At 39.8% G+C, this 144179-nt stretch overlaps 5 protein-coding genes and 1 pseudogene across 19 annotated transcripts; 2 read left to right on the top strand and 4 right to left on the bottom strand.

Annotated features, from left to right (window-relative positions):
• Positions 1 to 10858: 10858 nt before the first annotated feature.
• LOC130134864 (uncharacterized) lies at positions 10859 to 13215 on the top strand. 3 transcript variants are annotated; one of them, XR_008814379.1, is made up of 3 exons: positions 10859 to 11343; positions 11437 to 11511; positions 12783 to 13215. XR_008814379.1 is itself a non-coding variant. In XM_056302629.1 (2 exons), exons 1-2 carry the CDS (start codon positions 11209 to 11211, stop codon positions 12981 to 12983), a joined length of 336 nt encoding a protein of 111 aa, XP_056158604.1. In that variant the 5' UTR covers positions 11077 to 11208; the 3' UTR covers positions 12984 to 13215. The 3 variants fall into 3 exon arrangements, 1 of the variants encoding a protein (XP_056158604.1); XR_008814378.1 differs by having other exon boundaries at positions 12759 to 13215; XM_056302629.1 differs by lacking the exon at positions 11437 to 11511 and having other exon boundaries at positions 11077 to 11343.
• A 4143-nt stretch (positions 13216 to 17358) lies between these two features.
• On the bottom strand, positions 17359 to 19218 carry LOC115684164 (tyrosine decarboxylase-like). The gene has a single exon (XM_030608864.2). The coding sequence runs from the start codon at positions 19115 to 19117 to the stop codon at positions 17531 to 17533; it is 1587 nt and encodes a 528-aa protein (XP_030464724.2). The 5' UTR covers positions 19118 to 19218; the 3' UTR covers positions 17359 to 17530.
• A 10588-nt stretch (positions 19219 to 29806) lies between these two features.
• LOC130134855 (hydroxyproline O-galactosyltransferase GALT2-like) lies at positions 29807 to 37735 on the bottom strand. The gene is made up of 7 exons (XM_056302597.1): positions 36601 to 37735; positions 33499 to 33731; positions 32896 to 33186; positions 31395 to 31523; positions 31123 to 31296; positions 30593 to 30700; positions 29807 to 30493 (listed from the first exon to the last, which is right to left on the bottom strand). Exons 1-7 carry the CDS (start codon positions 37496 to 37498, stop codon positions 30287 to 30289), a joined length of 2040 nt encoding a protein of 679 aa, XP_056158572.1. The 5' UTR covers positions 37499 to 37735; the 3' UTR covers positions 29807 to 30286.
• Positions 37736 to 43079: 5344 nt separating this feature from the next.
• LOC130134861 (pentatricopeptide repeat-containing protein At5g16640, mitochondrial-like) lies at positions 43080 to 48571 on the top strand. Of its 13 annotated transcripts, none has more exons than XM_056302619.1 (4): positions 43080 to 45828; positions 46647 to 46750; positions 47377 to 47437; positions 47949 to 48571. In XM_056302619.1, exon 1 carries the CDS (start codon positions 43301 to 43303, stop codon positions 45734 to 45736), a length of 2436 nt encoding a protein of 811 aa, XP_056158594.1. In that variant the 5' UTR covers positions 43080 to 43300; the 3' UTR covers positions 45737 to 45828; positions 46647 to 46750; positions 47377 to 47437; positions 47949 to 48571. The 13 variants fall into 13 exon arrangements, with proteins under 13 accessions (XP_056158594.1, XP_056158595.1, XP_056158593.1 ...); XM_056302620.1 differs by having other exon boundaries at positions 47937 to 48571; XM_056302618.1 differs by having other exon boundaries at positions 46647 to 46798.
• A 2010-nt stretch (positions 48572 to 50581) lies between these two features.
• Positions 50582 to 66505, bottom strand: LOC115684139 (solanesyl diphosphate synthase 3, chloroplastic/mitochondrial). The gene is made up of 12 exons (XM_030608835.2): positions 66256 to 66505; positions 65470 to 65556; positions 63605 to 63685; positions 63430 to 63501; positions 61480 to 61611; positions 60662 to 60748; positions 60222 to 60293; positions 59314 to 59399; positions 53504 to 53636; positions 52773 to 52862; positions 51891 to 51989; positions 50582 to 51124 (listed from the first exon to the last, which is right to left on the bottom strand). The coding sequence occupies exons 1-12, from the start codon at positions 66391 to 66393 to the stop codon at positions 50945 to 50947; spliced, it is 1257 nt and encodes a 418-aa protein (XP_030464695.1). The 5' UTR covers positions 66394 to 66505; the 3' UTR covers positions 50582 to 50944.
• Positions 66506 to 73275: 6770 nt separating this feature from the next.
• LOC115693360 (cysteine-rich receptor-like protein kinase 10) lies at positions 73276 to 91352 on the bottom strand (annotated as a pseudogene).
• Between the last annotated feature and the right edge of the window lie 52827 nt (positions 91353 to 144179).

The following is a 144179-nucleotide window of genomic DNA, read 5'->3' as shown; positions in this document are numbered from 1 at the left end:
CCCATCGGCCGTAAATGGGTATATAAGATCAAGTACAAAGAAGATGGATCCATTGAACATTATAAAGCCAGGCTAGTTGCAAAGGGATTCACACAACTAGAAGGATTTGATTATACAAAAACTTTCTCACAAGTAGCAAAAGAAGTCACTGTTCGATCCTTTCTATATGTTGCTACTTTCCGTGATTGGCCTCTGCATCAAATGGATGTACATAATGCATTCCTCCATGGAGATCTTGAAGAAGAAATTTACATAGACCTTCCATCGGGATTACGCAGACAGGGGCGAATCATGTATGTTGTCTTTGTAAATCTCTATATGGGCTCAAACAGGCTTCTCATCAACGGTATGCCAAATTTACTACTACACTTACAGCTGCAAAGTTCCAGCAATCTAGACACGACTATGCCTTGTTCACATGGAGAAAAGGTACATCATCAATCTACTTGCTTATATATGCTGATGATATACTCATTATGGGGAATGATGCATTTGCTATTGAGAGATTTAAGAAATACCTGCATTCTACCTTTCACATTATGGATTTGGGATCCCCCAAATATTTTCTCAGGATAGAAATTGTGTGATCAGATAAGGGAATTTGTCTTAGCCAACGCAAATTTGTCCTAGAGATCATATCAAAAGCAGGATTATCGGGATCTAAGCCAGTTGTTATTCCAATAGAACAGAATGTCAGATTAACGACATTGAGTATGACAGAGAATTGTCATCCATGAATGAGACCCTTTGCTTAAAGACCCATCTACTTATCAAAGACTTGTTGGGAAACTTATTTATCTAACTATGACTAGACCCAATATATGCTATGCCATACAAATTCTCAGCCAGTTCATGCATGCCCCAAAACAGTCTCACATGAATGCAGCATTATAAGTTATAAAATACTTGAAGGGATGTCTGGGATTGGGAATATTATTGTCTCGGGATAACAACATGGAGATGACAACATACTATGACATGGACTATGCTACTTGCCCTATGAGTAGAAAATCTGTTACTTGGTTCTGTGTAAAATTGGGAGATTCATTACTTTCATGGAAGACAAAGAAACAATCAATTGTTTCTTTATCATCCACCGAAGCTGAATATCGGGCAATGGCAAAAACTAGTTGCAAAATAATCTGGATAAGAGGCCTACTCCAAGACCTTGGTGTATGGGTAAGAGAACCAACCATCTTATTTTGCGACAATGATGCTGCACTCAAACTTGTGATAAATCCAGTTTTTCATGAGAAGACAAAGCACATAGAAGTTGATTGTCCCTTCATCAGAGATAAGATTCAGAATGGGGTGATCAAAACAAAAGGAATAAAGACAACATAGCAGCCCGCAGACATTTTTACCAAGGCTTTATGTCAGAGGCAACATACGTATCTATTAAGCAAGCTAGGCGTACTTGATGTGTATAGACCGCCAAGCTTAAGGGGGAGTATTGAAGATACTGTTGCCGCTAATCGATGTTAATTGATGTTAATTGATCTTGATAGTCACATATTAGAATATTGTATATGAGGGAATCTTTTTTTCCTTTATTCTTTATATTTCTTTCGCTCATCATCTAGACGTTATGTATTATAAATAGGCCTGTAATTACACATTGTTTGATATGAGAAAGCAATACAATTCTTCATTTCTATTCCCCTTTTTTTATCAAGCTTTCCATCAGTTCATTTTGTGACAACTGAGGCTCCGAGGTTAGTTTTACATTCAAACAGTCATAATTTACATTGATTAGATAGAACTCTTCATTGCTTGCATACGTGTATCTTGTTCCTTATGAACTATTAGGGAGTAGAACTCTTTCATTGTTTGCAGGATTAGAACTCTTCATTGTTTACATTGATTAGAAACTCTTCCTTGTTTGCATATGTGTGTATATCTTGTTCCTTACGAGCCGGATCATGTGTTTAGTGCATCATGATGCGGGCGCATGATGTCCATGGATCGTGTGCCTAGTGCCGTGTGCATTGTGTCCATGGACCGTGTGTGTGCCCAGTGCCGTTGGATCGTGTCCATGGATCGTGTGTCCAGTGTCGTGCACAGTGTGTCCATGGCCCGTGTGCCCGGTGCCCTGTGCCATCTGTTGGAGTTGGCGAATACTTCGAGGACCCTTATTTCTTATACCGGGCACGCCCACATGAGCTTAGGGAAATCGAAGTATGATCCGACGACATGTGACCCCTGCGCACGGAATGCGAGGGTTCGGGGGCAGCGCCCTTGACACAGGGGTCCCGCTGACCGGACAGCGGGCAGGGGTTCCGCTCCCCGGTGAGCGGACGGTGACCCAGCTCGCCGGTGAGATTCGCTCGCCGGTGAGCGGGCGAGGGCTCGAGGGCAGCGTCTCCGAAACAACATCGGGTTTGCTGGCCCGTTTGTTATGGGATTAAAGGGATTCAGATAGGCTTTGGCTTTGGGCCCATTTTAAGTCTTATATATATTGTACTCGTATGAGAGATTATTGTAACGAGTGGCTATGGTTGTAAACCTAAATTATAGTGGAATCCCTTTGCAGGACGTAGCCCTATTCGGGGGTTAACCTGGGTAAACTCGTGCATCATTCAATTTTCTTCTATTCTCTGCGTGATCGTTCTGATTTGGTTTGCGATACACCCCTTTCAATTGGTATCGGAGCTAAGGTCGAGGAATTAGGGTTTATCTGAGATGTCAGGAGGGTCACGGATTGAGATAGAAAAATTCAATGGGACGCGGTTCGACCTGTGGAAGATGAAGATGGAGGACCTACTTTGTGATCGAGATCTCTGGTCAGCAATCGTGAGGGAAAGGCCGATTGTTGCGACGGCTAGTGTCGTGATTGGTAAGGAAGCGGATGCAACTTCCAAATAGCCAGATCCAAAGGAGATTGAGGACTGGGATCGGATTAATCGGATAGCAAAGGGTTTGATCCAGCTTTGTCTTGAAGATTCCATTCTGACGAACGTGATGAACGAACCTACAGGCAGGGATTTATGGCAGAAACTGGAGTCACTGTATCAAAGTAAGTCGCTGGTAAATAAGTTGTTCTTAAGGAAGAAACTATATAATCTTCGGATGCACGAGGGCGATTCGTTTTCTACACATCTGTATAACTTTAACACATTGATAGGTCAACTCGTATCAATCGGTGTTAAGTTCCAGGATGATGATAAGGCGATAACACTACTCTGTTCACTGCCGGATTCATGGGATAACCTAATTGTGGTAATCGGTGGTGGGGACAAGGAATTGTCGTATGATAATGTGTGTTCGGCCTTGTTATCAGAGGAGACACGAAGAAAAGGGTTAGGGAATTCTAGTAAAGAGGCGCTGGCTGCTAGGGGTAGGCCAGCAGAGAAGGGTCTAAATCGGAGAGGGTCCAGATCCAAATCTCATGGACGATCGAAGAGTAGGGAGATGAGGGTACAGTGCTGGAGATGTCAAGAGTGGGGCCATGTGAAACGAGATTGTAAAAACAAGCTCGTTTCTAAGAAAGAAGCCGAATCATCCTCGGGAAAGAAGGAGGACGAGACAGGAGATATGTATGTGGTTGCCGCATGTATAAACCAATAAAAATTATTGTTGTTTAAATGTTTATAGTTAGAGAATATTCAATAAAAATTTCACAACACAAGCTATTCTTCAAATTGCATCAATATTATTTTAAATTGTGTATTTATCACATGTTAAATATGTTATACTTCGAAATATGCATCTTATTTATCCAACAAGATATACTTCTCCTTCTAACTAAATCTATAATTACTAAAATAAATTATGTATGAGAATATACTTATATACCATATTGTCAAATTTAAAATTAATTAGAGATAAAAATCAAAAAAGATAAACCTCTCGAAAGGATAATGATAGTAGTAATTTTCAAAACATCTCGTCTCTTTTTAAATTTTTTTCCAAGTTTAAAAACAATGACAGAAAAAAGTTGAAAGAGATAAATATAGGATAATATATTTGAGATGCTTACTTTTTAACAATTTTGTTTTTTGAAATTCAAACTCAATCAAAGAAAAAAGTCCGGAGAAAGCAAATGAATAAACCAAAGTGTATTGGTCGAACATGAGACGCATGGCAAAACTATGCCCTATGCTCTTGCCATGTGACAATCATAGAAGTAAAGTGAAGTGTCAATAAACTATTTTATTGAAAGAGATAGATATTGGAGAATACATTTGAGATACTTTCTCTTCATTCGTTTTATCCTTTGAAATTCAACTCAATAAGAAGATAAAAACATGGAGATAATAATCAATAAACCAATGTTTATAGGATGGCAAGGCACAGAGACAAAGTGAATTGCCGCATGGCAATCATAGGAGCAAATACTTTCCCAGCTTTAACCTAATGTTTATTAGAGACCTTATGGAAGGATGAAAATATGAGAAGATGAGCGAACTCATGAACTTTTCCTCCTATTGTGCCTTCATGCAACTGGATGACTTCCGCACACAAATTGCTGGTCAGGGCTCTTACTACTCATTTTTATAAATGTTACGAAATTCATAGTTTGGTTTTTTATTTAATATGAAACACTTGGCACGTTTCAAAATAGAAAAATATTGACACTTGAAATTTGTATATGATTTTTTTACACATAAAATAATTGTGCTTATTTTCAAAATTTGAAGAATAATTCGTAATAAAAATAATAAGTAACTTTTTTTACATTCTTTGTGTTGCGAGTCAACTAAAAAAATCATTTTTGAGTTTAATTGTCAATATATAAATATCATTTCAATTTAAAAGCCTATTAAAATTTGAGATAAATTCCCATGTTACAAAAGAGTTTAATCGTCAAAATAAACAAGTGCCCCTTCAGACTCATCAACAAATTTCAAATAGAAATCAATAATTCAAATAGAAATAAATGATGAGTAAACAATACTTCAAAATTCTATTTGTATCCCATTAATAGAATGCTATTGCATATTCTTCATACTCGCTCTGATAAAAACAGGTTCATGTCGCATAGCTCGACTAATATCAAATCCATTACATAAATAAAGGATGAAAACAAAAAGGAAACTGTGCAACCACGAGCTCTTCAACAGAATGAGGCCATAACACACCATAGAAAATCCAGAAATTGGTCATCTTCATGTGTGGAAATCAGCTAGTAAGAAGAAACAGAGACATGGACTTCATTAGAGCTTATGAAATTTTGTCAAACATCATTTAATGTTAAATAATGCCAATGAAAAAAGTTACATATCTCGCTTGAAAGTTTTAAACTGAAAGTTTTGCTATATAGATGTATCGGGAAAAAATAAAAATAAAAAAGGAGATTTTGAATTTTATTAGCTTCTTCACAAATTTAATTTTGTTTTATTTTAGAGTATGTGGGATTTTCCGCATTTTGGTGTCATATTCTTCAAATGTCACTTTTGTTCAATCTTTGAGTGGCTAAGGCTGCACATGGCAACCATTCTGTGCCCGGAAACAGATTCTGGTCAGAAATGATTCTTTTTTATTCTGTGCCCCGGAACTGATTCTGAGTATTTGAAGGCGTTTGGTAACGGTCCAAAATTTCTATTCCTGAAATAGTAAAAGAACATAAATGCGTTTGGTAACGGCATAAAATTTCTTTTTATTAATAATATTTTAATAACATTTTAAATATTTTAATATTTCTTTCTTTTCTTTTTTTCTTCTCCTCCTTCTTGGCCATGGCCGGTAAAATATTTTTTAATTAATAATACTTTTATTAAAAATAAATTTTTTTATTTTTTTGGCCATGGCCGGTAAAAAATTTTCTTATAAATAATTTTTTAAAAACATATTTTACTAAAAAATATTTTTATTGAAAATATTTTTTACTTTTTTTTTCGCCATGGCCGGTAAAATATTTTTTTATAAATATTTTTTTATTAATAATATTTTAATAAAAAATATTTTTATTGAAAATATTTTTTTTATTTTTTTTTGCCGTGGCCTGGTCGCTGGCCATGGCCAATAAAATATTTTTTTATTAAAATATTTTAATAAAAAATATTTTTATTGAAAATATTTTTTTTTATTTTTTTCGCCATGGCCGGTAAAATTTTTTTTATTAATAATATTTTTTTTATTTTTTTCGCCATGGCCGGTAAAAAAAAAATTATTAATAATATTTTTTTTATTTTTTTCGCCATGACCTGGTCGCTGGCCATGGCCGGTAAAATTTTTTTATTCATAATATTTTTTATTAAAATATTTTAATCTCGCTTAGATACTGCGAGGTGGCTCTCATACGGACATTAGAAATTTATATTAAAAACCAAGAAAAGAAGAAGAAAAAATTGATTCTCATTTTTGTTCCCAGAATCAAGAAGCTACTTTTTTTTTATTCTTGATTCTGCTCCAAAACTGATTCTGGGCACAAATTTGTGCCCATAATCAAAAAATTAAACAAACGGATTTCTATTCCCAAACTGATTCTGGGAACAAAAGAACATAATCAAATACTATTTGGTAAGTTGCCATGCGTAGCCTAAGTTAAGCTAGAGATTATCTCTTTTTTATTGATTAAATCTTTGAACAGTTGATGCCATCTCCGATCATCATGAGATCTTGTTCTCAACAATTAACACATACTCTTAAACACCGGTAGTGACGTACATCCGGAAGTTTTGATCCAAAAAAAACCTGTATCATGAAGTACTCCTTTGTGCTGTTGGTATCGTTTGGAGCCTTCACCACCACGTAGTTAATGCTTAATGGTTGCGGAGTTCCGGTCCTAGGATTCTAATTTAACAGGTTCTTCCGAATTGTTGAGAAAATTCGGATGAAGAAATTTTAACCCATCTGTTCTAATGCCCACTACACACTTATGTTTGGCAATATTGTGTCCATGAAACCACTGACGATAGAGCTCAATTGTTTTTCAATGATAATGATATTTACAGGAACATTTAACACACCCAAAACTTGACCTACACAAATGCTTGCAGGTTGTACGGTCCAAATCGAGTTGGCACAGAAGGCAAAAGGAGCTGAGCGGAACTACAGCAATGAGAAAATGGTGGTTCGGCAGGGGAGTACGAAAATACTTTCCTGAATCCGGATTCACCTGGACCGATGTCGGCTATCATTATGTGAAGTCCTCGTGATTGATGCCCACAATGTATATGGGTTATGGACTAGGATCCATGTAAGACTTAACCAGATCATGGAACTTGATAAGATGCCCGGTTTGTAAAAGCGCACATTTCATCAATCAAACTTGCAGGATTTTTTAATCGGAATAACAATTTGGTCATCAAAATTGAGAACGTAGAGACAACATTATTGGGTCCAGTTCAGGCAAATTCAGCCTACAGACCATGATGTCAAACAGAACCGAGATCGAAAAATTAGGCATCGACCTGAACCCCATCTTTTCCGTCGGTTTCATCCTATTGTTTCATGCTTCGCTCAATAGCCTACTCCATTCTCAATGAAGAGATTTGCCTGGTAGTGCAAACGGATTCCGTCTCCTTCGAGAACCCCTGCCTCCGCAATGCCTACGTCGCCCTCCAAGCCTTGAAGCAGGCCATCATCTCCAACCCCAACAACTTTCCACCAACTGGGTCGGCCCCTCCTCGGCATCTTCTGCTGCTCCTCCGTCGCTGGCATCAACCTCAACCATGGTGACATTTCCGTGTGCAAATCTCGAAATCGCTTTAGTGCCAAAATTTTTCTTCATGATGACCAAAAAAAGTGATTCTAAGATTTCACATTAACACCCACCATTGCTTGCTTTCCGTCACCGGTCACCGGAGACACAAGATTCACGACCGAGAGAACCACAATAGAGAGCCCCAAAACATGCACCACTAACCTCACGAAAAAAAAAAAAAAACCCTCTCTCGAAGAGTTCGAGAAGTTTCATCATCGGCAATCCATCTCCATCACTTTCTGAACGTCGTAGTCGTCGATGATCGAGCTGTTCACTGCCTCCGCGTCTCGCTGACCGCACCTCTGTTCTGCCCTATTTTTCTAATCAGAGAGACCGAGGTGCTTTGCGTTTGCTCGATCCTTCTTTGCCGACGCCTCCAGGACATCAGCTCTTTGATCGCCGTTTGTGACCAACAATCGCACCTTCGAGGCCATCTCCACCACCACACGCGAGTCTTCTGTTCTGCCCTGCTTCTCGGTCAAGGATTATGAAGTGCCTCGAGCTCGTTCATTACTCCCTCGCTAGCTTTGATCTCTGTCGTCCACACTTCCAGGAGCTTCTTTTTCCAACTACATTACCAACCGTGACTAGGATTTGCTTGCCCTCAGTTCTGATAAGGAAGACACCCGGATGTCATCTTCTCCGCTAAGACCAAGCGCTCATGTTCGAATCTGTTTTATTGAGTAGTCCATCGAGTTGGAAATCTGCATTGGTTCATCAAGTTGTCCATCTGCATTGGGGGCAAATCGAAAAGGTTTCGATTTGGGGTTGTGGTCGATTTAGGGTTTTCAATTTGGGAATTTCCTTGTGAGTTACACTTTAGGGTTTATATTTTGGGGCAAAACACGTAGACGACGTCGTTTTGGTCTATATATGGGCACGCCAACAAGCCACGTCAAACGAAGATATCAATAAAAAAAAAGGCCACATTTGATTTTTTAGCAACTCAAATTGGAGTTGATATTTAAGTGATCGTTTTTTTTAAATGGCACTTAAGTGATCCAAAAAAAAATTTTAGCACTAAAGTGAACGCCATACAAAATTTTTGCCACTTCTAGTGTCCTTATCATCCCTATATATGACATATGCGTGTTATTTTTATGATTTTCTTAAAAGAGGAAACTAACTAAAATATGAGATTACCTAATTTAAATTAAGAAATAATTTAGATTAAATCCTACTCTAAATTAACAAATTTCCTAAATTACTACATGGCTCCGAGATATGCAATTCTAAACTAGGAAACTAATACATCTTAACATGTAATGCAAATTTCTTTTTTGTATTTTTCATAATATGAGCATTTACTAAATTAATAACATGCAATATAACAAACACATATAATTGCTCACCTCAACCCAAAATAGGAAACGAACGTAATCGATAACCTGATCTTAATTCTTAAAAGATCAAATTCTCTATTATATGCAGAACTCAAAACGGGAAATTTACTCATTTGGATATGCCTAAAAATCTCAAACAAAACACTTTAGAACAAAATTAACTCAAATTAGGCAATTCTCACAAAAAAAAAGAATTAGGCAATTTGAATATATTAATTGAATATGGTTTTGGCAATTACCTAGATAAGAACTTTGAATCAAAAAAGGGACCAGCGGTGATGGGCGGCAACGCAAAGAGGATCGATGGCGTAGGACTTGCAGTGATGAAGCACGGCGGCATTGAGGTTTGTCGCGTGAAGATTGGTGACGGCAAGGGGCTGCCACAGCTTCTGACGGTGCGGCAAGGCAATGCTGCTCGAGTTGAGGCTCGTGGGACCGACGTTAAGGCTCGCAGTGGGGCCGAACGGAGGCGCAGCTGGACTCCACCATTGCTGCTCGTGGCTGGAGGAGACCGCAGCCGTTGGTGTCGCGACAAGGTGGAGGTCGCGGGGGCTGAAGGTTTATGGCAGCAATGAAGATGGCGTTGGAACCTTGCTATATCGTTGCAGAGTCCGCCGAGAAACCTGGCAAAACGCCAGAAGTTGACTGGCAGCGAGGTTGCATGGCTGCAGTTAAGCTTGGAAATGTTTCGTTGATGTTCGAGCTGCGATGGTCCCAATGTCGCTGAAGCTGTGAACGTCGATGACAGGAGTCATAAGGCGCTGGGCGTGAGCTTATGAAAGTTGTGCTTGCCGGACACACGCGACGAGGACAGGAACCTAGGCGTGATGACAGTGGGAAGCTCGTTGGAGGCTGGGCTAAATTCACTGACGCTCAGAGAAGAGGTGGCGTGCTGGAGGTGACGATGGCCGCAGGAGCTTGTTTTATATTTTCTCTAGATCCTTCTTTTTCGGTTAATACCGTGAAAAATCTCAAATTTGGTCCATTGACGAATTTCTCTCGAACTAATTTTTTGATTATCAAAAAGGCCAAACTGGTACACTTGTGACAAATTACCCTAAACTAATTTTTTGATCATCAAAAACCCTAAACCGGCACATTTGTGATAAATTTACACTCCGTTAAATTGGATTAATACCACGAAAAATCACAAACTTGTACATCTATGACAAACTGAGGGTTAAACCCCAAACTGGTACGCCCATCAATTGTTACGTGTCATCCAACGCAAAAATTTGACAGTAAAATTTAACGGAAACTAACGGAGGGTAAAATTATCACAAGTGTATCAGTTTGAGATTTTAATGATCAAAAAATTAGTTTATGGTAAATTTATCACAAATGTACCGGTTTTGAGTTTTTCGTGGTATCAACCCTTCTTCTTTTGTTTCTTTGCCATAAATTATCTTTTGCCCCTTCTTCAATTCTTGCTCTCCCACTACAAAAAAATATGGATTTTGCCACGGAAATTTGCGACGGAGAATTTTTCGTCGCTAATTTGAGACGAAATTTGCTACGGATTTTTTTTTCCGTCGCAAATTTACGCAAAAAAAAAATACGGAAAAAAAATCCGTTGCAAATTTGCGACGGAAAAAAAATCCGTCGCAAATTTGCGACGGAAAAGAAAATCCGTCCCAATTTGCTACGGATAAAAAAAATCAGTCGCAAGCTCCCCGCCAATCTCTCAAATCTGCCCGCCCTCACTGCAGTTTTTCTCTCTCTCTCTCTGCTATTCCTCAGAAACCCCCCCCGCTTCGCCAAACACCTCTCCGTCGCTCCCTCCTCCCCTCCGCCAGCCATGATGGCCACCCTCACCGCCGCCGCCATTACCTCCTCCTCCGTCGCCATACGCCCGTTCTGCGCCCACCAGCCCTCCCTAGCCTCGCCCTAGATCTGGGCGAGGTCGAGCGGCCTCGCCCATGGCCGCCGCTCGACCTCGCCCATGGCTGCTCGACCTCGCCGTCGCCCAGATCTGGGCGACGGCGAGCGGTGGCCATGGGCGAGGCCGGGATTCGGTGCTTCGTTGCCGAGGGCCGCCAGCGGGGGACTGGTTGATTGCGTGGTGGTCGGGGGCAGGATCGGCGGGCTCTGCATCGCCGCGCGGAGCCCATTCTTCGGGACCGCGTTCGCGGAGAGCGAGAGCGGGGCGAGGCTCGAATCGGCGTGAGTTCTTTCTTGGGTGTTCTTCCTTTTTTTTTTCTGGGGAAAAGGAAGAAAATGGAGAGGAGCACGCCAGTGAGGAAGCCTCACACTTCGACTTCAGATCTGCTCACGTGGTCGGAGACTCCGCCTCCCCACGATTCGGTCGCACCCGGTTCGGCTTCCTCTCGCTCCAATGCTCGCTCTCACCAGGTGCGGCGTTCGCTATCACCTTCTGCCTTTTTTTTTTTGATCTTCTTGGGCTTTCCTTTTTTAACGGGTTGTTCTGGGGGATGATGCTGTTAGCCTTCGGATGGGATCAGCAAGGTGGTGTTTGGAGGTCCAAGTGACTGCAGAGAAATCTGAGAATTTGAACAAATGGTTAGATCTGCTCTTCTTGGTTTTTTTCCCCTCTCCCTATTTGTTGATGACGTTTTGTGTTTTTTCCCCTTAAATGCAATGTTTCATTTGGCGGAATGGGTCGCCACCGTTTTACCTATTTGTCCGCATTCTCTCCATGTTCTCCAATGCTTTGGATTTTCTTTCTTTAGAAATTATGGTTGGATTGTGTAATATAGGTTCAATGTGGATGTGTAGTGATCGATCTGCGGGGAATGAGGGCAGAAACTTTGAATCCAACATGATAATCTTTACCACCTTCATTTAAATTACAAAAGAAGGGAAATCTTTTTGGGGGTGGCTGTTGATGGAGTAATCTTGGTCAATTGGGTGGATCTTAGAACTTCAGATGCCTTGGTAGGTCGAGCTTGCTCATCTTCCTTGGCCTTAGAAGTCTGGTTGGCCTCTTGAGCTTGATTCTATTGCAAGCCCTCATGTCTAATTGAGATAGTCCAGTCATTCCCCTTCCATTCGATGGCTCTTCAATTAATAGTAATTAGATGGACAGCGTAAGTTCCTTAGATGTCCAGGTTCGAGAAGTAAACATTTCTTTGGCCACTATCATATGGGGCTCCTTCAATGTCTGCTGAACTTCTGCGGTCATGAAAATGCCGATTTGATCATCCCATTGACAATCTACCGAACTCTGATGTAGATACAATTGTAATAGGTGCTTAGCTGATGTGAACTTATTTTTGATGTCTTTTCAATTTGCGTATGTGAAATATGTTATTGACATGTGAAAGCTCTAGTCCATGTAAGAGTAGGTTGTTCTTAGTCCATTCATGGAAAGGAGATGGCATTTTGCTGAGGATTGATAAGTCACAAATAGTGCATCATCAACATCCTTCTAAAAAGTGCTGCAATAGAAACAATTGTTTGTTGCTAGATTAGGAAAAGGTTCAATCCATGGATAACATGTACATACAGAAAAGTCATTACATATACAATTACAAATACATGCACTCACAAACATGTCCATCTAAAAGGGCAGTTACTTGGCTATCTATCTTTTTTTGTACACATATAGAATGGGGATGAATATTTGGCAGAAATGCACATGCACCCACACAAAGGCGCACAAGCATGCATGTTTGGTTGTGGGCACGCTCTCATACACATGTGACCTTTTTATATCCTCCTTGTCAAGAGAGTTACATAAGCTTTCATAATGCCTTTGCACTTGGACTCCGCTTATTGTGGCTTTTTCCTTGTCTTCTTCTTCATAGAATAGTGCTTTTGTAATCTTCTAGGAAGTCTTGTTCTGCCTACAAGTTGAAAGAAATCACCGGAAGCACCACGACAGGGCCCCCGACGTGGTCGTCACCGAGGCCAGGGACCGCGTCAAAGAGTTTTATATGTTTGAGATTATTGGTATAGACGGAGGAGCATCAAAGAGTTGCAGAAGATGCTTCACAGATGCAACGAGCAGCTCCGACAGTTTAGTCATGTAAACAAGAAAGCACTTGATTAGTACGTGAACTTCACAGAGCAAAGGAAGTGAGCTTCTCACATGGACCGTGTCTTTAGTTTTGTTCGGTATTTATATGATGGAGATTGTCGCTAAAAGCCGGATATTCTTTTTTGATTCATTTCTGTCGTCATTGTTTATTGTGCAAGATTAGTTATTATGCAAGATTATTTATTCTCTCATTATGTGTACTATAAAGAAAAATATTTATGTCATTCTTGTGGAAAATGTAGATAAATGTATTTCATTTTCATATTATTATAATATTTTGATGTTATTAAGTGCTTAATCAATGTTAAATATAAATTTCAGAAATTAATTTTGCTTTTAATTAAGTTTAAAATCGAAAAATAAAATAAATGATTTTATCGTACGATCACAAATTATAAAAGTTCGTTACAAAAATAAAATTTCGTTGCTAATTTCGTCCTTAAACGATATTCGTCGCAGAGTTTGTCGCTAAAGAATTAATAAAAAATCATTGCTAAATTTGTTCATGAATAATGTTCATGGCAAAAATCAAAATTTTTCGTGACAAATTTGCGACGAATTTTGCCACGAGTAAGTTTGTCGCAAATTACAAAAAAAAAAATTCGCGCCAAATTAGCGACAAATTTTGCGACGGAAAAATAAATCCGTCGCAATTTTTGTGACGAAAAATTTTTGCGACGAAATTTGCGACGAATTATTTGCGACGAACTTTGCAACGAATTATTTGCGACGAATTTTTTTTCCGTCGCAAATTTGCGACGGAAATTGAAATTTTCCGTCGCAAAAATTTGTGACGACCTAGTAGCGACAGAATTTTTTCCGTCGCTAAATTCTGCGCAAAATCGATTTGCGACGGATTTTTGCAATTTTTTCGTCGCAAAAAGCATGTTTTTTTGTAGTGTCCAAAATAGCCAAGATTTTCCCCTCAAGAATTGGCAATAATAACACTCTACTTTCCTGTTGTTCTTTAACCGAGATTCCAACCCTTCATGCTGACAATTATATCCATCCCCATGTGTTAACCAAGTATAAGCACATTTAATCTTCGATTAAATTGAAATGGGCGTGGCCGAAATCATCAAGGGGACCAGGCTTGTGTGGGCTTGATGAGTTTAGGGCTTCCCTGCTTGAGTCCACTAATTTCAGTCCAATTTAAAACGCAACTCATGTGCACCTTCTTAAAATGCATATTAATTATATTCTCGTTTAGGGGTCCGGATCGACCCATTTCCTATGCAATGAATGACTAAACGAGTCGTCAAAATTTAGGTGTCAACACATAGTCTATAATAACCAACATAATTAATATTTGGGTTAATATCACAAAAAACTCCAAACTGGTAGATCCGTGACAATTTTACCCCAAATTAATTTTTTGATCACCAAAAACCCTAAACTGGTACACATGTGATAAGTTTACCCTCAGCTTGTTTCCATTAAATTTTACTGCTAAATTGCTTTGTTAAATGACATGCGGCAGTTAACTGATGTGCTAGTTTTATGTTTTATCCTCCATTTGTCATAAGTGGACCGGTTTGTGATTTTTTTGTGGTATTAATCCAATTTAACGAAAACTAACAGAGAGTAATTTTGTCACAAATGTACCAGTTTAGGGTTTTTAGTGGTAAAAAATTTAGTTTGGGGTAAAATTATCACAGGTGTACAAGTTTAGGGTTTTTCGTGATATTAACCCTTAATATTTCAAATGAATTTACTTATCGCGGTTTATCAACCATACTTTAACTTCTTGCAATAGCCTCCGGTGCATGCGAAAACACGACATAACAATGCTCAAATATATATTTTAATTAAATGTAAACAACTTAAATGGGTCTTAAATGGGTTAGTTATTTAATAAGTTTTAAGTTAGTAATAAATGGACAAGTCATTTTTTAATTATTTTAATTTTCTAATCTTTCATTTTTTTATATTTTTTTCTTTCTTTTCCTTTTTTTCTAGGAAATCCGGCAAAGGTCGCCTACTGGTCGTCAGTCAATGGCCCTCGCCGGCCGGTCGCCAATCACCGATCTCTGGCCGGTGCCGATCGTCACCGGTTGTCAATGGCCGACGGTCAGCGGTCGCCAGTCATCGTCGGTTGTCATCAGGCGCAGAAGAAAAAAGAAAAGAAAAGAATATAAAATATTAAAAAATCATAATTTTTATTTAAATTATAAAAATTATCCAGTGTTTTAGCAATATACATATTTTTTAAAAAATTATAAGATTTATTTTTTTCTAAATTGAATTTAATATTAAAGTCTTTAGCAAAACGGATCGGGTTGGGGTCAAGTCAGGTTGGTTTGGGTTGCTATATTTGCACTACATGAATATGAGTCAAAATGAGTTAAATAGGTCAATATAGGTTAATATGGGTCGGACCATTTTCGACCTAACCCACCCGTTGGACACGCCTACTTAAATGTTTGGCAACAATCGTCAAATTATTGTGTTGCATTGAAAAAGCGAAGGCAATTGAAGGTACTATACAAGTGTTGCTTATTAAATTTAGAAAAAAAAAAGTGTTGCTCATTAAAAGAAGAAGGGAAAATTCCAAAAAGAGACCCGAAGTGGAGTCATTTTCTCAAATAGGGGCCTGAAGTGGACTTTGTTTCAAATAAGGACCTAAAGGAGAGCCGGTCGCACTTCGGCGACCTCTTCGCCGGCAACTACTTGGACAGATCCGGCGATGAATCCGACGCCGGTCAAGAAGTGCTTGGAAAGACCCGGCAACGGTGGTGAACGAGGTCGTGCGTATGGTGGAGGAGGATTAGGGTTGTCTCCGAAGGTAACAAAGAAGACGGGAAGAACAGATTTTTTATTTTTAGGGACGATAACTTTAAATTATGATTTCTTTTTGGACAAAAGTGCCCTTGTTCCGTTCGCTGGAAAATTCACTTGCTCGCCGACCGGTGAACATTTGGCCAATCGGAGGGCTCAGGCCCTTATTTGAGACTCATCAGCCACTTTGGGCCCTTATTTGAGACTCATCAGCTATTTCAAGTCCTTATTTGAAACAAAGTTCACTTCATGCCCCTATTTGAGAAAATAACTCCACTTCGGGTCCCTTTTTGAAATTGTCCCAAAGGAGAATTGCCTAATGCCGAAATAGTGTTGCCCTATCTTTAGCCAATGACCTCATAATCAACCCCTTGAAAAATGTTGCCCGGAGCTTTTAAGCAACACTTCTAAGGCTGCGTTTGGTAACTGTGATAAAAGTCAGCATATGATAAAATTTATCTCATCTCGTATTTTGTTCCTGTTCAAGATAGGATAAAGTCATATACAAAGAGGATATAGCCCAAATAAAAATATCCCATAAGAGAGGAATGATAAAGGTAAATAGAATTTCTTATATATATGGCATCAAAGCTATTTTCTCGAATAACAAACTTCTTAAATTAAAAAATAAAATAATAATTACATATAAAATTATATTTGCATTCTAATATAAAAGAATTCAAAATAACAAAAAAGTAACATATAATTTTCTTTTTTTATTTATTCCTAATTTATTTATATATTTAAATTTCTATTATGTTATATATATATGTATATATATTAAGTATATTTATCACATATTTTAGCTATGTTAGTATAGTTTATTATTTAATTACATTTGATTAAGGAATGATGGAAAGGAATAAAAAATAAAAAATAAGAGAGGAAAATAATTAAAAAATAAGTAAATAAAAATGAAGTAGAAGGAATCCTTACCTTACCAAAAAAAAAAATGAAGTAGAAGAAGCCCAATTTTAAATGAACAAAAACTTGAAAGGAATATTTTGAACTCAGTATGTCTTCTTCTTCTCCATATCTCTAGTTCATGTTGAAGCTTTACGACCCTTATGCAGTTCTTTGTTCACATCGAAACTCTACGAAAACGATCAGAGAGTCAACGCTCCTTCTCCTTTGTAACTCTTTCGTTCATGTTAGAGGTCGACGAAAGCAGCAAAAGAGTCGAAACTCCTCTTTTCCGTGACTCTATGGTTCATATTAAAGTTTCGTGAACGTGGTGAGAGAGTCAAAACACTATACTTATCGGAATCGTGACATTGAATAATCGTGTTTTCTCTCTTTTACTAGATTTTGCGTTCTCTAATTGATATATTTCATTGATGTCGCTTAGCCCGTTTACATTTCTTGTCATTGTCGAACTTGGAGCTTTGGAATGCTACAATGAGCCCCTTTTTTTTCTGTTTTAGATGTAAATTGTATAATAATTATGAATTAATTGATGGATATTATTTCCGTTTGTGCTTTTGTGACTTCTTTAGAAGTGAATCATGAGAAATTCTTATCATCTTGTTTGTGCATTTTCAGGTTCGTTTACATTGACATGCCACATACCAAACAATAAATTTGATAGGATATAAAAATATCCGATTTTATTACTGCGATTCATCAAACAGTGGACAAAATATAGTAAAATCTCAGGATTTCATATCTTATCCTTTTCAGTCCTATCTTAGCTAAAAATTCATATGACCAAACACAACATAAAGGATTGTGCAACAAAATTTGGGCACTGCAGGAGGCCAGTTATGCGGAGTGTTGCTCACTCCCTGGCATGCATGATAGAGAATTTGCATGTTCTTGCACCACCTTCCAAGCCATGATCACGTGCCTCTCTCTCACCAAAGTCGCCCCGACGGCGAACCGTAACACATAAACTCCTCCAACTACCGTATGACTCATGAAGACCCGTCCCGAAGCATTAATAGCGTGAAGCAATTGCGCATTGAGTCTGTTCACCTCGTTTAATTTCCATGCTTCACCATGTCCGTTTTCGACCGCATGGCCATTGGACGTGCCAGAGACCACCGAAGGACGAATCCTGAAACAAACCAGCCCGAAATTTCTCGGGAAAACAACTTCGAATCGGCGATCTTCCTCCACAAGCTCTTCGAAGAGCTTCGCCAATCGGCAATGGTTCCTTATGTGGCTCCTCAGGTTCTGCACGCCATAGCTCCGGAGTACAAGCCACAGCTTCAATGACCTGAACCTCCTACTGAGAGAAAGTTGCCAATCTGCGTAGTCAATAACTCGTTTTGTCTCAGTTGCCTCATTCTTGAGGTACTCGGGGGCTGTCGACAAGGACTTCACGAGGGCATTTGGGTCTTTCACCCAGAGGCAGCAGCAATCGAGAGGGGTCAGAAGCCACTTGTGTGCATTGAAGCTGAATGAATCTGCAAACTCCACGCCATTGATGAATTTCCTGTACTCCGGGCATATACACGAGGCTCCCGCATATGCCGCATCGACGTGGACCCACATGCCGAACTCGCTCGCGACTTTGCATAGAGGTGCCAGCGGGTCGACCGCTGCGAATGAAGTTGTCCCGACCGTGGCGCATAAGTACAACGGAATTAACCCCGCATCGATGTCCGAACGGATTGCCTTCCCTAGCGAGTCCGGGGACAAGCCGAACAAGGTCGACCTTGTCGTCTTTAAGGCCCGGAAGTTCCGCGGGTCTATTCCCGCGACCCGGGCAGCTTTCTGGAATGAGCAATTCGTTTGGTCTGACCCGTAGACAACGAGCTTCACGATGGAATCATGTCCCAACCTCCTCAGGACCCTATCTCTCGCAGCAGTGACAGTGCAAATGATGGCTTCGGTGGTGTTCCCTTCAATGACTCCCCCGCCATTCCCCGAAAAGAGGAATGGCCTTGGCAAGTCCAGCATTTTCCCGAGCCAGTCCATGACTAGGCTCTCAAGCTCGGTCGCAGCGGGGGACGAGACCCAGTTAAATCCTGCCACGTTGAACCCTGCGCAAAGCATCTCGCCGAGGATCGCTGCAGTGCTAGTGTTGGTCTGGAAGTAGGCGAAGAAATTGGGGCTCTGCCAATGAGTCAAGCCCGGGACTATGTGCCGGTGCACATCGTCGAGTATGGCCTCCATGGGTTCTTCATCCTGCGGGGCGGAACTCGGGAGGCGTTCGGAAAGATACCCCGGCTCGACTCGGCTAAGAACTGGATTTTTTTCAATGTTCTCGTAGTACTTGGCTAGGAAATCAACGACCATGTGTCCTTGACGCCTGAACTCTCCAAGATCGAGAGGGTTCATCGCAATCTCATTGCCGACGACGTTTTCGAGCAGGTGCTCGCAATCGCATTGAAGGCTGTCCATAATGTAGTTGCAATTGTAGCTTGGAGATGGGAGCGAAATGAAGTGGGTTTGCTGCCAATGCTTTTGTTTAGCTGCGTTCGAGATGATCACTTTTCGTGCACGCGGCTTGATATATATAGACGGGTGATTTTTGTACATGGGTCAAGGGCTCTGCCCAAGAGTATAAGGATCCATTTGTTTCGCGAAAAATGAGTGATTTGGAAAAAAAATTCCAAAATATGATCGATTTAATCGCTTACAAAAATGAATGAACAGAAAAAAAAAAAAAATTCCAACCGTAGTGAGGCCTGCATAATTTAATGGCTCAGATTCATCGAGTTCATAAACTGGCGGGCTATTCAAGAATTTTTCGTGAGATTGAGATGGGAATAGCGCGCTCTTTTTTTTTTGTCCATCCTTTTTGGCTAAGCAAAATATAGCCTAATTGAATGGAAAATGACACAAATAATCCTTAAACTTTAGCCTAATATACAATGTTGTCCCTGAACTTTTAATTTGTTCTGTGTGGTCCCTGAACTTTAACTCAATGTGCAATGCAGTTCATGAACTTTTAATTTATTCAATGTCGTCAATTTAGTCCTTGAACTACATGAAAATGTTTAATATAGTTATTCCATTAATTTAAGTGCAAGGACTTTATTAAACATTTTCATATAAATTAATAGACTACATTAAACATGTACCAAAAGTTCAGGGACGATATTGAACAAATTAAAAGTTCAGGAATCATATCGAACATTAGGCTAAAATCCAGGGACCACATTGGCCAAATTAAAAGTTCAGGGCCCACATTATACGTTGAGGTAAAGTTTAGGGACTGTTTGCGTCATTATCCCTAATGAAATCAAGTCAACTTACAAAAAACTAACGTGTCAGGAAACCCCACCGACAGGAAAAGGGTAGGAACCGGCCAAAGAAAAGGGCAAAACAAAATAATGCAGATCAGAAGAGAGCAAGGACAGGTTGAAGAGAGCAATTTCACGTGAAAAGTATGCATTTGAAGAGATGCTCGTGCTACACTGAGAAAATAACTCTGTGAACGCAATGTTTATTTTCCCATAAAAGACAGGTGCGATCTACACCTCAACCGGGTAACCTGTTAACCCCGTTTCCGTGAAAATTGTTGTCCGGTACTCGACAGCTGGCAGAAGGAAAATCCCTCGAAATGGGAAAGGAACAATGGCACAAACAGCTTGAACTCTAGCCCAATATGCAATGTGATCCTTAAATTTTTAATTTGTCTAATGTAGTTTTTGAACTTTAGCCTGATGTTCAATGTGATTTATGGACTTTGTTCAATATAGTTCATGAACTATATGAAAATGTTCAATGTAGTCCTTCTATTAATTCAAGTTCGGGACTATATCAAACATTTTCATATAGTTCAGGAACTAAATTGAACAAGTACCGAAAGTTCATGGATAACATTGAACAAATTAAAATTTCAAAGATCACATAACACGTTGGATTAATGTTCAGGGACCACATTGAACAAATTAAAAGTTAAGGGACCGCATTGCATATTGGATCAAAATTCAGGGATTGTTTGTGTCATAATGGGAAAAGATGCTTTAGGACCTAATCAAATAGAAGAATTCAAAGAAAATTTGTGAATGAGCATATGCATATTAAGTCCATAATACCCGATCCTATTCCATTTCATATGATTAAGTAGTGAATGGATGATTAAGTATTTTTCGTGAAAATAAAATGATAATTAGTACTCGTTAAAGCTGAAAATAAAATAAAAGAAAGTATGTAGATGGATATAAGTTAATGAATTACATTCGGTATCTTTTTCCTTGTACTTTCAGGCTATGTCCACCGTTCTTCCGGTGGTCCATCTCTTACAATTGAAATATGTCGTTGAAACGGTACTGTTATAAGGGTTAATATCACGAAAAATTTTAAACTGGTACACCTATGACAAATTTACCCCAAACTAATTTTTTTACCACAAAAAACCCGAAACCGGTACACTTGTGACAAATTTACCATCTGTTAGTTTCCGTTAAATTGGATTAATACCTCAAAAAATCACAAACTGATACACCTGTGACAAACGGATAATAAAACTCAAAATCAATACATCCGTCAACTGCCGTGTGTCATATAACAAAGCAAGTTAATGGTAAAATTTGATGGAAACTAATGGAGAATAAATTTGTCATAGGTATACCAGTTTGAGGTTTTTCGTAATCAAAAAATTAGTTTTGGGTAAATCTATCACGGATTTACTAGTTTGGGGCCGTGGTATTAAACCTTGTTATAAAATTGAAACAACGATGTTGTTATGTCGGCGTGAGTTTTGCTATTCAATATTTCATTGCTTGCTCAAGAAACTAGAGCTGGCATGAAGCACCATTGTTTCAATTCCTAAAACTTGTCACGAAAGTGTAATTGAGTCCTAAGACTTTCAAAGAGTCCAATTAAGCCCTGAAACTTATCGCCGAAGTGCAATCGAGTCTTAAAACTTTTAAGAAGCTCGATCAAGTCCTAAAACTTGTCGCGAATGTACAATCGAGTCCCAATATTAAACATTGGCGGTGAACTTCGTTAATCTCGATATTTATCTTTGGTTGGTAGCGTGTCCTTTAGGCCTTGGTGGTGATCATAATCTATCGTTCATCTATGATACATCCTATCATTATCACTCAAAACACATTTGCCTACTCCGCGCCCGCATCAGTCGACAACACCACCACGACTACACAATATTGACTTCTTCTATACATGCATGATTGACATGTGAATAAAAAAAGAATGTGAATGGCACATGAGCAAGGATAAAGATAATCACGTGTAGCACATGAGTGAGATCTTGCACATATTGGTCTATTGAAGGGTACCGGAGCCAGCACGTGTTGATCGACAATAATGATCTTTAATGTCACATATCCAGTTGTCAAAGTATGATAACAGATGAGCCATAACCACCAATATTGGTGCTGGCGATGAGTTCTGATACCATTGAAAACTTGAAATCTATTGAAGCGACAAGCATCGGAGATATACGCCGTGGAGGGAACGGTTACCATTTAGAGACTCAGTTACGGGATAATCATCGATAACTAGGAAACTGTCTCCACACGAGAAGGTGGTTATTCAAAACGTGGACGAACAAGGTTTGCGGAAATAGAGGAGAACAAATGAGATCGATGGAAGTTACTTAAAGAAGCATAACTGCTGGATCTCGTCGAGATGATGGGGACAGGATGAAGTCGATGGAGGACGTAAAAAGTCATCATCAGTCGCATGCCCAATCAAAACTGGAATGAAGCATGTCTTTGCAACCTGTCGTGAGCCAAAGAAGAGGTTAACCATACCATATACCAACGAGACGATAGATTACATCAAAAACAATAATTTGTATGTCAGATTGAATTCAACCGACTCAGCTTCTTCAAACATTACATTTAGAAAGTGCCGATGGTCTCAAGAAACAGAGTACTTGAACAAAAGTGATATCATCAAGCATTTACGAGTCCCAACATTAGGACTTTACTGGGGGTATATAAGTTGGTCATTACCAAAAATTAAACATGACGAAACAGTCGCAACATGATATACAATGCAAGAGTACCTTGATAGCGTTTAGTTTCATAATATCAAATCTGTTCTCTTCAGGACTGCCCTCCGGATGCATTGGATCGCAAATAACCTAGCAAGCCACAAGGAAAGGAGAGGTTAAGGTATTAGGATTCCCATAGCCAGAGCGTCCCCCCAAGCTCGAGGCTTGCCGCCAAAGGCTGCGAGCTCGCCAGCCTTGTATGAACTAGAGGTACGCCACTAGAGGCTGCTGCGAGCTCACCGGCGTAGGGAGAGCTAGAGGATTGCCACCAGAGGCCGCGAGCTCACCGGCCTAGTGCAAGCTTGAGGCTCGCTGGCCATCGCCGTGGTTGGCAATCGGCCGTGGAAGAAGAAAAAGAAAAAGGAAGAAAAGAAAATAAAAAGAAACTAAAAAGAAAGAAAAAAGAAAATAAATGAATAAATAATTCAATTTTTTAAAAAATAATAAAAACTGATGTTTTAAAAAAATAAAAAAAATTAATTTTTTAAATAAATATTTTTATAAGAACAAATGTTTTATTAACTAAGGACCGGAGCCCGAGCGCTGAGGACTTGCGCATGGCCTTTGTGGACTCGATCTGGAGGGTCAAGACTAAAGCTCGAGCATTGGGGATTTGAGCATGGCCTTTATGGACCCTAGTTAGGTGCCGAAGCATCGCGTATGGGCACCAAGGGCCGGGGGAGCGAGCCCTGGACACCAAGGTCTCGAGCCCAGCCACCGAGACCTGGTCCTGAATGTCAGCACTCAGGAACCAACATTGGAGTTTTTGTGGCCAAGCGTAGAGTTTTGAGTTTTAGCGCTGATAACTAGTTATGCTTCAGAAAACGTTTTTCGGTACTTTCAAAGGGGAAATCATTTTCCTTAAATTTAAGTTTTGGTAAGGAAATATTTTCCGTTGACTTATTTTCCTTAGCAAACCAAACGCTAAAAAATGAGGAAAATGTTCTCTCATAAAATATTTTTCACGAAACAAACGGATCCTAAAAAACCTTTTACAACCATTATAGCCTATGAAATTCGAATATTTATATATCTCTCGTCCTACATCTTTAGTTCGAAAGATTAGTAAGTGAGCTACTCATAACAATAAGCTCAGTTCGGGCTCATTTGAGTAATTAAAGTTCCGATATTTGGGCCTAGACACCAATGTTCTTGCAAACGTGATTCATGTACAACTCAGCATTCCCTCCTGTGATTTTGAGCTTTTAAAGGGGCTTTTTCATGTTTTGATTATCTCATTTTGTTGCAACATTCTCAGAGGTGAACTACTAAGGGAAAGCTAATGGATTACTAAAGAAACATTTAGCATAGACTCTCCCAAGTTTATATCAATCGCAAATTTGGGGTTTTAATTCAATCAATTAAACATGCAAATCAATTCATTTTGGAGTTGCCATTAATCTATCATGGGTCAATTAGAAGCCCGAGGCACAATGTGAGAGAACATTTTACTTCTCCGAACTATAAATTTTATGGATACATGGATTTGGTTACGTTAGATAAATTTAACACCCTTTCGGTACATTTTCTTTGTATTTCAAAAATGCTTTGCAAGCAGTCTTGGCCAATTTTATTCTTACGCCACTAACATGCAATGGGTGATCATGTGGGTGCGCAAGCAAGTTTATTTAACACTCAATAAATCAAAGTAATAAACAAATTGCTAAGGAAAGGGTAAAGAACCTCGATGTGTTACGCAAAGCAAAAGCAGAGCTTTATTATTATCCAAAGCACCGAGTGTTCTGCAATATATTAACAAGAGACAAAAAAAAAATGCATTGATGCCCTAAACATGATTTCTAAATGCAATATCTATTAATTTTTTGGATTTTTTCTTTTTATGAAAAATAAAATATTTGCCATGCATGACATATAATTATTAATTAAATCTATTTACATGATGTGATTGCTATCAAGACACTAATAATAAGTCAAGTGAGTCACTAAATGACATGCAATATGTGACGTGCATGTTATAGAACTAACTAATTCTATGTGAGATACGTATGCAAAAAAATTTCAGATTTTCTCCGAGTTAAAATAGGAATCCGCCTAAACCTACATGATGACTTAAACCAATTAGAAAATAATATATATAATGCAGGTTGCTGATCTAATGACATATAAAATCTAACGCCTTACATGATTGATTATAATAGATATCATCACGTCGAAATAAGGAAACAAACTTAATTGATGGTCCAATCTTTACTCCCAAAGATCAAATTCCCAATTATTAAACATATTATGAAATGACTCAAATAAGAAAACTGCCTATTCGGTGACATCCAACATATCAAATCAAATCAAATCGAGTTAGGATCAAATAATCTCAATTTAGGCAGTTAAATATTTAATTAAGAACATAAATTGGGAAACTACCTTAATTTGGCTTTTGATATGAACGACGATTGACGGCAAGGAGGATCACGGCGACTAGCGAGGGGAAAGACAGTGGAGACTTGCCTGGTGCTTATGGGTTATGAGGATAACGTTGGAGTTGTTGAATGTGGGTTTATTTGATAAGTTTTAAGACTTGATTGCATTTTTTGAAAATTTAAAGATTCAATTGCATTTTTCGCAACAAGTTTTAAGATTTGATTGTACTTTTTGAAAGTTATAGGATTCAATTGTACTTTCGTGCCAAGTTTTAGGACTTCAAATACATTTATCCCTATTCTTTTTAAATTTCTGATTTTTTTTCCTTTTTTCTTTTTTCTTTCCTTTTTCTTCTTTCTCTTTTTCCTTTTTTCACTTATTCTTTATATTAGATTACCCTCATAAATGGTAATTTGTTGGCATATTGTCTTAAGGTGTCTAACTATGGTCATCCTAAATTCTTTGGTTTTTTAATAGGCGCGCGTTTGAGATTGAATGCAAGCCATTTCTGGGATTGGAAGCAGATTGGCCCGATGACACAAATTGAGAAACCCCATGCACAGCACGTGCAATCACTACTAAATCTTTATATATTTGGGATATATGCACTAGAAGTCCTAAAACTGGCCACAAAAGTATAATTGAATCCTAAAAATTGCAATATGTGCAATCAAGTCCTAAAACTTGTCAAATTGATTCAATCGAATCCTAAAGTTAACACCGTCTAATTTATTAACAGAAAATGCTGACGTAGCTCTAACATGTCTTATTTTATTAATTTTCTTGAGACATGTGGCAAGATATGGCGTCCAACAAGCACCACATTAGAAAAAGTTGAAAAAAATATAAATTAAATTAGAAAAAGCTATAAAAAAAGGAAAACATAAAGCCACAACTAAAGGCTGTGGCGGTGGCCAAGCCCTTACCGGTGGCCACCGCCATAGCCATCGGCAAGGGCCAGCGGAGGTCACCTAGGCCTTCCCGAAGCTCGGCGACCCTCGTTGGCCCCGGGCAAGACGCCGCCGGTTCCCAACGAGGGCCTGCAACCCCCGATTGGGGGAGGGCGCGATTCTCACCACAGATCTGAGCGAGGGTCACTGGCCCTCACCTGGGGTCGGTGAGGCCTCGCCTAGAGTCGCCCGACCCTAGCCTGGGCGAGGGTTGGCCTCGCTAGATTTGGCAAGGGGAGCCCTCGCTAGGGCTCACCCTCTCCTAGCCGGGGCTCACCTAGGCCACGCTAGGCCTCGCCTGGCCAATGGCCGGTGGACGGTTGTTGGCAAAGGAAGGAAGTAAGAAAAAAGAAAAGAAAGAAAAATAATTAAAAAATCTAAAATATTAAAATATTATTAAAAATTATTCACATCAAGGCCAGCGGTACCACGTAAGCTGACCGGCGACCACATCATCAATATCCGGCCAAAATTAGCCGGAAAGATTGAATTGGCACTATATCAAAAGGTTTATGATGAAATTAGCACCAAAAAAAGATTTAGGATTAAATTGGCACCAATGCAATAAGTCTAGGACTATTTAAACACTTTTCCCCAACTATGCCTATTGTTTCAACTTTGATTTTCGTCTTCAATTGAAAAGGCAAGCACACCATTATGGGATCCATAAGCAGTTTGAAACCCGAAATCGTGTAACTGGTGTAGTTTTGAGAGTCTAGTAGCCGCCGCCACAACATCATCAAACAAAGATAAAACGAGGTGAGTGACTCACTCAATGAATTGACGACACCCCTTAAGGGATGGGGGAATCCCTTCTAATATTAAGCCGAATTGAAGTCAGAATTCAAAGTTATGGCATATAATCCCCAAAGAGGGACTACCTTATGATGTTCGACCCTCTAATTCCTCCCATCGTTGTATTTGTGTCTCGTCGTCGTCAAATTCAGCTGGTTATGTGGGTAGAGTCAGCATGTATACATTGTGGTCGCGATACTCACTGAACTAGTCCCATACCAAGTGTAAGGTGAAATCGTAATTATGTTGGGATGATCAGACACAGTTGTTGTTGTTTTTGTTCTCCTTCTTCTCATCATTAATTTAGAACGCAATTAAATCTTTCTAAGAAGAAAGGAAAGAAATGAAGTTGAAAAACAGTCTTAAGAGAGCATGGCATTAGAAGTATAACTATATTAAATTCGTTAAATACGGGTTACCGCGAAGCATAACTATTATTTATACAATTTTTCAATCATGATAGTCACCATATTATAATGCATATAAAAAAATATTATGTTATGATAGATATTTCTACATTGTTCAACTCTTAGTGAGCATCTTTTTAGTACAGCTCTAATACATGTCTATATCAATATTTGTTAAATACGCACTGTGATGTTATATACTCTATTTATCGGTCTTTTATCTTCAAATATAGACTACCATATTATAATATATATATATATATATATATATATATATATATATATATATATTTCTACATTGTTCAAATCCCAGTGAGCAATTTATTTAGCACAGAATTACCACATAATTATGTCATTTATACGTTAAATATGGGCCATCATGTTTTCTTTATCAATTTATTAATATCATTTACTTAAGAAGTACGACAAAATATTTCGTTGTAAAGAGTATCCAAAATTTTACTTATGTTAATAGTGTTTATTGTTTATTCCGTTGTGCTTGTTGAAATATAAGCAGTTGTGTTATAGAACCCTTTATGGGTAAGTTTATTATACTTTTCTTTGTAATGAAAGTGTGTGTGTGTGTGTGTGTGTGTGTCTATCTATCTATATATATATTGTGATGAAGAATACTTTTTATTGATCTCTTAATTATATTTAATCGTCACATATGAAATAGGTAAACCAACATTGTTAATTCTTTCAAAACTCCATAATAAACAACTATATTTAATCATATAATATATAAGTATTTCAATATATATATGTACATATATGTGTTAAACACTTATTTTAATCACTCCTATATTAATTAGTGATTTATTTCCTATACATGCATAAGACTTAGAGAAGCAGAGTTAAAAATTTGCTAAAAAGAAATAATTGGGTGATAGTCATTAATCTACTGCGAGGATAACAGTCTGTTCTGGATCACAAAAAATAAATAATAAATAATTATAAATTGTTGCGGGATTTACTCCTTCAAGAATTTGTGACTCACAATAAGTTGTTATTTTCACAGTGGCCCAAAAACTTTATACTAGCAAAAGCCCTATAATAAAATGACCTTAAAAACTAAATTGCTAAATAAAATTCGTACATGAGCGAGCCACGTGGCCACATGGCGCTATGGTTGAAAGCCAAAACCATCACACAGCCACCACCAACGGCGCACGCTATCACCGCCATCTGCAGCACCACCACAACTACACCAACATCGACTCTTTTCTTTACACGAAATAAAACCACACGCAATGTAACGAATTCGATCAATTAGAAGTACACTAAATCGTTTAAAAATTTGAAGTTTTGATGATGAACTTCATATGCGCACTCTCATTTGGCACTTCAAAGTTTCTGACTAGGATTCTAATTTAGCAGGTTCTTCCTAATTGCTGAGAAAATTCGGATGGAGAAATTTTAACCCATCTGTGCTAATGCCCATTACACGCTTATGTTGGCATCATTGTGCCCTTGAGCCCACCACCTATAGAGCTCGACTGTTTTTCAATGATGATGATGTTAACAGGCACATTCAACACACCCAAAACGTAAAGAAAATATTCAATGATTTGCGAGCGTCACCTCGTTAACTAAAGTTGCAAGCATTTTTCTAAATAGATTCACTTATGATTTAACACGTGTCTCAAATAAAAAAAATGACAACCTTGTTTTTCTCTGTCTTCCTCCTCCATCCAACCACCATCTGCCGACCACTTTGAGAATTGACTCGGCCATTTCCACCATGCAAGCCACCATCTCAATCCTCGACACGCACCGCCCCACCATGGTTGTTGCGCCAAGAACGAGTTGCTTTATCCTAGACACCCACCCTACCCACCTCCCTCTTGACTCCACATTTAGCTTGGACAATCCCAGACGGAGACCGCAAGCTTGACAGGAAAATAGAGGGAATGGCTTGGCTTGACGGAGGCCGCCACAACGACCACGACCCTTGACGGAGCCAACCACAGAGACTGCCATACAAGATAGAGCCGAAAACTTCCAGATTTGGTGAAAACCCTTGACGAAGCTGACCACGAAATCTACGATGTAAGACCAAAAACAGAGCCGAACTTCCAGATCTGGCGACGGCGGCTCATCAATGGCCATGAGTCTTGACGACGAGGTCAAGATGCCAGGGACGAGCAGCCATGATGGGCAGCACTGCAAACTTAAAAGGCAAAAGATAAATCAACGGAAGAGAAATAATGCTCGAGAAGACAGAGCGGCCACGAAGACGATGGAGGCGGTGGTCGACCTGGATGTGGCGCCGGTGACTCTGCCGGTGGTGACGGTTAAGGGAAGCATGGAGCTTGGGCAAGGCGGTAGCTAGATGGAGGGAGAGAGAAAAAAGGACCACTGTTTCAATTTTTTTTATATTTGAGACAAGTACCAAATTGTGAGTGAATCTGTTCAACAAAAACACTCGCCACATGAGCTAGTAACGTGTCATTCACAAACCACTAAATAATTTCTCCAAAACATGATCAACGCCCACAATGTATATGGGTTATGGACTCGGATCTATGTAATACTTACCCAATTTGTGGAACTTGATAGAATGCCCGATTTGTGGAAGTGCAAATTTCATCAATCAAACTCGCGGGATTTTTGGATCGGAATAACAATTTGGTCATCAAAATTGAGAACATAGAAACTACAATATTGGGTCAGTTCCAGGCATATTCAGCCTGCAGACCATGGTGTCAAACAGAACTGAGATCGAAAAATAAGGCATCGACCTGAACCCATCTTTTCCATTTCATCCTATTGGTTCATGCTTCTCTCGGTAGCCTACTCAATTCTCAATTAAGACATTTGCCCGGTAGTGCAAAACAGATTCTGTTCAAGATGACCGAGCCAAAATTACTCCGCTCGATCAAACAGCCAGTGCAATGGTACAATATATCCCGGTCAAAATTTCCTTTACCACATTCTCAACCAGGATTGCCAGCCTGACCTTTTTCATGATATAGCGGAACTAACCAGCTGCGAGCTTAATTACAAGAAGCCGAAGAGGACTATATACGACTGAACCTTAAAGACGAGATTCGTCTGTTACTCGTCATCTAAAGTTGCAGCATTGGGCTTGACCCCTCGCCAATTTGTCCCACAAACAGATCATCTGCCTAGGAGACTGGTAATGTGCAGTGTAATAGTCTTCCATGCAACCGTATTGACAAAATTTCCAGCTGTGTGAGTACTGTACCGGCACAGAACTGTTGAATTGCTCCACCCATATCCCCATGCTCACATCCTCCATCTTGAAGAGCTACCCACAGGCAAAACATATAACAGTTCAGCCATTAATGAGACAAGCTTGGAGGATATATATTCTTACGAAAACCACACAGGAGTTGGATAAACTCACCCTAAGGCTTCGGTTTCTATGTTGAGAAACAATAAACTTAGCAATATCACTTGAAATGACATATCCAGGTCCGTTGGCATACGGAGGGTATATATCTCCTGACCATTCCTGTCGCGTTGGACAATAATAATCACTTTGAGAGAATTATCATGTCATGCAAAGAATGCAGACAATCTTACTATACATGCAATATACTCATCGAATTGTTCAGCAAGATGCATAGCAAAAGGTCCACTATAATGAAACTGAACTTAATCATCAACAGGGTATGCAGAAATTATATGTGCATGCATGTGTCCATGTGTCAAATGTCTTCTATTCCAGCTTCAAGGCGATAACATCTAGTGAACTTGGTTGGTTATCTCATCTGAGAACATGGAAGATCCGATGAGTGACTATCAAGCGGCCAAGTACCTTCGCTAACCGAAAATGTCTAGCAATCCAACAATAATCATCTAATTTCAAGTAGCAAACAAAACAACAAACTGGTATTGCATTTGATAATCAGCATAACCACAGAAGCGTCCTACCTCGTAAGTAACCGCCCACTTTCCGTTTCTAAGTGGACGATGCAAGAGATTGAGATTGCCCATATAAAGAGACTTTTTGGAAGAGATGCCGTCAATTTCATTTAAGACGGCATCCACCCTTACGAATGTATCATCATCACATTTCATTGTAAATGCAGCTGTCACATTCTGAATCTGCATTCAGGATGATGAGCTTGTTAAAAGTAGAGTCCTACTACACAATGTTCAAAGTGGGTAGACTATTTCATGTAGATTTTTAAACAAAATCTTACCCCAAACTCACATATCGCAATGGTTTTGAGGACCACGAGCTCATAGCGATCCATAAATGGTAAAATAACTATATCACCAAAGTAGGCAGCCTCCTTTTTCAGCATTGCATTCACCTCCTTCCTTGGATTCTAAAAACAGTATATAACAATCAGATTGCAAGTTGGCAATTGTGCGAAGATTCTTAAAATATGAGCAGAAAAGAGAATAATATACTTTACAAGTTTACATACGGACTGTATAGAACAGGAAAGCATAAATCTGTACTATTTTATGGATATAATTCGATGTAAAAATTATCTGCTCACGTACAAACATTTGATCATAGTACTTCACATTTAAAGGGCATTCGTTTAGAGATTAAAGAATTCGTGAACTTCAATTTTCCAATAGATCTGTTCAATTGTTAGTTGATGACTAACTGCTTACGACACATAACACAATCACACTCCAAGTCAACACTCCTACCCATATTAATCAGTGAATCTTTTAACGAAGGCCATCTGAATCCTTCCATCTCTTTTTTCTGGTGAATGATTCCATCCATCTCAAAAGTAACAATTGGCATTAGTTTCTCACGTCGAAAAGAAGTTTCACATAAGGGTTTCTACGGTGAACATTGTCAGCAACAGATTTCAACAAATGATGACATGATAACTACTTAAAAACATCATAAATGGCTATCTCAAAATGTAAATGATTCATTTACTTTTTTTCCAGTATTCTTTTAGTTACTGCTACTATTAAGTAAATTACTCCAATACACCCTCAATTTTAAATACATTTCAGTGCCAACCCATGCATTTGAAACTATGACAGAGACTGTGACGCCCCTTCAGCGCTTTATGAAATATTGACTTTGACTCCCTTAAATTATTGGACCAAAAGCATATAGAAGATGCCGAATTAACACCTAAACAGACAGAGATCAGTAATCCACTCTGTTGATGTAGTGGAAATACAAACATGTCATGTGGATTGCTGCTGATCCAAGCAACTTGGGCCATTCAGAATCTATATAGATTGCTTTCATGCCTGAAGGGTCATAAAACTGAACCACATCATCAAACTCAACTTATTTGAACATAAAGGCTTATTTAAGATTTTGTCAGTATACTCTACCCATTTTGTCCAAGACTTTCTTCCAAGAGGGTCTGAGTCACTACCAAGAGAAAAGACAGCACCGCAGGTGCCAAAGTCATTTTTCTAAGTTCCCATAGTGTTAGTGTTATATTCAATCCAGAAAGTCTCTGGCCATATTATTCCAACTTTATGAAGTATTCCCTGAATAACTCGTTCAGTAAAGCTTATAACTTTGATTACTAACAAACAATAACAACTACAAAAACTCCAATTAGCAAGAAACCACATGTCACACAAACACCCGCCCAATAGATTGTAAAATTCTGAGGGCGCATCTGATTCTCTCTAACTTAAACACACTCAATTTAAAATTTGACGCTTGACAAATAATAGTTATAGTCAGCATGCCAGCAACCTTACCAGTGCAACAAAAAAACGAGCTACTACATCTGAAGACTTTATCGCTGCTGATTGCATCCAGGTCTTTCTGATTGCCATGCGTTCTGCGAAGTGGTTGGTTGCAGAAAGAACTCCAACAAAAAGCCTAACTGGTCTTCTAGGCAGAGGACGAGCTTTCCATTTCTCAGACATTTCCAAAACTCTTTGAGGAGAAAAACTTGGATGGGAAGTAGGGAGAGAGGTAGCATAAACTTGATGAACAACAACATCTCCTTTTATTGCTAATCCAGTTGCATCTTCAAGTGTAAATCCCTACAGATACAAGGGAGAAAGAAAGGCTTTAGAAGATACCACGTGTGCAACTCAAGACAAATAATTGATCTAGCATCATATCACCCTAATAACTAGGAATCGTCAGAATCGAATAAGGATATCCCAGATGAAGAGAGATTCATTAGTTATAGCAAAAGCCACAGGAAGAATTACTATGGCATTAGATGTTAAAGCAAAAGCTGATGATCTCCATCTAAAGGAAAATATTCAGCATTCATTCAATGAAACTGGAAGAGTTGCCCCAAGAAGTAAAGCTCATGTGATCAGTCTCTCTCATGACAAACAACATACCGTCCGATAAGGAAATGAAGAAATATGCCGACCCCCAACATTAATATGGTAACCATCAACACCTGCACGAAGTGTGAGAATAAACAGCCCACCCTCCACAAAAGGGAAAGGCCATGTCACTTCCGGTTTCTGCTCACGTCCAATAAATCGATTAAACCATGATGTTGTCTTGGACTCTTTTGCATCAACATTATCATTCCGCATCCATTTTTCGCACCTCACATATCCATCAACTGCCAGTATTCACAAGAAAAATGTTATATGTACAATGTGATAACCATGTAGCTTCTATCAGTTCCAAACATCCACTATCATTACTCTTATAAACCATACCAATTAGATCAATATCCACACATTAATTAACACCACCATAGGAAGTAAGAAAGAGACCATGCAATAAATTCTACTTGGAATTACCAATAAAGGTCCAACTTGATTAATCTGAAGGAAAAATCACAAACAAACAGTGAGCAAACCAGCAAAGATGACCAATGAACTACTAGACAGAAAGTATGCTTATAATTCTATTTCTCTATCTTTACAATCATATATAAGTATTGCTTTTTGCCCCTCTTCAATGTTACACTTTCCACCCAAGGTTTAAATTGTCTCCCTCGGCCATTTCCATAGTAAAATTTCCCTTCCATCAATATTTAACCAATTCGAGCAACCAAGTGAGAAAATAATGGTTAATTAACAGAACATACAGCAATCAATGAACAATAGTTTACAAAATACTAAAAGGATAAAACACAATTCCAGCAGAAAAAAAAAATACCAATATGTATTGGCACATGACACAAAGTGCGACCAATGATACACACCTACAGTCAAACGGATCGAAAATGAACTGGAATCATCAGACAGGGCTATTATTTTGAAAGGCTTAATTGGTAAAATGACTCCTAACCTTCATCTAGGAAAACCCAAAACAAATAAAAAGAGGTTCTACAAGCTTTTCCAGATAAAATCAGTGCAGTGGTGATGCCACTTCACTCTCAAATCACCTTGATCTCAGTTTCTGCACCAAGTTCTTAAAGCCAAACAGAGCTTGGTGACTCCATATAGAACGCATCCAAGAAAGACAAACACCATCGCTTTCCTGGGCTAAAGAGTCAATGTACGAATGTACCAAGTGGAAACTAACCATTCTGAAAATCACTGACAACAGCAAAAATACGCAGCTACTCTTTCTGTAAAATGCCTACCCCACTATAAGCCATCTGTCTCTGCTCAAAAGTTTCTTATGTTTAGATTACAAGTACCAACTATTGTGTTTTTACAGCTCATACATAATAAAAGAATGGGGAGAAGTTCACGAGAGACCAAACTTTTACGGTTCAAATATAGATCTGGTCCCTCAACTGTTGCCATTTTCACATGTAGTCCACAAACCCTTTTGTTCACTAATGTACCATCCAAATTGTGCAAAGGGTTGATCCTGACCTCCTCCAACACATATTTCAAGCAACATCAACCAATTCATCAAAAATTATGTTACTACTTTTAAGGGCTTCGAGATCGTTTATACGACCTAACCAAAGTTTCCAGTTTATCCATGTTGCCGATCTCTAAAGAGAACTATGTCACAAGAAACAAAATCAACCCTTTTTTTTTTTAACAAATTGGAGGATAGCATTGTGAATAAGGATACTCAATAACCACACGATGAAAATAACACAAGTCAAGGGAACAAATCCAGATTTAAACCAATTTTTACTCTCATTGCCACTGAGTGAGCCTCTTCATGGAGAAAACCAGTAATTGCACAAAAATCAACAATGTGAATACAAAACTACCTTTCCTTACCAAAAAAAAAAAAAAAAAACTACCTTGTACAGGACCAAAAAGAAGGCAGTAAACATCCCACAAGTTCAGCAAAGTGTTGATCCTTGCATCCATTAACAAATATAACATAGCCTCTTTTTGAATGCTTCTTTTTGACTGCTTGTCATGAGTCAACATACCTACCCTTCATATAACTTCTTATTGGTAGAAGTCCTTTTTAGACTATTGAGTTAACAGGATTACAGATTATGCCGATGTTTGTATGCCTCAAAGCGGAAAATAGGATCTTATTTAGGTTCAATATGGATGCCTGATGGATCAGATCCAGAAATAGAAAGAATCCAGGACTTTAAGCACCCAGAAGAAGGGAAAAGAACGTAAAGCACATAAAAGAAAATACATGATATTCCTAGTAAAATCATTATTTAAGAATTATGATCATATATAAAACTAGAACATTAAATCAAGTTTAAAATCATATAACCCAAATTATACACGTCCATAGACTATATTGAGGTTATTGGATAGAATCTATAGAAAAGAGTCAATCATAAGATTTCATTAATTAAGATTAGAATTCTGTGAGAATTCTATTCAAACCTTTAGATAATCAATCATTCTAACATCTAGATCAAGACTTCAAAAGCAACTCTAGACCCACTTTGATGCCATTTAACCCCTTAACCTTAATAAAAGTAAAGGTAACCATTTAAGATAGAAGCAAGATTCTCAAATTAGATAACGACTCTTAATAGTCATAACTTTTCATATTTTCCTAAGCCTAATTCCCTAAAACACCCTCAACTTTGGGTGCAATCACAATCCTGCCCCGAACTGTTTTCTGTCTAAAAAAGAAATCCCCAACTTTCACTCTGGTCCCAAATATTCCCATGCGTTCAAAAATAACCATTAGTTTCTTTAAAATTATCAATGATTCAACATCAGGGCCAATTAGAGGTTCATAATCAAAAGTTGTGTTTTCATCAAGCCCCTCACCTTCGTATGGAACAAAAGAGTCTGCTAATATTGATAATCTTGAAGAAACTAGTAGCAATTTTTGGACATGTGGGCAGATTTGGGACTAGAGTGAGAGTTGGGGATTTTTTTCAAACAAAAAAAGTTCAGAACAGAATTGACATTGGACCTAAAGTTGAGGTTTTTTTAGAGAATTAGCCCTATTTTCCTGGAGTAAGACATGAAAATCAAACATACAATAACAGCAAGTATTCCCGAGAAATCAAAAGTCAATAGAAGATATAAACTCACCGATACTAAACAGACGAAGTCTGAAGACACTTTGAAGATAAATCTTACCTAGCATGTCTTCATCGTTCTTGGACGATAAACCATCGCACCTTTGAGCTGTTCCCCATTGCATTCTATAACAAGTGTTGTGCTCAATAACTGGCCTGTGGCTCCAATCCCCCTTTATTCTTGGGTTCAAATGCAAAATTTTGGGAGGCTCCTCCCCATCTACAGCCTTCAACCCCTGCAATTCAACCATAAACTGCGAGACCATAGCCACACCATCACCACGCCTTAACTTTGCAAGTTGTGGGACATACTCCTGATGGGCATGATGAGGAGTTCCAACCACGGTAATAGAAGATCCTGCACCAAGCCCACAAGGAAGAAACATGAGTTTATCTCCCCGCGCCAATTCTTCCCCACTCGTTGAAACCCACGAAGGACACGACTCTATTGGCCCCTCCAAGAGCGAAGTTTGCGCAGTCTCATTCAGATTAAACCTGCCCAATTCCTGCCATGCTTTTAGCCCCAAACTCCAAGCCTCATCTGCCATCCTCTCAAGCGCCGATAGTTCTCTCGTCCTATTCCTCCGCCTCATGATTTCTTCCATTATTCGACCATAGCGGGGTTGAGATATCTTAGTGGGCCTAGACCCAGTTATTTCCACTTCAGTGCGTTCCTTCCTAGGCATTTTTAAAACATTTTGGCTTTGAAAATCTTCCAAGCTCTGGTGAAATTTATCCTCGTGAACAGAAGTGATGAATGTTTTGCTTAGGGTCCTATCTTTAGAATCCTCTTTCACCGACCCAATGGGGCTATCATCTCCACTCATCGAGGTTGCCATCTCTAAGAACTTTGGGAACTTGAAGGTTATGAAAAGCAAGTATAATGCCCCTAGAACCAGTAATAAGTGCGAAAGCTTGGGCTTTCTGGCACCCATGGTTTCGAACTTCAGTCTCTTCATTTCTATCAGCACCTAACAAGAATTATGCCAAACAAAATCACCAACTGCCTCCCAGAATCATCTCGCAAACGGATCAAAAACCAAACCCAAGAGACCGTCTCCACAACATCTAAGCACCTCCTCAACACACGCGGCAAAAACCAAATCGACCCATCAATGCAGATCGACAAACCTAACCGCCCGATCGGCGGAATCGCCCCGCGGAAATTCACAGCTGGGCAACAATCGACATCGAAATCGAAAAAAATCAGCGAATGTCACGAATCAACACACCGCGTCGAAGCAAATATCATTCGAGGGTGAACCACGAACCTCAAAAAAAATCAGCCGCATTTCGCCGCTACCCAGTGGTTGGCCGAGGCGGAGCAGGAGACCCAGATACGTGTTCTCGATGGAGACGACAAACGTGCCTTGAAGATCCCCCTCAAAAACCCTGATGATCAGCCCAGAGAGAGAGAGAGACAGAGAGACAGAGAGAGAGAGAGAATGTGAAGCCTACTATAATAGAAAGGAACCCAAAATGCAGGAATGAAATTCGTGCGTGCGCCTGTGCATTTCACCTGGGGGAACGTAGGTGATGTTAAATGGTAGTTCCCTCTCTCGATCTTCCGCTTTTCGAGTTTCACATCGGATTCGGTGGGAAATCTGATTTTTCACACCCCCCCACTTTTCGTTTGCTTTTTACATTGGGAATTACATTTTGGGCCCATGTAAATATGGGGTTATCGATTGCAAGGTGAGTCAGATTCGCACTCTCGAGAATTAACTGAGCATATTTCTTTTTGTTGGTACACAAATTTCTTGTATTGGAATTTGATAATCTAAACTTATCTTTTTTGGTGTAAATGGATTTCTACTTATGTTGCGTTTGTTTGAGGAAAAGTGTTTTGCGAAAATCCGCTTTCCAGACTTTCTTCCGTTTGGTTTGCCGAAAATGGTAAATTAATTTAAAACACTTTCCGGTTAACGAAAACATTAATGTATAAAATTAGAAAAGTGAATTCCCTAATATAAGATTGTGAAAATACTTTCCGATCAAGGAAAATATTAATGTATAAAATTAGGAAAGTGAATTCTCTAATATAAGAAGGTGAAAATACTTTCTGGAATTACTCATTATGAATTTGTTAATATTTTTTCTTTTCTTTTCTTTTTCTTTTTCCTTCTTCCTCGCTCCGCCGCTCGCCAGCCATTGCCAGCCACAAGCGCAAGCCGGCGAGGCTAAGCTTACCAGCCTACACCTAGGACCATCAAAGCCGGGCCTAAACCCCTTGCGCCTGTACTTGATGCTCCGGCACCCGAACTCGGGTTTACAAAAGCCATGCTCGGTCCTTGATGCTTGAGCTCTAGTCGGGTTCACAAAAATCGTGCGTTGGTCCTTGATTAATGAAATTATTCTTATAAAATATATATATTTTTAAAATCGAATTGTTAATTATTTTTTATTTAAAAAAATCAAATTTTTTATTATTTTTAATCTTTTCTTCTCTTTTCTTTTTTTCTTTATTTTTCTTTTTTTCTTTCTTTTCGTTCCTCAGCCGACTGGCAGCCCAACGAGCTCGAGGCTCAACTAAGGCCAGCGAGCTCGAGGCTCAGCCGATCCAAGCAAGCCACGAGCTCGCTGGCCTCGGCTCAAGCTTGAGGTCGATCTAGCGAGAGAAGCTCGCCGCGGCCTCGCTAGATCCCGGCGAGTTCGAGCTCGCCTGAGGTCGAGGATGAGGTGGCTGAGGTGGATGGAGTCAGCACAGAGGGAGGCGAGGTCGTCGGAGATGGCTGTGGTGGTGGAGAGGAGGAAGGAGCAGCGGTTGAGGTGGAGTGGCGGATGTGAGGAAGAAGAAGGAAAGAGAAAAAAGAGAAAAAATAATTTAAAATAACTTAAAAATATATAAATTTTTTTGATAATTTTCACCATTAAATTTTTCTCATCAAACAACTAAAAATACTTTCAAGTCTTTTTTAGGTTTTAGCCAAATACCGAAAAATGAACACATTTTCCTAAAAAATGACTTCCAAAAAAGTATTTTTTCAAAAATGGTACATTTTCTGCGAAATAAACGCATCTTAATGTGAAAACTTAGCATGAGTTTCTTATCCCTTCGGAAAATAGAAGAGAGATTCAGTCTTATTTTTTCGAGTTTTAATCATGATTTTGGAGTTTTGCTTTGGATCTGAGGAAAAATTTTCACAATGCATATTGCATGTGCCCCCAATGCAGCATTAGTTCTACAAGAGAAAAAAAATTATGAAAGAAAAATAAAAACAAGGAATATCGATTCGGTTTGGTCAATTTGGTTCCGTACAAGGAACTGGAAACTAAATCGTATCCATGTTTGGTTCAGCTTTCCCAACGAGCTTTGAGCCCCTAAAGTCCCTTGGAGAAAATATGATGTGTTTGGCAAGTGTTTTTGAGACCCCATTGGTCAAATGCTAATAAGCTGAAAGCCCAACGCAAATAGAGACCTGCCTTGGCTTTCAGCATTTTTGGAATGCTATCGTGAGGGTTTAATGACTTTTGTTTTCTTTTCAATATTATCCTCATTGATAATTACGTGTTCTACTTTTGCCCTAAAAAATACTGTTCATCTTCTTCATTGTGCTCGCTGGTTTGTCATTAAGGTTGAGGTCCAGGTCGAGGTTGCTTGCCGTCGAGGTTGAGGGTCACATATGTCGTCAAGCCGCTGTCTTCGCAGAAGCTACTGTCTTGGCTTGAGCTGCTGTGGGTCGAGGTCGAGGTCGAGATCAAGGGTCGATCGACCCAAATCTGGCCCTTTGAACATGGTCGTGCGACCTCTACATACATCCTCGGCGACCATCGCCTAGGTTGCAAATGGTCGAAGGGCCTGAATGGTCTGTGAGACGGTCGCCGGTGAAGCTCTAACGTTACAAATCTCCAAATCAAAAGACCCTAGTTACGACGTTGCAAATTGCCGATGAAGCCTCTCCACCTTGCAGAGGTCGCCTGACCCCAACGATTGCCTCATCTGGGTTCGCGCGACCTCAGCCAATGGTCGCCTTTGGTAGCCGTCGATGCTCGTTTATGGTCAATGCTGGAAAAGCTCGCTCAGTCCCTGCCTCTGCCAATGCTCGCCTAGATTTGCTTTTCTTTTTATTTTTCTTTTCATTTCGAAGTTCTTTACAAAAAATACACCAAAATGAGTTACCGAAATACTATTGCTTTCACCAAATGCCCCTTCATTTGATTACAAATTTCGAGCTCACCTCTACATACAAGGGCTAACATAAGTATATTTTAGGGCCAATGACAATGGTAGTATTTGAGTTTTTCCTCATTGTCCAATATATTCCCTAAGTTTCTTTTTATTTTAGTGTAGTCCTTCCATTAAAATTTAATAAAATTTGTTGACATGCCGTAAAAATTACTAATCAATCATTTTTTGTTCAATTTTGTTCTTAAACTTTATTTATATGTCCAATTTCCTATTTAAATTATTATATTTAGGTTCATTCTCTCTATTAGCCTTCGCTTGAGTATGGTGAGGATCATCATATTTTCGATAAGATAAACCGAAACAAACTCATCGCGCTTGTAACTCGATTTGTTGAGCAATTTAAAATGTTCCTTGTGTTAAATTGACGTGTTTATTTACATTTCCTTACAATATTTTAAACACAAGACAATTGATGGCGACTCGTCTCTACTTTTCAATTCACGTATTTGATGTGTGTAGTAGACAACTTGAACGCAAGACTTGGAAAGGTTCTAGGATCCAGGGAGCTGTGATGGAGTTAAATGCGACTTGTAAGATTCAAGGGGCTACGTAAGCAATTACTGGTTGGTGTACCTATCGAAATAGCTTTGAATATGATTAGTAACTCTTACCACATGAATGTAACAACTTTAAGTTCTTTTTGTCTCGTGAAAAATAAATAATTTTAAAAAATATTTTCCTTAACAACGATAGCTTGTATCATCTGAAATAATTAGTTAGTAGAAATTATTTTCATTATAGATAAACGATTTATGTCTCAATATTTTTGTAAACGATGAAAATATTTTTCGTTTATTCATTTTTGTAAGTGATACAAATGATCGTTTTCATGAAAATGTTTTCTCAATAATTCATTTCTACGAAATAAACATAAACTTAATAAGTAACTTTCGTTATGCTCGGTAACTTTAATGTGAGTAGTAAGTTTTCATATATTAATGATAGGATCTTGCTTGGGGCACTTGTAATGAATATCACAAAAATAATCAATATGTTGAAAATTACAATATCTTTTTATTTAGTTATTTGCTTGATGCCCTTTTAGTATTTATTGACATTAATAAACGATTTAGTAATTTTTGAACCCATTGAAGTAAATGTATTCATAAATAAAATTCCAAATAAGAGCCTAAAGTATTCTTATTTTCTCAAATAAGGACATGAAATGAATCTTGTTTCGAATAAGAGCCTAAAATTTCCTCATTTTCTCAAATAAGAGTATAAAGTGAACATTATTTCAAATAAGAATATAAAGTAATCATGTCAATCTCAAAGAAGAATTTGACTTCACCGACTGATTAAAGGCATTTTCATCGTTTACTTTTTTTTTCCCTTTTTTTCTTTCTTTTTTTTTTCTTTGCTTTTCGCCAATAGCGATGGCCGGCCATCAACAATACTCGGAGAGGGTCGAGCACCTGACCCTTGCCCTACTCGAGCGAGGCCACCCTTGAAAGCCATAGTCGAGGGCCAACCTCGCTTGGGCAACCCTTGTTGGCCATAGGCAAGGCTAACCATCACTAGATTTGGGCGAGGATTAGCTAGCGAGGACCTGAGCAATGCAACCCTTGCTAGGTCCTCGCTAGCGGCAGGTGAGAGCTTGCAGGCCTTTTGCCCAGGATTCAATTTTGTGTTAAAATCGAGTCCTTTTGCTAACTCTAATGGAATATGCCAACATAATTTTTAAAATATTTTAACTCTCTCATGTGGCGTCCTACGTGGCGTTAAGGTTAACTAAATCACTAAAACGACGTCGTTTTGATCGGAATCCTAATTTTTACACAAAATCTTAATTAAATTACGTTAAAATATCCAAAATATTTCCATAAAAAAGACAAACTCAAAAAAGAAAAAAAGCTAAAACTAAAAAATAGAAAAAGAAATCAAACGCGCACAAAGAAAGAAAAAACTCAGGCCCTTCTCCTGTGCCCGATCGCCAGTGAGTGACGGTGACGGCCAGCGAGCCTCGTCAACCAAAAGCGAGGGCCTAGTGGACCGGGAGAAGGCTGCGACTCCCGATTCTAGCGAGAGTCGTAGACGACCTCGCCAGCTATTGCCAACGCCTCGGGCGGTGGCCACATGCAGGAGAGCTGGCCTGTATTTTGTTTCTAAAAACTTTCAGCATGCTTAATTTTTAATCTAATTTAACTAAAATTTAAGTTAAAATTGTCCTTAGGCGAAAATGCTATTGACCGACCGGAATATTTAGCTAGTCGGCATGGTCATGCCTCTTATTTGAAATAATATTCACTTTAGACATTGATTTGAGAAAATGAGAATTCTTCGTGTTATTATTTGGAATTTTTCGTATGTCCTTGTGTCGATTACATTCTACAAAAGCTCAAGTGAAAAATCGACCGGTGCCGGTTTTCATGGTCGGGGAAAGATCCGTGCTTTTGGACACAGGGGCATAGAAACACACCGTCGACTCGTCTGTCGATCCCGGTTCCATGGTAGCCCGCCGGCGAAAGGACTCTCCGGAGCAGTTCGTCTGATGGGATTCCAGCGAATGAAGTCCGCCTTCGTTAGCATCGACATGTTCCAGTGTAGCGCTTCGTGTGGATAGGTTCAAAGAATGCTGCCCAGGAATCATCACCGCTTGGCGGGTCTCTCTCGGTTGCGCAGTGGCATTGCACGCCATGATCGTTTGTGGGTACTACGCCCATTGGCCTGTGCATCGACCTCGTCCGAAACTCCTGCTTCTCCTCGCGTTCCCGGTCGGGATTCCGCTGTCCGGCCTCGGGGAAAGGATGGTTTTGATGGGTTCGATTCGTTTGAAAGGATGATGGGTCGCGGCGGCGTCGGTGATGAAGCGTTTGCACGCACGCCAGGTGACTGTGGATATGACACTAAGCCTGACTTCGGAAATTTTCAGGTGGGCGAAGAGTCGAGCGGTGACGAAGCAGAGGAAAGTGTTGGCTCGGAAGAGGAGGATTGTTTTCCGGTGGTGAAACCGCTCAATTTGAAGAATGGACGGAGTGATTTCATTCGAAGTATTGAAGAATGTGGAGATGAATTGAGACACCCTTTGGTGAGGGAAGTTTGTAGGCTAGTTCAGCTTCAGTCAGTTTGGAACCCGGACCTTGAAGGTGAGCTGAGGCATCTATTGAGGAGCCTCAAGCCGAGGCAAGTGTGCGCCGTGCTTCGCGCGCAGGAGGATGAACGGGTTGCCTTGAAGTTCTTCTACTGGGCCGATCGACAGTGGCGGTACCGGCATGATCCTATCGTGTATTATACGATGTTGGGGATCTTGAGCAAGACCAAATTGTGCCAAGGCGCTAGGAGAATTATCCGGCTCATGCGCCGAAGGCGCATCGTGCGTGAGCCTGAAGCTTTTGGATATCTCATGCTGTCCTACAGTAGGGCAGGCCAGTTAAGGCGCGCCTTGCAGGTTCTGACGTTGATGCAGAAGGCAGGTGTTGAACCTAATTTATCAATATGCAACGTGGCAATGAATGTCCTCACAAGGGCTAACAGGCTTGAAAAGGCATTTAAGTTCATGGAGAGAATGCAACTTGTTGGAATTACGCCAAATGTGGTTACTTATAATTGTTTAATCATGGGTTACTGTGATTTGCATCGTGTCGACGATGCCATTGAGCTGCTTGATGGAATGCCTGCGAAGGGTTGTCCTCCAGATAAGGTCAGTTACTATACTGTCATGGATTTTCTATGTAAAGAAAAAAGGGTTGAAGAAGTGAGGGAGATGTTGCAGAAAATGGTAAGGGACAGCAATTTATTACCGGACCAGGTTACTTATGATCATCTAGTCCATGTGCTTGCCAAGCATGGTCATGGAGACGAGGCTCTTGAATTTGTGAGGGAAGCAGAACAGAGAGGCTTTCAGATTGATAAAGTAGGGCATAGTGCCATAGTCGATTCATTCTGTAAAGAGGGGAACCTAGATAAGGCAAAGGAAATAGTGAATGAGATGTTATTGAAGGGTTGCTTGCCAGATGTGGTGACATATACCTCTGTTATTGATGGGTTTTGTCGAGTAGGTAAAGTAGATCAAGCTAGAAAGCTGCTGAAGCAGATGGAAAAGCATGGCTGCAAGCCAAACACTGTATCTTATACAGCCTTGTTAACTGGGCTCTGTCGAAGTGGTAAGTCTTCAGAAGCTAGAGAAATGATGGACACGAGCGAAGAGAACTGGTGGAGTCCTAATGCCATTACTTACAGTGTGGTGATGCACGGGCTGCGCAGGGAGGGAAAGTTGTCAGAGGCCAGTGAGGTAGCTCGAGAGATGGTGAAGAAGGGATTCTTTCCCACTCCTGTTGAAATTAACTTACTTCTTCAGTCTCTCTGCGAGAAGGGAAAAGTGGACGAGGCTAAAAGGTTCATGGAAGAATGTTCAAAGAAAGGGTGTGCTGTTAATGTTGTGAACTTTACCACCGTAATTCATGGGTACTGTCAGACAGATAATTTGGATGCGGCTCTATCTTTGCTCGATGACATGTACCTCAGCAACAGACATGCTGATGTATTCACATATACGACACTCATAGATGCATTGGGGAAGAAGGGAAGAATTGAAGAGGCAACCGACCTTGTCATGAAGATGCTGAAGAAGGGTTTGCTTCCTACTCCAGTTACATACAGGACAGTCATACACCGTTATTGTGAAAGGGGTCAGGTGGAAGATTTGTTAAAGTTGTTGGAAAAGATGCTTTTAAGGCAAAAGTTCAGAATAGCATACAATCAAGTCATTGAGAAGCTTTGTAATTTTGGAAACTTAGAGGCAGCTGAAAAGCTTCTGGGTAAGGTTCTGAGAACAGCTTCTCGTATTGATGCCAATACATGCCATGTCTTAATGGAGAGTTATTTGAGCAAGGGGATCCCTCTGTCAGCATACAAAGTTGCATGCAAAATGTTTCGGCGGAGTCTGATTCCTGATTTAAAACTGTGTGAGAGAGTGACCAAAGGACTTATGTCAGAAGGCAAACTGGAGGAGGCAGATAAGCTTATGTTACTCTTTGTGGAACGTGGACACATCGTGCCTCAGAGTTGAAAGCACTACTAATCCTGTGAAGCATCCTTCTACACTGAAATGCAGTTGATACCACCCAATTATTACCTTTCTTCTGATGGGCTTGGAGTATGGTATGTCCCTGAAATTATTGTCATCTTTTCCTCTGCATTATGGTAGAACTTTCTATTGGACCTCTACTTTTTTCTCCATTAAAAGTTTTACTGATTGTTTTTGCTCATGGCATTCTGTCAATTATGCTGTCTAGCAGCCTATTTTGGGGCTTTTGCCCCTAATTTACCTATCATTTCTGGACCTGGTTATATGTTGCCACTTACAGACTGTCATTTGACACAAGTTTGAAATTAACAAGCGAACCCCACATCATCATGCCATCAAGCTAGCAATCTAGGGGCTTATTTTGTGTGTTTTTCCTGGAAACACTAAAGATAGAACTCGTTTGAGCATAAAGGCCCAACCTGGAAGTAGGGAACTAAATATTGTTTGTGCATCACTCTAAGATTGGCGACTTGAATGGGAGCCATATTAGGACATAGGATGGAGTAGTTAGGTGCTGTTCTGACATGGTTACAACATAGAACTTTAATACTCTGATCTAGAGTAGACAAACGATGATACGAGGAGAGATTGTGTGTGGCTGTCAAGTTGGTAATGATGATTGCCTAAAGAAGCAGTGGTTTTATTGGATTGCCCTATGCCTGAACATGTAGCGTGTCTTCTAAGCTGTTCTGTGGTCCTGTTTCCCATTACATTTAGGTCACTGTACAACATCAGCCTGTTGAAATTATACCATCGCAATTGTCATAGTCATTTCTTTGAACACAGAAAAGTATTGATGGTTGCATGGATGATGATGGTGAACTGTTTATGTGCTGATACTGAAAAACATGGTGTTATCCTTCTTTCTGAGCTTGTTCTTACTTTCTTATAGAAGGATGCCCGTTCAGACTAGATGCAAGATCAGAAGTACAGAATGTGAGATGTAGCCGGTGACTGTCATGATCGTAATTTCCTGTTTCCGGCAGAGACATGGAAGTATGTTGGTTAACACTATTGCAATAGACTAGAGGATAATACCAACGGGTGGGTGATCAATCTTCCCCTTAGTCAGCTTGTTATCTGTTTATTGTGCTATAAACTCAAATCTCTTTTTCTGATCTAAATAACAGATAAACATTTAAAGACTCTAAATCAGATCGACTGGAAGTAGATTTTTTTTTCTTATGAAGGTTTTTAATTCATTATGATACTATTATTGTTCTTTGTTTGAATCTTGCCTAATATGCAATAAATGTGAGTTCTCTACCGCAACTCATAGGATGATGACTTGAACCAGAAAAGTCTCCACATTATAGTGTTATAATTTCCCATCCTCACAGGGAATCCTAATAAGAAATTGGCTATTGCTTCTTTACTTCCAACTGGAAACTCATCTGCACTTCTACTTAGACCCAAATCTCATATATTTCTACATGGATTTTCAATTGGCAGCTAGGTCAGAGGGTAGTTATGAGCATAACCCTCTTGCCTTACTTACCTGCTATTGGTGGGATTTGCTTGATCTTGTGACCATGCTTTTTTTTAAGGATCATGAAGTAGTTGAAATCATAACATGCTCCTTATTCAACTCTGATTTTCATATCTGTTAATGAATTTCTTAGGACTAAATAGAAAAGGAGCTGCAGGAAGTTTGAGGGGCGGTTTATTAGCAAGAAAATTCATGTGAGCATGACAATAGATATCTTGACGCATTCACTATTATACATCTCATCCGCAGCATTAATGGTATCAAATTAATTTTTCGGCAACTCAGATTAGAGTGCTTGAAGATGGCCTTAATCCGAATGGTGACATTTAAGGAAGTCATACACCTGCCTTTAGTGCTTCATTAAAATGGTCAATAGAAAAAGTAGGCTTTAGTTTCGCTACAGCCTGACACTCAAGTATACCAAAGCCAGTAAAAATATTTTAGTGTCGTGTTTCTTTTTGTCCACCAATTGACATCATGAGCTAACTATAAGATTTCTCTCCTCTTAACAAGTAGCTTACATGCATTTTTGTTTGTGGTTCTGGAAATTGATTTTTTCTCTCAAGGAGGTGGTCAATGAGGACCTATTTGGTCAATTGTGGTGAATTTAACTATGTATATGTCATTGTCATGAAGTCGTCAAATAGTCACTAATTTGCTACTCAAACCGCCTCTTAACTGATCTACCTTCAGCTTTATGTGTAGGAACTTCTGGTGAGCTTATTTGTAATTTGAAGGCTACTCAGGTTCAAGAATGGGCAGGACAGGTGTATTCTTTGCATGTTGACGAGTCATGCACTCGCAGAAGATAGTCTTTTGCATAATTGATGATTCAAAATCCCGACTCACAATTTCCAGTGTCAGGTCTTCTCCAGTCATTACAGCTAAGAATACGACTGTCGGCATTTTCCTCGCTTTTGCGATGCAGACAATCAGCAACTGGGTATTTTTCATGTCTTTGATGATTTTCTGCAGCAAAAGAAAATCTTTACAATTGCCTCTGTCTGGATCTGGGGCTTGGACCAATCACGGGAGATGGGATTTCTATCTGTTTCTGCCTGAACTGTTATGCAGAAGCGACTTCAGATTGATTCTTCACGAGTTTCAAGCTCAATGTTTGGCACTCTTTTGCAAGACGGTGATGAATTGCGAAGACAGACTATGCAGGACTTTTGTGGAGGTACATGTAATTTTCAGAAGCAACTGATTATTTTATGCACTGAAGCATACTGCTTTAGGGAATTCATTATTATCGTTTTAAACAATATGATGTCAGTGGGAATCGCGCAAATAAATGAGAGATAGAGAGATATTATATTGGCTGAGAATCGGCATAACTCAATGTCTTCCTGCAGCACTTCGCCGTTGGAATTCTAAAATACTCATCACTGATGTGAATAGTTGTATTGTGTTCTTAATCTGATGTCTTGTCATCTTTTTAAAAAAAAAATAAAAATTGGAGGGCCTGCACATGCATCCTAACAGAGTAGGTCTCATTGCTGTCACCAATGTCTAAAGTCAGTCTACCGCTACACAAGCACCAAATATAGAAAGAAAAACATGATTTCTTTAGAAGAATGTAATTTTGCTTTCATTGATATGCCATCTGCGTCCATTAATTCACAAGGGATTCAATGCAGACGTGTGAATTCTTTGATTCCAGTTCTTTAAATTTCTTGCTTATCTTCTTTAATCTCGATCAAACACCTCAATGCGGGCTTCTTGCCACCTGGAGCAATCCTCTATCTAGGGGTTACAGGGATTACGAAAATGGATAAATATTTGACATTAAACTGATACTAGAGCTATAAAAAAATCTGTAGTAGAGAGATTCCGACAAATATCCTTGCATAGTTGCATTTGGAATCTCATGTCTCAGGATAGTTCGACACTAGGGATTAAGACATCTTGATCATGCGCTTTTGCCAATCTTGCACTATTGCCAAAAGTTGAGAAAATTACCAAAACAGTCCTAAACCTATTGCAATTGTGCCAATTCAGTCCTAAACCTTATATATTTGTACCAGTTTAGTCCATTCGGCCAATTTTGGCCGGCCGACGCTGACGTGACATTTTTAAAATATATTTTTTTCGATTTTTTTTTCCATTTCTTCTTCCCCTGGCAGGTCCAGCGACCGGCCAGGGGCTAGGGCCGACGACACTAGTCGTCGGCCACTGGTGAAGCTCGCCCTCACCTCGCCGCCCAGATCTGTGGCGACGGCGAGGTCGAGCAACCATGGCGAGGCCGCTCGACCTTGCCCAAACTTGGGGGAGGCCGAGCGGCCTTGCCATGGCTGCTGCTCGGCTGACCTTGCCCGCGACGGCGAGCCTCACCAGTGGCTGGCGACCGGCCAGGGGAAGAAGAAAAGGAAAAAAAATAAAAAAATTTCGAAAAAAATATATTTAAACATGCCACGTCAGCGTCGGCCGGCGTCAACGTCAGCGCCGGTCAGCCAAAATTGGCCCGATTGACCGAACTGGCACAACTACAAAAGGTTCAGGACTGAATTGGCAAAAAATAAAGGTTTAGGACTGAATTGACACAATTGCAATAGGTTTAGAACTGCTTTGGTAATTTTCCCGCCAAAAGTTCAATCTAGTATGATCAAAAAAATTTCTTTAATTGGTCCTTGAACTATAAGGTTTTATAACCTTGATCCTTCTAGATCCTTCTACTGAAGAGCATAATGAAACATTGATTTGAAAATTAGATTTCCGTAACGTGTCACATCCTACATGGCAAATAAAACTTAAAGAAAAGCAAAAACAGAATCGAAAGATATTATTCGCGAAATTGTAAAAAAGCAAAGTAAGAACAACTAAGAGAGAGAAGGGCTAGGTGAGGTCAGGTGGCATGATCTCTAGCTAGGGTCAACCCTCGCCGTTGAGAGCAATGAGGGTGGCGACCCCCCCGCTACTCAGGGCAGCAAAGGATCGCGACCCTCGCCACTCATGGCAGTGGGCCCGTGACTCTCACCCCTTGTCTCAAGTTCTCTCGATCCTGCAAAACACAATCCAAGTTCTACCGTTTGCAGATACAGCAGAATTCGTTTTCCCAGTATGCGACGCCACAAGCATGCTGATTATTGTTTTTATGACAAGCCAACGATTAGGCAAAAGCAAGTGAGACACCCAGATATGAGCAAACGATTAGGCAAAAGTCTGGAGATACAATACTGACTTACGTACAGTTAATGGCCAGACGAGGATGAGTTCTAACTGGAATCCACGCTCAACTATTATTCTTTACTTGCAGTTGTGCTAAATCATGAAACCAAATTGAAGTTGCGTTTGCCAACTGTCGAGACAAGATGCCACGAGAAAACACCAAACATGTCATAGGCAAAATTCGAAAATTCACTACTCAGCCACTTGATAACGGACTAAACTTTCTTTATGCTGGCTCAGAGACTGAAGTGAGCCATGCACATGCGGGTAAAATAGCAGAGCACTACAGCAAATGATTAAGGGAGCTTGTGTTATACTAAAGGACATTAGTTCAAATCCTACTCTCTAATTGGGGTCTATTATACAATGAACAATTTCCTATGCAGATGATTATTAGGACACATTGGATAAATTAAAAGAATATTGATGAACAAGAGGGCAAAATTACCCCCCACCTTTCAAGGAATGATTACAAAAAGATCAAAACCTCCCCTATGCCGTGTTCATTATTGAAGAAGAACGAGCCCCCTGCATCATTTGTTTCTTGTAATGACTATATGTGTGAGGTCTATGAGTGCTCGCCTTGATTTCCGGACATCCTCATCGTCGCTCTCAGGAAGAGAGTCAATTGCTGTAGCGGCAAGTTCTGCATGCTTTTTGGCTAGTTCCCTTGCCCTCTGTATTCCACGGCTCCTTCCGAGATACTCAAGAGCCTGCGATTTCAGAAAAGAGTCGACTACATTTGTAACCAAATCATCTCACACAAAATCCACTGATCAGAACATGTTCTGCAGATAAGAGGGGAAAAAATATTGCTAGGTTTGAAACATTTCAAGGTAACCTTAAAATGCCGAACACTTTTGATTGCATGCGATACGAACTAGATGGTAAAGAAGAATAGTTAGTTGACCAAGATAGGCATCGCAAAAGAGCTTGATTGAGGAGGAAGCAGTACCAACTAAACCCTGAGTTTGACCAAGCTGGCTTCATTGCAATCACAAATGAGGACAGAAGCATCCCATTAGGTCATTTATGCAAATGGGAAGTGCTTTTTAGTTTGCTTCTCAGTCAAACATTGCTTGTGCCACAGATTAGCCCTTAAGAGCAAATAAAAAAAATAACGAAGATAAACAGTGAAATGACAACATAATTCAATCTCAAAGCCGCAAGGACAAAAAAAGTTCAATTTAAAATAGGATACAAAATAATTCACCACTAAATGAGGATGTAACCTGTGCTCCGACAAAAGCTTCAACCCTATCTTACTAGTAATGACATCCAATCTAAGTGCTCTCTTTTCTTCCCCCTCCAATTTAGGCTTGTCATGCTTTAGCAGCGAAAAAAGCTGCCATCACTAACCTCGCCAGCTCAAAAGGCTGATATTGTTGTAGCAGTCACAAGAAAATGATATGAACATGCATCAACTCTAGATCTGAGATTGCTCAATTAGCTAGTTGATGGGCAATCAGCGTCACTTACAAGATCAACATTTGCCGAGTCATCAAAGCCCCGGTCAACAACTGTGCGTAACTGGGGAAACTCCTCCATGGCAAACAAGATTGGAGCTGTTACGATTCCCTGCACAAATAATAGAAATTGCAGTTGTCACGAATATTCTTATCCACTTGTGCACAAATTCAGAAAAAGAGTAGGTATGTTATGTTTGGTTTGGACAATTGGCAAGCAGGCCACTTAAACACAACCAAGAGGAATACTTCCGCACTATTATCTTGTAGCTCTTAATATAAGTTAAAAATCATGAGAACAAAAAATGACGCGACCCAGTCAAATAGGAACATCAAACTAAAATCAGGCAAAAGACTCAACCAAACATTTATAAAGATAGCAAATATAATTCTGGAGCAGTTCAAGTACCCAGCAATGTGTATGGAAATCACCACCTCATTTAGTCAAATGCTATCACATGACGACAACATACTATCCAGGAAAATATTCCAGGGACATCTTTGTTTCCTACCAAAGAATTCTGCAAATGATACCACTAAGATATTGCAAAACTGCTTCTCAATTAGTTATTAGATGACATTAGGAAACAATTACCAGTTATGCGAAATTGTTTCCTCATAATATTGCTCCAGTGTTGTTTTGACCAGAGCAGAAAGACTGTGTGGATGCATGAAACAATTACTTTCATAAATTCAAGCATAAGATTTACCAGCAGAGAAAATTATCATCTGCTGAACTACTATCAGATTTGACCAAAACAACAAAAAAACCTAGTATCAGATTAACTGGGATAAATAACAAAGCAATCTATCTAATAAGTATAATAGCACAAAAAGTGACTCTCCATCCAGTTCAATCCTAGAACCATGAAGTTTCACAATGAGTACAGCTTACATGGCGAATGTCAGATAAAGAACCCTTCCCCAAGGATGCTGATGTCCCAGTGAAATCGAGAACATCGTCTATCAATTGAAATGCCAAACCCTGGGAACAGAAAAGACAAATAAGAAATTTGAATACTGAGGAAACTAAACAGTTATGTGCCTATTTCCTATATATAAGGTATTTCCAGGCAACATGCATGTCGGTTGTGATTGAAGCATATTCTAGAAATACTTATTAATCGAACATAAAGTATTTGCAACGTGGATCAAAGACAAAGGATTTCCAAGCAGATTTAGGACCTGATGCTTATACCAACAAAACAAAGGCCAGATGGGGAACTGCTGATTGCAATTCATGTCAACTCAACAGAAGGAGCCATTTATTATCCTACATAATTACCATTGCATAACAATAACCTAAGAACTACTCCACGTGATAGGAGCGTAAGATTTGGATTGATTTCCTTTTAATAGGCGTGATATCACTTAGATTGGATATCACTTTAGACAGGCACCATACATATATGATTTTGTAGATATATTTTGCTGCCTCCCATATTGCATCAACTAATGATGACATTTCATCAAGTGCTAGCTATATTATAAGTTAATGCTATTTTTGCATTTTCCAGTTATGACTGACAAGGAGTGTAACCTATAAAGTAATCAACTGCAGTTGTTATCAATACAACATCTATGTATATAGAAGTCTACAAATTAAGCTTATAGTAGAGGACAAACCAGGTTTCTGCCATACTCGTAAGCCAGCACGGTGACTTCTGTTGTTTGTCCAGCAAGAATAGCAATAGACTTACAGCTGTTTGAAATCAATGATGCTGTCTTGTAATATGTCTTCTTCATATAATATTCCATGCTGCACACAATGAGCAATTTATCTTACATCAACTACAAAGAGGCACGGTGGACTCCAAAATGAGGCACGAACAGTAGAATGATCACTGTGCAATTAAATTAAAGGTATAATCAAGTCCTGTAATTTTAGTCAATTGTTCAGTGTAGTCCTCTTGTGACAGGAGATCACAAAATCCGATCAAATTGATGACACGGACTTATATTTTTTTTCCAGAAAATGACATTGAAACTGTAAATCCATGTGGACATACATCACAGGATGTGTATTCTTTGGGTGATTTATCACGAAGTCCACACAGCAAAACCCAAAAAAATTAAAAAGCTCAGAATCGTGCTTGAAAACAGAGCAACCATCGTAGATTTAATTGGCAAAGATGAAGCTTGAAATCGACTTCAACCAGTGAAAATTGAGCTTAAAATCACACCAAGGCCCAATTGAGGGATGCAGAAAATGTCAATCTGCCATTGTTTCAACAGCTTATAGAAATTGACCCCAAAATACGAGTCAAAACCACCAAGAAGACGAAGAAGGTGACAAGGACGGAGCAGGAAGATAAGTGTCCATATAACTCATCAACTACGTCCCCAGAGGACTGGTTTAGGAGCAGCAACGAGAGCGACGCAGGCCTCTCATCCTCCTGCTCCCTCTCCTTGGACTTGTTAGATGAAAAGCAGCGCAGCCAGAGTCAGAGTGTTGCCACTGAGTGGCAGCAGCAATAGGAACACTGAGACAGCTTCGCGATGCTGAAGTCAAGTGACCTGCTCTGGGAATTCAGCCAATTATTGGTCAAGATGATAGTGGAGGAGGAGACGTTTCCAGTGGAGGAGCTGCAGAAGCTTCTAGAGTGCTTACTGTCACTGAACTCATGCCACCATCACCATTCCTGTCCTGTAGGTGTTTGCTGAGATTTGGGAGTCTCGTTATCAACTCCATTGAGAGGAGGATGACGAAAAGCTTTTTCTCTTTCTCATTATTTTCATTATTCCCATTCTTGCTTTTTTCTGTTTTTGCTCATAAAGATTGTAGCTAGTGTTCTAACTTAATTGACTGATCTTGACCCAAGGATAAATAGCACCAACACCGACACGCGACATGACACGACACGACACGACACGACACAACATGCCGACACATCATTTCTCAAAAAATGAGAATTCCGACACGTTGGGACACATTGTATATTAAATGTATGTTTTTATATACACATGATAACTTATCATTTTTATGATTATTTCAATCAAATTAATTTGATTCAAATCTACAAATAAATAAATAAATAATAAAAAAAAGAGGGTCGGACGAGTGTTGGGGTACGTCTGACACGTGTCTGACACGACACGTAGGCCCCCGGAGAGTGTCTGTGCTTCCTAGATCCAAGGTGATCATCAAACTTTGCATGTTTTCCTCGGTTTTTGAGTGTAAAAATTATTGCTAGAAGTTCATTTATGCAGAAAGTTATAGCTAGAAGTTCAGTTACATGGAAATGTCATAAACGATCTATTCTTCTTCAATCCTTCCTAAATTCTTGGGTTAGTTCAAGCTTAATGTGATTACCTTCACTGATTGAAGGTGATTTCAAACTTCATCTCTCAAACTAAACCCAGATGTTTTCTCTATTTTCAAGCACATTTCCGTGCTTTCTGATTTTTTTATGGGTTTTACTTAGTGGACCTTTTATGATGCATCACCCTCTCCCAAGAAAATAGTCCACATTGAGTGACGTTAGTCTGCATGGATCTCACACTTTCTACATCATTTCTTTTTGATATATATATATATATATATATATATAAGCCCATGTCATTGATTTGATTGGAGTTTCTGATCTCCGGTCATCAGGGGACTACATTAAACAATGGACTAAAGTTCCGGGACCTCTATTGCACAAATTAAGAGTTACATGACTTGGATTACACCATCCACCTAAGCCATAGGACCAGAAATGGAATTACCTCTAAACAATAACTTTGCATGAGATCACTATAACATGTATAATGCTCATGAACATCTCATGGATCAGAACCTTCCCAACGCAAAATTTAACCTTTACATAACAGTAAAAACATGGTCGCAGGATGAAATTTTGACCTTGGCAGTGGCTCAATACAAACAAGGAATGTTTCTATGGAGGCCAGCTATAGCATCATGAAAAGTAACGCCACATATTCAAAGAGAAAGCTAATAGATGTCGCAAAGGAGGGAGGGATAATACATCCACAAAATATAACTTAAGAGGAGGATTAAGGGAAATCATAGCTAGAGGGTGCAGCTTAATTCTGCTGTCGTAGGTGGTTCTTAATGGATGAGTTACTTGAGGCACCATCATAGCATGGAATTGGAGATCAATTACTAACTTTTAACGTCATTATGCTGCTTCTGTTAGTATTAAAGCTGGTGTACAATTTCCAAGTGCCACACTTCTGTCAAGCTGCCCCATCTCTTTATATAGATTTTTCCTGCTGGTCCTTGATTTTGTGACAGATTCACAAGACCGGGTAATCAGATTGACTTATTTCCAATTTTACCTTATTAAATTCCACTTCACAAGGTGGGTAATTTTAGTCATCCCCAGGAAGACATTTTGGAAGTTGAATCTTTCTTTGATATCAAGGATAGTTAGACCATTTTCTTTACCTGGAAGTGCATACAGAGCTAGAGTCCCCAAGGAAACTGCTTTAACTAAAAAAAGCACAACAGCCTCTCTAAACAACTTAAGTATCAATAGTCCAGTAAAGAAATTTCTTTGCATATACTGGAATAATCTGGGAAACTATGCAACATTATAACAGCATAATATAGTTGCCACTGTTAATCAAAGGCCACTTTGCAGCCTCATGCACAATCTTTTACATATCAAAACCTTATCAGGGTCCTCAATACTTGGTGCCTCTCTTGACAAGAAAGTAGATGGCAAGATTAGGAAACAAACTTCAAATTGCCATAAGTACACCTTTTTTCGTCTCTAAAGAGTGGCTGTGTGTGCGGGGTCCCGGAGATCTTATCTAGTGTAGGCAAAGGCAAAAGGCACACTTGAGCTACCACTCAAAAATGCCTAAGGCAAAGGGCATGAAAAAAGGGCATAACCCAGCAAAGAAGGGCGCAAAAACTCAAAATTGGAAAGTAGCATTAGCATTCAACAAAAATAAACATCAAGAGTTCAAACTACATAAAATAAGGAAAAAAAAAGGTGATCAAGAAGAACATGCACTCTAGATGATTGAGTCAAAGACAGATAAGAAAAGATGAATTCAAAGAGAGAAATTATAATTAGTAAAATGTAGAGCTCAATCTCGTATATTTGCTTCAAAAGGCACGCATGCACACGCGCGCGCGCACGCATAGAGTTGGTACTGGTCTAGTTCTTTTGATAGACACTAGCCTATGTGTAGCTAACATTGACAATAATGACAAATGTGCAGGCGCTCCTCTGCTGTGAAAATCTGAAAAGTACTTCTGGTCTTGAAAAAGGTAGAATATCAACCCCACCGTAATAAAAGGATCAAATAATACTTTCACAGGAAAAGCCAATTGACTTGAGTGAAACCAATTTTTCTTCATCGGGTGACAAGTTAAGCTTGTGTCTGATGAAGAAAGCACAAAATGTGGTAAAAGGCATATGGCTGACTTCATGTGCCCTGCTGGACTTCCTAGAAGAGAAGTGCCATTGCCTCACCTCGCCAGAGCACATAGGTAAACCAGGTGATTGTCTTTCTACACTTTTCTTATCGACTCTAAATATTTTTAAGGTCTTCAAAATACTCACTTTCTTTCTGTACAACCATAAACAGTCTCTGATTATTTCTCATTTCCTACGCTCTTGGAAAGTTGTCATTTGAAGCAGAAAGAAGGGCATTTCAGTGAATCTCCTTGTACGAGACAAGTTTCTGCCATAACTTTGTAGTGGGCCCCACCCACTAAATTTGGATCTTTATTAAGAAGACTTAGGTGAGTCCACAACCTTTTTTTTTAGTGGTTTTTTCAGTTTTTAATTAATCCTGATAAGTTAATGTATTTATTAATTAGTTATGAATTTCATGATAAGTGATATAAATTTCTTAGAATATCCTAATATATATATAAATTAGTCAAAATTACATTGAGTTTCAGTCAATAAAATACAAAGAAAAACTTTAGATGTTAAATGTGCCAATTTAATATTATCCTGATTTGAGTTATAACTAAAAGAAGTTAACATGATCTTAAATACTAAATATTTCATTTTAATGGGATGAGAAAAGTATTCCGATTTGTTAGAGTAATTAAATATTAAACCTCGCCTTCATCTAACAGCTTAAGCTTTTAGAACAATCGGCTGTGGTCCCACAAAATTTCTCAAGGTATCAAAGCAGGAGATCCTGAGTTCAAATCTTTCCAAACCCCATTTGCCTCCCCAATTAAATATGTGCACGCTTAGTACTAGGCAAAGAGACCAGGCTAGGCGTAAGGGGGAGTGTTAGAGTAATTAAATATTAAACCACGACTTCATCTAATAGTTTAAGCTTTTAGAACAGTTGGCTGTGGTCCCACAAAATTTCACACAATTTAACGGTAAGTATATTTCACATTACTACTTTTTGTGCACCAACTATATTGTGATTTGTGAAGCTAGCTAATGATTTTGATCATGATCATTAGAGGTATAAATGAGTCCACCTACTCATAAATTACTTGAACAAGACTTGATAACTTTAGGTTTAAGTCGATTTTGAATAGCTTGAGTGTCAAATCTAGTCAAGAGTGAACTTGAAAATATAGAGCTTCCATAGCTCATGTATCTAATTAAATAGATCAGTATTTCACTTTTTTGTGAATTTCACTTTTGGTTGTTTAATCGTTAAAGTGAAGTCCCACTTTTGGATGAGAAAGCAATATTCCGATATAGGAAGCATGGCAATGGAGTGGTTGGAAACTTGGGATAGCTTGTGAGAGATCTCGATGTTCCATCTCATATGTTGAACGTATATGTTGAATTTAACTTGTAGAATCTACTTAAAGATCATTTTGAATACTAGGATTTCTATGCTTCAAAAAATAAACGGTTTATAATATTAGATAAAACTTAAATTAAAGGCAAGGTCAAATGAAGCGCAAATATAAAATTCATCCCAAATTTGTATTAGAATTAGCCATTGTCTTATTAATTTTCTAAACATCTATAACTTTTACAACTTATTTCTATCAAAACGTGAAAGTCGTATACAAGAAAGTGAGATAGGTTTAATAAATCATAAATTAGTATATCATGATTGTAATTTTGCCCAATATTAATGGATACTAATAAAATTCTAAGAAATTATATTGAGAAGTAACCCATGTGTACCACAAGCCCAAAAACTAGTTTCAAGAGAACAGGCACATTCATTGCTAAATACATTCTTAGCTATTGATAAAAGGAATAAAAAAAACTGATTCTTTATATTCTATGATGTCTAGCACCACAGAGAACCAGAACAAACAATTGATTCAGGAAGCAATAGAACAACACAAAAGGATACAGCCATGACATACAGAGTAAAATGTCCATTTAACATAAAGATGTTTGCGATATAAATGTGCCCATTTCACGTCTAGGGACCACATGGATGACTACATATCACCTAAGCACCAGTCTGTGCAAGGCATAGCTTATCCAGGGAAAGAAAATTAAAAGTGCACCAAGGATAAAACAGAAGCATACCTACAGTGCTGATCAGACGATGTGGTCATTTGCATAGTTTCACCCGTAACGAGATGCTCTACTACTGTTGCTAGCAACGATACAACCTACATATATGGAAATATAATGAAAATATGACATTTTTTATGCTGCTCAAGGCATGGCAGTGCAATCCTAGTCATAGCACATAAACTACACCTCTTAATGACTGAAATCCTGAATGAAAAGAAAAGTGGAAGGAAAATGAAGCAAGATTTATTTATGAGTCTTAAACTAAACGAATAGAGAAGACACATTAGGGGATTATCCTCCAGAACTCATCTGGTCCTTCTCAATTAAGTAGACAGATACAAAGAAGAAAAATATGCCAACTGGAGCTGTGTCAGAAAAGCTCTCTCTGCTCAGAGTTTGAATTCTACTAATTGTCAAATGGAAAGTGAAATAGCGGACGAAATTGCAGAGCAAAAGAGGAAGAGAATGGATGATGCTGGATCTCCTTGTCAATCCTAAACGAAGGCAGTTTGTGCAAATACAGAACAAGCATTTGCAAGACTCATATGAATATCCTGAGCCATCGTAAGAAATTCCATCTATCGCTCCACAAGCAAGACGACCTGATGTCTAACACTCATGCCCAAGCCTAAGCTTGAATGTTCACACATAATTAGGGAACCATGATCTTGCGGAAAGAAAAAAAAAGAAACTGGACACACTCTATATAGGAATATATACCTAGATTTCAAGAATGTTGCATCCACAGATTTACAACTAAATGACAAAAGAAGAGCCTAGAATCCAGTACCCAAAGTATGTCTTTTTTATGGGCTAGACAAAATAAGCCCTTTCAGGTGGTGTTTATCACTGAAACAAAGATTATCTTTAAAGATCAATACAAAATCAAGTCAAATCAAACTGAAACCCAGACATACCTCGGTGTTTTTTAAGGATGCAAGTGCCACACAAGCTCGAGAAAGGAGAAAATCCCCAGCTAAAACTGCCAACTGAATAGCAAACAAAAAATTGTTGATGTCTAGATTTTTAATGTACTATCATCTATAAGGACCACAATGAAGTCACAAATCTTCACAATGCATCTTCTTTAAAAAGCAAGAACAATATGGTAGGACTAAAACTTCTTTTCCTGTGTAAAAGAAAATCAAGGCACGGATTGGTAAAAAATATTGCCACATCTAATGTGGAAAGGTGCAGACATTGTGTCTATGTAAAAGAAGAAAGATTTCTCCGTCCATTACTGATAAACACCAAGTTTGGCGGTACAATACTTACATGCATACATATACAAATCTAGTCATATAACAAATATAAGAACCAGCAATATCTCTTGAAGTTGGTGGAGATATATGAGCACCTTGTTTCCCATGACAAAATTTAATGAACCAATACCACGTCTTGTGTCTGCATCATCCAAGACATCATCATGAAGAAGGCTTGCAACCTAAGAGAAACAAATAACATGTGCATTAATCAAGAAATCAAAGGGTTCCTTAATAGGCGGAACTTATGAGAAACGTCATTTGAGTCTATGACATTGTACAGCAAAAGAGATGTATTCCTTTCTCTGCATTACTGGTACTAAGAAACATGCTATATATGTGCAGGGTGTGTTTCCTTCCCTTTCTTTCTATAGGTTGACACAACTCCCTTAAGAAGGTACGAAGGGGGAATTACCCCTATAAAAATCCGCTTCAGAATATTGAAGTGGGAAATTGAACTTCCCTACTAACACAGAATCATCTCTTGCTTCACAACAATTATCAAGTCTCACTTGTTTTATTTACTTCTATTTACCGACAACAGACTTTCTTTCTTGGTTGGTGGGTAGGTTATTGGGGTGGTGAGATTGAAAGGGAACTCAAATATCAATGTAGTATTTAAAGAAAGGCACGTAGGCAAATTAGAAAGTAGCATAACAACTTCATCTGGTCAAAGCCATTGTAGATCACTCAAAGACAAATTTTCTCCACCATCTAACGTATAATATGTTTCCAAGGTTCACAGGATCAGCAAGTTAGATGCTTAAATGTTAAAAGAACAAAAAGGGATATAAGAGAATAATTTAAGATAATCCATATGCAAATGCAGCAACAACCTGTTATTTCCTACTCCTTTGATTCCATAGACACAGAAAAAAGGCACATTTAACAGGAAGATGAAAAAATAACTTACATGAATCATCTCTGTGATCTCAGCTATGCACTGCTGTCTTGTACGTAGTTCCGAAGACACTGCATCTCCTAAACTACCATCAGTTGGTTCTGGCAGAGGCACATGCAAAGCACTAGCCATTAAAAGTAAAACCTGTGCCAGATAAAGGACAAAACTTAAGAGAAGGTGGATTCCAAAAAATAAGAAGTATATATATCACTAGAAACCTAAATCTTTCTCTACAAAATAAATCTGCAGCTGAAAGTATGGAAAAAGAAATCAAATCATGGAAAATGATAAAGAAAAAGAAATTGAAATCCACATGCACAACAGTCAATTAAAACCAAAGATTTAAACATAAGAAAAGGGGAAGTTGAGTTTCAATATGCCTCGAAGCATCTTCTAAAAGCCATTAGTTCCACAAGGTCCACAAAGCTCATGGGCTATATGCTAGTATTAATTTGTCCTGACGTTCAACAAATTATACTGGGCTTAGGAAGGGTGTCTAGCCCCTTCAAGCGAAATTACACCAAAAGCATTAAAAGTTTCATACGGAGTGTAATCAAGTCATAAACATTTCGACACCAGAATTTTGACAGGCAACAAAGTCCTAAACTGCCTAATGGTGGCATTTAGACACCAGAATTTTGGACAGTATTCAATTTTCACAAAATAAAGCATGATTCAACCATAATCACGTATTAAAACATGTGGTTTTTGTCAATTATTGAGTTTCTGACTTGATTATAGGTAAACATTGCAAACAAAACTCAAAATCTATGTCAAGCCAAGAAGAAGTCTTTTTTACATGAAACCGAAAACTAGCCATCCATTTCAAATTAAACCACAAAAGGTTAATCAAATTGTTGAATTAATCATCCATGAATAAGGAAAATCATTAAAGTAATAAGACACATGCGTCTAATTTCAATAAAATAATAAGAAACCAGAAGAATTGAAGAAATAGATTCAGGTTAGCTAAACACTAGAGATTGACAATCAAATTGTCATTCAATAAATGAAAAAACTTATGGAATAACTAAATTGAATACACGAGCAACTTATGTATGGTTTTAAGAACTGATGATTTTTTTTTCCGGTCATAAGAACAAATGATAGATCAACAAGAATTTTATTCAATTTTGGTGATTAAATTTGAGATTTGAAGGTCGGTCTCCAGGTTTTTCACAAAAGTCAATTTTTCTCAATTCTACATGAGACTTGAGTCTTGTCTTTTAATTGATCTCATAACCAAGCCATACAATCAATACTCAACCATATCAATATGCTTTTTTACAAGGGTATAATCGGCACCGTCATGATTTTGCTGACAGGTTGAATCTCTGCAATTAGATATACCAGTGAAGAGGACTTAACCGCATGAATTTCAATTTAGAACTTGAATGCATTAGGTACAAAACATTTAGGACTTTCGCTACAATTCCCTCTCCCCCTTCAAGCCTCTTAAAGCAAACAAGCAGGATGACAATGAATTATTTATATCTCTTAATATCACAGGTCTCAGGCAAGCAAATCTTGGTTATCCTCGAGACATTTTCTCCCAACTCAACACACCTCAAACATTCCCATACTGTGAACTTAATGGTGTGGATCAGCAGAACAAAAATAGTGGTTGCATCACAGCTTAGGAACACACTTATCAGTTAAAGGTCTGCAATGCAAACCTTGCAAAAGCATGAACATTTAGCATAGGTAATACATCAATGAAATATAACATCACAATGCAATAAAAGCAATAGGCAAACCCCAAACTTCTGATATTCAGAAATAGTAAAAACAAGGTCTTTTTTCTAATGATACGCAAAATTCTGTTAAGAAGGTATCAAGGAGGTAGTGGGCACCACCCCTGTACAAAATGGCTTCAGAAGGGAAGCCTTGCATAAAAATTCGTGTTAACATTTCCCTCAAACTAGAAGTATGATAATAGAAAGTAAAAGGTATAGGACATACTGTCGGGCGAAACCTCTTCCCTTCCACACCCAATTTAAAAAAATATTCAGCAGCCGAGGCAAGTTTTGGGACCTGAAGAATTCATTTTCCTAATGTTAGATTATTATGGAGAAATCATCCAAAGCATTCCTACTTCCTAAAATGAAACAAAAGAGAAGAAAGCAAATATTGATACCTCAGCAATAACCATTGATCGCAATCTGTTAGCAAGTATGGATAGCTCATCTGCAACAAGTGAGAATGGGTCAAGTTGTTCCTGAAAGAAGCCACAGAGAATGTAAGAATACAAAATGCAAAGCAAGCCATACATGATCGAATATTTGAATAGTAAATAGAACATTCACAAACATCAGAATGGCTAAACAAAATGACCTCATCACAAAACGATATTTTTCCCCGCAACACCACCAGCTAGAGGAAAACAGGAAGAATAAGCCATGTCACACCAGACATATGGCGGAACAAGGAAGTATTATGATGGATGCCAAAGTATTCCATCAACTATTTAAAGAGGAATTGCATTAGCCAACAAAATAAGATTCAACTAATTTTCAACTTTAGTTTGTATAGAAGATTTCCTAAGCTGATTGATGAAAAGCTTACCCAGATGAGTACTTCACTGTCAAGAACTCCTAGTTTTTGGATCAAGAAATGCTTGAAGTTTACTTGGGGAGACAAGAGTAATCATTTTCAACATATACACTGAAATTATTGTGAATAGTCAGACTAAGACTTCCCACGCGTCTCCATGATTTGTTGCGTCTCTGTAGTGAAAGTAAATGGTAAGGCTACAAATCCCACACTTTAAAGCTTCATCATCTAATACCCACTCTTATGTGTCATACCAAAATTGCCTTTAGCAAACTTAAACAGTCAGTGGGTTAAGCATGCCATATTGATATTAATACAGCGCCATGTATCCCTACAAACAGATCCAGATACATATCACACACATCTACATGTGCATGTGATTGCAGCATAATCCCTTGACATGACACAGCTTCATCAGCTTTTCTTGTAAAATGTGGCCATATAGTTTAGTCTAGTAAGCCATCGCGTATTTGTGCCAGTAAGTCCAATAAAGAAGCTCCACACATATGAGAAGCTGGATTTTGCAGTATATTGACCAGCCGTCTCTTACATTTGAAAAAACAAAAAAGGAAAAGAGAGTGGAGGGGAATACCCAGATTAGATATTGTTTTCTCAGTCAATTGACAGCATAATCAACTCAAAGAAACTGAAGAAAAACCCCATCAAGGAGATCGTTATATCTCGTGAAATGTTATTGCACACAAGAAAGTTAATTTGAAATTACAATCAAGGGACGAAAATGCGTGCAATGAAGTAAAAGAAAGCAACAAAATCCACAATAAGAGAAACTGAAATTATTTGAAAAGCTCTTTGAGAGTAGCTACAACTATACGCATAAGTATCACAAAGGTTGAGACTCGTCACCATGCCACGGAAAGAGAAAAACTTTAATTCAGAAAAAATAAGTTTAAGCACAATATCCCATGCCACCTCAAAAAACAATAACTGAAAAAGAGCTTGCATAGTGATGACCACAAGACAAAAGGCGTACAATTAGCACAATTGATCATGGACAGAATAAACAGATTGGACGATTATACATGGATGTATGTTCACTTGTTTGAAAAGCCAAGGAGGAAAAAATTATATTTTAAACCCAATAATAAAAGTGTAAAGCTCTATACAAATTAACTGAAAGAGGAACCCATAAGCAACACAAAGAAAGCTTTCATTAAAGGACAAAAAAAGACAATACTACATCAAGCCCGACAGCCCCACAAAACTGATCTTCCCCAGTGAGATTAATAATTACTCATTTGACTAGAACAATTTCATACTCATAGCAATGCCTCAAACAGAAGCTAAAGCAAATAGACAACTGGAAAAATAAAAACACATACTCCCTCCAGCACTATTACAATTGTGAATGTACATTTAATCAAACAATATTTAAAGCAATCTTGTGCCGAAATATGTAGAAAAATAAATAAGAGAAGACGGCATGACTACCTCAACCACTGTTTGATGATGAATCTGATGTCCGATACTATATGAGGAAGGTAAACACCATGAGTAGATATCTTTGCAGCCCAACACCTATTGTCACAGAGAAGATATGACTCAAAAACATAGATCCCTCAGAAACAAGATTAAAAGTCGAAGTTTAAGTTTTTAACAGTTTAATGGTTTGTTAAATGTCCTCCTTTAGCAAATAGAGAAACTTCACCCACACCACCCCCCCCCCCCCCCAAAAAAAAAAAAAAACACCGTGCTTCATTTTGCCAAAGGACCACCGCCTAAACACTCGTCCTGGAGATCCTTCCTGTGCTGCTCTGAAACAACCCGGACCCCCGCAATCATTGCTGATTAACCCAAAGCCTCCACAAGCTGATGATAATCCAGAATGCAAAACCAATTATTGAGCAATCTCAGCAAACACCAACTGATGTTTGCGACGCTACTTCGCCTCACAACAAACGAAACAAGCCCGCCGAGTCACGAAACAGCAGCAACTGCCTTAGCCTCCAAAAATCAGCCGCAAAAATCTTAGAGAAAAGCTCAACCCAACAAGCCATTGTCTTACCGACCTCCCCCGAGATCGAGCACCAACGCACAGCCTCTCAGACAATACGTCGAACGGGAAGCGCGCATACCCAGATCACCGTTTTCATCCCAGCTCCCCAATCGCCCAAAAAGAACCAGTAAGCTCAGCACTTCGACCCCCAAATGCCCGCACGAACACGACCAATCGGAAAGAGAACAAAAAAGAAACGACCCGCGAGCGGGAACACGCACCGTCGTCCTAGGAGCGCCGGCGAAGCGGGTCTGCATCAGGGCAGGGGACCCGTGATCCGAAGAGAGAAGGCGACGGCACCCATCGAAGCCTCGCCTCGCGGACCTCGAAACCGCGCACAGCCCCCGGGGGAACGACATCAGCCTCCAACGCTAGAGAAGAGCAGAGGAAGAACAGCAGGTAGAGAGAGAGACAGAGAGAGGGGAAGGGTCAAAGCGGCTTTAACCGACTGCTTCGTTTATGTTCGCAGCGGTGGCGACGACACGACGGCCGAAGCACAGCCGTCCATAAGCACGGCTTAATATTAATTTAACGTTAGGAGCCACGTGATGAAAGGAGGTGAACCGTCGCATTGTTACTATCGAAGGGGGGGGAGATGGACCGAAATTCCAAAATTATTGGGGGAGAAAATAAAGGGGGAAAATGAAAGGGATTTTGCTGTTGACCCTCTCGATGTTGACCTGTCGGAGGGAGAAAAATATCGGTGGTTGATTTATTAATTAATTTTAATTTTTTTAAAGAAAATTACCTAAAATCACTACGAGCGTTTGCAACTTACGGTTTGCACCAATTCCATTATGAGCTATATGCACTTCACTTTTCAAAAGTAAAAAGTTGCATGAATCACTTGATTTTAGAGGCTGTACACGTTGGTCCCGCGAAATTTCAAATGTTACGCTCTCCTTATATTGATAAATTTGTCTTTTTCTTCTAATTTTCTTTTTCTTTCATTGAAGAGTGACATAATCATAAGATGTGTTTGTTTCACTGAAAATTTTATGATAAAATAAAGTACTTGTCATGGAAATCATTATTAAGAAAAATAGTTAGTTTTCATTATTAAGAAGAGTGCCATAATCATAATGTGCATTTGTTTTATTCATGCTAGAAAAAGGAAGTTGTTTTCCATTAATAAATTTGTTGTTTTCGGTCCATGAAAAATGGTTCTATTAATCTTCCTTTATCCAAACACAAGAAAGTCAGGAAACAATTTTTCAGAAACATATTTCGTTCAAACAAACGAACTGTTAATGAGTACATGCTTTCATTTTGAATGCATTGTTTTCATTTAATAAGTACCATTCATCTTCATGTTCAAATACACATATTATAGTTCATAGAGAATGTTCTATCATTTTCAAAATATCAAAATACATAGGGAGTTTTCCCAACACTCTGGGTATGACTAGGGGTGAGCAAAAGAACCAGATCAGACTGGGAACCGCTTGAACTGGCCGATTTTGGGCGGTTCTCAATTTCAGGTGTGGATCCACCTACCCGAACAACTCAAGGCAGACCGATGGTCCACAACACACTCATAATCAAATCCCCAGCTCTGATCAAATCACTTTGAGGCATGCATGGAGAGAGAAGAAGAAGAAGAAGAAGTATTGGATTTGATCATATTACATTCTATTTCTGAGATAAGAAAATAAATCAAAGACAGAGTCATCCATCCTATCGGCTTGCAAAAACCCTCTTCTCTTTTATTTTATTTTTAGAGATAAGTGCCTTGGAAGTTTTAAAACTTGTTATAAAAGTACAATTGAGTCTTAAAACTTTCAAAAAGTGTAATCAGATTCTAAAACTTGTTACAAAAATGCAATCAAGTCTTAAAACTTTAAAAAAGTACAATCAAGTCCTAAAATTTATTACAAAAGTGCAATCGAGTCCTACAAATTTCAAAAAGTGTAATCAACGGGAGGAGTTGATTGAATTAATTTGACAAGTTTAAAAACTTGATTACATTTTTTAAAAGTTTTAGGACTTGATTGCACTTTCGTGACAAGTTTTAAAATTTGATTGCACTTTTTGAAAATTTTAGGATTCAATTACACTTTAGTGACAGGTTTTAAGACTTCCACTGCACTTATCCCTTATTTTTATCTTATTTTTTCCTCGTCTATTCTTGGGTTCTGCCTCCTCCGCCTCTTCGCCTTCCTGTATTATGCATCCTCCACCGTGTTGTATTGTAACCCTCCAGTGGCTTCTCCATCTATGGCGGCTTCACTCCTCCTCATCTGTATCAGGGTGCTGCCTCCTTTGATGTAGCTCGTGTCATCGAAATCGGCCTCGATTTGCCCAAGAGAATAGAGGCAAAATAATGAAATGCTAATGAAACATTTCCCTTTCCGAGCTTCCCAAGACACAGCCGGTTCTATGGACCCCAGGAATAGGACCGGACTGGTGGTCTAGTTCTCGATTCTCAATTTGTGGAACCGACCCTTAGTGGACAATTCCCGATTTCAAAGTAGGAACCAGCCCACCCTGAAATCGATCACCCCTAAGTATGCCTAAGGTAACAAGAAAAATTTGTTGCCATTGACTACAATTGAGGTGACAAACTATCTGATTTGTCACCTTAGGTGTACCCTGAGGTGATAAAAATATTTTTATCATTATTGGTATACCATAAGGTGGTGAAATTGAATTTTTTTGTCGCCTGATGTTTTCTTGGCGACGAAAATTATTCTTGAACAGGATAGAAGATAGTAGTACCAATTTTGTAATACGAAGATGATATCAGTATTAATTAATTGTGTCAGTCATCCCAAACAAATATTTGATGCTAACACACAGGTCGTCAATGGAATTTAAACATTTATTTCTACTTTCTCAACTCGACACATGTGGGATCATTAGTGGAATGTTAATATCATGTAGCACGATTGGACATATTACAAGTGAATTGCTTATCTAGATATATAAGTAAAGGTAGAATAACAGTTAATTTGTATAATAGGAAATACAAGCGAATTTTTAACCACTAGAAGTCAGACAAGCTAGTTTTAAGGTTATTTAAAAAATATTCCAATGCAATTAATTGCATAAACCTCTATTTATTGATTTTATAAAGTTCTCATCACTACACTTGTAAGTCGTTTTATGAGGTTCGAGCATTTGTTTTTTTTTTTTTTTGTTCTGTGGTTCGAACATTTGTTTGCACCTAGCTAGGTTGGCCATCATGTTTCTGTTTTCTTTTTTATATACGTATTTCTAATAAATTAATCGACTTCGTTACTGTAAGTAGATTAATCGTGTTTATCATCGATTATAGAGAAACATAACAATAATAGCATAGGTTGCAACAATAATTGAATATTTATTTCATTTTTCTATGACCAACTAATACCAGACATATATGTTATATAACGACTAGAGGTGGCCACGGTTCGGAACCGACCGGTTCCGGTTCGTGGCCAAGTGTGAACCGGAACCGGCCGGTTCCGGGCCGGTTCCTATTTTTTTTCTGTTTTTTTTCTTTTTCTTTTCCTTTTCTTTTTTTTTTCTTCCTCCGCGGCCGGCCATAGCCGGGCCGGCGCGAGGTCGCCGCCTCTAGGCGAGGCGGCCCTCGCCGGGCGTCGGGCGAGGCCGGCCCTCGCTGGGCTGGGCGAGGCCGGCCTCGCCACGCCGGCGAGGTCGAGCTCTCGCCCGGTTGCGGGCGAGCCGAGCCTCGCTGGTTGCGAGGCGAGGCCGAGCCTCGCCTCGCCGAGCATCGGGCGAGGCCGGCCTCGCCCAGCCCGAGCGAGGGCCGGCCTCGCCGACGCCGGCGAGGTCGAGCCTCGCCAGAGTCGCAGGCACTGCAGTGCTGCGATGGCCTCGCACCGCAGTTGTGCTTTGCGACCCTGCAGCCTTCTTTTTTTTTTTTTTTTTTTTAGAACCGGCTCGAACCGGCGGTTCCGGGCCGGTTCAAATTTTTCTGGAACCGGAACCGGGACCGTATGCCACGGGCCGGTTCCGGTTCCGAACCGCGGGCCCAGGTTTGACCGGGCCGGTTCCGGGCCAAAACCGGCCCGTGGCCACCTCTAATAACGACAAATGAAATATAAATAATTCATAATATAATTGATGGTAAAAAAAAATTGTGGTATAAGAAATGTTGAATTCTAATTATTACAGACAGTTATGTAGACATACAAAGTAAAGTTAGAGTACGAACTTTCTAATATTTGACGTTGGCAATTAGGAGCGCACAAAAAATTAAGATGCTGAATATCGCATTAGCACAAATTTTATTTGTTTGAATTTGATCGGGTTAATTGTTGAATAAAGTCCTCTATACATACTGTAAAGCAAAGAGGACCATCCACTTTTAAGAGATCTCAATCAATTTTTTTTTACTTTTTGAAATGTTCTCAACCACTATATTTGTGGTGTGTGTATTTTACTATCTATTTCTTTTTATGATTTAATGATTCAAATATTTCGTAATAAGGTAATATTGATTATTATTATTCAAATTGGTCACGTTATATATTTAATAGTAGATTTGGTTACGTAATTCTGTCGTTTGGTGTTTTTTATGTGAATATCTCTAACGAAGTAAGCATGTTAAAGCATTTCAATTTTTTTTAGTTACTAGAACATATATAAATTTCTAAAATTCAAGTATTTAAAATTATATACTGAAAAAAAAACTAGAATAAAAAACTAAAATACAATGTTTTTACAATAGGACTAGAGTTGTCATCATTGGTGGACTTCTTGGGAGCTTTTACTTTTTCGTAGTAACATTGGGATAGTTGTACATACATTTTTTTTTGTCGATAGTTGTACATACATATTTTTAAAGTCACTTTTTGTTGGGCTTTATTGTATTAGTCACATGGGATGTCTAGTACAATTTGATCATTTGAATATGATTTAGCTGGTGAGATGTATTTATCCCATTTTTAAGATTTCTTTTTGGCTCTCTTCATTTAGTCAAGAGAAAGTATTAAGGGCCCGTTTGGTAATGTGCCAAAAAGTGAAAATTTCTGTTCTTTTGTTCCCAGAAATAGTTTGGGAACAGAAATGCGTTTGGTAAACTTTTTGTTCCCGGGCACATTTTTGCAAAAATTTGTGTCCAGAAATAGTTTTGGAAGAGAAACAAGAAGTAAAAAAAAGTTGCTTCTTATTTCTCGGCACAATTTTAAGAATCAGTTTTTTTTCTTCATTTTCTATTTTTTCTTTTCTTCTTTGTGTTGCTCTTTCCTGGCGACCGGCCACAGCCCAGGGCCGGCGAGGGCGTCACGGCCCTCGCCAGCCGCCGGCGGAGGCGAGGGTCCCCCTTGCCGGCGAGGGCGAGGGCTGGACCCTCGCCGCCTGGGCGAGGCGGCTCGCCGTCGGTCATGGCGAGTTCTGCCTCGCCCAGCCCTCGCCCTCGCCGGCAAGGGGGACCCTTGCCTCCGCCGGCGAGGGCCGTGACGCCCTCGCCGGCCCTAGGCTGTGGCCGGTCGCCGGCGACCGGCCATGGCCAAAGAAGAAAATTGATAGAAAGAAAAAAAAATTAAACAATTCAAAATATTATCAAAATATTATTAATAAAAAGAAATTTTATGTAGTCACCAAACGCATTTTTGTTCTTTTCTACTCTAGGAATAGAAATTTTGAACAGTTTATCAAGCGCCTTCAAATGCTCAGAAATTGTTTCCGGGCACAGAATAAAAAAAAATTATTTCTGTTCAGAAATAGTTCCCGGGCACAGAATGGTATTCATGCGCACCCTAAATATCACTCGCCCGAAATCCTCAAGTTTAGGTATTATGAGCTTAACTTGTTGGAAAATGTTGAGGATTACTTGACCTTCGTAGATCATGTACATGATTGTTACTTGCTAGAAACAATCTTCTAATTTGTCCCGTATAAAGCTCCTAAATTACAACGGAAAATTACCAAATCAATCATAAACCTATTGTCCATATGCTAATTCAATTCTAAACCTTACAATTTTGTCAATTTAATCTGAAATATTTTGATAATTTTCCAATATAGTCTTTTCAATAGTTTTTCATCGGAAATCGTTTATGTGGCGGTCTAGTCATTACTAATCGCCCTATGCTGCACGGTCGGCGATCTGAGGTGGACAAACAACAATGTTTTTGTTTTTTCATATAATTTTTTTATTTTTTTCTTTCCTTCTTTTTTGCATTGAGATCTCCTCTTACTATTTATCATCTTGAACCTCTCAATTGCTTCGCCAGAGCTCTTCAATATATTGGTGCCCACTTCTGCCAAAGCACGCAATGGGTTTGCTTTGGGAAAAGATTAGGAGCTTACTTCACCAAAGCACGAATGACGGTGGTTCTAGGCAAAGCAAGGCCTCTTTTCGTCTGCCGTTGCCACCTCTGCCACTGTTGACAAAAAAGTAGAGAGCTGTTGCCACATCGATAGCTGTGGCTGTGTAGCGAGATTTTGTGAAACCCACTATTGTTTGCTTTGACTCGTCTCTCGTCTCGTACCAAGCCTCACAATTTTATCATTTGGCATACATATGAGCACTTTTCCTGGAGGTCACCTATCTTCCTATTGCTTTCACCTAAGCACGCTTAACATTGAAGTTGTTGTTACGTCAAAAGACGCCTGTTTGAGTTAATTCTAGTTTCACATATATATCTTGATAATGCTCTCCCTCTGTTCGGTGCATAATTCAATTCCTTTCTTCCCCCCTTCGCCATCCTAGAAGCCCGCTAGGAGTTGCCTCTTGTCCCGACCCTCTGGCTTTGACGAGAACTCCCTTATTTCGTCGGATCAGGTTGTTACAGGCCCACCAACTCCGCGTGGTTCGTCCCTCGTAATTATAGTCCCACTATGATACTATATTGTGACAGCTTTGGATTAACTCACTCGATGTACTATTCGCTTTGACTCGTTTCATACCGAGCCTCACATTTTTGTTCTTTTGTAAAATTTTGTGTGATTACGGCCAACTTTTCTAAGAATTTAAGCTATTTGATGAAGGTATGGACTCTTATTTAAATACTCTAACACCATCCTCACGCTTAAGCTGAACTTTGGTTTAAGACTGAAGTGTAGAAATATCTAATTAGAGAGGCAAATATGGATCAGAAAGATTTGAATGAAGGAACTCCAGCTCAAGCATTGTTTAAAATCTAAATACTCTTAACACTTTTCATGCATTAGATTTCGGCAGATCATAGAATTTGTAATATGTATATTTTTTTATATATCAATTGGGTGCTTATAGAATTGAATATTGATACACTACTCAAGTAAGTATATGTATCATTCTGAGAGAACATAAATGACGACTGATAAACAGGCTTTTTACCCTTACAATTATTAATTGATGATTGCGGAAATCAAGGATTAAGAAATGGCACTCACAATGTTGAAGAGATCACGCACTGTAATTAATTCTATTTTATCAAATCCCGAAGCATTTCCATTGTACAAAAGAGATATCAACTGAAGAAACGTGATGATTCTTGGTCACCTGGGCAAAACTTCTGAAAGGGTTACTTCATTAATGGTGGAAGCTTTGTGAATCGGCCCAATAGGATCGAGTGTATTCACATATCTCCCAACTGAGAATGCAGGAAGCAATGGTTGGGCAAGTGGGATAGTGTCACCTCCCAGCATATGAACCACGAGCGACATGGTCGGTCGATCCGCTGGGTCTTCTTGAACGCACAATAAACCAATGTGTATGCATTTTTGCACTTGAACTCCATCACATAACTTTTTGATTGATGGATCAGTAAGTTCCAACCCTCGACCTTCGGACCACAACTTCCATGCCTGTCATTACACAAGGGAAATAAGCAAGGACGGCTGCACGAAATTATTGGATTTCAAATTAAAAAGGAGTGTTGACTAGGAACATACGAAGGTGAGAAGGCTTTCACCGTGCTCTCGGAGATGAAAACCGTTATTCTTTCGCCCGCTTATTATCTCTAGCAAGAGAACTCCAAAACTGAAGACATCTGATTTTATGGAAAAGACTCCTTCCATCGCATACTCAGGTGCCATGTATCCACTAACCAGAATAGTGTGATGAAGAGCAATTAGTTGGAACTAAGAAACTAAGAAAAGTAATTTTCTATATGAAACTTCTGAAATATGAATGTGCTCATTTTGGTAATGTTGAACTGTTCATCAAAGTTCTTTGTTGGCCTAGTGAATCATTCAAACATGTAATGGACATAGAAAGATATTAAAGCACTTACTAGGTTCCAACAACCCTGTTTGTGTTGGCCTCGTCTTGATTTGCACCAAAGATCCTGGCCATTCCGAAATCGGATATCTTAGGATTCATCTCGCCGTCTAGCAAAATATTGCTAGCTTTCATATCCCTGTGGATAATTCTCAAGCGAGAATCCTCGTGCAAATATACAAGTCCCCGAGCTATTCCACAGGTGATGTTCATGCGCATCTTCCAGTCTAGAGATTGCCCCATATTTGAATCTGTCGATGATGAGAGACTTAGATGAAACTCAACTTTATAAAACTAAAAAATTCATTGCATGTGCTAAAGCTCAAACCAAAAAGGAAGACATCTAGGCTTTTGTTGGGCATGTATTCATATATCAAGAGTTTTTCATGTTCTTCCAAGCAGCATCCCAATAATCGAACAAGGTTCCTGTGTTGTAGTCTAGCAATCAAGATGACTTCGTTTTTCAACTCAATAACTCCTTGGCCTGAGGTTCTTGAAAGCCTCTTAACTGCAATTTCTTTTCCATCTGCCAATGTGCCCTGAAATAGCGTAAAGTCGATTGTCAAATCCCTATGTGAGAATTACTAATGATAACCAAATTCAATTCAATTCATGTTATGGATAACGACTTTGCCAGTTTGCTACCATTAGAAGATTTTCCCAATTTCCCCATAAATTGGTGTTAAGTCACTAAAATGCTTACCTTGTACACAGGGCCAAACCCACCTTCCCCAAGTTTACATTCATTGGAGAAGTTTCTTGTGGCCGCACGTACAATGTCTAATCGTATCAGAGATAATTCTTGAGAAGCCACCGGTTTTTCTCCTTGAGAGTTTTCCTTTGAAAACTCTTCTCCAATCTCTTGTCTCAGATGAAGTAACTGAAACTCTTGGCCGTTTTCCTTCTCTGAGATCCAAGAGCTTACTCTCGTAAGGTAAAGGTTAGAAGATGGTCATTCCAATGGCAAGCAAGATGAATTCACTTATACCTTTCTTCAATCTCTTTCTTCTCTTTAAAAAAATGCACGAACCCACGATACTTATTAGTAAACACGATCCAATTACTGAGCTAACAATTGCAATCCATGGAGCTCGCTTGACCCCTGTCAAGACAGAGAAATTCCTTGCATCTAAATATACCACAAATCTGCAAAATTTTTTTTTCACCAAGTGTATATAGTACCAAGAACTCGGTGAAAGCGAGAGAGTATGATCATAGTTTAGATTGTAAAAGCAAGTCAAGTGCATTATGATACACAAAACAGCTCATATTGAAAATGAGAAGCAATTGAATGATACCGTTACATGCTTACCATGACGAATTGAGTGCACATTTTGAGTATTATATAACTCGTACCTTTACTGCCGGACTCAGTGCTGGTTTTGTTAGTTGTAGAAGGTGCTGGTGTTTGTCCTCCAGGTTCCCCATAAAAACGATACAGTTCGGTTCGTACATTACAACTCGGCTGAAGAATTCTCCAACCTCCCCCTTTATAATTAAGAACGGTAGGAAACTGTTCGATAGCAGAAAGCAAGCAACTCTTACAATCTGACTTTGATATGTCGGGGGTGCACTGTACGAGCTGATACAGGGTCACTAAACGTGAGACATTAATGTTTGTGGTCGCGTATAAGCTTTCTGAGGAGATTGCCAAGTCCGTTGCTTTCCTCGCCAAGTCCGCCACTTCCACCGCAGTCCAGTTGAAGGAAACAATAGTGTCCGCAGGGTTGACAATAAAAATAATTGGCTCTGTCTCCATGATAGAGAAGAAAGATCTGTTAGCGTAGCGCACAAAACACTCATCGTACCATATGGTCGCCTCTTTCTGTCCTGGACATCTTTCTACGATGAGGTTGGTAGCTGAATCGATGCAAGACTGACAGAGATTGGCGGCAACATCCCCTCTAAAGAGGAATAGTAAAGTTGCATTAGTAGTCACTTAAATCTGGATAGCAATTTTTGGGTTGGCATTGGATCACCGTACTTTGTAGATGATTTCAATTAAGACCAATATATCAGCTCCGTTATAAATCCTAGTGCCGAGTGATCCGATTCCAAAGATTATAATGATTGAATTGAAAGGTATTACTCAAAAGTTGAAATTTTTGGTATCTTTTGCACGTGATTTACCTGCAGAGGAAGAGACCATAAACTTTGTCCGGATCTCCACCTTCCGTCGTGTTGTCGAAACCGTAAATGGGCCCTTTGTTGTCAAGCCCCCCGGAGAGGAGGCGGTGGAGGTTGTCCTGAAACATGCTATGAGCAGTGTAGTTGCCCGTATCTGCGCACCTCTCCTGAATATATGTCTGTGCACTGACAGGAGTGCCTGGGATGAAGAGGATCAGGCATGAAATCCAGAAAGCGAAGGAAATTCTTCTTGGTGCGTCGATAATCATGTTGATCTTTAATTTGGAAAGAACGCAAGTACAGTAAGAGAAGTTCAGAGACGCCCACGGCTTTCAACTCCAGAGGAGTAAGATAATAAGCAAACTTCTGGAGGGCGAGGTAAACAAACTTATTTAATATCGGTCACGTCGCTGCCGCTAAGGTCTTTCGTTTCTTTGATTTGACCAAGAACAATAACGATGAACTAGTCCAATTTTCAAGTGCCGTGATCAAGAAAAACTACCCAATTGGCTTCTTTTTCTCAGAAGAAATTAATGAGCATGAACTTTCCTGGCTTGCTTACCCTAACAAAAAAGCGGGTTGACTGGGAGACTTGACCAATAAGTCAACTTCAGAATTGAACCCCAAGTTGCTCAAATCATAAGGGTGTTCGTCATCCTCGTTCAAGACCTGGGTTCGAATCACCACATTTACGCATTTTCTTAAGGTCATTTAAGAATACAGAACTATAGGTCTCCCTTAAATTATCACGCACAATGAGATTTGCTTGAGAGGTACAAGGGTGCTAATGTTTTTGTTGAAAAAGCAAAAAGGAAGCTCCAATGAAACTCCAATGCATGTTGACGAAGACGACGGGGCTTAGAAGATTGATCCGACAAGACTTCGCAGCTTATCACGTTCTAGAAGCTCGGAAATGTTCTTGCTCTTCAAAAGTCAATAGTCTTCATATATGTCGAGAGCTCTTGATGTCTTTTCGAATTTCTTCTAAATGCGTGTCCTTTGTCTTGAATATTTATCAAGCTCCATAGTATTTGCTAGATTCATTGAGAATAGTACGGGACTACTGTTCTTCTCTTGTACTTCCTTATATAAGTATGTCTTGAAAGACAATGTTATATTGTCTAGAGTACATGTTGGCAAATGATAGTAGAAAACAATTCTTCTAATGGCCTAATTCTCTAAAAAAACTCGAAATTATAAGTTCAGTTCTAACTCTACGGCGAACTGTTTTACTATCTAAAACAAATATTCAATTTTCATTCTAGCTCCAATCTATCCTATTTACTCTCGATCAAAAAATTTCCGTTAATTATCTAACGTGGCATTTCCATGTGCACATTTCTCTCTCTCTCTCCCTCCACGTCAATTTTTTATTTTTCTCTATACCCTTTTGAGCGAGCTACTCCTCTCACTGCTCATCGTCTTCTTGGCATAGATCACTCGGCCATAGCTTTATCGGTGCTCACCCATCACCACCCAGATCTCCGACACCTGCGCCACAACCTCCCCACAACCCCTTCGCGGCCTCAACTCCTTGTCACCGTGACGGTGTCGTGGGGTTCGACCTACCCTAGATCTGGCGACCTAGATCTGGGGTCGCCCAAAGCCGATGAGATTAGATGTCCGAGCTCAACGACGTTGAATCTATCATGGGTACCCTCGACTTAGTTGTTCTTGACTCGGCCGTGACTCGCGACTCAATCTTCTCCTCGGCTCTCTGCGCATCGACTCGGTCTTGCGTAGCGGCTGATCCGCCGGCTGCGCCGAGAGCTCCTCCGTGGCTGTCTAGCTCGCAACGGATCTCACCGATAGTTAATGGGGAAAGAAGAGCAGTAGCTCATCGTCGCGGAATTCCGCCTTCACAATTTGATTTTCAACATAATCCCCCTTTGGTTCCGATTATATTTGTCACAAAAATGTTGAAGTGAAGAGAATTTCAGCGTTCGATTTTCATATTTCCTGTTGGATGTTGATTTTGGGGTCGCCTGAAGACTGAATTGTTGATGATAACTTTTTGATTAATTTTCCTCTTTTTAACTGTTCTTCTTTTCCTTCTTTTTACTTTTACTAGAAGTTGCTGATGGAGGTTTCAAGTGGCGGATTGTTCCAACTTATTGGTGGTCATCATCAAGTCCTGCGAATGAAGCTAAATACTACACTTCGTCATAGAAAGGGAAAGAAGAAAAAACAGTTAAAAAAAAACTGACGTGGAATGACACAAGAAGTGAGAGAGAGATGTACATGTGTAAATGCCACGTCAAGAGAAATGTACATAGGGAAATCGCACGCACATCGAGGGTTAACGGGACAGATCTGTATTAAAGCGAAAGTTTTTAGTATTTTATTTAAACAAAAAAATATACTAAGAGCAAAATTGAGACTGAATCTAAAATTGAGGGCTATTTAGGAAATTTAGCCTCGATTTGATGGATATTTGAAAGAGAATATACAGGTAGGATACTGACTATTTTAACCTGATATAGGTTGTGTTTGGTTCAGCTTTGGGAAGGAGCTTTGGGCCTCGAAAGCCCCTTCCCAAAATGCTAGCATTGGCCAAATGCTAGCATTCCACAAATGCTACTGTTCACATCTTTTTTTTTTTTTTTGGGGTTTGAAGCTGTTCATCTTCTTCACCAGAAGGGCCGGCGACGGCGGCCGGCGAGGGAGAAGGGTCGGCGAGGTCGCCTGGGGGCGGGAGACGGCCGCCGGCGGCAAGCTCCGGCGGCCGGCAGCCGGCTCCGGCGATGGGTAGGTTTTGTTTTTTTTAATAAATAAGATAATTCTCAAAGTCCCATTTGCAAAAAAAATTCACCAAACACTATATTTTGGCCAAAGTAGCTTTACAAAATATTTTTACCAAACACCATTTACATTTCCCCAATGGGCTTTCACCCAAAGGTATTTGCATTCCCCCTAGTAGCATTTTCAAAGTTGAACCAAACATGCCCATAGTTGGTGAGAAGTAGAAACTTTCCCACGTGAGCAATATACCTTATCAATGGGTGGACTTTGCTGCCTTTCGTAAGCCCGTTGGGCCGGCCTAAACTAGTCTGGTCAGCAAGTGAGCCGAGACTACACAAGGGCGTTGAGGCCCGCCCGTTCCACACTTATATTTATTGAAAGAGATTACAAAAAAAATGTTTTATTAAGAGAAAATATTAAATACATACCTCACTTTTAACCCAATAACCACTTACACACCTCTATCTTTTTATTTAAAGATAAGTGCATTAGAAATCCTAAAACTTGTCTCAAAAGTATAATTAAGTCCTAAAACTTTTAAAAAGTGTAATAAATTTTTTTTGCTTTTTTGCTTATTTTTATTTTTTTGGCATCTAAAAAAATTAAATTTCGCTCAAAGTGGGTGACCACAAGTATTCTAAGCCATTCTGTGAAGTTTTGAAATTTTTTATTTTTTTATTTTTTTCAGCACCTAAAAAAATTTAAATTTCGCTCAAAGTGGATGATCATAGGTATTCTAAGCCATTCTGTGAAGTTTTAAAATTTTTTATTTTTTAATTTTTTTAATTTTTTTCGACACCTAAAAAAATAAAATTTCGCTCAAATTGGGTGGCCACAGGTATTCTAAGACATTCTGTGAAGTTTTTAAATTTTAGATTTTTTGATTATTTTTTATTTTTTTGGGCATCTAAAAAAAATTAAATTTCGCTCAAAGTTGGTGGTCATAGGTATTCTAAGCCATTTTGTGAAATTTTAAAATTTTTGATTTTTTTATTTTTTTTATTTTTTTCGGCACCTAAAAAAATTAAAATTTCCCTCAAAGTGGGTTGCCACATATTCTAAATCATTCTGTGAAGTTTTGAAATTTTTGATTTTTTGCTTTTTTTTCCCACCTCAAAGATCGTGACTTCCAGATGAACATGTGTTTTGAAAAAAGAGTTCTCTCAGAAATGATTCTCATTTTTGGTCTAGAAATAGAAAATCTACTTTTTTTTGTTCTGATTTCTGGTTCAGAATCGGTTCTGGAACAAAAAGTTGTTCCAGAAATAGAAAAATGGAATTGCGTTACCAAACGGGTTTTTGGTCCAAAGCTATTTCTGAGAACAGAAAACCAGTTCTGGACAAAACTAGAATGGTTATCATGCGCTACCTAAATATGACAAAGGTTGTTAATAAGAAGCAAAAGTATTTTGACTAAACTTGTGTGATATTCATGTTTAATACTTGTTTAGACTTTGACTTCCGCTAGCTAAATTATAATAATATTAATTGGCACGTGTTGTGTGTGGCATTCTAGGACGTCACATCTGGCGACCTAGATCTGGGGTCGCCCAAAGCCGATGAGAATAGATATCCGAGCTCAACGACATTGAATCTATCACGGACACCCTCGACTCAGTCGTTCTTGACTTGGCCGTGACTCGCGACTCAGTCTTCTCCTCGGCTCTCTGGGCATCGACTTGGTCTTGCGCAGCGGCTTATGCGCCGGCTTCGCGGAGAGCTCCTCCGTGGCTGTCTTACTCACAACAGATTTCACCGATAGCTAATGGGGAAAGAAGAGCAGTAGCTCATCAGTCTTCTTCGCGGAATTCCGCCTTCACAGTTTGATTTCCAACATATCGCCCTTTGGTTCTTCTGGATTTGTTGTTCTAGAGGGTGAAGTGAAGAGAATTTTGTGTTCGATTTTGAATTTTCCTCTAATTAACTGCTCTTCTTTTCCTTCTTTTTACTGCCACAAGAAGTTGCTGATGGAGGTTTCAAGAGGCGGATTGTTTTAAGTTATTGGTGGTCATCATCAAGTCCTGGGAATGAAGCCACTCATAGAAAGGGAAAGAAGGAAAAAAAAAACAAAAAAGATGACGTGAAATGACACGTGGGGAGAGAGACACGTACTAGTGTAAATGACATGTCGAGAGAAATGTACATAGGGAAATAGCACGTCGAGGGTTAACGGGACAGATTTGGAAATAAAGGGAAAGTTAGTATATTATTGTTAAAAAAATATTTGGGCAAAATGGGACTTGATCTTAAATTGAAGGGTTTTTTAGGAAATTTGACATGGATATTTGCAAGAGAATAATTGATGTGAAGGTACAAAATGACCCTTAAAGGTAAAACTCAAGTATTTTTTTATTTATTTTCAAAAGCAGAGGGATTTCAGTGGTTGCTGTATGAAAAATGAGGTATGTTTTAGTATTTTTCCTTTTAATGATAATTTTACCTTGATATTTAGAATTTGTAAACACCAATAAAATAAGCCCAAAAATCTAATATAGGAGAAATAATTAATATAAAAATCATGGTAAAATAATAAATAAAATAACACTAAGACCTAAAGTTATTTTTAATTTATTTTCCATTTCAATTTATATTTTTTAGCTAGAAAATGTAAAGATAAAAAAAGAAAGGTGGCTCGGTAGGCGGGCCAGCTCACTTATGTTGCTCCCTTGAGCGGGCCTGGGTAGGAATGCAAGAGGTTCGACTCCGGCCCGACCCAAGCCTGCCCACACCCGCCCAATGAGCAAGTCTAGTGAGCAAATACCCTTATAGATGCTACCATTGGGCATTACACATCACTTCTATTTACTTGATTAAGTCAAGAGAAAATGGGATGCTTTAATTATCATTTTGCGCCTACAATGCAATTGCCAATGGCTAACGACATTTCGATAGTGGAGAGTATTGGTTTAGAGTGGTTTTCAATTGTAAGCGGCAAATGATCAAAATAGCCAATAAATTCACTTACGATTGTTTGAAATTATAACGATAACTTGATTCTGAGGTAATTTAAATTAAGAGACAAAAAAAGAAATCTCTACCCCGAAGGCATAGTATGGTACTTTCACATTTAGATGATGCAAAGTGCAAAAATAAAAAAAAAATAGAGCACAAAAGCTGAGGGTGATTTGTGGGATTTTCTTCTAGGAAAAAAATTGTATTCACCGTCACTTGAATGGAAAGGTATTTCATATGACAAGTACACTTCCTAAGAGTCACTCATGACCCAACCAATTGAAAATGATATACATAGACAAATGGCATCAAATAGGGTGATATTCATATCACATGGTTAATGGTGATAACTTTCGTATAAAGCTCACTGGAGTGTCATAATTTTTCTTTTGCTCACTTAAGCGCTACATCGGAGTAAAATTGATTATTTGAGTACTGCTTTTGGCAAATCATCCTACATGGATTTTTTCTATTTTTTAATTGATTTTTTTAAATTATTTTTAAATTTTATTTCCCTTTTTTTTCTTTGTTTTTTTTTTTGTGCGTTGGCCGTAAAGGCCTGCCCTCGACCAATAGAGCCACGAAGGCCCTGGGTGAGGCCATCACTGGCAGTTGGTGAGGGCCTTCGCGGCGAGGCTGCGATGGCCTCACCAGCCGTGGGCGAGGGTGCCAAGGCCCTTGCCACATTTGGGCAAGGCCGACGATAGATTTTTCGGCGAGATAAATTGTCGATGGCACTTAAGTAATTGATTTTTCAAAATTATAGCACTTAAGTGATCGATTTTTAAAATTTGTGGCACTTAAGTGAGCGAAAATAATTACAAAAATTGTCCACGTGGCGCTGGAGGTGCCACGTAGGACAATTGATGTCCACGTCGAATTGTGTAGTGAGGCAAATCGTTGATGGCACTTAAATGATTGATTTTTCGAATTTGTGGCACTTAAGCGAGCAAAAAAAAAAAGTTATGGTACTTAACTGATCGCCGTATGAAAGTTATGACACTCTTACTATTATTATCTCCGCTCAACTATTTTTGGCGCTTGGTTGCAGATAGGGTATATGGGATACATGCATGATATTTCTCTTATGAAGGTTCTCTCTTGTGGGTAAAACATTTTGGCACGCAATCCAAAGGAAGTTTCGAATTTTTGGGAGTGTTTCTAGTTGCCATAACTTTGTTCAGAAGGATTTAGGCCTTTGGAAAGAGGATGATGATGTGGCTATTTGCTGTAGTAGACTTGGTTGGTTTAGTTTATTGAAGGCGCTTTTAATCGAGTAGTTACCCGTGACACCTGATTTTTGCAAATTGGTGCCTAAAAATCTAAATAGACCAAATTAGTGCAAAATAGAGATAATAATATAAAATTATTATAAAATATATAAATATATATGAAAAAAGGAAAATTGGGCCCCTTCGAACCGACCCGCTTTCGGCCTGTTTTTTGTTCTTTGTTCTGGCCCGATAGCCCCAGCCCAACTGGGCCTGTTCTTTCCTCTCTACAGCTTGGCCCAACCATTCAATCCTCTTGTCCTCTCTTTCGTGAGCATGAAGGACAACCATGAGCAAAACAAAAGACAGAGCAGACACGCAGCTCTCAGTTTTCTTCTCGTTCCTTCCCAGGAAGGTTCACCCACTCCTCCAGAGACCGACCATCTTCCCCGCCAGCCACCACAGGCGCACGCCTCCCATCTCTCTCATCGTACCCCCAGCCTCTCCCGGAGATCCCATCGCCGTCGCTCCATCGCTCGGCCCAACCTTCCCAAAGAGGTCCTTGTTTCCCTAGCGTCGACCCTCGGTGGTAGCTCCTGCTCGTGACACTTTCCGACGTCCTCTCGCGCCGACCTGCCAAGCGGTCATACTCTGTAGCCGTCCACGAACCAGCATACTTGTCGATTCCCGTCGTCAGCTGTGGCTGAACACCTACCGGAGCCGCAACCCCCTTTCAGGCGATGCTCGTGGTTTGAGGCTGCCACAGTCATTCTTTTATTTCCTCGCCTATAGTGTGCATATATCTTTTTGATATGCTGGAATGTGGTTTGTTTTTTATGTGTGTTTTTGGCGACATTAACGTTGCCAGAATGGTTTCGGCGTGGGTTGGAGTGGTAGCCGTTGGGGTGACGTGACAACCGACTGGGGTGTGGTTGTTGGCATAGGCGGCGATCTTCGGACAACTGGAGGTGGTGGCCGATGGACGGGGAAGGAAATCCCGACGAAGAACCGAGAATGGGAGCTCTCGGTGAAGCTTCAGTGAAGGAGGAGTCCTCGGGGAAGAAACAACGTGAAGAAGAAGAACAGAACAAAAAACAATAGAAATAGAAAAAAAATCATAAAAATCCGAAAATATAAAAATATCTAAAAAAATTCAGAAAATATAAAAATTTGAATATAATAGAAATCAGATCTGATCTAATTTAACGGATCCGGGTCGGTCTCTAGATCGGGTTGAACCATGGGGTGTTTTTGGGTTGAATTTAGTTGATTTGAACTAGGCCCAAGGCCGGTCTGATTTCCAGACATAACTCGGACCCACGGTCCGGGTCGGACCACCTAGTCGGACCGGGTTCCCTGACCCGGTCCGAAATCCATTTTCCCGAATTAAAATAATAATAAGAATATTTAAAAATTTAAAATAATTAAAAATTCAGAAAATTTCCGAAAAATTCAGAAAAATTAGGAAAGGTTTAAAAATTAGTTTTGGGGTTAATTTCATTAGATCTTAGTGTTAATTTTATTCTAAACTTAGTATAAAAAGTAGAAAAAAAGGTGAAAACCTTTGAAAATTGAGCCCAAAAAGTTGAACAAGCCATTAGGGCTTTACCATAGGGCTTTTTATTGCCTTTTTTTTTTTTATAGAAACGATACTAGGTCGCTGGTTATTTATTTCTATAATGATTATTTGATTGCGCATTTTAATATATTGATTGTTATTTTCCATTTTTAGAATGATTAGGATGAACCTTCGATAGGCTGCCCTGACTAGTTAATTAGCAAATTGTTAAGTTTAGGTACCAAAAGGGCATTAGTTAGATGACTAGTCAATCAAGTCCCCGATCCTTAGAATCTCTAATTGAACATGTATCGAGACGATACTCCCGCGTCTCGACTAGGATTTCTAGCCAACCCTTGATTATGGCTAATGGTGACTCCAATCGAGTGCATGGATTAGAAACTAATGTCATGCAAGGTATGAGGTCGGAGAGCGCCTCTGTCCTTGGATAGATGAGCCTTTTGGTTCATCCTTCGACCGGACCAACCGATGTTCACATCCATTGATAAATACTTCTAAACCTATTTCCCCTCGAGGATCGTCCCCTTAAGAATTTCGGAAAGGTCACGGCATTACCACTTCTATTTCCTATCCAAATCATGCGGTCCTCCATTGGATTTCTATTTGTAGGAATGGCCAAAATTTCGTAGGCTATTTCCTCATTGAACATTGTCCGCAACCTGTTTTCATTCCATGTTCTGGTTTCCTGATTAATTAGATCCTCGTCTTTCTGTGGTTCGTCTCGGTTAGCCAGACCACCGATGATACCTCTACTCAACGATCTATCGTCTTGAATCTTGATCGATGTACCATTACCTACTGTCCATCTCACACTTCCATCGTTAGCGTCCCCACCAATAAGTAAACTTTGCCATCCCCATGAGGCTCTCGAGCCTTTCCTTGCATTCTAGAAGTCTCCATTGGGAAAATATATTCTTTTGAACAATTGACACCAAAGGGCTGATGGTGATTGTAAAAGTCTTCACGCCTGTTTACCCAACATTGCCTTGTTCAATGAGACAAGGTCATGAAAGCCGATCCCTCTACTATCTTTCTTGCTTTTCAGGATATCCCATTTTTTCCAGTGCAACCCCCTTTCTCATCATTTTGCTTCCATCAGAAGGAGGCTATTCTTTGTCCAATGGCCTTGCAAACCGAAATCAGGATTTTAAAGATGGACATGGCATATTGAGGCAAGGCTTGCACAACAGTCATGATCAGCTTTAGATATTAGCTTCTCCTTCCAACCTTCAAGTTTCATGTTTACTCTAGCCAAGATCCAGGTAAACATGTCCCTTTTAGTTTGTCGCCAATATGAGGGAATGCCCAAATACTTCCCAGTTTTTTTAATCACTGAGACATTGAGCTTGGAAGCCATGTTTCTGCTCAAGCTTTCCAGACATCTCTTGTTGAAAAAAATCCCCGCCTTGTTCAAATTTATGGCTTGCCTTAAAGCAAAACATTATTGGGTCAACACCGTAGCTAGGTTTTGACACTCCATAATCTTCCCGTCTAGAAAGAATATAGCATTATCCGCCAACAACAGGTGAGATAAGGTTTGACAAAACCTGTTAAGCTTAATTCCTTTAATTCTATCATCTTCCATTGCTTTGTTTATGTATAGAAAAGTGCACTAGCCATAATGATAAATTAATAGGAAGATAATGGATCACCTTTCTTATACCTCTCGTGGGTTGGACAAACTTTAGTGGTTCACTATTGAATTTTTCGCTGAAAGTCACCGATTTTATGCATGTGATGATCAAAGACACCCATTTCTCACAATAAAAACCATTTTCTTCATCCGAACTTCCAAAAATTCCTATTCCACCCGGTCGTATGCCTTTTGCATATCAAATTTCAAAATTACCTATAACTTTTCTTTTCAATTCCTTATCCTTAATTGATGCAACACTTCCTGGATAACCATCATATTGTCCTGAATTTGTTTTCCATTCACAAACGCACTTTGCTCTATTGCAATTGGCCAAGACTTTGGAGATGATTTTTGTATGCAAAGTTGCACAAACTAATATGCCTGAGCTGGGAAAAACTTTTTGGATTTGCAACTTTGGGAATTACGGAAATATAGGTCCTATTGAGTTTAGGATTAAGAATACCTGAATTGAAGGATTGTGGAACTTTCTAGATCACATCCAGTTTCATATCCTTCTAATGATAGTTGAAGAATTGGTCGTGAAGTCCATCGGGTCCTGGTGCCTTTATTGCTCCCAATTGAAAAATTGCTATTTCCACTTCTTCCTCGGTAAGTGGACCCACTAAAACTTCATTAATGTGCTCCCCTACAACGCACGGGCATTGGTCTAGAATTGGCTGAAAGTTTCTTGGCCCACCGGTAGTATACAGGTGCTGGAAAAATTGGGTTGTGTTGTTTTGAGAGGGTTGGGTAGCGGCTCCATTCTAGCTCATCAATTTTTAGCATGGAAATTATGTTCCTTTGTCGTCTTTGCACAGTTGTGGCATGAAAGAACTTCGTGTTTCTATCCCCCCACTCCAGACACTGAATCTGTCATCTCATACCCCAATACATCTCCTTTTGTCTCCATAGTTTCTCAATATCCCATTTAATCTGTTGTATTGCTTCGCCGCTTGAGTTTTTCAAGTTCCTGTTCATCTGTTCAATCAAGTCTCTTTTTAAAGCTTCAATTTGGCGAGGGCCGTTGGAAAACTCTTTTTGCTCCACGTTTGTAGTTTCCCAGTTATTTCTTTAAGTTTGCGCAACAAGCCCTCATTCTTCAATAGCGGATCATACCACACCTTTTCTACCAACTCCCTATACCCCTTGTCTTCTAACCAAAATGCCTCAAATTTAAAGGCTTTTCTTCTTTTCCTTACCTTAGGTTCTAAGGACAAAAAAATTGGGCCGTGGTTTGAATATGGCCGGAAAAACAAAAGTTTCAGCATTTGGAAACAAGACTCTCCATTCTAAAGTGCAAAGTGCTCTATCAAGCCTTTCTTCACTGGAGCCTCCCCTTTACTATTGCTAGCCATGTGAATGCACAACCTTTACTTTAAATATCCATAAAGGAGCATTCGTTAAAGAATTCTTGGGAAGCAACAAACCTGTAGTTGTCCACCCCTTTTCTCCCGACTTTCTCCCGATGGTATAATATTTAATTAAAATCCCTCATACAAACCCAAGGGAGGGAGTTGATGAGTGAATGTTTCTCATTTTCTCCTATAACACCCTCCTCTCTTGAAAATCTCTCAAAGCCTGTACAAAGGTGAGCCTCATAACTGTGCCACTACTTTGACTTGTGCAAACAAGATCTATGAAATCCTTGCTTGTGGAAACTAACTCCATTGTCGACTCCCCGTTCCAAAAGACTGCTAACCCCTTGCAATTCCTACTGGATTAACCACTATCGAACGCGAGAAATTGAGACGATGTCTTATATGATCCACTACTTCCTTCTTATTTATTGTTTCCATAAGAAATATCAGTTTGGGCCTTTCTTGAGCCACAAGGGCTCGAAGTGCCTGTAATGTCAGAGGTGTGCTCAACCCCTAACAATTCTAGCTCACAATATACATATATCCCCCGGTAGCTTATTATGGCTAGCTACCAAAATCCGTTCCTTCATGGGAGTCTCTAGTAATTTGGATTCATTGAGAACAAATGGTTCAACCCCTTGAGAGTCATTGGACTTGTATCATCTCATTTTCTTTCATGATGGAGTTTTTTATCCTTCTGGCTTATCTTGGATGACTCTATCAGCTCCCCATTCATTATTTCACTCCATGGGAGTCAGTAAGCAGTAGTTGCATTTCTTGGTTTCTTTTACCCCTTGCAGCCTTTGCCCCTATTAGCTTTCCCTTTCCCCTTCAATTGGGGTTTTCAGCTTGTTAAATGTCCATGGGATTTGGTTCTTGTACCCCTTCAACTTCAGCTAGTTGTGTATTCTCTAAGATATTGGCCTACAGTGGAGTTTATGGTATAATCTCGTCCTCCTCTATCTCTGAGAATTCACTCCCATAGAATAACTTCTATAACGGGCTTATCTCTTGCGCTTAAACTTTTAGCCAATAACCAAAATTTCCAGCAAAATTTTTTTTAAACTTGATTTTTCGTGTGGAACTTCCTTACAATTAGTTGTGTAGTGGCCAGTTTTCATGCATGAGTAGCAAAAAGCAAGAGTGGTTCATACTTGAAATCAACCCATGATTGGTCATCCTCATAGTTCACCACAGCCCTTGGTAACAGTGGGTTTGCAAGATCAAGAAACACTCTAGCTCTTCCCACTTTGCACGAACTTCCCCCTTTTCCTTCCAATTTCAATTCCAACACCTTCCCCAATTTAGAAGCCACTTCTAGCATCACATTCTCAATAAATTTTACCAACAGGAGATCGTGAACTTGTACCCAAAAGGCACAATGGGTAAAGTCATGGTGATGGACAGGAACTTTAGGAAAAAGTTGTCGAAGGTTTAAAAGATTACCCGAGAAAGACCATAGGCTGTTGTTGACACTCAAAATTACCCCTGGAGGGAGTGGGCTGGTTACAGGCCACAAAGGACATAAAGTACGGCCCACATGGCATGAATCCGGAGAAAAGCTGTGAGTTAAGCCCAGAGGTATTGAGAGGTATTTATCGACAGGACACGTCATAGAAGTATCGACAAATTCAAGATTGCGAGCTTTGCACGTGACATCGACAAGTCCAAGATCACGAGCTTTGTACGTGATGTCGACAAGTCCAAGATCACGAGCTTTGCACGTGATGTTGATAAGTCTGAAATTATGGTAACACGTGAAAAAGAAATTCATTTCCACGTGTCGAAAGGTAAAGACATGACCGTGAGTGTGAAGATCAAGGAAGTTAAAGAATGAAACTTGGGAAATAGCAAGGAATAAAGGGACACATGGAAGAAAATCAACTATTACGTGATACCCAAGGAGCGTAAGCAACATCAATAAGTCAGGAAGCGTTTAAAGTGCGAAACGTAAGGAAGTGGAAAACGACTTTCAAGGAGAAGTGGCCGATCGATAGTTATCGGGCTCCTCTATAAATACTTAAAGATTTCCAACGTAGAAGGGACCTCTACACGAATAACACAACACATCTTTTATCTAGCTTTACTTTTAGCACATTAGGAGTAGTCGTAATTGCAACTTTCAGATTCTACGTCGTAGATTCAATTCCGGCGAGAGTCTTTATCAGGTTCAGCATTGTTGATTAAATTCCAACGTTGTACCACTGGTTCAGCGTCGTCGATTAGATTCTGGCGTTGTGCTTAGAATATAGTTGTTGATTAGATTCTAGCCATATTCCCTCAAGTTACGTCATTGATTAGATTCTGGCGTGCCTTGAATGGCAATGTCGTATTAGTAGTGTCGTTGATCAGATCCCGATATAGTTTGATCTCGACATTTCCAAGTTTTCATCTCATTGTTAGTATTGTCGAGTTTGGTGTCGCATCGAGTCAAGTTGTAAGACATAAGTTGGGTTTAATAAACGCATTTGACATTCTTTGTCCGAGCTTGATTCAGGACCCTAGTCTCCTCTAATAAAATCCGAAACGCAGCATTAGGTGAAAGATTTTTTACGGGATAAAAACCGGCGAAACATTTTTTTAGCACGCTTGGTGGGACCTTTATTGAGTTAAGTAGAAAGAGTGCTATGCCACGCGCCCGGAGTAGAACCAACTCGGATAATACTACTGACGAGCAAGCTGCATTGATGGCGGAAGATAATACCCATGCTGAGACATCATCCGCTCAACTTCATCATACCGAGGTTGCTAACCAATCTCGAGAGGAGGTCACAGATATGTCGAGGCAGCGTGTTGAAGATAGAAGGCAAACTGAGCTCACACCAGTTGCACTTTCTACCATGAGGCGGACTATTGAAGAAACTCAGAACGAGTTCGTTGATTATGTGGTAAGGCGTATGACCGAAGTGGTTAGGCCTTTGATCATTAACACTTATTATGAATGCACGCAAGGTCAACATGGGGGGTCCATCGCACCGACCCAACTGAGAACAGGATCTCCGTCAGCATTGGGGGGTTCCGCAATACAGTTTGGAGCAATGATGCAAAGTACGTCTACGATCCCACCCATTCGAATATTACCAAGGGGAGAAACCTTGCCAATAGCACCTAGCGAGGGATTACCTCACGCTAGCGCGGACCCAAATGGAGGAATTGCTCGACAGTCGATGATCGATGAAAACCTTCAAAGAGGACATTAGGTTACTCAGGTGTAAAGCCCCCCTGTGATCCAGGTAAATCCTCCACCTGTAGTCCTAGATGTTCAAAATCTTGCAATACTCTTGCCTAGGGGGCAAGAACAGATCCAACAGATAAACATTCAACCACAACATCAAGCACCCCAGCCTGCAGTGCCTAACGTAAATCAGTATTTTCCACCCCCTATGGGTCCAAATGTTCAAGTCCACCAACCATTGCCAGTACAGTTAAACCCACCAGTCAATCCACATATGATTGCTCACAACGTACCACAGGTAATACAGCCACCACCTCAATAGCAACCACAGTTACCACATCAGCCATTCTACCAATTGCCTCATCAAAATCTGAACCAGCCATTGCCATCTATTTATGTTGTAGCTCCTGCGCCCGTCGTGGATCAAGTACGAAATCAGTTAGTAGTGGACCCTGTGATAAGAGGATATGGCCATGATATGGGATACCTCCCAAACATTTATAGAAAACCATATCCTGATTGGATGGATACTATATCATATCCAAGGGGTTTTAAAATGCCAGAATTTACATTGTTCACTAGAGAAGAAGATCAGTCCACTTTTGAACATGTTAATCATTTTCTGGCTCAATGTGGTGATGCGGCTCATGCTGATTATTGGAAGTTAAGGTTATTCCCCTTATCCTTGTCAAAACTGCGTTCACCTGGTATACTGCTTTACCTGCAATTCGGTTACATCATGGGAATAAATGGAAAGGTTATTTCATTTTCAATTTCAAAGGGCTATGCCGGATTTGTCTGTAGCTGATCTCTCGACCATGAGACAGTTAGCTAATGAATCTATCGATCAGTTCGTTTCCAAATTTAAAAGGGCAAGGAATAAGTGTTTAGTCCCTTTATCTGAAAAGACTTTTGCGAACCTCGCTTTTAATGGACTGAAGTTTGAGATCCAAGAAAAAATGGTTGGATAACCATATTCAGATCTGTTCTAGTTGTCAACCATAGCTACTAAGCATGAAAGTCTCCTTCAGAAAAAAGACAAAAGATATGGTCGGCGAGGTGAAGTTCGTTGGGCTGATGCTGTCGAGAGCGAGGATGAAACTGAATTAGCAGACATAGCAGATATGGCTCTTGCTAAAATGGTGATTGATAAACCATATATCTGCCAAGCTCTAAAGCCGGCAGGAGTCAAAGAAAAATCTAACCTCATGACCAAGGCTAAGGAACCCATTTTTTATTCTTTCGATATCAATAAGACAGATGAAATATTTGACTTGTTGTTAGCTGATGGACAGATCAGACTGACGGAAGGTCAGGTTTTACCTACTAAAGAAGAATTGGCGGGAAAGAAGTATTGTAAATGGCATCATTCATGGAGCCATGCCACCAATGACTGCCTTGTACTTAAAAGAAACATCCAGGAAGCTATTAAGCAAGGGAAGATAAAATTCTCAAAGGACAAAGGTAAGTCTCCGATGGAAGTTGATGTTGATCCTTTTTCTGTAATGACAGGGATGGTGTCGTTAAAAACAAAGATCAAGGGGCATCAGCCGTATCGTTTTTGCGAAAAGTGTAAACGATTGTTAGAACGAGAGAAACATTATTCCAACAGTCGAAGGCATCCGCCCAGCGAAGTTGTAGACAAATTCCGCGACTTGGCCCTCACTAATTCATGTGATGAACAAACTCTTTTTAGAGGGGGTAATCGTCATAGGGGCCGTCGAGGTCGTGAGAAGGCCATTGACTCATTCAAGTGAAGGTACGAAGAAGGTGATCCGACCATTGGTGCTTTGGGGGAGCCTAGTGGTAAATTTGATTATTATGTTAGCTATGCTCCACCACCTTCATACAATGGGAAGGTTGAGCCATGCAGATGGGATTCTGATATCTCAAATCGAGAAGATATTTACATAGACCCTCATCCACCACATCGACAAACTCTGAAAGTACCGGGTAACCTACCTGTGGTTCAATGGTATGAAGCCCAAAGAACTTAGAATCGAAGTTCAAATCTGACACGGACTCAAAAAAGGAGAATGCAGAGGAAAAGAAAAGAGTATCCACTCCAGCAATAAGTGAGTCAAGTTCGCATCAAGCAGGTTAAACCAATCCTGATTGCACAGCAAGAGATCAAGCCAAAGTACCCTAAGCGTGGGAACTTAGTCTGGAAAAGAAAACCAGGAATTCAAGCGTCGACATCTGGTCGACCTTAGCAATTTTCACCAAAGCGAGACATTGAGCCTACGCAGTGTGAACCACAACAATTATCAAGATCAATTTCGTCGTTGAGTTCTTGCATGATTCGTGTATGCCTTCCGTCGAATCTCCGGGTTATGATGGTGGAGCCAGATCATCTTGCAGAGGTCACAATGGATGAGGAAGAAAGAGCAGAATTTCGCTTTGATATCGAAGAAGTGGTTGAATTTGAAAAACCTCCACCCAAAGGCTCAAACCATTTAAGGGCTCTGAATATTAGTGCAAAGATTAATGGCCAACCTGTGTCTTGAGTACTAGTAGATGGCGGATCCACACTTAATCTTATCCCATGTCGTTTCTACAAGAAACTTGGAAGGCGCGACGAGGAGATTATCCCATCGAATATCCAATTGTCTGACTTTACTGGAGAAGTCTTAGAGGTTAAAGGAATTTTTCTCGCCGACCTAACCGTTGGTACTAAAACTTCCAGGACGTCCTTTTGTGTGGTTAATGCAGATGGGTCTTACAATCTACTGTTAGGCCGAGATTGGATCCATGGTAATCAATGCGTGCCATCAACTCTCTACCAGATGCTAGCATTTTGGAATGGGGATAAGGTAGAATACGTCAAAACAAACACTAAGTCACAGGCAGCCTACGCGCATGCATCTTCAACTCACCAATCGGTACTGGAAGACAATATATCCGTCAGTAAGCCACCTCTCGTTGACCCCAATAGTATTGCATTCTGCCGTTTCGACAAAGGGATCATTGAGTGGGTCCCGAAGAGTCAATTGGCAGCGCAATTAAATAAGGTTGTCCATGAAGAACCTTACATTGTCAAAAGACCTCATTGAGAGGTACTCGGCCTATCGGGCCGAACTCGCAGAACAATCCACAGAAGTTGTCGATGGAATCCTTGAATTTGAAGAATCACCCACAAAAGAGATTGAAAAATCAATTGAAGCTCAAGACCTGTTACAAGAGGTCAACCTTGGATAGGCAATGAATATCGACCTATTTACATAAGTTCGTTGATCGACGATGACTTCAAAGCTCAGTTGATAAGACTCCTAAAGAAGTATATGGATTGCTTTGCCTGGGACTATAAAGAAATGCCAGGATTAAGCAAAGATGTCGTTGAACATCGACTGCCCATAAAAAAGGGGTTCAGACCTCATAAATAGCCGCCTAGACGATTCGCCCCAGAGGTTATCCTTAAAGTAAAGGAAGAAGTGGAGCGATTGTTGGCAGCAGGATTTATTAGAACAGCATGGTACGTCGAGTGGTTGTCTAACATAGTCCTGGTAAAGAAAAAGAATGGGAGGTTACGTGTCTGCATTGATTTTCGAGACTTAAACGCAGCCACACCTAAGGATGAGTACCAGATGCCAATGGCGGATATGTTAGTTGATTCGGCTTCTGGAAATGAAATTATGTCATTAATGGATGGTCATTCAGGCTACAATCAAATATTCATTGCTAAAAAAGACGTCCATAAAACTGCATTCAGGTGCCCTGGGGCCATTGGCACTTTTGAATGGCTCGTCATGCCATTTGGATTAAAGAATACAGGGGCAACTTACCAAAGAGCCATGAACTTTGTCTTTCATGACATGATTGGGGACTTTATGGAAGTCTACATCGATGACATTATTGTCAAATCAGATCAGGTATGTCATTTAAATTATTTAGAACAAGCTTTTATTAGGATGCAAAAATTTGACCTGAAAATGAACCCATTGAAATGTGCTTTTGGAGTAAGGGCTGGTAACTTCTTAGGATTCCTGGTTAATCAAAGAGGAATTGAAATTGATAAGAATAAAACTAAGGCCATTTTAGAATTGCCGCCCCCCACAATCAAAAAGCAACTTTAGATGATTTTAGGAAAGATAAATTTCTTGCGTCGATTCATTGCTAACCTATCAAGAAAGATTGAGGTGTTTTCCCCATTGTTGAAGTTGAAAAGTCAAGAAGAGTTTGTATGGGAAGACAAATACCAACATGCTTTTGACTAAGTCAAGCAGTACCTGGTTAATCCGCCAGTATTGATGCCGCCGAAAGCGGGTCAACCATTGAAATTGTACCTGGCCGCTACCGATACTACCATCGGATGTATGCTGGCGCAGGAGAATAGTGAAGGCAAAGAGCAAGCAGTGTATTACTTAAGTCAAATGTTGAATGACCCCGAAACAAGGTACACTGCAATTGAGAAGCTATGCTTGTCATTGTTTCATGCATGTACAAAATTACGTCATTATATGCTGCCGACTACAGTACATGTAATATGTAAAATAGACGTGATCAAGTACATGTTGACTCGGCCTATTATTAAAGGCCGAATTGCCAAGTGGGCATTTACTTTGATCGAAATAAATCTGGTCTATGTCCCACTCAAAGCAATAAAAGGACAAGCCATAACAGATTTCATTACGGAATATCCTAGAGCACGAGATGAAAATGATGAGGGATACGTTCACGTGGTCCCATGGCAGCTTTACTTCGATGGATCCAGTACCCCTGGGTCCGCTGGGGCTGGGATCATGATAATATCTCCTCATGGACAGAAAACAAAACTTATGTTCAAAATGGACTTCGAATGTTCCAATAATCAGGCCGAATATGAGGCCTTAATTATTGGTTTGAACATTATGGCCAACATGAAAATACGTTTCGTCAGAGTTATAGGGGACTCCCAACTGGTGATAAAGCAATTATCAGGGGAGTACCAGTGTCTTAATGAGAATATTATATCTTATTATTCACTGGCGAAAGAGCTCCTAGATCACTTTGACGAATTTGAGTTGGTCCATATTAAAAGAGAGCATAATGCGGAGGCCAATAACTTAGCACAAATGACTTCCGGTTACAAAATATCAAAAGAGCTTGCTGACCATATTATTACCCGAACCAAGGTTCTACCGTCGATGAATAATAGAATTATGTTTACACAATCGACAGAAATTCTTGTCGACAACACGACTGTTGATGAAGTAGCGACCCAAGATTGGAGAACTCCATTTATAGAGTATCTCAACAACCCAGTCTCCAATGATAGAAAATTCAAAAGAAAAGCCTTTAACTATTTGATGATTGGAGACGAGTTATATCGCAAGACGGTGGATGGGCTATTGCTCAAGTGTTTGGGACAGCAAGAGTCTGTGATAGCAATGGCCGAGGTTCATAAAGGCATATACGGAGCCCATCAATCAGGCATAAAAATGAAGTGGTTACTCCATCGACATTGTTACTTTTGGCCAACTATCACTTGAGATTGCATAAGTTATGCTAAGGAATGCAAAGCTTGTCAAAGGCACGGTCCCATTCAGCATGTTCCTATGGCCGTGAAGAATCCTATCATCAAACCTTGGCCATTTAGGGGCTGGGCGATGGATATAATAGGAAAAATCTACCCCCCTTCGTCAAGGAAACATAGCTTCGTTTTGGTTGCCACCGATTATTTTACCAAATGGGTTGAAGCGGCCTCGTATAAGAGTATAACACAAAAAACAGTGAAAGAGTTCATCGAGGAGCGTATTATCCATCGATTTGGCATTCCATAATCTATAACTATGGATCAAGGCACGGTTTTTACGGGATAAGAGGTGATTAGTTTCGCCAAAGCTAGAGACATCAAAATAATTCATTCAACTCCTTATTATGCCCAAGCCAATGGCCAAGCTGAAGCCTCCAACAAAGCCATCATCGCACTAATTAAACGACACCTGGAGGATAATCCCAGAGAGTGGGATGTGTTGTTGTCGACTGTATTATGGGCTTATAGAACATCTAAAAAGACTGCTACAGGAACTAGCCCATATATGCTCACTTATGGACAAGAGGCAGTTCTCCCTGTTGAAGTTACAATTCAATCCCTACGAGTCAGACTCCAAAATAACTTGGCCAAGGAGGAATATGACGAGTTAATGTTCGCCAACGTCGATGAATTGGGAGAAAATAGAACAATTGCCTTGGAAAAGCTAATCCTCCAGAAAGATAGAGTTGTCAAAGCATATAATAAATATGTAAAGCATAAACAGTTTGAAATTGGTGACCTAGTCTGGAAGACCATTTTGCCAACGAGTTTGGACAGTGAAAAATTTGGTAAATGGTCACCAACTTGGGAAGGACCATTCATGGTAGCTGAAGCATTTATCGGAAATGCTTATCTATTAATGGATATCGACGGAAAGGAATTTCCCCGTACTATCAATGGCAAATATTTGAAGAAGTATTATCCTACTATGTGGGAGATGCGAGACATGGAGGAAGAAAAGATTGAAAATTCCGAATAAGTCCAGCTTCATTCACAAACAAAAGACAGATAAAAAAAAATCTTTTTGGTTTTTTCTATTTTTCTCCATCTTTCTTTCTTCTTCCCTTTCTTTCTTTCTCCTTCTTTTCCTTCCTTCCTTCCGAACCCAGACCTGCCAGCCATTTTCACTCTCCCAGGCCGAGACCGACGTGTTCTTTAAAACGGGCCACAAAGTGCTGCATCCGCTCCTCCAGGCGCTGATTCGCCACTTGAGCCTGCTCCTTGGCCTCCTCGAGTTTGGGGAGCATCTCCTCCAGTTTCAACAACCGTTTGTTAAGCCCTCGGATAAGCTCAAGGTGGGACTCCACCAGTTCATCCGACTTCTCGGCCATTGTGCCTAAGGATCTAGAAGCGGAGTTGACAAAAACTTCACAACGGGAATCCATCGAGAGGTTAATCTCGATTTCATCCTTCTCAGGGCAAGGAACTCCTCGCTTTAGTCTTTTCTCCGCCCCCTGGATCCGCTCAACAATCGGCTCCCGATACTTGTCAAGATGCTCTTGGGAGGAGTAGAGTTGGCCCTGCACATCACAGAGCGTGTTGTATACTACATCAGCATGCTCGATCTCCTCTTTGAGGCTCTCGGACAAGCCTTCTGTAACGAGGTATGCATGGATGGCCCTCCCATTGTCCTGGAACTGGGACACCCCGTACTCGAAGACGGTCACGAATTCCTCATAGTCAGCAAAGAAAGGGTGATCGGGAGACAAGTTCTCAGGTTTCCCTTTGCGAATCAGCTTCTTGACTTTGGCCACTACCTGGGGCTTGATGACCAGGACGGCGTAGGTCAAGCTAAGGTAGGAGATAGTCTCCTTCCACAAGGCCTTGAACTTACGAGCACTCAAGGATGGTGACGAGGCACTAGATTCCATCGTTGATCGGCACAATAAAAGAAAGGAGATTTCTCTAGGGAATGGGGAGTCAAAATTCAAAGTTGCTGAGGACTAAGTCTTGACCCGCTATTTATAGCCTGCGACTTGAGTCTCAAATCTTCACGAATCGGTATGAGAAGATCAACTAACGTGACAAATATCTCGGTTCGCACGTTCGTATCCGTTTGATCAGCCCAAGATACAGGGATTGGAACGTTGCGAGTAATGGGTATTCATTCCTTGAAGGTCACGAAGCAAGATTTGGGAAAAACGTGCCGATAATTACTCCTAGCCGTTCGATGATTTACACGTGTACTGATGGGATTCAACTACTACCAGGTGGATGTCCATACGATGGCAGAAGTGAATTACACCGATATAAATTGATTACGTATCGTACTGATTCATTAAATGCAAGTGCAGGAGCTTGTACACAAATGTCTTTTCGAGAGCATAAAGAAAGGGTAGTTCGGTCAATAATGCCATACAGGTCATAAAAGCAGGCGCAGACTATGATTATTCAGATAAAAGGAAAAGCCGAGCAATAAAGATATTTACACCAGTGCTATTCTCGGCATTAATGACATGAAAAAGAAAGGAAAAGATGGTGCTAGCTGTGAACTAAGTGAAATGTTGTTCAAGGCCCAGGATGAAGCTGTGAAGTTGGACTTCTCGATCACAGTTTAATTCCAGGATTTCGTCCTTTCTGGCTTGGCTATCCTCCACCTCAGTGCTCAGTTGCTTCACGGTCGCTTTGAGGTCTAATATGACCTTGCTTTGATCAAAGAGCGTCGACAAAGAAATGCTTTCATTGATACGGAATGCTTCAAAGACCTTACGGGCCCCATCCAGCTCTTCTTCTTTAAGACTCAAGGTTTTCTCTTTATCCTCGATGACATTAACATATTCAAGCCCTGCCTTGAAAGCCTTTATAGTTACATCGAATGAATTAGAGAATTCATGAAGAGCAAAGTCTAGAGCTCGACAGGGTAAAGGGTAAGGTAAATGGGTCAAATAGTCAAGTAGGGACTTGACTTTGCTTTCGGATTCTGGGACGTCACAAATCACGTTGTACCCTTCCTTTAAGAGCTCACAAAGTTGAGCTCCCTTTGAGCGAATTTTATCATGATTAGTAGAAGGGAAAAAGTTGCTTACCGAAGGATGTGCCCCAATGACTCAAATGTTGTTAACCTTATGAGTTTTAAGGGAAGGATGATCCATGGTAGAGCTCACTTCGTCCATCGATTTGCTTAAAAATTCATCTATATCGGAGAAAGACAATGATGGTGTGCTTGGGGATAAGGGCATATCGGACATAGGAAACCTTCTGAAAGGATGTAACAATCCCGTTGGGAGCAGAGTTATCCTCGATAAGACTGAATCCAAGTCCTCGGGAAAAATCAAGACTTTATATTCATCCCACCATCGATTAAATGACATTGAACCATATGGAGTGTTGAAATTATCGACAAGCTCGAATCGTCCTAGGATATATTTGGCAACCTCATTATAGCATGACAGAGCATCATTCCTTGGAGACAAAAGATAAGGGAAGTTCACCGAGTAAATAATTGGCATGGGAATACCTTGCACCAATCCAAATTGACGAGCACAGTAACGAGGGTTGTATGCCTCGAAACCAATAGAAAACCTTTCTCCAAAAGTGAATTCCAGTGGAAGATCAGTGGGAATGAGGATGCTTGCCCAAAATATTAAGGCGTCATGCTGAACAGTCGATGGGTCACACACGAAGTTTACGCAAAACCTATGAAAAATGAAGTCATTCAGAGTAAGCAAAACACCTAGGAAATACTCCAAGACCGGAAGCTCTCCAATTGGCCAGAGGAAAATGCTACAAAATTTCCAGGGGGCCAAAAGCAGTCTCTATAGGTTGCTTATATGCATCATACCAGTCGACAGGTGTAGAACCGTAAGACGTGAACAGATAAGGGAAATATGATCGAACCCAACTATGCAATATCCACAGCAGACCGATGAAAGGGTCAGGATGTGCACTAAATAATGAAGATTGTGCATCGGTAAGGCCTTTATACAAAGCAGATAAGGCCATTCGACCTAACCCCACATCAATACCCTGAGTAAGGGCGTATGCGATGTCCACGAGCCCATATGATATGGAAGTAGTACAAAAGATGTATCGACAAAGCACAAGTCCAGAAAGGCCTATAGAGGTTGAATCGAGCCGGATCGAATAAATAATCAAATGCTCCATAGCTATATTTAAAGAAAATGACTTGGTCATGATTCAGTTTAAGAAAGGTTCGAAGATAGAAGATAAAAGGAGGCGCTTGAGAAGCAATATGTCGAGAGGCACGGCTCAGCAATCGACAGCCCAGAGGAAGAGGTAAAGGTCTTCTATACCCTTGTAGAGATATATGGGGAAGATGACGATCACCTTTACTAAAAAGGGAAGGGAAATACAGAGCCATCCATGCTTGAAGTATCCAAAAAGCGCCCGAGATGGTTCTAGAATCCCCAAACTTCATTGCCCGAGAGGCGTGAGTAAAGCCTTTATACAAAACTGCAAGAACAAGAGGGCCAATGCGAGGCATTGTCCCGTGGCAATTTGCAGATAGTCTTTGCAAACTTTAAGGGCGGGACTAAAAAACACGTATTTTGATAGCCAAAAGAGCAAGAAAAAGAGACTCTCGTCCTGAGTAACGGGATCAGAAGTTCGGTAAAATCGAGACATGAAGTTGCTATATGCCAGAGCATCCTTAGAAATAAAAGGAGTGGACAGCACAGGTAAATCCTCGACAGCATGACCGACCAATTCAAAACCCGCTATGGCAAATACATCGAGCATAGTGATGGACATGTGTCCCCAAGGAAAAAAGAAGCAGTTGCTGGAAGAGGACCAGAAAGTGATGGCGGAGCCTAATAGCCCACATTCAAGGTCATAAGAAGACATACTGACCTCGAGAGCGACGTCGATCCCGGCAGCTGTCCATAAAAGTCGAGTTTCTTGGTCAGCCTTCAAGCGAATAAACCATTTATGAAAATCCTCTTCGTAAGAGGGGAAGCTTCGAAATCGAGAAGATCCGATGGACCACACATCAGTGATAGAAGAATGTTGCAGTGCCAAAGTCTCACTGTGCTTATACGGGAAATGAAATTGGAGATTCACAGGAATATTGAGATGGTCCATGAAGCTGGGACCTAGAGAGAAACAATTATCTTCATTTTCGATAGTTTTCAGTAAATGAAAAAAGCAATTATCAGTGCGCGGATCTTCTTTAAACTTGTCAAAAGCCGCGATGTAGTCGCTGGCTGAATATTCAGACTTTTTGGACGCCATGAGAAATGGTGGATCAAGATCGGAAAAGGGTTCAAGAAAGGATTTTTAGGGTTTAAAGAAGAAGACGCGGCGGTGAAATGAAACTTTTACAAGAATGCAGGATGAGGAAGACGATTCAAAAAGTCACGACTGTTTGAGGAAAATACAAGGAGATGTGTCCAAAGAATATTGGATGAAGAATTCGTATGGACTGCTCGAAAAGACATCAAGGGACAGAAAAGCATGATCATCGCCTAGGGATCCGTACATAGACAAGGTACATCTTTAAAAGAAATAAATTCAAATTTATTCCTTTTAAAAGGGGGCAAATGTTGACACTCAAAATTACCCCTGGGGGAGTGGGCCGGTTACAAGCCACAAAGGACATAAAGTACGGCCTACATGGCATGAATTCGGAGAAAAACTGTGAGTCAAGCCCAAAGGTATTGAGAGGTATTTATCGACAGGACATGTCATAGAAGTATCGACAAATTCAAGATCACGAGCTTTGCACGTGACGTCGACAAGTCCAAGATCACGAGCTTTGCACGTGATGTTGATAAGTATGAAATTATGGTAACACGTGATAAAAAAATTCATTTCCACATGTCGAAAGGTAAAGACATGACCGTGAGCGTGAAGATTAAGGAAGTTAAAGAATGAAACTTGGGAAATAGCAAGGAATAAAGGGACACATGGAAGAAAATCAGCTATTACGTGATACCCAAGGAGCGTAAGCAACATCAATAAGTCAAGAAGTGGTTAAAGAGCGAAACGTGAGAAAGTGGAAAACGACTTTCAAGGAGAAGTGGCCGATTGACAGTTATCAAGCTGCTCTATAAATACTCAAAGATTTCCAACGTAGAAGGGACCTCTACACGAACAACACAACACATATTTTATCTAGCTTTACTTTTAGCACATTAAGAGTAGTCGTAATTGCAACTTTCAAATTCCACGTCGTAAATTCAATTCCGGTGAGAGTCTTTATCAGGTTCAGCATTGTTGATTAAATTCCAATGTTGTACCACTGGTTTAGCGTCGTCAATTAGATTCCGACGTTGTGCTTAGAATATAGCTGTTGATTAGATTCCAGCCATATTCCCTCAAGTTACGTCATTGATTAGATTCTGGCGTGCCTTGAATGGCAATGTCGTATTAGTAGTGTCGTTGATCAGATCCGGATATAGTTTGATTTCGACATTTCCAAGTTTTCATCTCATTGTTAGTATTGTCGAGTTTGGTGTCGCATCAAGTCAAGTTGTAAGACATAAGTTGGGTTTAATAAACACATTTGACATTCTCTGTCCGAGCTTGATTCAGGACCCTAGTCTCCTCTAATAAAATCCGAAACGCAGCATTCGGTGAAAGATTTCGACGGGATAAAAACCGGCGAAACAGCTGTCTTCAAGGACCTTCTTCTTTTCTGTGTTTGAGCTTAAAGCGAAGGAGAAAAGATCTGGTTCCATTTGGTCACAAATCACGTTCTTCATTTTCCATACTTTCTTCATTGTTGATAAGACGGCCTGATAGTTTATATTTATTGACACTTGATTTTTAGCCGATGCATCGTAAAGGTAAAAAATTGAGATTAGGGTTTTGGATCGCGACCAAACCCGTTTCTCAACCAAAAAGAATCATTTAACACATTTTCTTGCATTAGCCCTTCATTTCCTTGTTATTTGTAGGTTAATCTGAAAAAGTAAACTTTTTGGTCAATTTTGACCGAAAAGTCAACCCCAAGTCAAAATTTGGTTATTGCATGAAAAGCCCCAAAATAGTGTCAATTTCACTTTTTCATTGTCAATTTTCCAAAATCAATTTTGACAAATTCACATGAATTCAAGTCAATATGATCAATTTGGCTAACTAAAGACTTACAAAATCAAGTTAGTTTGGTCCAATTGATGCAATTGAACTTGACCCATCTAATCTCAGGGTTAATTTGATAGATGGAGCTTCAATTTGACGATTAAGCTCCAATTTCCTTTTGGGATTTAATTCGGACCATTATGTGGAAATCAATTCGAGCACATTAGAGTGTTTTAAACCCATTCAATTGAATCTATTGATTGCTTTTCAAGTCAACTGGGTTTAATTGAAATCAATTTTGCCATTTGGGGACAAAAATTACACAAATTGCCTGAATTTAATGAAAATCCCCAAATTGTGTGGGGCAAATCAATTGGGATGAAATTGGCATTATCCATGATGAAATTGGGACAAAATAGTTCAATTGAGATTTGAATAATGAGTTTGATTGAGTTTAATCGAGTTTAATCGATTGGATTTGAGTTGTTTTCTCTTAATTTGGCTCATTTCTTTGACAATTGATCAGGATTTCTTTGCAATTAGGTCCCCTAGAGGACGAAATTGCACAAAACTTTGGCCAGTGACCCGATTGAACCGGCCCGAACCGGTCCAATCGACCAGCAACATTTTTCACCGGGCCATTTTTGGCCACCTTCGGCCACCTCAGCCCTTGGCCGACCAAGCCCTCTTCCATGTGCCAAAATTACACAAATTCCCCTAGGTGAAATTACAAAAATGCCCCTAATATCATGTCATTAATCCATGTCATCAAATTTAGGCCAATTAGAGCATTTCCTTAATAATTAAGCAAATATTCTTGGCCATTCATCAAGAGCTCATCTTGGCCATCTATCATGCCATGTCACCTTTTCAAGTTATCCAAATTCAACCAATGAGAGACATATTTAGCCATTAAGGAAACAATGTGAGTCACTAGATAAATCCAAGGGTTTAGATTTGAACTTAAAGGAGTATATAAGCTTTTTTCCCTTCAAAATTTTGGGGGTTAGTCATTTTGAAATATGAAATTCTCTCTGTAGAAAGATAAGCACTCTCATCTTTGTACGTCTCTGTCTGTTTGTCTCTCTCGGCCGGAGCCTCCACTGCCCACACCGGCCTTCCTTCGGCGATCCATCGCTACACCGGCGTTCCTTCGCGTCCCCCCTAGCTGGTCGTCAGAGTCCCCAAGCCAGAGCTACGCCGGAGAGCCGCGAATCAAATCAATTTCCTTCTCGGTTTCAACACCGGTCTTCTCGCTGGTGTGCTGATATGGCGACTTCCAACGCCTGTCTGGTGGTCGGTGGCCCTCTCTTGGTAGTCCTAGCCGTGCAATTGACTTCCTCAGCCCATCCTTGAGGCTGTGGTGGCTGGCCTTCATCGAAACAGCCACCGATTTCCTCAATTTCACTTGATTTTGATAATTAGTTACTACATGTTCTTTCTATCTCTTCGGATCCTTATCTCACTTCGATCTTTGGTGCTGTGATTTAGATACTGGAGAGCTATTCTCGGCACCATTGTGAAGTTCATTGGTGGCCAAATAGCTCGCTCAACTTCAACAAGTTCATCGAACAAGGTATGTGCATCTAAACTTAGTTTAGATAGAGGAGATTGGATTATATGGCCAATGTTGATGTTGTGGATGCTGAATATAGACCTTAGAATGTTGATTGAGTAGCTTGCAATGAGTATAAATTGATCATGGATTTGCTAGACGATTGATTGAAGATGTTTGATGATTCTGGAAATTTGTATGTCTACTGAACCAGTGATCTTCAACTGATGATTTGAGCTTGAAAATGTTGAAATCTCAAAATGAGCTTGGCTAGTGATTTGAAAATCTCATCCTAAGCTTCGCTTTGATAGGTCATGTGTCAAGATTGAGTATCATTTACTATGTCAAATCATCTTCGAAAATTCAAGTTAGAATTTGGAAATTATGTTCTCTAGTCTTTCTAAATTTGTGCCTGACTGACCTTGTCTAGTTCTTTGATTTTTTTTGATTTTTTTTGTTTAGAAACTGAGAATAGTTTCTTCATGAAAATTGTATAACATATCTTGATCTGTGAAGCTACAGAATTTCATGCTGGTTAATGTAGTTCGATGCATGCTTGAAAGAGATGTCACTAAACTGTGTTTTGATATGAAAATTTCCAGTTTCAGGGATTGATTTTGTTTTACAATTTTCACAAAGTTTGAGTCCTTTTTTGTGAAAAATGAAAACTGAAAAGTTGTTCATTGGGATCTTAATGTAAAAACTGGAAATTTTGGGAACCTAATAGCAACATTTCAAGGCCAATTTGGCATAAATTTCGGATAAGGTCAGCTCGGCCTTGAAAACAATTTTGCAACTGAGTCCCGGGTAAAAACTGAATTAGTGGGAAAAATCAAGGAGATATTAGCAAAATTTTAAAACATGAAAATTGTTCATGACACGGTTTTCCAAGGTCCTGTTAAATTTTACCCAGTTTGAACATCGTTTAATATTTTTCCCGCATTTTTTTCAAATCCCGGGCTGAAATCGGGTTGAGTATAGGATATCCGGATTAAATCCCAATTTTCGGTTAAATCGGGTAAGAATTGGTCCAAATGCTCTTCATGAATTTTGATCCTTACGTCTTAAGCTTTCTAAGAATGCTTGAACCATGTTAATCGGACTTCATTTGTTAATTCAATTAGGTCCAAATAGAACTTGCTCGAATCTGAACTCTAATTGAATAAGTGATCCTCATAAGGCTCACTTCACTTTGTGTGATTGATTGAGAAAGAAGGTCACCTGGCCTAATTGCATGTTTAATTCCTTGCTTATGCATTTGTTTGCTTAATGAATGTTTAGGTTCGATGCATGTATGGTGGACAATTAGAACCAACCTTAAATGATATCGACCATCATTTTGTGAATGCAAATGGTAGTCGGTTATCATTAACCATTAATCAATTAATGTTAGTTGATTAAGTGGTTGGGTGATCGAAATACATGGAAGGCAAAGGCCGACCCCGAGGCCAATTCAATGCTTTGATGAGTGGATGTCATTGCCTTGCTTTGATTATATGCTTGCATGTTACATGTTTAGAATGAGTGAGTTCAAAAAAAATCGACATCACCAATGTCACACCCCGAGATAAGGCCGAGGCACTTGATCTCGGCTTGGACGTGATTCATGTAGGTTTCCGGGATATATCTCAACGTCCCATTATTGTTTTCTTCATTAAGCACAAGCGGAAGCAATTAACAAACAATAACGAGAACACAAGTGAGCCAAGCAACATATTATACAAACACACTATATTTACATGATAGTGGATTATTTATTTTACAAGCCCTTCTTACTTCGGGCCTTCCTTACTACGCTTACATCCGAATCTCGTCCGATATCCGCTCACATACTCCGTAAGGCTGGGTTAAGCTTAGCTTCACTAACGTCCCTTCACAAAAGAACAAAAATGTTAGCCTCTTTACAAAGCTTGGTCATCTCACTACAGTTCATCCACTCCGGCCCCGGGCGGTCCACTATATCCCTCAATGGGTTCGATCATGTCTTTGTCCATTAAAACGGACCATGCTAAGTAACGGTGGGGAACCATCTCGTTCGCATTCACTTGGACCCAAACGGTCGTGCTATACTTTCGATATGTGACACCGGCTTCTACGTCGACAATATCTACCACCCAAACATGCATTTCTATGGGTCGACCAAAACGGACGAGAGGTGGCGTGGTCATACCTACAAAGCTAAAAATAATAAAAGTGAGTCGACATTCAGTAAGTTAAATTCACTATGCTCCGGCTAGGAAATAGCCTCGTATAGGACAAGAGAAATACACGTTACCATTGGCTTGTCAATGGTAGATCAATAGCAAATGCATCTTACCTTGCCTTTGTAGTAAACATGGAATGTTCAACAAACAAGAAAACATCAAGCAAGGTTTTCAAAGTTGCATGCGAAGATCAATACACGGGATTCATCATTTCATGACCGAAATCCATCGATTCTTCCGGCTTACCACCGGGCATCCGAGTACTCCCTCGGGCATCGCCTCGAAATCCATCGAATAGCGGCATCGTCCCGAAATCCATCGAAGACGGCATCTCCCCGAAATCTATCGATAGCAGCAATGTCCCGAAATCTATCGGTGACGGGCATAGTCCCTCGTGTGATCATGCAACAAGCAAAACACATTTTCAGTTCTTATCTTGATCTTATTGACCCACGCAAACAAGCGGTGCTCATGTAATACATTCTTTCTAGGACAAATTGCCTATCATGCGGGGCACGGTTGAGGGCACGTGACTCGGTCCACCATGCCGAATGCCGACTCGGAGCTGAACTTGGCCCGGTTCTACATACCTCAATGTAAAACCCGTACCAAGCCTAGCTTGTCCAAGAACACCATAACATGTGTACGATACCATATGATACCTCGTTTCGTGCCTCGGTTGTGCAATGACTCACAGCCACATGCAAAATAACAAAACATGTGTAAACTCCAAGTATCACAAACATAGTAACTCCTTGAGTCTAAACGCGCAACACTACGCCCTAACCAAAGTATAGGGAATTCACTTACTACTCGGGGGCTCTAGGGTAATTAGTGATGGTGCGGTGGTGAGAATGAGTGACCGGAGAAGAGATGGTCGAAAATGAGAGAGATGGAGGCCGAGAAAGAGATAGGCCGAGAGAGTAGGGAGAGAGAGAAAAAGGCTTGTTCGGTTTTAGGGAAAAGAAGAATGTGCTTGGTGTCTCTCTATTTATAGGCCAAGGCTTCAATAATTGCCATGCCAAATGGTCCAATGAAATGCATTCAAGTGGCACCTAATTATTAGAGGCAATCTTGGAAAATCTTAGGAAAATCTTGACCAAATCCTAGGCTTCATTATTTGGGCTTCATTATTTGATGGCCCAACTAAACACCAAGTGTTCATCTAGGGTCATAATGCCCTATCTTAGGGTATTGAGTCATCATGTACATTAAATTTCTAGAGGACACTTATGCCTATACATTAACGATTTAGGGGACACATATGCCTTTATTATTGGTCTCTTCAATAATTGCCCTTGCCTCGACTCCCATTATTGCCCTATATAATGAATGAGATTACAAGATCTCATTCATTAATGAAGAAGATTACATTCATTAATGAAGATCATATTTTGTAAGATTTTTCTAATGATGGCCCTCCAATTATTGGTCCCAACTTTGACTTGGTCAACTTTAGCTTCTTGCTCCTTATGCTTGGACAAAACTTGTTGATTTGTCCTAAAGATCATTGGCTAATGGCACTTAAGCATATGCTCCAAAATCAATAAGTATACTTAGCAAAATGCCTAAATAAATGGGGAAATTATGAGTTTAAAATGATCGATCATCCTATCTGGGTCAAGGTTCAGTGTAAAAATTCCTCCAAATATGATCAAACATATCCAAGCCAAAGTCCAAGTCCAATGGTATAAGCTTAGGCCGGTCGGGTTGCCCAGGCGCATGGCCTTTACAATCGGGCCTGTCCAAGCGCAGGGCAGGGCACGGTACCGTGCCACACGGGCACATGGCCGGGCGCATGGCTGGGCACACGGGCGCGGTGCCGGGCTGCACGAGCGGTGCGTTGAGTACGATGCCGAGCCGCACGAGCAAGGGGCCGGTTCATGGACCAAACACATGCATTGGCTCATGAATAGGCACAATGCATGGCTCATCGCCAAGTTTATTGGGCACGGAACTAGGTCGGAGTCGGATTGGACGGGCACATTGCCTGGCATAAGGGTCAGGCACAATGGCCGGCACACGGATGGGCACAAAGCTAGTCCGTGGCCTAGCTGACGGGTATAATGGCCGGTCATGACTGGGCACAAGGTCTGGCCGGCACAGCTAGCAAAATGCCTGGCCCGCGACCTAACCACTAGGCTCATGGCTCGACCATGGCCTACTCGATTCAACACAACGATCCATGGCCGATTTGCGCCTGGTCCACGTTCGAGTGTCAATAACGCATGGTCGACCCTCGGTTGTCATGTGGCCTCATGGGATTCGATACCACTGGACATGGCTGTACGAAATCACCCGCGACCGACACATATCGACACGGTGCTGATCCTAGTTATCCCGGACCATCCCACTAACGGCCCTTATGGTTGAAGGGCCAATCCACAGCCGTATCACTCTAATCGACTTGCGTGGTTAGGGAGTCATTCCACTGTCGATTCCTAGGCCAATTCATAGATAATCTTTTGATCGAACCATGACCATCTCGCAGTACACTCGTTCCGACCATATTATCCGTTCCATTACCGACCCTCGGCTCGATTGCTCACCCATTTTATCCCTATTTACCTTTGGCTATCTTGGCCCCAAATTTGGAGATGTCACAATTCTCCCCCTCTAATAAAATTTCGTCCTCGAAATTTAAACATGTACCTGTTTCCTTGAACAAATTTGGGTATTGACGCTTTATGATTTCCTCACTCTCCTAGGTGGCTTCTTCAACACCATGATGACGCCATAGGACCTTGACTAAGGGAATGATTTTATTTCTCAACACTTGCTCTTTTCGATCCACGATCCGCACCGGCTCTTTTATATAAGACACCTTACTGTCTAATTCAACCTCGTCGATATTTAGCACGTGTGTCGAATCGGGCTCATATTTTCTCAATATAGATACATGAAACACATCATGCACCTGAGCAAGTTTTGGTGGCAATGCCAACTGATAAGCCAAATTCCCTATTCTTTCTAAAATTTCAAACGGTTCTACATACCTGGGGCTTAGCTTACCTTTCTTCCCAAAACGCGATACACCCCTCATAGGTGACACTTTAAGAAACACATGGTCACCTACTTGAAATTCTAGGGGTTTTCGACGTCTGTCAGCATAACTCTTCTGTCGGCTTTAGGCAATTTTCAACTTATCCTTAATCACTTGCGTTGTCTCCATGGTGAGTTGGACTAGCTCTGGACCCGTGACTTTCTTTTCCCTGACCTCGTTCCAACATATTGAAGTTTTGCAAGCTCGACCATATAATGCCTCGAATGGTGCCATACCGATGCTCTGTTGGTAACTATTGTTGTATGCAAATTCGATGAGTTGCAATTTCTCATCCCAACTACCCTTGAAGTCAATGACACATGCTCTCAACATGTCCTCAAGGGTTTGGATGGTCGTTTCTGTTTGGCCGTCTATTTTCGGATGATATGCAGTGCTGTACTGTAATATTGTCCCCATAGCTATTTGAAGACTTCACCAAAATGTAGTTGTGAACTTAGGATCTCTATTGGATGTAATTGTTACTGGGACTCCATGTAGTCGTATAATATGGTAGATATATAATTCGGCATAATCTTCCAATGAGAAGTCCTTTTTTACTAGAAGAAAATGGGCCGATTTGTTAATCGATCGACAATCACCCATATTGAATTGTTTCCTCTCTGACTCCTTGGCAGTCCCATTACAAAATCTATGGTAATATGTTCCCATTTCCATTCAAGAATTTTTAACAGTTGCAATAATCCTCCAGGCTTGCAATGTTGAGCCTTTATTTGCTGACATGTTAAGCATTTAGCAACGTGTTTGGCTATGTCCATCTTCATGCCATTCCACCAAAATGTTGTAGCAAATTTTAATACATTTTGGTGCTTCCCAGGTGAATGCTATAATTACTTTTGTGGGCTTCCATCAAGATTTCTTCCTTAAGTTGCTCATCATTAGGCACGCATAGGCGTCCATTAAACTTTAATATCCCGTCTTCAGTCACATGAAAATATGATTTCTTCTTTTCTGAGAGTCATTTCCGAATCTTCTGAATCTCGGGGTCTATCTGTTGCAATACCTTGACTTTTGATATTACTTCTGGTTCAATTCTAAGAGTAACTAGCAAACTTTGATGACATTAAACTTCAAATTTGAAATCCAAGTCTCGCGCTTCCTCAAGTAAGGTCCACTGCTTAACCATTAAGTGAGCGATGGCAGATTTCCGGCTAAGAGCATCAGCAACCTTATTCGCTTTACCAGGATGGTACAATATTTCACAGTCATAGTTTTTAAGAAGTTCCATCCAATGTCTTTGCCTCATGTTTAGCGCCTTTTGGGAGAATAAATATTTCAAGCTCTTATGGTCCGTATAGATGACAATTTTTTCTCCATACAAATAGTGTCGCCAAATTTTCAAAGCGAACACGATCTCGGCGAGTTCCAAATCATGAGTTGGATAATTTAGTTCATATGGCCTCAGTTGTCTTGAGGCATAAGCCACCACTTTACCATATTGCATCAATACATAGCCTAGCCCTTTATGGGAGGCGTCGCTGTATATCTCAAAGCCTCCTAGCCCCTTTGGAATAGTCAGGACAGGTGTAGTAGTCAGTCTCTATTTTAACTCTTGGAAACTTCGCTCACATTTGTCCGTCCATTCGAACTTCGTTTCTTTCTTTAGCAACCGCGTTAGAGGAATAGCGATGCTAGAGAATCGTTCAACAAAACTTCTGTAATATCCTACCAGGCCTAAGAAGCTTCAAACTTCTGTCATGGTTGTTGGGCTCGGCCAGTTGATTACTGTTTCCACTTTTGATGGATCTACCAATATTCCTTCACCCGAGATCACGTGGCCAAGAAATACCATGCGAGAAAGCCAAAATTCGCATTTACTGAACTTCACATAGAGTACATGTTCCCTGAGTGTCTGAAGTATCAATTGTAAATGTTGTTCATACTCAGCTGAGCTCCTCGAGTATACTAGGATATCGTCAATAAAGACTATAACGAAACGATCCAAGTATGACTTGAATACTCGGTTCATCAGGTCCATAAAAGCAGCTGGTGCATTTGTCAAGCCGAATGGCATAACAGTGAACTCATAATGGCCGTATCGGGTTTTGAACGTTGTCTTCGGGATAGCTTCCTTCTTGATCTCAGTTGATGATATCCTGACCTCAAGTCAATCTTTGAAAACACCGACGCTCCTTGGAGTTGATCGAATAAGTCATCAATTCTTAGCAATGGGTATTTATTTTTAATAGCGACCTTATTCAATTGCCGATAATCTATACAAAGACGTAGGGATCCGTCTTTCTTCTTCACGAACAATATTGGTGCACCCCATGGCGATGCACTTGGACGAATAAACCATTTATCGATTAATTCTTGAAGTTGTACTTTCAACTTCTTCAATTCGGTCAAAGCCATCCTGTAAGGAGCTTTAGATATAGGCTCCGTCCCAGGGGCTACTTCAATAGCAAATTCTATTTCTCGTTCCGGAGGTAATCCTGGTAATTCTTTCGGAAAAACATTGGGAAATTCATTCACCACTAGAATGTCTTCTAGCTTTGGCCCTTCCTCTTTTGACTTATTTTCTACTGTTGCTAGACACCATTGACAACCTTTCTCTAAGAGCCGTAATGCTTCTAATGCCGAGATCAGAGGAGTTGAAGACCCTCCTCCATTTCCCACAAACGTATAACATGGACGATTAGACAGACTAAACTGAATCACCTTGCTATAGCAATCTATATTGGCCCTTTGTTTACTAAGCCAATCCATGCCTATGATAATATCAGAATCATACATGGCAAGTACAGCTACGTCTATGGTTCTTTCCAATCCACCTATAATGATTTTACACCCTTGGCATCCTAGGGTGATATGTACTTCGTCTTTTATTGGGGTGGAAACATTAAGTACATTTTCTAAATGTTCGGTTTCTAATTTTGCCAACCGCACAAATTGCTTGGATACAAATGAATGGGTAGCTCCCGTATCAAATAACGCATATGCAGCACGGTTGTTGAGAGAGATCGTACCTGTGATAACCGTGTCGGAGTTCTCCACATCTTCTTGGGTAAGTGCATGTACTCGTCCTTGGGCTGGGGGACGATCGCTATTATTATTACGATGCTGGACTCCATTTGATGATCTCGCTGGCCCTTACTGCGGTTGCGTTCCTTGTCGTTTGTGTGGACAGTCTCTTGCCATGTGGCCTTGCTGACCACACATAAGCCTCTATTATTGGTCTCTTCAATAATTGCCCTTGTCTTGGCTCCCATTATTGCCCTATATCTAGAGATTGCACGATCTCATTCATTAATGAAGAAGATTACATTCATTAATGAAGATCTTATCTTATAAGAGTCTTCTAATGATGGCCCTCCAGTTATTGGTCCCAACTTTGACTTGGTCAACTTTGGCTTCTTGCTTCCTATGCTTGGCCGAAACTTATTGATTTGTCCTAAAGATCATTGGCTAATGGCACTTAAGCATATGCTCCAAAATCAATAAGTATACTTAGCAAAATGCCTAAGTAAATGGGGAAATTCCGAGTTTAAAATGATCGATCATCCTATCCGGGTCGAGGTTCGGTGTAAAAATTCCTCCAAATATGATCAAACATATCCAAGCCAAAGTCCAAGTCCAATGGTATAAGCGTGGGCCGGTCGGGTTGCCCAAGTGCATGTCCTGTACAATCGGGCCTATCCGGGCGCAAGGCTAGGCGCATGGCCGGGCACAAGGCCGAACGCACGGGTGCGGTGCCGGGCTATACAAGCGGTGTGCCGAGTACGATGCTGAGCCGCACGAGCAAGAGACCGGTTCATGGACCAAACACATGCATTGGCTCATGAATGGGCATAGTACATGGCTCATGGCCAAGTTCATTGGGCACGAAACTAGGTCGGAGCCGGATTGGACGGGCACATTGCTTGGCACAAGGATCAGGCACAATGACCGTCACATGGATGGGCACAAAGCCAGTCTATGGCCTAGCTGACAGGCACAATGGCCAGTTATGACCGGGCACAAGGCCTGGCAGGCGCGGCTGGCACAATGCCTGGGCCACGACCTAGCCACTAGGCTCATGGCCTAGCACATGGCTCGGCCATGGCCTACCCAACTCAACGCAATGATCCGTGGCCGATTTGCGACCGGTCCACATTCGAGTATCAACAACGCATGGTCGACCCTCGGTTGTCATGTGGCCTCGTGGAATCCAGTACCGCGGGACATGGTCGTGCGGAATCACCCACGACCAACATATATTGGCACGGTACTGATCCTAGTTATCTCGGACCGTCCCACTAACGGCCTTTATAGTCGGAGGGTCAATCCACAGTCGCTTCACTCTAATCGATTTGCGTGGTTTGAAAGTCATTCCACTATCGATCCCTATGCTAATTCATGAATAATCTTTCGATCGAACCATGACCAGCCCGCTGTACACTCGTTTCGACCATGTTATCCGTTCCATTACCAACCCTCGGCTCGATTGCTCGCCCATTTTATCGCCATTTACCTTTGACTATCTTGACCCCAAATTTGGGGATGTCACAACCAAGGTGGTCCATGGAGGAGGTGGCTGAGGACCTTGAGGGTGGAGATTAAATACCAATGTCCAATGTAGCCTCATTTTGTACCAATTCATGTCACCCAACCATGTCTAGGGTTTTTCAATTTGTTTTGTAATAAACACCCGACGAGTTGCGGGTTTTCATTCCTTCTTCTTAGATTAGCTCGCCTTTCAATTTCATTGAGTGTTTACTTTACGTTTCGTCTTTTCAATACATTGCTTGTTAATTTTCTATCTTCTAGGATTAGTTTAGAATCTTAAATAAAAAAACACAAAAACAAGATGTATGGACAATTAGTGGATTAGGACTTCGACATGAAAATGGTAAAAACAAATATATGGCCATTTAGATAACAACTAAACAAGTTAGCAGTACCGAAAGGGCGTTAGTGGAAACATTAATGTAAACTAATCCCCTGAACCTAGACATCTCTAGTTCCGTAGAAATCGAAATGAAATTCCCGCATTTCGATTGGGTATTCTAGTCAACCCCGGACAAAAGGCTAGTGGCGACTCCTAATTGATAAAAACATAAAAAGTGATCCCGTGTCATGCGAAGTATAGATTGAGGGAGAATCCACGTTCATGGTTAATGGACCTCATGGATGAACAAAAGAATGATGCTTTTTTGAGCCGTCCTTTGGGATATACCATTTGGAACGTTTCCATGAACAATTATCTCTAAATTTACACCCGATGCGGCTCGCGAGGGGTAAGTTGCGACACTAATGGAGTTAGAATAAAGTTTGTCCACCAAGGTATGGTTGCATTCCTTCATTTTCTCCTAAAGAATTTTCTCAAACACATTGGCTTAAACATTCCTCGACCTTAGATTCCCTAATCTTCTACACAGTGCCACCATCCTCTTATCTTTGTCTCTCTCACCCTCCGTACCATCCTCTATCAAACAGGAGCAGGGACTTATCACTGCCAACTCCTTATGCAGCCTGCATACACTCAAAAAGGAAGAGGAGGCTCAACGAGGACAACCACCGGAACTCAGAAGCCAAGTTAGGATCTCTACAACCACCAGATCAGCTAATAAAGTCGATCTACCCACCAAAACCTCACAGGAGACTGCGAAGAAGGATGAGAGCTTATGGATGAAGGGAACTCTAAGGAATGAGGGCTAAATTTTGGTAAAGGCATGGGAGTTATGGTTTGTGAAAGGTGGTGAACCTCGAATTAAGATTAAGGGGAAAACATGATCGTGAGCTACTCTTGGGGATGCTGAGGGGCAGGGCCAGTGTTTTGAGTCTAGCCATTTTACTCAGGATATGAAAAAATGGCAAGGTACAGCAAGCGACAAAAAGGATTTAGTTTGGGGGATTGGTTCCATGAATAGGTAAGTGGGAGGATGGTATATTGTTGTTTTGCACGCCTAGGGCAAGAAGGGGGAGAAGAGATTAGGGATTTTAAGGTTTAGCTATCTCTATGGATAGGGTGAGCTCTTCCAAGAAAGAGAGAAGACTCTTACAAAGAAGATAAAGTGTAGTAAAGAATCACACAATGATATATAATGGTTCGGCTTTATAACTAAACCTACGTCCACTCTCCAACTAACAGACTTAACAACGGCTCACTAGTAATCAGCAGTGCAAGTTACAACTGGCTAGTGATGTTCCCTTCACTTGATAGATCACATTATTAGGTTACACTCACTGCACTTACATCATCTATTACAGTATTCAACCAATATAGAGAGAAATGAAGAACAAGGTCGGAGACGATTTCTAACTTAGATCGCACAAACAGTATTCGATGTGTTTGACCCTTTTCTTCATCTATGCTGCTCCTTATATACTTGAGTCTTCAATCTACCCATTGGAGACCTTGAAGGACACTCAACTCATTGTTTGAGAGTCGTTGGAGACCTTTAGATAGAATCGGGACTGCTCCTGCAATCGCTTCATCTAACTGTCGTAAGTTTCCTCAAATGCAATCTGCTGCACTGTCCTTGAGTCGAAAATTTGTCAGCTCCTTTTTTTAATTTCTTTCCTAGTTTTCTAGTGATGGAGTCTAGTCTTAGAATGACTATTTTATGTACTATGAACGAGCATCTCCTAGTGCATATCTCACTATCATTAGAGCCAATGCATCATCATCACAATCCAATGCACATTATCACCGGTGTAGATTATGAGCAATCTGGTTGATGATCTTCGGTGATGATACCAATTGAATGACACATGACGATAGGATCCGTGACCTTTGTATCTTCATCAGTACCATGAACACTAGCTCAACTAGTCCTTTCAAACTACCATGAACTCACTTGGTACCTGTTCTCTTTAATGTAAGAGCCTAATTTCTTGTCCTTGGTGATATAAGATGATCATTGATGGTATTTCAAACTTAACCATCTGTAATCGTCATAGTAAACGTTAGTACCAAAAATAGTTTTAGGATTTTCAAAATTTTGTAGGGATGTTTTCCCAACACTCTCTCCCTTTTTTATGATGATACAACGGGAGAAGGATACTATAAATGCCAAAAGTTGTGTATGGCGCTCACTTAAGTGCCTAAAGTTTTTTTTTCGAATCACTTAAGTGCCACTTTAAAAAAAAACAATCAGTTAAGTTCCAACTTTGATCTGGATCGCCTGAAATCCGACGTTGCCATATTTTATTAATTTATCAGTCCTGGCGAGCCTAGTTAGCATATAACCCCTAAACGACGTCGTCTAAAAGTTGTAAATAGCGATCATTTGAGTGCCAAATTTTCTTTAAAGTGATCACTTCAGTGTTAGTCGTTGTTAAAAAGTGATCACTTTAATGCCAGTCGCCGTTAAAAAGTGATCATTTCAGTGCCAAGAATGCCACATGGAAATGCCACGTGGACTGGATTTTTAAAATAATATACCAGAAAAGACACGTATTATCAACACCACCGCCCGCAGCGGCTGCGTTGGCTTGCGCTCTTGTCCCCCCACGAAGGGATCGGAGTTCGAACCCCAGCGTAGTCGTTAGGGATTCTTAAGTGTGGCGCCGTGGTGGTGGGTCCTGCGCTAGCGTCACCCTAGGTTTACCCCTCCGGCTGTCGGCCGTGCGGGGGGTTCCTGGGTTATAAAAAAAAAAAAAAAAGACACATATTATTTTTGGCCGGAATTTCTCGCCGTTGGCACTAAAGTGATCATTTTTTCTCCGATTTGGCACTTAAGTGATCCGGTAAAAACTTTTGGCACTAAAGTTAGCGTCGTACACAACTTTTGACACTTCTAGTATCCTTTTGCCATGATAAAACTATCCCGTAGATGTGAGCTAAGTAGATAATGATAATTTTGTAGTAATATTAAAGAAGTATCTGCTTAACAGTGGGTTTGACAATTTTCAGCGTAATCAACGAGAGGCTCTTAGAATCTTCAATGAACATAGTGAGACCAAAGTGATGAAATTTTCTCTAAAGTCAGACAAGCATTGAGAGATGATGTATCAAATGATGTTAACTATATATAGGCGAGCAAAGTGAAAGTTCATTCAGTATAGGTGCAAATAAAGTAACCATCAGCTTAGGGCATACTTCATGTTTGTCACTCAATCTAGTTTCTCTCAAGATTGTTGTCAAGTATAATTATCATCATAGCATATAACTTAACTCTCCCCATTTTTGTCATAATGAAAAAGAACAAGTGATAATGCTTATGATAAAAGTAGAATCCATTCAGTAATTTAGCTGAGTGGAAAACGAAATATCCAACTAAAAAACAAAATCAACATAGAGGATAACAAATTCTAAGTGATATAAGAGCGATGTGATCTTTTTTTGGTTGAAGGAGTAGTTCTTGCGGTGGGTGTTGAGGATTCTTGAAATGGGCGAACAAGATTATAGCATTGAAGGCTGAGAATAGATTGCTCCAAGCGAACGAGGTATTTGCCAAGCGAATTGACACTGTTCTGAACATTGTTAATAGCCTCGAGGAGCTCAAAGTTGGACGGCTAATCCTTCTGGGCTTGTTTAGACAGAGTCTCCCCTCAAGAGGAAGATTTCCTTGGTTCGAGGGCGAGGAGCTGATGGTCGTGACGGTGCCGCTGGTGTTGTCGCTTTTCCACGCATAGCCCTTTCCACACCTTTCTCGAGTCTTTCCTTTAAGATTTCAGTGGCTTTCTCATCATCATCATGTCTGACATGGACAATTTCATTTCGCATGTTTACCCATCCTTCGGGTGTTAATCGCACCATCATCTTTTCAAAGTTTCTTTGCCTATCTCAACATTGGCCAGCAGATCGGTTTTGAAATCATCAAGATATTGATGCCTCGAGAATGCAGAATGAGAGAAATGGAGCTCCATACGGTAACTTTCTAGACTTCCTTTTAGTGACTCGATGCAAGTGTGGTATAATCAAATTAGTCATAGAGAAGTTGAAGCTATTTATAATAGCCCACAATAGTCATGCTTCATAGTGAGAGACATCATTGGTGGAGCTTGACTTAAGATGGAGACATATGATGAGAATCTTGTAAATCAGAGTTATCTTAAGAGGTAGCATACTTAGTGAGATCTTCTCGCGACGGATAGGCTCAATGCTCTCCATCATGAATAAGTAAGCTTCAAAGCTTACAGGAATACGTTTAAATTTACTCATAGGATGATGTTTGAGCTCAGTGAAAGAACCAGCAGTGAGTAAAATCATGCTTCTCAAAGGTGAATGTGAAACTGTCTTGTAAGAAAGGCGAAGGTTGGAGTAAAATTTGGCCACAAAGTATGGATAAACTTCTTTTTGAAAGGTGCAGAAGAAATTTAGAGACAGATATTGAAACATCTCGTAGATAAAAATCCCACGCTTTTCCAAATAAGGGAAATTAACATACCAATTTGCCATAGGCTCGCGAGAGATGATTGAAATGAAATAATCTTTATGGTTATTGGAGAGAAATAGACGGGACTAAGGATTAAGAGTGAAACATACGGTGGGTTCGAACTGAGAGTAATCACGGTCATCGTCATTGAATTTCCTCCTCAGTTTGTCCTCAGTCTCTAGCGGGGGTTCAGTGATTGTTTCACTAGGGTCAAAGCCAATATTTTCCATAACAGCCAAATGTGTTTCGATTTCTTTTAGAGGAGGATCTTTAGTCCTATCTTTGGACTGCTCTGATGTTTCTTCATCAAAGGTCTACACGTCCTCGGGTCCTTCATCTGGTTCGACTTGGTTGTCAGTTTCCTTGGGTGGTTTTGGTTCAGTGGGTATGAGTTCAAGTTCGTCGGTCTAAGTTTCAGCGGTTGGTACAATGCTGGACATCACTGGTGCTGAAGTAGATGTTGATGCTAAAGTAGTGGAACTTACAGTAGGATTAAGGGCTAGCTGATGTTGCTGAATTAGTCCCATCAACGCAAGTTGTAAACTGCTTCAGGTGACTAGGGGTGCGCCTTCAGGTTGAGGAAAACGTTGTGCAAGCAACAACTGTTGTTGCAATCCCTCGGGATGTACAACGTTTCTAGGTGCGGTGAGGAAGTCTTGTCAGATCAAATGTATGGGTGCACGTTCTTGTGGAGCTTGTAGTTGCAACTCTGGAGTATATGCAATAGGAATTCTCCTAGTTGTCCCTTGTTGTTGGGATACGCTAGTTGTTCCTGATCCACTTTCATCGTCTGGTGGGGTGAACGAAGTGCTCTGGCTAGAAGTGATCTCAGTGGATTCTCCCGGATGTTGAGTAAGGTCAACCTTTGATGGGCCTTGAGGAGCACTAGAGAGCATAATGTCCCCTCGAGAAGATCTTCGAGTGCCAGCTGTAGCCTTGTGAGTGCTTTTGGAGGCTGCTTTAGGAGCCATGAGAGTTTTAGAGAGGAATCTAAGGATTTCTTAAAAGAAGATGAGTTTCAGAATATGCGAGGGGAGTTAAGAAGATGCGAGGAGAACGATTACTTTGTGTAGATTCACTCAGTAATTGATCAACCTATACTCAGTAAAATAGGAAATGATGGCATCGTGGAGTAGTAGTTGAGAGTATTACATGTAACGGTAACTTTTTATGGGAAAAGAAAGTAAATTAATTACTAATTTAATTCAGTCAAACAATATTAAAACGCAAACAATCACACGAATAGTTGTAGTGCAGAAATGGTCAAAACGGTAAAATACTACAGTGTAACGTAATAAATTTTAAAAATTATGTACCTGCAGAGCTGATCGTTCTTACCAGTTGCAGTGCTGATGATATATATTACTCCTTGACATGTTGGTCATCTGCTAAAACTCATTCCAAGGGACTGCAAATGCCGAGTTCATTCCTTATGAATTCGAACGCAACCTTATCTACTGGCTTTGTAAAGATGTCTGCCAATTGGTGCTTCGAATCAACAAACTCAATATTGATATCGCCGTTTGTCACATGTTTTTTGATAAAGTGATGACGTATCTCAATATACTTCACCCTTGAGTGCATAATAGGATTCTTCGTAAGGTTGATTGCACTTGTGTTGCCAAACTTGATAATTGTTCTTGACCTTTCTTCAGTGTAATCACTTAGTTGCTGTTGGATCCAAAGGATTTGAGCACAGCAGCTACCAAGTGCTACATATTCAGCTTCGCTCGTAGATAGTGTTACAGAGTTCTGTTTCTTGAAGAACCATGGTACAAGCGTACAACCCATCAATTGGCAAGTACCTGTAGTTTTTTTTTTTCTTTCGAATTGCATCCTGCAAAATCAACATTTGTATATCCAAGTAATATAAAGTCCGAGTTCTTTGGATACCATAAGCCTAGCTTGGGATAAGATGCAATGTACTTGATGATACATTTTATAGCCTTGAAATGTGATTCCTTAAGGTTTGACTCAAAACGTGCATAGATACATACACCGAATAATATGTCTCATCTTGATGCAGTCATATATAACAACGAATCTATCATGATTTTGTAAAGTCTGGCATCAACAAAATTACTTGCTTCATCTTCATCTAGTTTTAGTGAAGATGACGAAAGGGTGACTACCTTCTTACTGTTTTCCATCCCGAATTTCTTCACGAGTTCATTTGCATATTTTGTTTTTGAAATATGAATGTTCCTTTCTTCAATTGCTTGACTTGAAGTCCAAGAAAGAGGTTCAGTTCACCTATCAAGCTCATTTCAAATTCGTTCTTCATAATGCTTGCAAATTCCTTGCACATATCATTGTTAGTTGAACTAAAAATTATCAACGTAGATTTGAATCAATAAGACATGATTACCATTCCTCTTGGTGAATAAGGTACTATCCACTTTTTCTTTTTCAAAGTTGTTTTCCTCCGGAAAAGTGCTTCATACCAGGCTCTCGGTGCCTACTTGAGTCCGTAGAGAGCTTTCTTTAGTTGATACGTGTGATCACCTTTCTTTGGATCTTTAAATCCCAGCGGCTACTCTACAAAGACCTTTTCTCTAATGTATCCATTTAGAAATGCACTTTTCACATCCATTTGATATAACTTGAAGTCATGATAGCAAGCATAAGTAAGTAATAAACGAATAGCTTCTAACCTTGTTATTGGTGCATAAGTCTCATCGTAGTCAATACCTTCTTCTTAAGAGTATCCCTTTGCAACAAGTCTAGCTTGGTTTCTCACAACGTTACCTTTGTCGTCTGTCTTCTTTTTGAATACCCATTTTGTACCTATCACTAGGTGTCACGTCCCGATCCCCACGAGCATGCAACATCCCGCCTAGGTCGTTAAGAAGGCGACATCCCAGGACTTGTCGCTGACTCAATCGAATCACAACAGTAATGCAAGCGGAAGCAAACTCGAACTTGTCATACAACATACAATTAAACGGCATAGTATAGAGAGACATTTGATACACATCAATGAAACACTTTTATAAACATAATATTAGTAACAACATATACACTTGCAAGCCTTCTATGAGGCAACTAACTGCGGACCATGAGTAACAAAAAGGGTCAGGTGGTCGGTTAGCCTAACTCCTCTAATCAAAAGAGGGCTTCTCAAAAGCGGGATACTAAACCTATCAGTCACCCCCATGATACCCAGGCAACGTCCCCGGATCGGACTCGAAGTACTTAGGTGAACCCGGATCAGCCATGTCGTCGGACAGCTCGGGTTCGGATTCAACAGGCTCCGGCTCGGGGTTAGACTCCATAGGCTTCGACTCGGGATCCGAATCTTCAGGACCGGTGTCCGGACTAGTAACAACCCCGTCTGGTGGAAGGATCTCCATGGGGTCCCACTCTTCTACTCCGTTATCAGGGGAAACATCAAATCCCCGAAGTGGACCAAACGACTTGTCTTCGTCTCGGTCGAACCAAGCCAAAAAGGTATGTGGTTTCCAAAAGGTTTTGTCCTCGTCTACCCAAACAGTGCTTACATGCCTAATGTAAACCCTATTTTCTCCCATCGAGTATTTCGTCAACATATGCTTCATGGTCAGGGGTCTAAAATGTTTGGGATACAATAATGAGAATAAATCTCAATAAGTAACTACCTAAGCCTTGCTTAGGCTAACGCGTACCTCCAGACAGTTCTAAATATGCAATTCTATCAATTAACGTGCCACATCAATCACAGACGCTCTTACCTCGCCTTGGCACATACACAAGTCCTGCACGTTAGAGAACCGCCACAACATGGCAAACACTCATCGAACATAATAACCCAAATCGAGGCATGAACATGCATAGCACATTTAATAATCTAGACATGCCCAACATTAGTCTCAAACACGTCATTCCATAATAAAAATCACACTCACTAAGTCTAGATTATTAACGGCCCCTCGGGCTCCTCCTAACCCACATAAAACGCGTCAGGTTATTGGTCTTCCGGCGTAACCGAGCATCATTCCGCTATGTCGGCAACGGCAACGTCCTGCGTTAAACACATCAAGGCGGCATTCCATGAGGAACATCAATCCAGCCTCCACCGCGATTGGCATTTGGGGCCCCGCCGGGCATTTGATAAATCGGGCATCGTCTCGCGTAAAATGCATTAAGACGGGTTAAATCCCCGCGTAAGATGCCTCAGGGCATTATATGATCACACGAGCATTCAAGCACTCAAACCAATTCTCATCTTTTCGATTAGTCCAATGCCACTAAATCCGTACTCATCTAAGAAAAAGCTGTGCCTCTCATAAGCAACAATAATACCAAATAGTCCCCGAGAGAGAGAAAACCGAACTTGCACAAAACCGGGGCTAATCTGGGCGGCTGCACAACGACCAAAATCCTTTCGAAATAAATAGTAATTCAGCTCCAAAAATTCTGAATTTTGGATACGTCATAGAAAACATCTTGATAAACATTTTTCATGAAGAGCATAAAACCCAGTTCCGACTGTAAACACCTCTTTTTGTCATTCGAAATCAGACAGAAATTAGTTTGTTCGGACAGGCTGCCCAGTCTTCAAAATGCATCTCAACCGGTACCCAAATCTCTTTAGAAAGTTTTGAAATTTTTATATGTTATATAAAAAAGGTGTTCTTAAAAATTTTTGTGGAGGAAGTTTGTTGAAAAGAGACCTGAAAAAATTTATAAAAATTCGTAAAGACAAGAAGGTCGGGTGAACAATAATTCCGGCAGTTTTGAGACAGTCCGAAAATGGACTTACGAATGACACTAAATGATCTCCAAAAATTTCAAATTTAATTTATGTTATACTTCAAGATGTTAGAGACAACTTTCATGAACAATACCACCTCAAATTCAGCCCAACAAAGTCTCCACAAAAATAACAAAACACAAAGGCACAGTAGCAACCAAACCGAGAATCAACCAAGAACCAACAAGCAACCAAACTCATCTAGCCACTAAACCACCTTTAAACATCCCTTAATCATCCCTTACACATGTCATTAGTAACCCATTATCCTAACCAAAGTTTAGGGAGCACTTACCAAGAATCCTAAGCAAAGCCAAGCCAAGCAAGCAACTGCTCCGGCGAACGGACGGGTGACTCGGCAGCAGCGCTGGTCACGGGCAGACCACGGCTGAGACGAGCACGGGGTGGTGGTGACGGTGAGGGGTGGTGCTGGTCTCGGATAGAGGTGGTGGTGACCAAAAATGAGAAGGAAGGAAGGAGAGAAAGAGGGTGGTGGCGGTGATGAGTAGCAGCAGCGGTCGGCGACGGTTCCAGCGTGTCTCCGGCGGCCGAACGGTGGCTGGAGCGGCTAAGCTAGTTCGGCAAGGTGGAGGGGGAGAGGGTCGGCCGAAGATGAAGAGAGCAAGGGATGGAGAGAATGAAAGAGAGAGAGACAAGAGTGATTGGCCATCTACTAACTCCACTAACTCACAAAACCCCAATACCAACCCCACTATCATCTAAGGGTCTAGAATCCTTCCCCTTCCCCAAGCCAAGATCTAATAGCTCTCAATTAATCTCCCAACCAATTATCCAAAAATAACAAATGGCAAGAAAATAAATAAGCAAGGAGAGGGTGGACACAATGGTCCATTAAATTCGGCCATTGGAGGGAAAATGTCAATTTCCAAATTGCCCTTCAACTTTTCAAAGGATTCAAATATCCCAGGGATAAAATGATCTTTTCCAATACCGGTCCAAATCACACTTTTCCGATAAATCCGAGTAATCCAATAGTTGGCCACGCTTGATGAGACGACGTTCGATAAATTTTCGTGAAATCTTGAAAGTTCGACATCCCATTTCGGATTCTAATTCATAGCTAAAATCAATTAATCGCGACTTCAGTGTATCTCAAACTAACGGGTGGCTTTTAGAAATTATGCATTTCGACCAGTGGCCAATTCAATATCGAACCACATCTAAGCTTACTCGAGCCATGGCGACCTCGATTGTCATGTAATTGCGAGGGTCAATCACTAGTTTCAATTGACGCGATCGTTCAGATTAGGTTTAGGATCCTTCGAAATTCATACAATGGTCAAGCGGAATTACCCACAATCCAATTATACAACATTTGCAAATCGTTCCATAACCATCCTTGGATCGGCCTATAATGGCTCAAAATATCTCCTCGTCAATCCTTATGGTCGAAGTGTCGATCCATAGCCGAGTTCTTAGGTCCAAGTACTTGATTCCTAACTAGCCATTCCCTAACGGTTAGTCTTCTCAAGAGTGATCAATTCCGAGTAGGATTTAACTAAAAGTGCATCGAAGATATATATTCATTTCATAAATCCCGAAAATGGGTCGAATTTCATAATGTCACACTAAGTGTCCTTCTAGTTTGAGAACTAGTTTCCAAACTTCATTGACTTCGAATTGGGGAAGCTCTTCTTGCATTACCTCAATCCAGTTCTCACCCTTGATTGGTCTCGTCAAGTTCTTTTGGCTCGACTTCAGAGATTAGTGCTAATGAATTATTTAGTTCTTTGAAAGATGATCTAGTTTTCACACCTTCGCTGGTGTCATCGATGATTTGTTGTTTCTGATGATTAGCTTCCGGTCTCTAGGCATTTCAGTTTTAACTTTTGCTTGTGGTTTGGATTGCTAATTTGAGTAATGTTCGTAATTGGCAATGGTGCTGGTTCATCATCTTCGTTACCACCATGGATACCCACAAAATTGCCGTCAAACCTAACATTGATAGATTCTTCTACTTCTTGCGAAATCTTGTTAAAAACACGATAGCCAAGAAATGTACCTTCATTTGACCTTGAGTTGAACTTACCAACGTTGCCGTTTGCATTCTTCAATTTGTAACATTTGCAACCAAAGATGTGAAAGTAGGATATATTGGGTTTTCTTCTTTTGAACAACTCATAGGGAGTTTTCTCCAACAATGGTCCCAGAAATACTTTTTGATGATGTAGTAAGATGTTGTAACTGCTTCGGCCCAAAAGTCTTTTGTAGCTAATTTGGAGATTTGCTTCAGGTTGATATGACCTAGCCTTATGTGCAGAAGCTCTTGCTTCTCTTTGACAAATAATAAACAACAAGTAATATCACGGTTGATGTTAAGTAGATAGATATTGCCATACCTCTTAGCAAAGAACGTTTGTGATGAAATCTTGCCTTTGCCTGTGCATTCATCATCCTTAAAGTTGATCTTATATCCTTTGTCACAAAGTTGGCTAATGCTTATTAGGTTGTGCCTTAGTCCCTTGACTAATGCTACATCTTCAATAATTAGTTCTCCAAGTTTGACGTTGCCTATGCCAACTATCTTTCCTTTGTATTTTTCTCTAAAGGTAATAGTTCCACCATCGATTCGGGCTAAGGACAGGAAATCGTCAGTATTTCCTGTCATGTGTCATGAGGATTTTACTGTCCAGATACCACTTGCAGCTGGACTTCTTTCCCTACAAAAGATAAGAAAATCATTTCTTCTTTGGTACCCACATCTATTTGGGTCCTTTGTTGTTAGTAGAAGGAAATTTCCGGTTGATAATTTTTGGCTTTCTTTGCTTATTTGGACATTCATATTTAGAATGACCATCTTCATTGCAGATAAAACAGTCATAAAACATTCCGCTAGAAGGTCCAACGAAATTTCTAGCAAAATGACTCCTGTAAAAAGGAAGAGGTGGTTTCTTTTCAAGCCTTTATTTTGCTTTTGGAAAAGGATTATTTTCTTCTTCATCTTCCTCACAACCCTGACCGGATTTGTTGTGGTAAGGAATTTGAATAGAAAGAATGTGCTCAAGTATTTTTGAACCAAGAAAGATCTTTGTAGTGATTTTCGAGATCTGTTTCTCTAGAGAGCTATTATCATCTTAGTGTCAGCCATGAGACAAATGTTAGCTTGATCACCATCTTCATCACTACTTTCACAATTTGTGTCACTCCAGGTCTTTGCTTTGAGTGCACACTTTTTGTTTTTCACCTCTCCTTTCCTCTTCTTTTGGAGGAGACAATTAGTTTTGATGTGTTTAGGCTTTCGACACTCGTAGTAAACCACTTCCTTTCCTTTTGACTCGTCCTTAGCTTTGAATTGTTTCTTGTGATATGAGAATCTTGTTTGTCTCTTCCCTTTGTGGTTGCCTCCTTTTCTCATCATTTGTTGGAATTTTCTTTTGAAAAGTGCCATGTTTTCATCATTGTCATCGTCGGATGTAAAGGGCTAGAAGCATCACATGCATCAATATAGTCAAGCTGTAAAAGCTACCTTCCGACCTTTGCTATTAGAATCTTCATTGAGAAGCGTACGACATTAGAATTCCAATCAGTTCGTCCATCGAGATAGCTTGAATCCTCATCGTTTCTCGAAATGAGGTATTTACTTGATTCCACTCCTTGGGTAGTGACCTTAGAAGCTTGTTCACTTTTAACATCAGTGAAGATCTTTCCTTAATTGGCAAGACCATTTATGCTCTTGGTAAATCTTATGAACATTTGAGTGACAGTATCATCAGACTTCATCTTGAACATCTTGTAGTTTCCAAGAAGGATTGTCACGACCCACCTCTCGAGGTCCACCTCGGGATGTAGATTTAGAGGTAATTGCTTATTGGAAGCTTCCCAAATGGTTTTATCCAAATATCCGCTTACAAAGGTGTCATTCTTTTGGATTTTGTCTATTTGGTTCACTTTCAACAAACGTGGATTCTCCCTCAATCCATATCTCGCGTGACAAAAGATCATTTTTATGTTTTTATCAATTAGGAGTCACCACTAGCCTATGTCAGGGGTCGGCTAGAATACCCAATCAAAATGCGGGAGTTTCGTTTCTATTTTTACGAAAACTAGAGATGTCTAAGTTCGAGAACTAACTTATGTTAATGTTTATATTAACGCCCTTTCGGTACTGCTAAACTTACTTTGGTTGTTATCTAAATGGTCATGCATTTTTTTTATCATTTTCATGTCAAAGTCCTAATCCACTAGTCATTCATGTATCTTATTTTTGTGATTTTCATTTAAAACTCTAAACTAATCCTATCTTAGTCTAGAAAAGAGAAACTACCAAACAATGTATTGAAATGCGAGTGCATAAAGAAAACACCCAATATATTGAAAGACAAGCTAATCTAAGAGTAAGAAAAGAAAACCCGTATCTCGTCATGTGTTTATTACAACACAAATGGGAAAACCGGAGACATGGTCGGGTATCAGATTGGGTACAAAAATCAAGACCGGATTGGACATCGGCCACCACCTTTCAAAGCTTTTGGCTTCCTCCTCCTTGAATCCCCTCATGGGTGTCGGTTTTACATTTGAACTCATACATTTCAAACAAGTAGTGCAAGCATACAAACAAAGCAAGGCAATAACATTCATTCAACAAGAACATTGAATTAGCCTTGGGATCAGCCTTTGTTTTTCATGCGTTTCAATCACCCAACCACCTAATCAACTATGACTAATTGATTAATGGTTAATGATAGTCGGCCACCATTTGCATTCATAAAACGGCAATCGATATCAACTAACTGCTAAATTCGGTTTTAAGTGTCCACCGTAAGCTACCCACCGAACATGCACCGAACCTAATCATTCATCTAACAAACACATGCATAAGCAAGGATTAAGCATGCAATTAGGCCACATGGCCTTGTTTCTCAATCAAGTAAACAATAGGAAATGAGCCTTATAAGGATTACTTATTCAATTGAAGTTTGTCATATTTGAGTATATTCTGTTTAAATGTGATTAACCCACTAAATGATGTCCAAATGAAATGAATCGGGCATCATTAGAAAGCTTAGGAAATAAGAAGCAAAGTTCATGAAGACCACTTTGCCTGATTCTTACCCAATTTATCCCAAAATGAGGATTTGACCCAGATACCCCTGATGTGACACAGTTTTGGCCCGGGATTTGAAAAAATGCGGGAAAAATAACAAAATTATCCAAATTGCCCTAAATTTTGCAAGAAGTTAGGAAAACATGTGTTTAACAACTTTCATGTTTTGAGTTTGTGCTAAAAGCCCCCTGATCTTTCTTAGAAAATTGATTTTTACCCGGGACTCAGTTGCAAACCGTTTTCAAAAACAGATTGACCTTATCCGAGTTTTTCTTATGAAATTGACCCCCCAAATATAGCAATCAAGTCCTCAAACTTTCTAGTTTTCAAATAAAGACCCCAATGAACAACCTTTAAGTTTTGAAGTTTCACAAAAGAGGTCATCAAGTCTGACGAAATTGCAAAAACACTTTTGGATACTCAGAAGCTTGAATTTCTGGATCTGAACACAGAATACAATCAACACAATGATCAAACCTTTGAGCATTCACACAAGCTCCGATTTCGACAAAATTAATACCATTGGAAAGCTTAGGATCTTAGTGAAAACTTTGATGAAGAACACTTTCTGAGATTTTGAATACAAAAATTTATAAAAATCGAAGAATAGACAAAGGTCAGCCGGAAATCGATTCTCACAGACCAGAAAACGATACTTTGAGTGTCAATCTTACAAGCCAAATCAACAGAAATTTTTTTGAAACTTTTATTCCAGAAAGATCAAGGTGTCCTTTACAACTTTTGTGAGGAATTTTTTGCAAACAATTAACAAAAAAAATCATAAAAATCACCAAACCGAGTCAGGTCATTCAGGAATCTTTGAAACAGAACAGAGACTAACATTCCAGATTCTTATCAACATTCTACAAATGATTTGACATAGTAAACGACATCCGTTCAAGACACATGATATATCAAATTGAAGCTCAGGAAGTTTAGTTTGAATCTCTAGTTGAACTTTCCAGATTTCCACGTTTAGAGGTTCAAATCAATAGTTGAAGGCTACTGACTCATCAGTACACGAAAATCACATAATATGCAATCAATGATCCAAACACTCATGGAATAATTCCTATGCATAGAACAATCAAACATGCATCATTTTAGGCATTCAAACAGAGAGCATGACTTCGTGATCGGTCTAGATCTATCTCATGTAAGTATATAACATCCTCATTTCATCATCTAGTCCTAAACTTGGTTTTGGATTATATACCTTGTTTGATAGATTAGCTGAGCTTGTGCGAGCTATTCGGCCACCACTAAGTTTCAATTTGGCGCTGAGTATAGCTCTCCGGAATCTAGATCATAGCACGAAGATTTCGGCGTGAGAAAGCGATTCGATGAAGTATATTGAATGTCACGCCACAAACCCTCGAGCACGTGAACATCCTTCCTTGGTCGTGGAATTGCGATGTCCCGGGACACGTCACCGACCCATTCATTTTATCTTTCAATTATGCACATGCAGAAGCACAACATCTCCAGACAACAACAACAGGGATAGACAAGAAAACATATAATAAATATATATGCATACATTAACAGCAGTACATTGGAAATTAATATATTACAAGTTCGCCACGCAGACCTTCCCGATTTCAACCTTAAAGGGTAAGGGTTAACCTAGCTCCTCTATCCACGTGGATTCCTCAAAAGGTGTTCCCCCTCAAAACAGTCGGCTCCCATGGAACACAACGCGTACTCATACCTAAGCACCTGAAAAATGGTTAACAATAACGAGTAAGATAAATCTCAGTAAGTTAACGACCTAAGCCTCGTAGGAAGTCAACTCGTCTCGGGCGCACCTAAACACCCAGCCACACATCGACGGTAGATCAATAGCAAAGCAATCCCTGCTTTACCCTAACTATACACACGAGCAGGCTACCCAGCCCAGCATAAACAAACGTGCCATTAAACAATCACAGGCATTCTTACCTTGCCTTGGCACACATGCTCTGCACGTTATAAACCATCATGTGCAATCATAATGCAACAAGCATATAGTATAATCAGAACACGCAGTAGCATTTCCATGCACAAGGCATCCACACGAGTCCTAATTATAAGGTGAAACCGTTTTGGCCTGTCTTATACCGTGCCTCACAATTTCATCCCATAATCAGGCACAATGCATTCACACTCTTTCATGCGTGTTCCGATTACTACGACTTCACAAGGCCACCATACAATCCACGTTACTCGCATTAGGTTGGCGGTCTTCCGGCATGACCAAGCATCGTCTCGCCCCATCGGGCACGGCATCATTTGGAGCCCCCGCCCAGACGGCATTCAATTAAGAGCATCAGCCCAGCCTCAACCACGACTCGGCATCTGGACCCCCGTTGGGCATCCGAACTTAATCGGGCAACGTCCCCAGACCCCCATTGGGTGACGGGTTCCTTTATGTGATCACACGAGCACAACAACCATACAACTCATTTATATCTCAGCATTTAACCAAATGCAAACGTGGTTCGTGCTCATACAACAAGCTACTGCAACTTCCATACATAAAAATGCAGTAATAAATTCACACGTGATCACATACACACAATCAACCCATCAAAATTTGCACGATTTCCTTTTTAAACATTATTGTCCCATTTAACTCATAAAACCAGACATCCCCAACACCTCGGGAATTTCCACTTATATGTCCATAAAACCTTTCTTTAAAAAACAAAATCCAAGGTTTATAAAATGGGCAATCACATTTCATGGCATAACAAGCTCTAAAGCACATGAAATATACACAGAATTATTACATAATTCAAGTATAAACCACATATAACAACCACTTATCGCCCTATTGCGATAACTTATCAAATAAAAACCGATAACTTATCGCTCCCTCGCGATAACTTATCATCCATTTCCTCGATAGCTTATCACCTCTTCGGTGATAGCTTATCACCAAATCCACGATACCTTATCACTCTTTTGGCGATAGCTTATCAACAAATACCCAATAACTTATCGTCCATTTGACGGTAGCTTATCACATTTTCTCAATAACCTATCAAGTCTACTTACCATCTATCGCGATAGCTTATCACTTCCGCCTATCACCTATCGCGATAACTTATCAACTAATCCCTCATTAATTAGCACTAAGCATAATTAACTTACTCTAATCTAACCCTAAGCAAGTTTAACGTACTAATCAAGGGATTAGAGCATTAACTCACCCAGAAATGATTCCGACGACACAGGCGTGACGGCGGCGGCAAGGGCTACGCGTGGCTTGGTCCGGAATGGCATGGGATGGCGGCACGGAAATGGGTCTCGCTGGGGCTGCTGCTGGACAGCAACTTTGATGGGTTGGATGGGCAGCTACGTGCGGCGGTGGATGGCTCACGATGGTGGCTCGGCAAGGGCGGCTCACGACGTGGCTTGGGAGCGATAAGGGCGGTGAACGGCGGCCAAAAGGAAAGGAAAAACAAGAGGAAAAGAGAGAGAGTGAGAAAGCCAAATGTGAGAGAATGAGGAAGAGAGAGAGTGTCTTGCAAGACAAGCCAAGATCAATGGCTAGAAATTGATCTTGCAAGACAAGCCAATGATGGCTTCTAGAAGGGGCTGTCGCGCTACGCTCTCGCGTGCTAGATGGAGGTATTTTTCTACATGGGTCTCTCCCAGATCATACCTCACGTGACAGCGGGGTTTATTTGATCTAAATTTCAACTTGGAGTCGCCACTAGTCATTTACGGTAGGTTGACTAGAAACCTAATTGAGGTACGGGAGAAGTACTACAATCCTACGAATCAGAGATTCTGAATAAGGGACTTGGTTACGTTAACGGCCTCAAATTGAGATCATTAATGCCCTTTCGATACCTAAGAACGATATAACATATCTAACGCGTCACGCGAATTCCTAAGGTCAATTCACTAATCTAATCATGAACAAACAATTAAGCACCCAAGAATTAAATGCACATCCAATGGCAAATCAATCATAGCAACCCTAATTTGGCCACTAAAAATGAAAGTCAAGCAAAACACCTAAACCCTAATGAAGCTCTAATAGCTTGTTCATTTCATGATTTACACATTTTTAGGGTTTAGGATTTTTTAAGTGTTTTAACCTTTAAATTTGGAATTTTTCAAAAATGCCACTTAGGCACTTCCAAAAATTCAAATTTCACTTTTTATGATTGGCCACGACGATTTTGGACCTTTCTGTGAATTTTCAATTTTTTTTAAAATTTTTGATTTTTTTTTTGGAAATTTTTTTTTTAAACCGAGAACTGATTTTTTTATGATTTTCTGGAAATTTTATGAATTTTCCAATTTTTCAATTTTTTTTATTGATTTTCCAAAAAATTTAAATTTTTTATTTGTATTTTCCGAATTTTTGGAATTTTTATGAATTTTCTGAAAATTTTTGGATTTTTCTGAATTTTCTGTAAATTTTTGAATTTTTATGAATTTTCTGCAAATTTTCTGATTTTCTAAAAAAAATCTAATTTTTTATGATTTTTGTGATTTTTTGTTTTTAGAATTTTCTGATTTTTTTATTATTTTTTATTATTTTTTATACCGGGGAATTGAACCGGACTAGACCGGATCGGCTCAACCCGGTTCGGTCAGACCGAACCGGGAGTCGCCGGCGCTGGTCGCCGGTTACTCCCTCAGGCGAGACCGATGCCAAAACGGCGTCGTTTGGCCTTTTTTCATTTAAGCATTTTCTCGAACAGTTGGTGTGCATGATTCATGTTTTTTTGTTCTCAAGACCGTCGGTTCAAGCTCGTCGGCGACCTTTTGGCCATTCTGATTGCACCATGGTGATGTCCATACATTCTATTTTCAGTTTAGTCCTATTAGGTCGCCGTCGGATGTTCACTGACCGACTAAAACTCAGTCCAAAAACCCTAACTTCCACCGGCTAAACTTTCATTTTTCAGAATTTAAATGGCTATACTACTCGCCCTAGCCGTCTAAATCGGTTCCTATCACTAACAAACATCAAACAAAGGTCAAGGAACACTAACCTGAATCGCTTAAGGCCGTGGCAATGCTCCCGCGGGGTCACCGGAGCTCCGGCGAGGAGGTTTCAATACATGGCCGACTCGGTTTATGCCATTTTTTATCCACAAATGCAATCAAATAACATAAAGCAGGATCAAAAACATGTTTTGAACATCAAAATACCGAGATTTGTCAATGAAATCAATCAAACATGCACATTGAGACCAAAATCGAATTCTGGAAAATTTTTGAGAAAACTGAATATGAACGATTTTTACCTGTGTCGTTCGATGGTCAAACGAAATTTTCGAACGGAACAGGTCTGGGTTGGCCGAACGGAGCTTGTTTTCAGGCCTTCAAGGTCAGATTTTCCAACTGGAACAGTGAGGGGAGATCTCGATCAATCGCACGATTCGCCGGCGCTCCGCCGTCTAGGACGGCGCCAGACACTCGTGGGAGGATCTACCACCCTCTCTCTCTCTTTCTTTCGCGTTGTTTCTCTCTCTTTCTCTCTCCTCTTCTCTTCAGAATTTCCTCGAATAGTTTCTGTTCATGTTCTTTAGTTTTTCTCGTTTTTTGTTAATCGATTTCGCGCTCAAAATCGATTAAAATCGACTCATAATCTGTTGGGGATGATTATCTTGTGCCAGCTAGACATTTTCCAGCTGGCACAATCGATTAAAACGTGCTTAAATAACTGGAAATCATCGATGAAGTCGCGGGTCTGAGTCGGTTTTTTTCTGGGTTTATCGCGTGTTGGGCAATCAGGCGAAGAAGATGTACTGTTCGGGTCGGGTCAGGTTGACCCGCCCGACCCGGTAGTTCCGGTTTTGACCAAATACCCAAATTTGACTCAATTTCGATCGATTTTTTCAAATTAAATCCCAAAATTGGATTCCCCATCATATTCTGAACCCAAATATATAATTTTCCCCAATTTTTATTATAATTGAGCCTAAGATTTTCTCATTTTTGTACTCGAGTTAATAGGGTTTTGTTCAATTTAATGTCCTAATGACCTGATTAGGCAAAATTGATGCCAAAATTGAATTACCCACACCTAATTAACCCTATAAATGATGGTCTCATATTTCGAAAATTTCATTTTGGGCACGATTCCCAATTTGGGTTCAAAATTCTTAATTTTCAATCAAATTTTGGGGATTTTTTATTTTTATGTCAAATTATGCAATTGGATGGACCATTATGCAATTCAAGGTCCCAGAATCAATTGTTGTGAAGACATTATGATTTAAAAATGACTAGAAAAACTTTAATTTCATTTTTGGTTCAATTCGGGTTTAATTTTGCCCAATTTTGGGAAAAACATATACCCGATTGAGATTTTCTAAAATTGACAATGTATTTATGAAATTGGATTTCAAAGAAGACTAATGACTATTTTTATGGAATTTTCTGATTCCATTTACTATTTTTCTTGATTTTCTTGCTTATTTTGACTAAAAGAAATAAAGAAAAAATGCAGAAAAAATGCTAAAAAATATTTTTTGGTTTAGAAATAGGTTTCTACGCTTGGCCAAGATCCCTAGACCTAATTTTGAAATTTTTGAAAATATGATAAAAATGAGCTAAAAATTAGGTGTCAACAGTTGCCCCTCTTTAAGATTGAGCTCGTTAGCGGTTGATCTCAAAGACAAGGTGACACATGAATTTTTAGTTGACTCACTAAACAAAATAAAATGGAGATTTCACAACAACTGATTAGGGACTTTGCTTTTGACATTCGTGATCTAATCCAAAGGTTCTCTTTTTGGAACACATTTTGAAAGGTTCTTAATGATTAAGGGAGAGAAACTTACCTGTTTGTGAGAGTTTCTTTGTTGCTCATCCAAGGGCATGAATTGATGGTAGTGATGATTATAATGATTATTCTGATTTCGCGGTTTAAGGACGAATCTACGAACCATGAATACCTGAGGCTCTTTGCCTGAGAATTTTGAATTTGCCTAGTGGTTCCTCACCGGTAGGACTTTGGATTTGCCTAGGGGCTCCTCGCCAGTAGGACATGGGATTGCCTAGTGACTCCTCGTCAAATAGGACTTAGGAATTGCCTAGTGGCTCCTCGCCAAATAGGACTTTGAAATTGCCTAGTGACTCCTCGTCAAATAGGACTTTAGAATTACCTAGTGACTCCTCGTCAAATAGGACTTGAAATTGCCTAGTGACTCCTCGTCAAATAGGACTTTGGAATTTGCCTAGTGACTCCTTGCCAAATAGGACTTTGAAATTGCCTAGTGACTCCTCGTCAAATAGGACTTGTGTAATAGTTTTCTGAAGCTACAGTTTGCGATCACTTACAGAGGGTCAATTCTCCGAGGCTACAAATCCGCGATCACTCAGAAGAACTATAACGAGGCCATGCTTTAAGCCCAAAAAGTCATCCAAAGCTATAAGTTGTGAACACTCGGAGGGTGATGGCTCCGAAGCTACAAACCTGCGAACACTTGGCAAGACCATAAAAATCACCACGAATAGGCCGTTCTATGGGCCAAAAAAGTCATCCAAAGCTACAGGTTGCGAACACTCGGAGGGTGATAGCTCCAAAGCTACAACTTGCGAACACTTGGCAAAACTCTAAAAATCACCATATTCAAAGCTGCAAAATCACGATCACTCATGAGAATCATCACTCAGAGGTTACGAAGTGCAATTTGCTTTAGAATATCTGTTTTGCCGAGTGGCTCCTCGCCAAATAGACTTGAAATTGCCTAATGGCTCCTCGCCAAATAGGACTTTGGAAAGACTTCAAACAATGGATGTCTTAACTGTGAGTTTTTTTTTTTTTTTGATATTGAGGTTTCACTAACCTTGATATGGTTTTTAGTTGACCAAAAACTATTTTGAAAAGTAGTTTTGAAATTAATCAAAACCATTTGAAATATGGTTTTTCTTTTAGCTTACTACAAACTATTTGAAAACTTGATTTTAAGATGACCAAAAACTTTTGAAACCTGGTTTTGAAATATGCATTCTTTGTATTAAATGCATTTCAGGCAATCAAATTTCCTTTTAAAGGAAGTATTTGAGCAAATAACTCGAAATCTTTCAAGAAATGTTTTGAATGATCATTTAGAAGACCTTCATTAGAAAGGATTTGTCTCGATCTATGAATTTGGTCTTTTCTTCACTGGTTGGAATGGGTATCTTCTTAGAACTCTCAATTCATCTCTCTTAACCAATCCTTAGGTGTTCAGAGATATTCGCAATGTATACAATCCAATTGATCCGATAACGTCTTTCAAAAAGTTGTAATATTGGCTTGGTCAATGGCTATTCAAAGGATAGGCATTCTGAGGCCAAGAAAAGGATTTTATCATATCTGACTTCGGGTCTACAAGTTAAGAACCTCGAGGATAAGATAAGACAATATTGCACACACTTCTTTAAGTGATGGCTTCTGTCATGAAATCATATTTTCACTCTTAACATCCCAATCTGAAGAGTCTTTAGGGAGAGATTATAATGTTGGTATTGGGTAGGCTCAATTGTTTTGTTTTGAATTCAGGGATTTCATGAAATTGGCGATCTTCTTGGCATCACCACCCTTTTCTTTTGTCCACTAGGGATCTTTTCTTTCCATGACCACAAGAGTCCCCTAGATGCTCATCATGGTCCTTTCTTTTCAACTTCTAATTTGTTGTGATCTTTGATTCTGCACAACCTTTGCTTTTCTTTTGATTTGACCTTTGTCATTCTTCTTTTGAATGCTTTTCTTCTTCTTTTCTTTTTTCTTTTTTTTGCTTACTTTTCTGGGCATTGGCCTTGCTTTTACCAGGCACACTGCTTTTTCATGCCCTTGACTCTTTTTGCACTTGTATTTCTAATTCTTTTGGCTTTCTGACCTTTTGAGCTCTAAGGACTCTTTGTCATGCCTTTTGGTTTTTTAAAATCTAGGTGGATCATATATCATGCCCCAATATGAGGAGATGATCACCAATATGGGTTTTGAAATGAATATTCAAGCTCAATTGGGCTTTGCAAAAGATAATGTGTTTGGGATATGGAAACGAAATGCTCTTCTTCCTCTTGGGATGTTGTGAGCTTCCATATGAATTCATCTGAAGTTATCACAGAAAGATTGATGCAAGTGTATGCAATAAAATCTTTCTTGATCCTATTCTCCATAAATGTCAATCGTGAACCTCCTAATTTGCCCCAGTGTGGGGTGGTTCTTAACAGGGTTGTTTTTTAAAATTTCTCCACTGTTTAGGCTCAAATTTGGTTTGCAAGAGATAATCATGTGTTTGGGATGATGAAATGATTGCCTTTCATCATTTCAATCCATGTAATTATTGCGAATATCCCCTATTTTCTTCAGATGAGGTTTTCTCTCATTCTGATACTCATCCTTCCATTCACTCGAGTGTATAGGGGACGTGTTTGGATATAGCTTACCTTTCATCATTTGACGGTCTTTCCTATGATTTTATCCAAACTTTTTCTCTGAAATTTTTCATGACTTTCGTCAAAACTTCCTTTTTAAGGAATTCTGATGCGTAATGCATGCTCAAAGAATGTGTGTTTCAAAACCTTTTGTTTAAAGCACTTTTGAGGTAATCTTTGAAACAATCTTTCATGTTAATCCGCTTGGGGAAAAGAAGTTTCATTTTTCCAGAAAATTAACCTCTTCGAGACCCAAATTTACGAGTTAGGGATACTTACCTGATTGGCTTGTCAATATCCCTCTTGATTGTTTTGATTTGATTTTTCAAGAAAAATTATCTTTTCAAACTTTTGCATTAATTTGCTCCACTGGGGATTTGAAAATGAAATGTTTGAGCTCAAATTCATGGGTTAAGGATACTTACCTGATCAGTTTGTCGGGATCCCTGCAAAAGTTAAAGCACAATATCAAAATAGGTACTTGTTTTGTTTATTTCAATTTGAAACGATACAACCAACCTCTTGATTGTTCTGATTTGAATATCCATGAAGGATTGTTTCTTCGGTCTCTTGTTTTGATTTCTCCCACTTGGGGCGATTGAATTTCTTTTCGTAAGAATGAACTTTTTAGGGTTCGAATTCATGAGTTAGGGATACTTACCTGATCGGTTTGATGAGATCCCTGTAAAATTAAAACCCAGTGTTAACATTGGTTCAAACATTGTTCATTTCTTATTGAAACGATACAACCAACCTCTTGTTCGTCTTGTCTTGATCATTCATGAAAGATTATCTCTTTTGATCTCTTCTCCCAGTTTCCCTGGGGATGATAAAAGGAAAAAGTACGTTAGAAAGCAACATTGAGAAAAGTGAATTTGAGAATGACACTTCCCTCTTTTTTATCAACTCGATTGAAGGATTTTAGAAGTCTTGAGTCATCTCATATTTCCTTTTGTCATATCCTGCAAAATGAACGAACATGTTCTATGGAATGCATGATATGCATGATATGCACATGTTATAAAGGGTGCCAATCTTGTTTTTGAAATGTTCAACTTCATTTCATGAGTAGAACGTCTTGACAGCATCTAGAATGAATTTGATGCATGAGGTTTTATGAAAAACCATTTTGAAAAATTATTTTGAAATCAGTTTTGAAAGGACGAAGAGGATAGAGCTAGTCCCATATCCTTGGACATCATTGCACTCAAAACCTGTTTTCACAATTATGAGTCATATAGAAACCCAAAACCTCACGCCTCACGAGTGAGAACAATATTCATCATCGATTTGGGTTTGTTTCCATATGTCCTTAACAAAACATCAAACACTTTTATTGAATTGAAAAGCGTGATCACAACTATACTGATAAGAATGAAAATTGCAACTAAGCCGAAATTGCAAACAACATCAATATGAAGCAGAAAAATTGCAAAAACAACAATAAGGAAAGGGTTCAAGAGAATCTTCCTACTCCAGTGTGTAGGTATCTTCGTCTTCAGTTATAGCAAGATAGACTCTTCTTCTGCATGTAAATTTTCTTCTGAAAGCAATTTGGAAGGTTCAGGAAAATTTTCTCTGATATGAATATGATGATAGGGTAGCTTTCTAGCTTTACCCTTCCACATTGATGGGTTAATGGTTCGATCACCTCGGCTTCCACGGCCTTCGTGATTCTTTTGACCTTAGCCTCGGCCTCCATGGTGATTACTAGTGACTTCATACCCCACCCCATACTTTTTCTTTGTGCCAAATGGGATAATGGGTTCTTTAATTCCTTGTGCTTTTGTCCCAAGTCCATCATCAAGGTTGAATCCATATTGGCATAATACTTTTCCAAACATAATAGACGATGCCGAAAATTCCGGATACTTCATGATACTACCAACGGGAATTTGTATCATGGAAATCATCTCAAAGGAATGATAGCTGGGCTCTTCTTTTACCTCAGGCTCAACATAAGGTATGTCACTTTCCTTGTAAGTGGTGAAGTCCGTCTCTCCGTGTACGGTAATTATTTTACCATTAATAACAAATCTAACTTTTTGCTGAAGACTGGAAGGAATGGCGCCAACCATATGAATCCAAGGCCTCCCTAATAGTAGGTTGAAAGTCCTTGGAATGTCTACCACTTGGAAAATCGATCAGGAAAGGCATAGGGCCTATATTTACTTCCAGCTCAATGTCACCGATAACATCTTTTTTCATCCCATCGAACGAACGTACAGTCACCTTTGAAGGCTTGACGAACTCTTCATTAATTCCTAGACGATGCAGCGTGCTTAATGGACACAAATTAAGCGCGGAGCCATTATCAATCAGCAGACGGGATACTTCCTTGCTCCGGCATTTGACGGCAATAAATAAGGCCTTGTTATGTGAACGACCATCCATTGGAAAATCTTCGTCAGAAAAAGCTATTTGATCTTTCAAAAGAATAGCCCCAACGAAATCTTCTAGTTGCACCTCGTTGATCGTTTCGGGAACATGTACTTCATTAAGAAGCTTCATAAGCACCATTTTATGGCTTTCTGAGGTTTTGAAAAGATCCAGTAATGAAATTTGTGCTGGCATCTTCCTCAATTGCTCAATTACCTCATATTCACTTGTCCTCATGACTGACAACAACTGCTTGACATCTTCTTCAGTCACTCCTATCTTTTCGTGCTCACCTTCTTTTGGGACATAACATCTTCCCGATCTGGTTATTGCATCAATTTCTTTAGGCATGTAGTCCCATGGTACACATCTGGTATCGAATTTCTCCTTTGGAGGCAAGGTGATGATCAAAGGCTGAACCTTTTTCTCTTCGATCTTTAGTTGACCAATTGGGAGCTCTATGGTAATTGGTTTAATATGATCCTTATCTTCCTCAAGCCTATCTACTTCATCAAGATTAATCAATAGTGGTGTAATCATAGACACCATACTTTTGTCAGCTTCAATAGTATCCATTCCACCCCAACCGTTAGGCACGATATTTTCATCTTTGGATGCCCATGAAGGTGGTGTGTATTTGACACGGTAGTTATACCGGCCACTGTCTTATCCCAGATAATTCACAATTTCGTCTTGTTTTCGTGCTTTGCGAACAAATCGTCTGTCTCCTTGGCGAGTCTTTTCCTTCATTTTCTCGTCTTGATCTTCTTTCTCTTCAAGACTTGACTTGTTGATTGGGATTTCATCTATGCCTCCCCATCCATCAGGCACAATAGTTTCATTTTTAAAAGCCCAGGATGGAGATGTGTACTTAACACGGAAGTTGTATTTTCCACTGTCTTGATCAAGGAGGTCTACAGTGTCACCTTGCTCAAGTGATGTTTGGGTAAATCACCTTTCACCCTGCCGAATCCTTTCTTTTTGCTCTTCAAATTGATCCACTTCATCACCGGATGGAGTCTCATTTTGTCTGATGAGCTCATCGTCCATGCTACCCTAACCATCGGGCGCAATCACTTCATTTTTAAAAGCCCACAGTGGTGGAGTATACTTTACTTGAAAGTTGTATTTACCAAAATCTTCTCCCAAGTTATCTACAATTTGCCCTTTTAAGAATGCTTCACGACGAAAGCGAGCATCTCCTTGTCGAGCAGTCTTTAATTTGGCCTCATATTCGTCTTCATCATCAGGCCTTATTATTTCTCCTTCTGTAAGGATCACATTTACCACATTGTGCTTAGGAAGGGGGTTCTGATGCACATTTGGCTCTGGCTCTTGAAAACTTAATATCTTCTTGTCTATGAGTTGCTGAACTTTGTATTTCAAGACTATACAATTGTCCACACCGTGTCCTCTTTCTCCCATGTGATATGGGCAAATCTTTGACTCATCGTACCAGGGGAACCTTGTAGGATTGTCTCTTGGCACTTCTTTGGCCATCAAATGCCTTTCCAACAGCATCGGTAGTAATATCGACAGGGGCTGTGGCAACGGAGTGAATTACTTTACGGGCCTTTTCTTCGGCTCAAACTGTTTTGGATTTCTCCAAGGAACGTTAGACTGTTTTGGGAATGAAGCCTGAATAACATTGGGGCTAGATACCATAGCCACATCACGTACAAGTTCTTTATCCTTTCTTCCAGGATACGGTCTCCGTGCTGTCACTTCTTGAGATTTCTTTTCCTTCAATGTCCATTCGATTCTTTCACCGACCTTCACCAACATGGTGAATGTTTGGCAGCCTGATATATGCGGCTTGTCATAATACTCAGTTGATAACGACTTCAAGAAGAGTTCAATAAGCTCATCCTCACTTATAGTCGGTTTAACTTGTGAGGCTATAGCTTTCCACCTTTGAGCATAGGCTCTGAATCCTTCGCTTCTTCGTTTCTCGGTTCTGACTAAGTCGTCCCAGGTTAGAAGTACTTCGACATTGAATTTGTATTGGCGAAGGAATTCTCCCGCCAAATGGTCCCATTCGGTAAAATCTTCTATGTCGAGAGTGGTATACCATGCCAGGGCTGCTCCCTTCAAACTATCTTGAAATGTGCTGATAAGAAGTGGCATGTTATTTGAATATCTTGCCATCTTGCGGAGATAATATTTCAAATGGCTTTTAGGACAGCCAGTTCCATCATACTTGCTCGCGAACTCCAGTTCTTTGTAGTTTTCTAGAACAACCACCTTCGCGTATGGCAAGAACTTGTCGAACCTTTGAAGCTCATAGCCCTGACTTGCTAGGCATTCTTCAATTTTGGCCAATCTCTTGGCCTCTTCTTCATCCTTTGTTTGAGATGCTTTCTTGATTTGATCATCCTCTTCCAAATTCACTATCTCAAGCATAGTCTTTGGAGGATTTTCTTGAACCGGTTCTTTGTTTCTGACTGGGTCTTCAACTGGTATTTCAGTAGCATTTGAAGTTCCTACATTTGGAGTAGTAGGATAAGACCCTCGAGATGCGAGAATAAAGGCCTTCATTTCTGCCATCATGGCAGCCATTTGCGTCATCTGGTTCTCCACTTCAGCTAGTCGAGTGCGAGTTTCTTCCTCGGCCATTTTAATTTATAAACGGGTTCGGAGTCTTTTGCCTTCTGTTGCTAGAAAACCTGTCTTCATGAAAACTATCGGGATATTAGAATTGGTGAAATGAATATGAAAACCCACATTCTTTTAATTGTATGGTTTCTTGTGATTAACAAGGATAAGAACTTTTACACAAGCCCTAGCCTTGCATAAAACTTCTCATCAATGTTTTTCTCAAGCGATCATACTATTCAAAGAATTGTAATCCATGGTGATCCTTCTTTTTAATCGTGTCTTTGAATTTATCCAAATGGATTTTGAAAAATGAGTATTTCATATAAAATCCAAGATTGCTTTACAAAATGATTTTAGACTCGAATGGGAATTCTAAATCATCTAAGTCTAGGCTTCTTGCTAACTAAGGTAGCTTCCGCCCCGTGGTAATCCTTCTATTC

This window comes from Syzygium oleosum, unplaced genomic scaffold, assembly GCF_021117445.2.
Source record: "Syzygium oleosum isolate NSW1041296 unplaced genomic scaffold, Sole_v2.1 Sole_v2.24, whole genome shotgun sequence".
NCBI lineage: Eukaryota > Viridiplantae > Streptophyta > Magnoliopsida > Myrtales > Myrtaceae > Syzygium > Syzygium oleosum.
The sequence above is the reverse complement of the archived record's forward strand: the minus strand, read 5'-3'. Positions and strand labels throughout refer to the sequence as shown.

Coding starts and splice junctions, on each gene's coding strand:
- LOC130134864 (XM_056302629.1), top strand. CDS start 11,209: ATGGAGAGGAGCACGCCAGTGAGGAAGCCTCACACTTCGACTTCAGAT. Junction 11,344..12,782: donor CCAATGCTCGCTCTCACCAG/GTGCGGCGTTCG, acceptor GTAATCTTCTAG/GAAGTCTTGTTCTGCCTACA.
- LOC115684164 (XM_030608864.2), bottom strand. CDS start 19,117: ATGGACAGCCTTCAATGCGATTGCGAGCACCTGCTCGAAAACGTCGTC.
- LOC130134855 (XM_056302597.1), bottom strand. CDS start 37,498: ATGAAGAGACTGAAGTTCGAAACCATGGGTGCCAGAAAGCCCAAGCTT. Junction 30,701..31,122: donor AGTGGGCGGTTACTTACGAG/GTAGGACGCTTC, acceptor CCAACGCGACAG/GAATGGTCAGGAGATATATA. Junction 30,494..30,592: donor ATAGAAACCGAAGCCTTAGG/GTGAGTTTATCC, acceptor GCCTGTGGGTAG/CTCTTCAAGATGGAGGATGT.
- LOC130134861 (XM_056302623.1), top strand. CDS start 43,301: ATGCTGCCCAGGAATCATCACCGCTTGGCGGGTCTCTCTCGGTTGCGC.
- LOC115684139 (XM_030608835.2), bottom strand. CDS start 66,393: ATGTCGTTCCCCCGGGGGCTGTGCGCGGTTTCGAGGTCCGCGAGGCGA. Junction 63,686..65,469: donor ATCATCAAACAGTGGTTGAG/GTAGTCATGCCG, acceptor GGCTTCTTTCAG/GAACAACTTGACCCATTCTC. Junction 52,863..53,503: donor ACGAGTATGGCAGAAACCTG/GTTTGTCCTCTA, acceptor TTCTGTTCCCAG/GGTTTGGCATTTCAATTGAT.